The 121,896-nt window shown below is 53.6% G+C and overlaps 2 protein-coding genes across 9 annotated transcripts; one reads left to right on the forward strand and one right to left on the reverse strand.

The window, feature by feature from the left end:
* Positions 1-43,307: 43,307 nt before the first annotated feature.
* Positions 43,308-79,180, forward strand: KIFC3 (kinesin family member C3). Of its 4 annotated transcripts, XM_068527344.1 has the most exons (22): positions 43,308-43,360; positions 47,264-47,468; positions 50,008-50,150; positions 53,614-53,752; positions 56,636-56,838; positions 66,381-66,446; positions 66,926-67,069; positions 67,200-67,439; positions 67,965-68,138; positions 68,658-68,805; positions 68,888-69,018; positions 70,450-70,561; positions 71,847-72,028; positions 73,094-73,198; positions 75,329-75,459; positions 75,974-76,097; positions 76,342-76,471; positions 76,570-76,799; positions 77,188-77,322; positions 77,776-77,884; positions 78,368-78,396; positions 78,595-79,180. In XM_068527344.1, the coding sequence occupies exons 2-21, from the start codon at positions 47,306-47,308 to the stop codon at positions 78,370-78,372; spliced, it is 2,814 nt and encodes a 937-aa protein (XP_068383445.1). In that variant the 5' UTR covers positions 43,308-43,360; positions 47,264-47,305; the 3' UTR covers positions 78,373-78,396; positions 78,595-79,180. The 4 variants fall into 4 exon arrangements, with proteins under 4 accessions (XP_068383445.1, XP_068383446.1, XP_068383447.1 ...); XM_068527345.1 differs by lacking the exons at positions 53,614-53,752; positions 56,636-56,838; XM_068527346.1 differs by lacking the exons at positions 43,308-43,360; positions 50,008-50,150; positions 53,614-53,752; positions 56,636-56,838 and having other exon boundaries at positions 47,407-47,468.
* Positions 79,181-80,171: 991 nt separating this feature from the next.
* Positions 80,172-121,282, reverse strand: KATNB1 (katanin regulatory subunit B1). 5 transcript variants are annotated; one of them, XM_068527349.1, is made up of 21 exons: positions 121,198-121,282; positions 119,710-120,004; positions 115,286-115,416; positions 111,024-111,141; positions 110,418-110,552; positions 105,297-105,397; positions 104,867-104,908; positions 104,144-104,227; positions 103,814-103,929; positions 103,277-103,348; positions 102,965-103,115; positions 102,611-102,801; positions 102,374-102,504; positions 101,902-101,952; positions 82,145-82,212; positions 81,877-81,996; positions 81,636-81,785; positions 81,368-81,444; positions 81,214-81,288; positions 80,865-80,981; positions 80,172-80,520 (listed from the first exon to the last, which is right to left on the reverse strand). In XM_068527349.1, exons 2-21 carry the CDS (start codon positions 119,747-119,749, stop codon positions 80,388-80,390), a joined length of 2,103 nt encoding a protein of 700 aa, XP_068383450.1. In that variant the 5' UTR covers positions 119,750-120,004; positions 121,198-121,282; the 3' UTR covers positions 80,172-80,387. The 5 variants fall into 5 exon arrangements, with proteins under 5 accessions (XP_068383450.1, XP_068383449.1, XP_068383451.1 ...); XM_068527348.1 differs by having other exon boundaries at positions 121,143-121,257; XM_068527350.1 differs by lacking the exon at positions 121,198-121,282 and adding an exon at positions 121,009-121,081.
* Between the last annotated feature and the right edge of the window lie 614 nt (positions 121,283-121,896).

Genomic DNA, 121,896 nt, shown 5'->3' on the forward strand with positions numbered 1-121,896 from the left:
TAATGAGTAGAGGAGGTTTTTGTTTTTTTGTTTGTTTGTTTGTTTTGTTTTTTTAGCGTAAGTATGGGCCATGCAATATTTGGGATATACTTATGCTAGAAAATTATTTACTTATCCAAAGTTCACATTTAACTGTGTGTCCTGAATTTTATCTGGGGACTCCAGTTGGCAGAGACCTACATCTGCTGCACTGTAAACAAGGGCCATGGCCTCCACTGCTGGCTGACCTTGGCCCTTAGGCACCTGGCACCACCCAGCTTGGAAAGGCAGGCCTCGGCTTTTGTTTGGATGTCCCACTCCCTCCCTTTTCCAGAGCAGGTGGAGGAGGAGGGAAAGAACCTGTCCCAGTTGGGTAACCATTTGTCAGTGCTTGCTTGGTTTTTAATATTGATTGTTATTAATTTTCTTCGGAATGCACACATGAGGTGTTCTGGTTCAGAGCCAGATTTCTTATCAATTACTTTAAACTAAATAATAAGTGCATCACCTTCACTTACACCAGGCCTCACCTCTGGCCAGGAATCAGTTGTCCTATGCAAGTAGCTGGACACTCCACAGGTGAGGCACAAGGAAAAATAATGTTTCCTTGCTTTAAAAAAAAGGAAGGTTACTATCTATCCCCCTCCCTTTCTGAAACTCTCCTTGGAAAACTTAAATGGGCTTGAAACCTAACTCCAACCCATCAGTGTCTCTGCTTTTACTGTCTAATACAGTCTCCAAGTTCTGGAACTTCTCTTTTGAAGTAAATACCTGGGGAGATGACCCTGGAGTCTTCTGGCACCCTGGGGCTTAACCTAGGGACCTGGGCCCAGCTGGAGCCCTTTGGCCTCTCCCTGAGATAAGAGGAACTTTATCATCCTTTCAGAGGTGAGCAATTAACTTGACAAATGACTACAGATCTAATTATCATGGTATGTGAAGAGTCTCAGGAGGCCAGGGCTTTTTCCCTGAGAAATTCAGGGAAGTTTTATTTCCCCATAGTCTCTATAAAAACATGCATACAGACTGCGGGTGGTCAACCTCACCTTTCACATTTCCAGATTTCTGAAACCCAAAGTGTTTTCCTCCTTAAAGAAAGGGAAAAAAGAACTTGAAGTATTCCCAGACAGGTCCAAATGAATAATTCAGATAATACTGAAAACTTCCATGTTTAAAACATTTTAAAGTCAGATTGACCTGAATTCCATGGAGGATACTATATTGGATGACTTTGGGCAAATTTGTAATTAATAACACCCACCAGGAAAGAAAGCTACCAGGAAGAAGAGCCACAAAAGTTTGTACCAAAAAATAATACTTTGCATTCTATCAGAATCTAAATTTACTTCAAAGGATAGACCTGAGGATGTAGGTAGATCCTTTTAAAAATTACTCCTTTGGATCACTACACGATGTCTATGGAAAAGAAATTTTTTTGTTGTTGTTGTTGTTTTGTTTGTTTTTTTATACTGCAGGTTCTTATTAGGCATCAATTTTATTGGAAAAGAAATTTTTGAAGACTAAAAAAGGAGATTAGAAACTTTGTATGATTCAGATTTGAATTATCCATTGCAATCTGGGATAATTCTTCCAGATATGAGTAATACCCCTGAAAACAATAAACTGAAAAAAGAATAACGCTTGTTGAATCAGCATCTCTCAGACTTGTTTAGAAGGAAATCAATGGGCACCCACCCATGTTTAATAGCGGAACCCTAACAATATCTGCATGAGATTGCTAGCATGAAAGAAAAGAATACTTCTCTTAATTTGTCAGCCAATGATATGATGTTGAATGACACAACTAACAAACAGCACTCAAAGCTATGTATGCTTGGGGATTTGGAGTTGTTCAGCAACTCCTTGTTGATGTTTGCAGAATATCTAAGAGAAGAGGCGATTACTCTTTTAGAAAAAAATATAACAAAATAAAGAACTGGTCAGCTATAGAAAATTTATGTGTTTCTTTAATGTTTTGTTTCATCACAAACTTTGGTTTCGGCTGAAAGCTTGCTTAATTCTCTTTTAATCCTATGTATTAGTAAGCTGCATATTTGTGGGATCTTCAGTGGGCTTTCTTATATTGTATTCAGTTGAGTGTTTTATTACTCATACTTAGCACAGAACTGCTGATCTCAGTGCCATTAGAATGCTAGTGCCCCATGCGTTGTCATTGGTTCTTTTTTTTTACTTACTTACTTATTTATTTATTTATGGCTGCGTTGGGTCTTCGTTGCTGCACGGGGGCTTTCTCTAGTTGCAACAAGCGGGGGCTACTCTTCCTTGCGTTGCCCGGGCTTCTCACTGCGGTGGCTTCTCTTGTTGCGGAGCATGGACTCTAGACGCGCGGCTTCAGTAGTTGTGGCGCGCGGGTTTAGTTGCTCCGCGGCATGTAGGATCTTCCCAGACCAGGGCTCGAACCCGTGTCCCCTGCATTGGCAGGCGGATTCTTAACCACTGTGCCACCAGGGAAGTCCCTGTCATTGGTTCTTTATTGGGTGTTTGATCTTTAGTCTTGATGTTGCTTAGATTTGGTATTTGTGTGACTTGGATGTCCCTGCTTCACCTTAGCCTTCTCATCCTCGTGTGCTAGCCCTGGAATGCCACCCTCTGCTTCCTTTCCACTGGATGCTGTGTCCAGCCATCTGGGCTCTAGGTTTACATTCCCTTTCTTCTTATTTTATAACCTTTTAGAGTTTTATGGCTATGGAAATGATGTACGCATGGACCCATACTCCAGTCCTTGTTTCCTTTGAGGTCTGCATTTTATATGTATCCCCTGCAGGCATTGAAAGAAGAGTTTTTTGCTTTCCTTCTTTTCTTTGAGCCCCAGCATGGCATTTGGTACTTTCCTTTATTCACATTGTGGAATACATTTTTTGAGGTAGTCCAGTGGTTTATAACTTTGGGACTACTTGTCTTCATAATTCCCTTGGTATGTTTCTACCCCCACAAATTATGTAATTTTTCAAGAATATTGTCTGTCTAGAAGCTTGGAGTAGCCCATAATTCTGCTCGTTTATAATCTGAGAGTTCTGATTCTTCCACTGAAATGGAATCTGGCAACACGAAAGCACAAGCAAAACTAAGCACACAGCCTTAGCTTTTAACTGATTCTATGCCTTTGACTTACTAAAGCAAAATATTTTTATTTAAGGACTTATTTTTTTCCCCCTCTCCAACAATTCTATTCTTGCAAGGCTTTACCTCCAGAAGGAATCCAGCAAAAAAATTAATGTTGTTTATATTGATCTATACATTGATTTAAATGGCTAGGTAGCAGTTCAGCTGATAGTAGTGAAAACACGGAAAGGGGAAAAAAAAACCCTCCATCATATGAAGCGCTTAATTTGAACAAAAGAAATTATTTCGATTGAATTAAATAATTCAATTATCTACTTGAATTAACTTTCCTTATTATTAAAAAAAACCCAGAATGAAATACTAGGTACATCTGGTATATGCACAAAGCTTGGAAACCAGAAGTGCTCGGGCAACCAGGATAAGAAGTGACATTTTTCAGCTGAGCCTTTGTTGTCGGAGATCAGCTCATGGAGTTGACATGTCCATTAATCAAGGGACACTTACATGCAGCAAGCTGAAAAGACAGGCTTGAATTGCTGAGTCTTCATTACAGGAAAAATAACTCTTATAAAAACCTCTAAGCAGAGCACCCTTATCAACAAAGAAGAGGTAATGACTGTGACATCTATGGATATAAAATTTCCAAATGAAATTTCAGGATGGAAAAAAATGGGGGGTGGAGAATAAGAAATATTTACATTTCAATGGGTGCCAGTTCAGAAGGTAGTTGTTCACAATAACCTAATATATTTTAAATCACCATGAAATTAATCGCAGGTGTTTTCCTTGTTTGGCTTTGACGCTTTGCACTGGGCAAATGGGCCTTCTCAACGGTGTTGGTTACATATTTAAGCATTATTAGAATTTAAATATTTTGTTTATGGCAAGTTTGTTTTTCAGCTCTGTATGTTTGAAACTCTCTTTGAATTTGTCAGATAAAATTGAGCTGATCCAAAGAAAACATATCATCCTTTATGTAACTGTGTCAGGCATAAACGAGGTACATCTGGTAAGCTTACAGGTTAAGGCGTGCATTTAATGGCAGGTGAAATATAGAAATCAGGCACAGACCTGTCTCATAAGTCCATCATCCATAACTCGCTACATTCTTTTATGTTGTTAATGCCCTTCCTTCAAAGCTGTCTCCCAGACCTACCCACTGGATTCTGATTCCAGTCATAAAGAGACTGACTGGTTTTCCTTCTGTAGCTTCTGCCTTTTAACACTTCTAGATTATGAATTTCCCAAGAAAGCAGTAATCTGCAGGTGATGTGTATTGGCAGTTCCAGTTTCCCCTCTGTCTCTATGGGCACATACATTCTTGTCATTACGAGTGGCCTTATTTTTGGTTTGCAAAATATGGTCACTGCAGTGCAATGGTCCAGTTTCAATGTCATACTATATGCATGCAATAATAATTTCTGCCCGTGTAATGTATTCATCAATAGTTAGCAAGATGCTATCAGACCGCAATGAGGTAAGATGAATAAGAACAGGTTTATAAAGTAGTGTGCTCTGCAGATATAGGTTATTATTATTTGCAAGTATAATTACGCACTACAATGGGATCTCCCATCTCTAAAGAGATGGTTTAAATGTAGGACTGATTTCTCTCCTCCCCATTCAAGGGCCCTTATATACTTAAGTGTCTATAAAATACCTACCCTTTAAAATGTTCTTAAGTGTCTATAAAATACCTATCCTTTGAAATGTTTGCTTTGCCCAGAGGGTTGTTTCAGTGTCATTCTCCTCAGTATATGTTCAATTTTTAAAAAATGTTTTATGTGTTTGTTCAGCTGGTTGGTTGATTCTTGTTTTTGGCAACTAGAAATTAATTTAGAAATCGAATATCAGGTTAATAAAATTTTTAGGTCAGTACGTTTTAATGGAACTTACACATGAGCATTATTTAGACACTGGAGTTTTGCTATTGTTTTGCTGCTTCTCTCAGAATTGTCCCTAATATTTTCTACAATGTTAACTGGCAATATTTGGATTTTTAACGTTTCTTAGCACACTCCGATGAAGGTAAAAAATGAAATTTGAAAAAATGTGTACCTTTTAAATCAAATACTTAGTGTGTGGTTTTACTGAGTTATTAGAGTTCTACGCCATAGGTGCTTCAAAAGTACATTTCCTCCCAAGGTAAGGATTTAATTAGGATAACAAGCAGCAAATTGATAAAAGAACAGGAGGACTCAGGAATTGTTTTGTTGTCGTCTTCATGTTTCAGACCTCCTAACTGGCTGCTTCATATGTGTTCTGAGGTTAGTTATTCCATCACCAGGTTGAAGGACTTAAAGTCACTGAAGTTAGGCCTCTTGATTTAACTTCACATTTGGCCTCATTTCTTGCTGTCTCATGAAATAACTACGCTTGAGGTTCCCTTCTCCCATCTATCCTCTACCCCTCCGCCTTTCTCCTCACCGCTGCTGTGCCTGTTTATCACTAGATGGTGCTAAGACCGTCTAGTTGGTTACAGCTGCCAGAGACTCAGGAAAATAGTTATTGGAGGAGTCAAGAGGGCTGAACCTGAGAACAGGAAGATCCCTGCACAGGTAATCCGGGCAGCACTTCCGTTTTACAAATGAGGAAACAAACTCAGTGAAAATAAGCAATTTGTCAGAGTCCCCTAGGCTTCTCTTCTTTGTCTTCTCCTCCTCCTCCCCCTCCCTCTTCTGTCCCTTTTTCTTATTCTCCTCCCCCGGCCCCCCTCCTCCTGTTTGTTAATAGCTCCCACTGTAACCTCATCACCTGAGAAGGAGCCCAGGAAGGAATAAAGCTCAGAGAGTGAGCCGGTCAGATTTGCTGCGCAGAAAGAGCATTCTGGCAGCTGCAAGGTATCATTTACCAGGTACCATTCATTCATTCATTCATTCGTTCATCCAAGAAACAGCTATCGAATGCTTACTTTTTGCTTTGCACAGTGCCAGGCACTGGCAATAATTAAAAACAGACAAATCAGATAAGGATCCTGGGAACTCACATTCTCTTAGGGAATATAGAAATGAAGAAAAAAAAATCACACCTTAAATCAAAGATGCTTTAATAGAGGTGATGATAGTACAGTCTGGTCACTTAGAGGAACTTGCAACCAGCTGCATGAGGAATTTAAAGGGAAGATTTCAGTGAGGGAACATTAGAGACTGAAGGACACATAGGGTCATGGAGGCTGAGAAATGGAAGGGCCTTGCAGGCAGAGAACAGCAAGAGCGAAGGAGGAGAGGCTGCTGGAGAGCAGCTGCTGCGGCCGATGCCCAGAGGGCACAGGGCAGAGGAACAGCTGGCAATCCTGGAAGGAGGGGATCGGCCTCCGAAGGCCTCGCTTGAGGTGTTACACTCAGGGGTTTGCTTTATCTGGTGGGGACGGCCCAGGAAAGAGTAGAGCTCAGAGAATGGCATGGACAGATTTGCTTTCCAGAAAGAGCACCCTGGCAGCTGCTTGGAAGCCCAGAGGCAAGGAAGCCTCAGAGTTGGAGGCTGGTGTCACAGAGCAGCGCGAGGTCGGGCTGGCAGTAGGGTTGGCCGGGGAAGGTGTCGTGTGAGGGAGATTTCAGGAGCGGAAGCGACCGTCTTCTCTTTGAAAAACAGTGATTGGGCCTGTAATCCATATCCTCAGAGGGTTGTTACAACTCTGGTGCTTGAATTACTTATAAAGCATTGAAGAAATTATTTTAATTAAATGCATATATTACTTGGATAACATTTTGGAAATTATTTTTAAAATGCAATTCAATGGCATTCCAAGTTCAAGTACAGAAAATCCTCCTGTAGAGCAACTCTCCCACCCGACTTAAAAGGATTATGAATACACCTCCCCATCCCCCTCCCTCAGCGCCGACTGATTAGAATTAGGACGAAACAGACCTCTCCTTGCCACCGTCACCATCCTCCTCCCCTTCTGGATCATGCCACTGATGTTTTCCTTTTATTTGTCCAAATTCTGTTTCCACCAGAGCACTTTTCTTCGGGCTGCCACCATTGATGATGGCTGAGGGCATTGTCTTTCTCTCCTGACCCATCGTTACTAAGACCAGCCCGAAGTGGCCTGCTTGCTGGGGAGCTGTGTCTTTCTTTGTAGGTGCAACGGCAGAGTTTGGGGGGCTGCTCTGGGTCGGCCCTGAGCTGTCGCTTTTCCCTGGAGGGCCTTTTTAAGAATTTCCAAGTCCAGAACCATCCTATTTTCCTCGTGTCCTACTCAAGCAGTAATAACTTTATTATTACTATTAAGGTCTCTTGGCATCCCGAATTAAAAGTCCTGTGGACTGAATCCTACTTCAAACATGCCTGGGGGTGCTGTGAGTAGAGAGAGGTACAGCAATGTCCTGGGTAGAATGAGGATCCTTTCGAAGTTTGAAGCATATGATAATTTCTTTGTTTTGTTTACATAGGTTTCCAAGTCTGGGGTTTTCTTTAAGAGGTAATAAAAGCTCCCATTTATTGAGGGCTTACCACGTGTCCGGTATGTTTTTATTTTGTCTCTAATGCTCCGGGATCCTCCCCTGCCAAGAAATCTCCGCTCGGCTCTCCTCTTTGGCTCCCCACTGCGCCCCCAGACCTCACTCTGTGCCGGCACACGATGGGGCTCCGTGCAGGTCTAAAGAGAGTGTTGACTCTCCCTATTACAAATGAGGAAACTGCAACTTGGGTTATGGGCTCCGCTTCATCATTCACCTATACGTTGAACAAATACTTAGTTTAGACAGAGCAGTTAGGGGAGGCTTCTCTGAGAAGGTGACGCCTGAGCTGAAGGGCGGGAAGGAGCCGCCATATATGGAACGAAAGAGCTCTCAGTCCTGGGCTGCTGTGAGGAAGCCCACTCTGCCGGGATTTGTACCCAGAAGCTCATCCTCACTTTTTGATTGTCTAAACACATTAGTGACCAGTCTTCCTACTCCCTGAGCTTGAAAATATTTTACCTGTAGGAGAGGGTTTGTTTGATCACATGGCACCCTTCTGCCCTCCTGCCCCTCCACACTGCCGTGAACGTTGTCATGGGTGTCCGCTGAGAAGTGCCAGCTGCTTGGACCACAGTTCTTGCCACCTGCAATGTGATGTTCCACAGCTTCAGTGGAATGTAGAAATCTTTTCACCATATGGTTTTCTTTTTTTTTTTAATATTTATTTATTTATTTGGCTGCATCGGGTCTTAATTGCGGCACGCGGGATCTTTTGTTTTGGCATGCGCTCTTTGTTGCGGTGTGCGGGCTTCTCTAGTTGAGGTGCACAGGCTTGTCTCTAGTTGTGGCGCGCAGGCTCCAGAGTGCGTGGGTTCAGTAGTTGCGGCACCGGGCTTAGTTGCCCGGCTGCATGTGGGATCTTAGTTCCCCGACCAAGGATCGAACATGCGTCCCCTGCATTGGAAGGTGGATTCTTAACCACTGGACCACCGGGGAAGTCCCCACCATATGGTTTTCTTTACTCTCCCCCAGTTGAGCTCATTGGAGCTCACAGAACAACTATGGATCCTACTATGAATGTGCTTTGCATTAAACCTCTTGAAGTAAAATATGAATGAGTAGGACTGCTAGTTAAGCCTGGAGGCTGGAGCATGTGCATTTATTTTCATTCTGTCCTGAACCCAAACGAAATGACTATAAAGGATTTGAAAAGTAAAAACACATAAGGATGAAGATAATAGAAGAGGAAACAACAGCAGACAAAAGACGTCAAGGAATCTGGACTTGGAAACACCTGGCACAGAGGGGTGGGTTGTTGAGGCACTGAACCCAAACCAGGGATCAAGTGAGACTCTGACTCTGAACAATGAGGCATTTGGCCTTGCTTCCTCTCTTAGGTCTCAGAATATCAGTAGCCAGGATTATTACCCAACCTAGGCAGGAGACAGGACTATTCACTTCCGGGAAAGTTGACCAGCTCAAGAGAAAGGCCCTAATGAAACTGACAATGGAGGCCCTCCAGTGAAAGGTCCCGATCCCCACTCCATCCCCCTGCAGGAAGTCCTCCAGTCACAAGCTCTTCCCATACAGCAATTTCCAATTGACTTTGTAGGGCTCCATCCTGAAATATAAACAGAAAGTCAAGAATAATCTAACAGGAAGTCTGTATCTGAAACGCAGATACCGCAATAAAACAAACAGGAGAAAAGAGAGAAAAAACAGACAATCCAGGCAGCAGAAAAGGGAGAGAGAGAGAAAAAAACACACCCTATAATTAATAGTCCCAGAGTGATGAGATGCAAATACAGTCTTGAAATGTTCTTTTAAAACTGAATATTCAAAAAACAAAAACCTCTGGGGAATTAAAAATATAACGTGAGGGGGAAATCAGTAGGTGGGTTGGAAGATAAACTTGAGGACATTTCTCGAGCTAGAACAAAAAGAGAGATGAAAAATAGAAAGGTAGAATCAAATCAGAAATTTAAAAAAACAGACCCAAAGGAATTCCAGAGAGAACTAAGAAAAATGGAGGGGAGGAAAGTAGCAAAGAAATAACACAGGAAATTTCCCACAACTGAAGCACATGAATTTCTCCATTGAAAGTATCCTGCTGAGTGTCTAGCACAGAGGATGACATTCTTTAAGGAATCATATATCTTAGGTTTGTCCAGGTATTTTCACAGTGTGCTTGTTGCTCAGAGATTACCACTACTAAGTGGCAGAGGAAAAGTAGTTTCTTCAAAAATTTCACATTACAACCAAGAGTGAACCACTGGAAATCCTTTGAGTCTCAGCATCGTGCTGTGAAGAACATTAAACACTCATCCCAAACGCCTCTACTCAACATCTGCTCTAGAAGAAGTGAGTTTATGTCTTTCATTCCTAAAAAACAGGGCGATAACTCTGTAGTTTAATAGACTGTACTGACTTTCAGATTCTTCAGGAAGTTCCACTGTGCACCCACCGAGCGCTTGACTAAGTGCTTTAAGATAATTCCACCGGGAATGACAAAATAAGTGCCTTCACAGATACACACACAGAGCAGTTGATCTCAATTGATCTGTTGTGTGTAACTTCTATTGTCATTATCTACAAGGTAATTCATCTCAATTAAACTGGTCTGTAGGGAATAAATTGATGTGTGAAAACTGGGTTTCATTGCTGTGCTTATTTACAACTTACCCTTTCTTCTGAGATCACCAGTTGCCAGAAACTTCTATGGTTAAGTGTCTCCAATTGGTTAATGGGTTTTTGCTTCCAACAGTGCGGCCCAGTTTCTGACTAATGGCGCTCCAGGTGTAAACCTCTAAAGCTTCTTGCTAACCTCTCTGCTAATTCCTCGTACCATCTGATCACTCAGCACTGTTGCTGACTGCTTATTAAAAAGCCCTTAAAAAGTGGGTTACTTGTCATGACATCTAAAGAGAGACTATTGTTAGGATTCTAGGGTTAATGTTTCACTGAGGGGAGAAAAAGTTGAAATTAAATCATCGTAGAAATGTTCTCGCAAAGCTTAATTTTATGTGATTATTTTCCACGTTGAAAACAAAACAAAGTTTAAGGTCACTGCCTCCAGGGAATCTAAATTCTTGAGATTTTTTTTTTCTTCTAACAGAAATACCTTGAAAAGTATATAAACCTCTGCAGTTTTTCTTTAAGGCCGGCTAAAGTTATCACAAGCAGGAAGTCCTAAGCTGTGGTAAATGTTTTTGTTAAACACACGATGTGGTCATTCCTTGGGCTTCTGTTTAGAGACGCGTTAGTACACAGGACTGAAAATGAGATTCATGAGGCATCTTAACGCTGGTCCTGAATATCAGCTCTCTGTGTGGTCCTCCTTCTGTAGTTAAATCACTCCTGTTCACTTCCAGCTTCATGCTAAAGAAAACAATGACTACATAACAATCATTCCGGGACACTTCTTACTTCCCAAGGGCATCATAATAACAAATGAACAGCCATATGGATAAAATGAGCTTATGGCTTTAGTGGATGCCTCAAAACGCATAGCAATTTCAGGGCATTCGATATAAAATAATGGACTGATAATAAAACTTTGGCTTCTGATTTATTTTATAATTAACAACAAAGATGCCCCAATAATAATTTTTCAGAGTATTTAAAAATTGTTTAGCAAAGGACTCTTCTAGCATCAGGACTTAACCTAAAAGTATTTACTCTTGAACAATAATATGGCAAAAAAGAAGTCTTAATCTTCTCTTATTCACCCATACCATCTGCAAATCCCCTTACAGGACTCACCTCCCCCAGTTATAATAGAAAATTGGGCAGCCCTGTGTGTGTTTGACATGCACGGACTCCATTTGTAAACACAAAGGAAAACAAACTCCTTTTTATTGGTCATTTCTTGGTTTTGCTCATAAAAGAGTTACCCCGGGTCATAGTCGAGCTCACAAAATTTATATAAGTAGAAGGTTTCTCAAAACCCAGTACCTGAGTGTTTTTTGGGGGAAGGAAATTGGACCTGCTGGCATGGAACGCACGTGGACTGGTCGTGCAGCTTTGAACCAGCCATGGAAGTGACATTTCTAATCTGCTTTTCTTGTTAACACCCAGATGGAGAGGGAGAGAGAGGAGGGAGGACAGGCTGTGACCAGATTCATTAAAGAGTCGGGGCCAGGATAGACTGAATTTGCATTTGGGTGGGGTGAGCAGTGCCGTCCTCTCTAGGCCTGGTGGCGAGGTGTCCCAGCAGAACTTGACACTCCAGCATTTGCAGAGAGGCTGCTTCTCTTGGCATCACTCTCAACCCTTTGCTTTCTTCAGCAATCAATATTTCTATTTAGAAAGCTGAGTGCCTGGAAGAGCCCACCACCAGACTGGAGGCAGCTGGGAGGCCACAGGTAGGGAAAGAGGCATCCTACAGCTCTGTCTGCTTCTCTCTGCCTGATTTCAGGGTCACAGTGCTCTCAGGGTAGCTGAGGACCCGGGATGGGGGGGGTACCCCACCGCCCAGCTCCACCCGGGGACAGGGGTGGAGGTCTCCCTCCACCCAGCCACCAGCCCTTAGGGGTCAAGGTCCTCCCCTCTCTGTTTGGGTGGGGGTGGGCATAGGTTTATGAGTGGCTACGGGGGGGTGCCTGCATGCTCTCTCCAGCCCCTCCCCGATTCCCTCTTCCCATCTCATCTCCCCGAGGGGCGGGAAAGTCCAAAACATCTCTTCTCCTCTCTTTCTCATCTTTGTTTAGCAGAAATTCTGTGTTTTGCAGGGCCTCCCCTTCATTTCACAAATATTTACTGAACCCTTTCCATGCGCCAGGCTTGGTCCAGCTGCCTGAGATATACTAGGAAACAAAATAGAGAAAGAGCTTCACCTGTGGTAGGACTTACTCTGTCTCACGGAGCAAAGCAGATAATGAGCAACAGGCACGACAAATGAGTGCATTATTTGGCAGGTCAGGGGTGTTAAGTGCTACGAAGGAAGAAAAGAAAAACCAGAGCAGGTAAGGGATGGCAGGAGAGCTGGGGGGTGGAGGTGGAAGGTGAGGGTCGAGTTTTCATCTTCAATAACATCACGGTAAGCCTCTTTAAGGCAAAGACATCTGAGCATGTGTGAAGGCGGGGAGGGAGGAAGCCAGGCGGATTATTTCCATAGGGAAAGAGTATCAGGCAGAGGAAACAACTCGTGCAAAGGCCCCGAGTGTGCCTGGCATATTTCAGGAGCAGATTGGAGGGCTGGGGAATAGTGAGGACTTGGAGCAGAGAGGTCCCAAGCGTCCCTGGAAGAGCTGGCTTTTCCTCGGAGGGATATGGCAGCCACCAAAGGCTCTGAGCAGGAGGTAACACGATTCAACTTTAATTTTAACAGGGTCAATCGGTCTGGTGTTGAGTTGAGGAGTGACAATAGTGGGTTAAGGGCTGGAGGTGGGAGACCAGTCAGAGCCTATTGCAGGAGCCCAGACAGAGCTGGTGGGCGCAGTAGAGGTGGGGAGAAGTGGTCAGATTCTGGATGATGTTTGAAGGAGGAACTGCCAGGAGTTGTAACCGAGAGGCTGTGGGGTGTGAAAGAGAGCCAGGGTCCAAGACGCCTGCAGTTTCCACTTGAGTCTCAGGAAGGAGGTGGTTGTTATTAGCTGGGATGGGAAGGCTGGGGAATGAAGCAGGATTTCAGAGGGATGAAAATTAAGGTTCAATTTTGGACATCTTGAGTTCCCACTTGAATGTTGAGAGCCTAATTTACTTTATTTTGCCCTCCTGCTCTAGAATTCTAATTCTTTTCAAGATTGAATGGACCAAAGAGGAGACATGTTGGGTAGAAAACTCAACAGGTGATATTTTAAAACCCCTGCTTGCGAACTGGGTCCTCCCGCTGGAAGCTGAAGATCCTGTCCTCAAAGCCTTTTAATTACTGGACTAAAGACTGAATGCCCACCTTGTTCCACACCGAAGCCACTGCTGGTCCCCCTAGAAACTGGTGAACCAAGCAGAAAATTCCAGGATATAGGCTACTGCATTCTCCAGTTTGGAAGATTCTGCTCCCACAGCCTGACAGGGTGAGCTGGGCCAGGGCCGTCATGTTCGTGGTTCTGGCCCTGGTGAGGCTGAGCTCCAATAGCTGGGCCCTGCAGAGGGGACGGTGGGAGAGAGACCCCAGCACAGGCCAGAAGGAGGCCCCTGGTTGTCATGGCTGGCACTGGCCTGGCCCCTGCACCTCTGGCGGAGCTGTTCTTGCCAAACTCCAAGCCTCCTCCCCAGAAGGCATCCTGGTCTCGACGATAATGGACCATGGCTCACAGGTAAGGAGCTGAGGGGACCAGACCTTGCCCAGGGGCTCATATTGCTTGTATTTTTTTTTTAATAGATTTATTTATTTATTTATTTATTTAATTTTTTGGCTGTGTTGGGTCTTCATTGCTGCCCATGGGCTTTCTCTAGTTGCAGCAAGCGGGAGCTGTTCTTCGTTGCGATGCACGGGCTTCTCATTGTGGTGGCTTCTCTTGTTGCGGAGCGTGGGCTCTAGGCGCGCAGGCCTCAGTAGTTGTGGCTCGCGGGCTCTAGAGCGCAGGCTCAGTAGTTGTGGCACACGGGCTTACTTGCTCTGCGGCATGTGGGATCTTCCTGGGCCAGGGCTCGAACCCGTGTCGCCTGCATTGGCAGGCGGATTCTTAACCTGCGCCACCAGGGAAGCCCCTGCTTGTATTTTTTATTTTAAAAAATATTTATTTATTTATTTGGTTGGTTGTGCTGGGTCTTTAGTTGTGGCAGGTGGGCTCCTTAGTTGTGGCATGCGTGTGGGATCTAGTTCCCTGACCAGGGATTGAACCCAGACCCCCTGCATTGGGAACACGGAGTCTTAACCACTGCACCACCAGGGAAGTCCCTCATATTGCTTTTAGATAAAGGAAAGAAACTTCTCCAGGATGGAATATATGGATGTTTTTCTTCAAGTCCTGCAAACATGTCTGAAGGTGGCCAGATTTAGGTATTTCTAGTATCTTCCATACTCTCAAAATTTCTGCCAACAGACCAGATCTAACCCAGAGAGTACTAGGTTTTTCCTGTCTGAGTTCAGTAGCCCAGCTCCATCACTTCCTGGCTGTGGGACCTTGAACAAGTCACTTGATTGCTCTGGGCCTCAGTTCCCTCATTTGTAAAGTGGGGTAATAATACATAGTAACAAGGTAACGCATGCAAAGGGTGTTGCCCAGGGCCTTGTGGACAGTAAGGGCTGTGATGGGTAATATTCATGTTTTGACCAATTGGATCCCTTTCACGTAGTTCAGAATTAGCTGAAAATTCTTTTATAACATCTCAATTTGCCTGTGAGATAATCAGTCTTTGAAATTCTCACAGTTCCTTGCACACAGTAGGTGCTCCATGATATTTATTTAGAGGAATTTGAGTACCACTGTGTGGCCTGGTTTTAGGATGCTGGTTCTGCCCATACTGGCTGAGTGACCTTGGACAAGTCACAGAACATCCCCTAAACCTTAGTTTTTGGACTTACTAAGATGGGAATAATGGGCTGTCTCTCGCTGGGTTGTCATGAGGATAAAACATGACAGTAAAGGTGAAGGAATTCAATAACTGCTCAAGTTTTTAGTATTGTTGAACTGTTTTATTGAATTGAATTATGAAATGGAATTGTTGAATTGTTGTTGAATTGTTTTATTGTTTATTGCTATTGTTGTTGTTCTCATTGTTGATAAAATGGTGGAGCCTGAGATGAGGGTCGATTAGCCTGGGGTGATTCTCAATTTGCTGCCCTGGATCGCTTTAATTATTTACAAGCTCGTTATCTAGCTTGACTTGACTGATTGATGTCTTCACTCGATAAATATGTATTGAATGTTTGCTTGCTCTGTACCGGAGCCTGTTCCAGGCCGTAAACAGGCCGATGTGATTCTCTAACTTGGAGCTGGCATTCCTGGTAGGGGAGGCAAACAGGAAACAACATGATTTCAGATGGTGATAAGAACCACGATGAGAATAAAACACAGAAAGAAGGCGGGTGACGGGAGGCTGGGGGGTGGTCAGGGAAGGTCTCTTTGAGGAAGTGACATCCTTAAGACCTGAGGATGGACAGACGCCAGCCTTGAGAGGAGGAGAAAGGGGAATGGGGTGTGTGTGGAGGTCTGCATGGGGTGTTCCAGACAGGGGAACACCCAGAGCAAAGACCCTGAAATGGGAAAGCACCTGGATGGCATGGTGACAGACCCGAGAGGGGCGGTGGCTGAAGAACAGAGCACCAAGTGCATTAAGCGGCCAGCAGGGCACGTCCTATAGGACCCCATGGGTGAGAGTAAGGGACTGGGGTTTCAGTGGAATAGGGAGCCCTTGGAGGGTGTAACTCTTCCCCCACGTATTGTATGGCTCGCTCCCCACCTCCTTCTGGTCTCATACGCCCCTTTCAGCGAGGCTGCCCCTGACCACCCTACCTAAAATTGCAGCCCCCTGTTTAAAGGGCCGTAGTAAATTCACCCACTCACCACACTCCATGTCCTCCCTGCCTGTGTCATTTTTCTCCAGCTCTCCTTATCCTCTAACGCGCTCCACATTTCCCTCTTTAATTTTGTCCGTTGTCCTCTTTCTGATAAGAATGCAACGTCCAGCAAGGTCTAGGAAGTGGTAGAACAGTGCTGGCCCAGAGTAAGCGTGCAGATATTTGTTGAACCCAAGACTGAATGAAGTGACACGTTGTAGATTCTGCTATTACAAGTCCCTCCGGCTGCCTCGTGGAGGGGGGGACGGGGGGACACGGGGAGCCTGGTGAGGTGGCTTCCTCAGCCCCCAGGACGAGGGTGTGGGAGGTGGCTTGACACTGTCTTGCATGTAGGGCCCGCTGGGCTTGCTAACGGCTGGCGTGAGGGTTTGAAAAATGAAAGGACTCGCTTTAGGATTTTGACTTGAGCAACTGTGGCTGATTACTGAGATGGGTGGAGGAAAGCAGGGAGTAGGGAGGGGACAACTTAGAATAGTCAACTTGAGAAGTCTGTTAGCGCAGTGGCATTGTCAATGGCAAAAAGATGGTGATGAAAAAGAAAGTGCTGAAAATAGTGTCAATTTGTCAAATTGACAAATATGTGTTGCCTAAGTATTTTGGAGTTTTAGATCCAGAAAAAAAAAAAATCCCAAACCTACAGCTGAGTAAGTTTGGGTAAATAAACCTGACGCTTTGATTACATTCAAGTATAAAGCATCAAATAATAATATTAGCCAAAAATGCCTATATTTTTAAGTCACAGGAAGTGCTTTAAAATAAATTTCAATGGAATTTAAAATAAAATGAAGGGAATGACTGTGGGGGAGGTCTCCAATTTATAGGAATTTTTTTTTTTTTAGCCTTTCAGTTACAGAGACAATTAAAAGTAATCTTTAATATTTTGGGGAGCAATACCACCCAAAATAAGGGTTACTTCCCAGAATGCTCTTCTCAGGTTTTAGGAAGAGGCCAGTGAGTTTGTCCTCTGCCTGGGACCCTTCAGGACTCCCCCATATTTCCCAGGGGCCATTTCAGCCGAGTCAGCATTCCACCTAGAGTTTCATGCATCTCATGCAGTGGTGCCTTTTTGTTGTTTGGTTTTCACACATAGAGATGCAAGTCTGTGCTGACTATAAGAGGCAGTGATAGTTCAGGAAGCAAGGGTGACAGTGCAACACCTGGGAAGAAATGGATTAAGCAAAGCTATGCTATAGTCCGACCTTGATGGGCTTCTTGAAAGCATTTAGCTTTTTGGAAAACGGAAGCTACAGAACCATAGCAATTTCAGCCCGTTCTTTCCTCACGGGGAAATCATAAAAGCAATATTTTCCACCTAAAGATTTTCCTGCCCCCACGAAAATGATGTGCTGACAGCTCATATTTTCCCATGCGGAGTTGTGCTTTCTGAACACTGTCTTGTCTACGGATGCTTGGTAACACAAACGCATGTAGCCTCGCCTTTGAGAGAAATTGCTGCAGACAAGCTCGGGCAGGGCTGTAATCAGGTGGCCACGTCGGGAACTCAGGGTGTGTTTAGTATTCCGCTTGCGTCGAGGCTTCGAGGACCCAGCCAGGGCTGCCTCTAGGATTGCTGTGCAGCTTGCAAGGTACATGAATTTTGAATCTTGAGGCTGCTTGGAGGAGGTCTGTAGCTAAAACATAAGCTGTTCTTACAGGTAAATCCGAGTTTAATTCCATCCTCGATCGCTGAGCGTGGGGATGCTGCCTTCCCCTACCCCCCACTTCTCTGTTCTGTGTGCTCTGAAGGCAGATTTGCTGGCAGGGCATGGTTTGGTGCAGAAAACTGCCACTCTTTCAGAAGAAAAAAGATGACCCCGCTCTGTGGATGGATTTAAACTGTGCTATGCTGCCTCCTCACCTCCTTTTCTTCCCCAGCCCCCCGCTACTTGACCCTGGTTCAGCAAGCCAGCGTGGACCTGGGTCTGAGCCGGGCTCTGCCATGGCCACTCTGCATGACCCTTAGCCTGGGCCTCATCGTCTCATCGGTGCAGTGATGAAGTACAGGAATATCATCACCTCCACCTCTGTTACACAGTAATGACGCTATGTGTGGCATGGATGCTCAGAGACACAGGGTCCTCTGTGCACTGACTAAGACCCCAATTCCAAGGGCCTTACCTGGGGGCAGCACCACTCCCCAGTTGCGGGCTCACAGTGGCAAACGGGCGCACCTCATCCTCACACAACCCCGAGGATACGTATCTGCCCACACCTGCCCAGAACAAATGCTGGGAAAATGAAAATGTCAATTAAATGGTTGCTATGGCAACCCCATCTCACGTTTGCTGCTACATTTGCAGTGTTGTGATTATTTTTCTCCCATTGGGTTGATTGATTTCCTCAGTTGTTGCCTCCTTCCCCATCTCTGTCCCCCTTTCAACACACACACTCACACACTCACAAGTGCTCAACACACTGTACACACTGATTTGTAACAGAGCAGATGATGCACCTTTAAAGGGCTGAGATGAAAGCCAGGAAAATGATCTTGGAGCAAGCGGGCACGTTTTTGCGTTCTTTTTGTGACTTTTTGGGGTAGTTCAATGAGATAGACTTTTCGGCCTGACACCAGAAAGACTCTACTATGAAAATTCCCTTTTTGACCTTGCATGAGTTCTTCAACTTCTTGAGCGGGTTGTTTAGCTCTTTCTCAAGAGAACGTAATGCTCTTAGCCCTACAGGGGGAGGGGAGGGAAGTCTAATAAAGATTGACAAGAAAATGCCTGCAACCTTTTCGCTCCCCTGAGGAGTGACCCACACGCTGGTCGTGGCTTGGTTTCACCCTGGAGTCCAGTTTGGCCTGGGTGAGGAGCAAGGGCCTGGAGACAGGTGCCTGGGTTGGAACTGAGTTTTATTAGCTACGAAACTCTGAGTTAGTCTCTTAATCCCTCTGTTAGTCTATGAAACGGGGCTGACAAGAGGAGTGCTACCTCATCGGGCTGTTCTGATAATTAAAGGAAATGCCATAGAAATCGTTGGCATGGAGTAAGGACCCAGTAGATGATCTCTCTTATTCTATTCATGCTGGTCACTTCCGGAAATCCGCAAAGGAAAAGTGTATCATCCAATTGTCATCACTGGAAGATCTGTGCTTTAACTTTCCATTTGTGTGTCTTTGCTGCTTTTTGGAATTCATTGCAGCTTCTTCGTTCAGAGCTGGTTGGGATGCAATAGAAAAACATTCATTTTTTTCTCCCTGTTGATAAATGAGTTGATTTGATTTAGTAATTTTTAAATTTTGTTTTTAAAAGAAAGTGTTTTTTCTTTTTCCTGTTGCCGAAACTTTCTGATGATGAAGTCCCCTATCACAGACTCAAATATCTCAAGTGCTGAAGTGCCTTTCAGGGAAGAGGCAGCATTTCTCCCATGATGTGTGCCTAGAAAAAAAGAGGGAATGACTCTTCCTCTGGTCTTACAGGGAGGGAGGGACCTTGCCAGGGATCCAGTCTTGGCAAAGAGGAAAGCCAAAGAAGGAAGCTTTTTTGTTGCTTTTTTTTAATCCTCCTGAACTTCACTATAAGAAGCAGGTGTCTCCCACCGTTTCCTAGATCTGTTTCCTTGGGGAAGAGCACGAGTCTGCAGGGAGGGAAGGTCCAAGCATCGCTAATTAATTGTTGCTTCTGCAGAGCAGAGGGTAGTAGAGACACCAAAAGGTAACTAACCCCTATTCTAGATGCCATCTGCAGGTATTTTTATTTTACAGAAATTTCAGAATTTGAACACTGAAAAAAAAAAAGGTTCAAGGTGAATATTTTACTGAATAATGAATGAACTGTATAATGTGTATAAACTTTGCAGTATATATTTTTTTAATGTTTAAAAAATGTAAGGGAGCACAGTCTGCTCAGGGGCAACCTGATGTTTCCTAGGCCTCGAATAGTTGAAATGAGGAGAGCTCCACTAAGAAACAGCAATAAGATTACTTTAGCAGATGGTAACCTTTAGCAATTTTTTTTTATCAAACAATTTATTTAATCATGTGTGCCTAAACCACCATACGTGTATTACTTTAAAAGTAAAATGGTAAATGCTCTCCTAAATATTGAATATTATTAAACTAAGTATATGCAGTGGGTATGACACCGCTTTAAAACTTGCCAGTGATACACTCCAGTTCTGTCCCCAAGCTCCCTCGGGGAGCAGAAGGGTGGCCTTAAGTTCCTTTTCAATCATTTTGGGGCCTCCCCTCCTCCCAGGTATCATCAGAGAGGGGAATTCACCCAGAGGCGGGGGCAGGGGCTCTGCTGGTTGATGTTCTGGTCTCTGATGCTGACACTATGGGTGTCCCGGCCTTTGGGTCCTCTTGTGGGGTGGCGGGTCCCTGCGGGCCGCTTCCAGGTGGAGCGTGCTTGGGACAAGGAGCTCAGGATGTGGCTGGAAGCTCCTCCTTGAGGTTAGCCCTGCCTGTCTGCCTCAGTGGGTGCACAGCCCTGCTCCCCAGCGCCAGGCTTGTCCCCATTGGTGAGAATGACCTAGGGTGCTTGGACCTGCATCCCCAGAGTGCTATGGTTAAACTGTCTATGTTCAAGAGTTGGGGGGGGGGGTCCTGGTGGAGTTGATGGGGAGGCTGACGACCCCCAAGCTTCACTATTCCTGCTACCACATCTCACACAAGATGGGAAGAGGGATTTGCTGTCCCCTCCCCCATCCTGGGTCCCTGGGCTGATATATATATATTTTTTAAAATTTTATTTATTTATTTATTTATTATTTATTTATTTATTATTTATTATTTATTTATTTATTTATTTATTTATTTATGGCTGTGTTAGGTCTTCGTTTCTGTGTGAGGGCTTTCTCTATTTGCGGCAAGCGGGGGCCACTCTTCAACGCGGTGCGTGGGCCTCTCACTATCGCGGCCTCTCTTGTTGCGGAGCACAGGCTCCAGACGCACAGGCTCAGCAATTGTGGCTCACGGGCCCAGCCGCTCCGCGGCACGTGGGATCTTCCCAGACCAGGGCTCGAACCCGTGTCCCCTGCATTGGCAGGCAGATTCTCAACCACTGTGCCACCAGGGAAGCCCTGGGCTGATATTTTTATGAAAGAAAAGAAGAGCCACTCCAAGATGATTCTGCAAAAATCCCTCTTTAAAAATACTTTTCCATAAACATAAGCAGGGGAGTCCTAAGCGGGGAGGGCTTAGGAGAAGGGGTCATGGGAGCAGATTCGGCTTTATTAGAACCTTCTGTCTCTAAAAGGAAAGCAGCAGATGACTGCAATTAGTTGTCATTTAAAATCTCTGGGACAAGAGAGCACCGAGGGGTCTTGTTACCTGCCTGAAAAGGGAGTGCATATGTTGGGAGAAAAAATAATTAACCTTTCACAAATTATCTTGCCACAGATGTTTACATTTAATTCATTTTGTACCCCATTCCCACCCCCCTCCAAAAAAAAGATATCGTTAGGGATCTAATTTATAGTAATGCTACTGGTTCCTTGAATCCCAAGTTCTGGAGTGCAAACTGTTCAGGGCCCCTGGTCTACCCGGCGAAGGGCAACCCCAGGTGTCGATGGGACCAGAGGAAATTCTAGGTCCTCATCCTCGCCAACTGCATCAGCATCAGCCCAGGAGCTTGTCAGAGATGCACAATCTGAAGCCCCACTGAATCTTAAGCTGCATTTTAACAACGTCCCAGGTGATTCGTGTGCGTGACGCTGCCTGAGAAGCGCTACTCTGGGGGAGGGCGCTGGTGGTGCTGTCGTCAGAGGAGGCTGCCTCCTGCCAAGGGCTTTTGGAACACCTTGAGAAACTCACGTTGTATTAGCAGAGTTCAGCCTCCCTGCCGTGAGCAGCTGTGGTTCCGACTACTGCACTGAACTTTGGTGTAAGACATGCTCACCTGATAGGCAGCCGCGTTGCTCACCTGGAGGGAACCCTGGGTCTGCTCATTACTCAGGCCAATGGTCTAACTTCATGGTTTCTGCCTGCGGTTGTGTAATCCTGGACTCGCGAAGCTCAAGTGTGGCGATAGTCACCAGGGCTGAGGAATTTCTGACTCCGCTGATGCCTTCATCGGAAGTGGCACTCCCCTTTCATTGGTAAGGTTCCCACTTCCTGTCTAAACTGTCCCCTCAAAGACCTGGAGGAAAAGGAGGCTGACCTCACGGTGTGGTCTAGGTTACGGGGGCTTTGGTGACTTCTCCAAATTTATCAATGTCTCCGGCAAGCGCACAGCAGAGCAATTACTCAAGACCCTAGGGATGTTGGGATCAATTTTTTTTTTTCTTTCCCAAACAAATGAATATTCTTCTGGCTTTTACTAGTTGCAATGCTTTTCTATACAGAAAGCATTTTATTTCCACCAATTCTCACTACAACCTTATTGGGGTGTGTATATGGAGGAAGGGGAGTTGTTATTCCACTTTCCAGAAGGGAAAGCAGAGTCAGAGAGGTAAAGTAACTTTCTCAAGGTCACACAGCAAACTAAAGGACAGATGGGGACCCAAACCCAGGTATGTGTGACTCTCTGTCCACCTGGGCTATACCAGGTCTTTCAAACACAGAATTCCCACAGTCCAGGCTGTTTACCTGTTGTTTTCTTCAGGTGAGGAAGAAAAGCTGGAATGTTTTTCCGGATGATCTTTGTCATTCTTCTGCTTCTTCCAGGCAGGCACCTCCAGGGGCTCACGTTCTCCCCATGAATGACTCGGCCCCTGAAACGTGGCTGCTCTGTTCCAATAGCTTCTTGGAGGCCAAGAATTAAGCTTGGGCGGCCTGCCCACCAGGGGTAGTGGCGAGTAGGGTGAGTGTCCGTGGCTGAGTGGCTCTTCTGGCTGTGGCCTTCTCAGGGACCGGTGTGCACTGCAGCTCCCGGGATGGCCCTGGTTGCTATGCCTTTTTTTTTTTTGGCTGCGCTGCTCAGCCTGCAGGATCTTAGTTCCCCGACCAGGGATTGAACCCAGGCCCCGACAGCAAAAGTGCCGAGTCCTAACCACTGAACTGCCAGGGGATTCCTGGGCGCTGTTCCTTTGACACCAGGGGAGAGGCTGGACGATTCTTTGGTGTAGCTCTGGCCTTAAGAGGGGATGGATCTAGGTTCAAGGTTCAGCACGATAACTTTCACAAGCCCTAGGCACTTTTGCCTTTGTGGACCCCTTTCTCTTTTTCTTTAAAAAGAAAAATCTAAAAATATATTTACCACGATGTTGGCGTAAAGGTAAATATTTTGTTATATGTTAAACCATTTTCTTCATTCTGAATGTTTATTTTTTTCCGTCTGCTTTTAAGTGAAATTATAATATTTTCATGGGCCCCTAAAAGTACTGTAGGTCTTGGGCACTGTGTCTCCTGCACCTACTGGATACGTTGGCCTTGTTGCTTTACTGGGTTTGTGGTGAACTTGAGCTAGTTGTTTGACTTTCCTGAGCCTTGGTTTCCTCATCTGGGTGTAGTGACAGTGTCTGCTTTGATCCATAGCAAGCGGCTTGCATAGAGGTAGCCTCAGCCCCTGGCATCTAGTTAGTGCTCAATCAGAGGTGCTGCTGTCCCTGCCCTCTGCTGGGGGGCGGGGGTGATGGGCTTGCTGTCAGGGCGGGCTGAGTAGCTTCCCTGGGGGTGGGCTGCTCCTCAGGCACATATTCAAAGGTCAGTATGGGTGAGGGCTTCTGCCTTCAGCCCTGCTTCCCACTCCTGCATCACAAAGCATCACGGCCAGAAGGGTCGGCAGAGACTGCCCTCTGCCCAGGCCCGTGGAGAGACTGATTCTGTCAGGGCAGAGCTGGGACGAGAAACCCAGGCTCGGACCCCAGCCCAGAGCCATTAAGCCTCACCCCAGGCTGTCTCTTCAGGGAGACAGTTACAAGCAGATCTTGGCAAAGACGCGGACCAGACTTTACTGCAAACGTAGCTCCCGCCGTCCACTTTGCAAAGGCTTTCCCCCTCCTTGCTCTGTTTCCTCAAGGCCACGTCCCCACGTGGGCTGCAGCGTGCAGTGCCCAGCGAGGGCCTGGCCTTTGACCGCCAGCCTGGGGCCGAATCCCAGCTCTGCCACCGAGGTGCTGGGCAGGTTGACTTCAGGTCGGCTTCCTCACCTGCGAAAGAGACATAAACACACTTCTTACCGCATGGGGCAATTGCAAAGGTGGCACGATGACACAGGTAAAGCAGTGACAGCACACCCGGGGCTCCATCCTGAGCAGGAGGAAGGGCGTGGAGCTGCTCTCTCCTCCATTCTCCTTCAGGAAGCCGCTCAGGGGAAAGCCCCCGGGGGTCCCGGGCAGAGCTGCCTGAGCTACAGATCCAAATGGGATAACCCTAGAATTCACGTCAAGGGGCTGTTGGAGGGATAAAAGTGAACACACCTGGAAATGCTTATGTTGCTACCTGGTATGCAGTGAGTCCTCAGTAGACGTTAGGTTATTTTTTCTCAGTGCCTAAGCCACGGATGGCAAAATGGCTTTAGCCTCCAGGACAGAACCTTCTAGAACTTACATGGGCTTCCGGAAATGGGAGTTCTCAGTTCCTTCCTCTCCAAACTGCCCATTGGAAGGTTTGTAGCTCAGGGAGCACAGGGGAGTTCCTGACCATCCATGGCCTCCTGGTTGTTGATGACTTCTCCTCAGGCTTGTACCGGGAGGCTGTCATCCTGAAAATCCCCAGGACGGGTTGTACGGGCAGCATGAGGCTCTGCAGCGAGTTTGAGCTCCAGGAACTTTGAAGGAAAGAGGGAAGGACGGGAGGGATAACAGGTGTTGAATGCCTCCTCTGAGCCAGGCACCGGCCGGGCGGCCCTTTGGCTCTGCTCCGGATTTGTGGAAACGGCCTTGTGTGAAGCCCTGTCAGGGGAGTGGCCTGGGAGACAGTCAGCCAGGGCCCTTGGCTCTCTGGCTTCAGCTCTTGCCATGTCCTCACTGTGGGCAGTGCCCTCGGCCTTAGAGCCAGCTGGACACCAGCACATGGCCACGGCCCAAGGGGAGCTCCTGCCTCCCGAGGGCCCCAAGCTCAGACCCTGAGCCCGTTGACCCCAGACTCTGACCAGCCACAAGCTGCTCCCAGCTCTGTTTCCTTTTAGCTTTTCTCTAGTGGATTCCCTTCAGTCCGATGTGAATCCTCACTGAGAGGTGATGGAGTTTGTGCTCTTTGGACGGTGCTTTCCTGGAGAGACTGTTGTTAACCCAAGTCCTCACTGGCTGCCGGCATAAAATATTAATACCTAACTGAGCGTGTGAGCGCCGGAGCCTTCCAGACGCGGGGTCTGGTTTCACACGCCGAGGCGAGAAGGCAGCTGCAGGAAGGGTCTGTGGGGTCCAGAGCCCCCGCGGCTGCTGGGAGGAGCAGCCCCGGCCCAGCACGCCCATCCCACAGCCACGTTCTGGGGAGCTGAGGTCAAGGAACATGACAAGCGCAAGAGGTCGCACAAGCGCAAGAGGTATGTGCCCTGGAGGACAAAGCATGATAAGGAATCTGACTTCTGGAATTTGAACTGAACTCCGCTGGCTGTTTCTGTGGCTGTCAGTGGAACAAACTGGTTGCTTCCTGTATCATGACCAAACCTATACACATACACAGAAGCGATGGTCGGATACAATTTTCTTACACGTGTTTTTTCCCCCTATACGATGACTTAATGTGGCATCTGCGAGCCTCCCTCCAGAAATCGAATGCAAAATCATTGCAAAGGTTTTTTTCTGGAGAGAGGATTTTTTAATTTGTCATTAGATTCTCAAAGGAGTCGGTGGTCCCTACCCCAAAATTAAAAATGATAATGCTAGCCATTCTACTTTTAGAAATATCTATGACTACTTGTAAGTGACAGCAAAGATCCAGGGATAAGAACGTTTCTGGAAGCATTGTTTGTGGTTGCAAAAGACTAGAAATAACTTGATTATTCGTCAACAGAGACTGGTTAAATCATTTGGGTGTGTTCACCTTTTATGCAACGGTAAGTGGCAAGTCTCTGTGTACGAGCTGGAGGGCTCTCCAGGAGGGTGAAGTAAGAAAAGCAAAGTGCCGAACAGTATGTGTGCTGTGCTGACATTTGTTGGGGAACCCGGCATTTCTTAGCGTGAGCTTGTATGTGGGGACTATCTCTTGGAAGGATCCACCAGCCACTGGTCACAGTGACCGTCTCAGAGGAAGTGAATTTGGGGATAGAGGTCAGGGGTGAAAGGGAGACTTTCACTAGAGTTTGTACTGTTTGAAATCGTCTGGTGCAAAAACAGTCCAACAAGAGGACAACCCCCCAGGGTCGTTCAACACGCCGACTTGATTTTCTAAAGAACCTGAGCAGAGAGGCATGTGAATGGAGGAACGGAGGCTGAACAAGGGGCTAATTTGGGTGGGCAGCTGCTGCTCTTCTAAATTAAGAAGGGGGCCGAGGTCAAAGGCTGACTCACAGCTGGCCCCGCAGCGGCCGGGGGAGTTCAGTGGACGGGCGCCCTCCTTGCAGGGTGTTTGACAGCCTGCCGCCCGCAAGCTGGTATCCTCGTCGTAATCGTGGTACCTAGGGCTTTCATGGATGGAGCTCAAAGCGTGTGTGCAAACCCCACCTCAGAGCCCTTCAAGGCTGGGGGAGCTATAGCATAGACCCTCGGCGTCTGCTGGGGAGGGACAGGAGGGAGAGGACCGGGCAGTGACTCGTGAGGACCGACAGAGGTGCCTTTGCCCTGCCTGACCCAGGAGGGAAGTCCACCAGGAGGTCAGGTCATCGTGTAGCTGAGCAGCCCGGATTGCCTACAGGCCCGCCCCAGGCAGCGGTCAACCTGCCAGGCGGGCTGGGCTGGGTGAGCTGTGCTGTAGGCCGCATTCCTCGGCCATGAAGTGCCTTGCTGACAGCTCCAGAGGCCTGGTGTCCATCCACCCTTCACACGTTGAGTTCCGGTCACAGTGATAGCTGAGTAGGCTTCAGCTGCGGGTTAACTGTTTGCCTGAGGCCAAGCGAGCAACTGGTCAAGAGGTGTCAGTGGGGTGGGGCTGGCCTCACCATCTGCTTCATTCCACTCTTGGGGCCTCAAGGCACAGAGCTGCTTGGCCACTTTGAAATCTTGTCCTCTGAGGAGAACACCTTAATTGCCAGGAAGTCACCGGCCTGGCTCTTGTTGCCTGGCATGAGGCGTCCAGCCTGCACTCTGCCCACTCGTCGCAAACCTGCCCCCCACCAAAGAGGCAAACTTGGGGCCCCCACCATGGCAGGGAGGCCCACTGGACCCACAGAGGCCCACAGTATTCATCCACAAAGCTCACCTGGAAGTAGGCGACCCACCATCCCAGTTCACACAGGACTGAGGGATTTCCCAGCATGCATGACTTTCAGTGCTAAAACCAGAACAGTCCCAGGCAGACCTGGATGGCTGATCACCCTCCCCGGAAGCCTGCCACCAGAGGGACATGCCGGGACTCTGCATCCTTTTCTTTTCTTCTTTCCATCTTCCCTTCCCCCTTTCCTTCCTTCCTTCCTTCCTTTCTTCCCTTCCTTCCTTTCTTTCTTTCTTTCCTTCCTTCCTTCTTCCTTTCTCTCTCTCTTTCTTTCTTCCCTCCCTCCCTCCCTTCCTCCCTTCTTTGTTTCTTTCTTTGTTTCTTTCTTTCTTTCCGTCCTTCCTTCCTTCCTTTTGCTCTCTTTCTTTCGTCCCTCCCTCCCTCCCTCCCTCCTTTCTTCCTTTCTTCCTTCCTTCCTTTCTTTCTTTTTTCTTTTCTTTTCTTTTCTTTTCTCTTTTCTTTTCTTTTCTTTTCTTCCTTTCCTTTCCTTTCCTTTTCTTCCATAATTATAGACTTTACAGAAAAGTTGCAAGAATAATACAAAGAATTCCCAGATACCCTCCACCTACATGCCCCAAGTATAAACATTTTACATTTGCTTTATTCCTTTTCTCTCTCCCTGAAGTTGCAGACGTGATGACTTTTTACTTTACACTTCACTGTAAATTTCCTAAAAATAAGAAACTATAACTTCTGTACAATGATCCCAATCAGCAACTTAATTTTGAAACAACACTGCTATCTAATTGTCAGACCATATTGGGATTTCATCAACTTTCCCAATAATGCCCTTTATGGTGAAAGGAAACGCAAGCCCAGGTGTTGCCTTGAGTTGTCACGTCTACTTAGGTCCCTTCCACCTGCAACAGTGCCTGAGTTTTTTCTTTGTATTTCATGATGTTGACGTTTTTGAAGAGGACAGGCCAGGTATTTTGTAGAATGAAGGACCCTCCAGCAGTGCCTGCCGTGTAACTGGCCCCCTAATAAGTGTTACCATGTATTGAGTGCCCACCGTGTACTAGGCTCTTCCCATACATTATCTTTTTCATCTCTTCAACTACCCTTTGAAGGATAAGTGATATGATTATGCTCATTTTGCAGACGAGGAAAACAGGATCAGAGAGGTTAAGGGGCTTGCCTGAGATGGTTCAGCCAGAGAGAGGTGGGCCTGGATTTTAACCCCAGACCCCAAGCTCCTAACCGCTGGACCATCGTGGCCTGGGGAGTTTTCTTGGTATTTTACTTGCTGGTGTTGTTTCTTTTAACTTCTGGAACTCTGAGGTCAGCAAATCGTTGTCAAGGTCCCCAGCCATCCTCTACCCGGAACTGTCCCCCATACACCTATCAAGATAAGATGACTGACCCTTGGACTTTCCCCAGGCCTATAAGAAAGGAGGGGGCAATTAGCCTTCAGAACCTTGAGATTGTGAGCAAATGGGTGCCGAGGCTTATGGGGTGAAAGTTCACCTTTGAGGCTAAGGGTGAACTTCTGATCTGAGTCCCTGTTATGGGTTGGAGCAGGATATGAACTGATGAACCCTCTCTGGTCTGGTTGCTGTGGCTGTGGCTGGAGCTGAAGCAGCAGAGAGTCACCTGGCTCCCTTTCCTGCCTCTGCCCAGAGCTGCAGCCTGAGGTAGAGCATCCTCTCACAGGGGCTGGTCACCCTCTTCCAGGAAGTCCTCCTGGCTTAAGGCCCAGCAGCCCCAGGTAGCCCCTACCTCCTTTACTCTGACCCTGTCCCTGCCTCTGCCCCCTCCAGAACAGCCCTCTTCACTCACTGAACATGGTAGGTATTTGATACCTATGAATGAATGAATAAATGAATGGGCCTTGGGGGCCTACCTTTTGCTTGTCACCCTGACAAATCACCCTTAAGCTCTTACCAGCCTCTCCCTCGTCTCATATGCCAGCTGGTTGGCCATGAGTTCTGTCTGCACTGCTCTTGAGAAAACTACCTCCTTTCCATGCATTTCTGCCCTTGTTTGCAGTCAGGCTGGCCCCTTGTGGCTCACACACTTCTCTCTTCTCCCAGGATTTCCCCAGCAGCTTCCACTCAGGTCTTGATCTTGGGCTGCTCTTCTCATCCCATCACAACTGTCGGCTCAGTCTGTTCCCGGGTCTTTCTCTGGGTGATCCGTCTATGACTCCACATTTCTAGAGAATTTATTCATTTACTCATTCAACAAATATCCACTGGGCATCTACTATGGCTAAGGCACTGTGCTAGGTACTGGGACCAGCAGGGAACAAGATAAAGTCCTTGGCTTCATGGCAGAAAGACGATTAAGGGGCAAACAATAAACAAACAGCAATTGCAACATGCAATACGTGCTAAGAAGAAAAGAAAACAAGGGGATTGCATAGAGAATAACTGGGGGTTACTGACTCTGGACTGGTGGCCAGGGGAAGCCACTCTGAGGAGGGGACAGCTGAGCTGAGAGTCTAAGGACGAGGAGGTAGCATGCACAGAGTTCAGGGAACAGCATTCTTTTTTTTTTTAAATTAATTTTATTTATTTTTTTATACAGCGGGTTCTTATTAGTCATCCATTTTATACACATCAGTGTATACATGTCAGTCCCAATCTCCCAATTCATCACACACCACCACCACCCCTCGCTGCTTTCCCCACTTGGTGTCCATACGTTTGTTCTCTACATCTGTGTCTCAATTTCTGCCCTGCAAACCGGTTCATCTGTACCATTTTTCTAGAGGGGAACAGCATTTTAAGCAGAGAGAATAGCAAGTGCAAAGGCCCCGTGGCATGTTTAGGGAACAAGAAGGAAGCCTGTGTGGCTGGAGCAGAACTGAGCTGAGGGAGGTCATCAGGCCAGCACTGCAAGGCCTTGTCGGACACAGTAAGGAGTTTGGATTCTGTTGTAAGCTTCACGGGAAGCCACTGGTGCTTTTAGAGTCAGAAGGTGACGTGGTCTCCTTTTCGTGTTAAACCTCTCTGGCTCTTGCAGTGGGTCAGAGGGAGGTCCTCCAGGGTCCTGCCTGTGCCCATTAACATCCCTCCCTTGCCCTGCTTGGCTCCAGAACACACTGACTCACTGGGCATCCTGGGCCTCAGGCCTGGCCTCCCTCTCTCAAATCCCTTCCAGCCCCACTCTGTCCCTTGCAAGCTCTAAGGTGCTTTCATCACAGTGGCCACTCGCAGGCTCCAGGCCTCGCTGGATGTCCCTCCTGCAGAGACCAAGACTGGGGCTCTGGACTCGAGCAGATCTGGGACCGAGTGCTGGTGTGGCCACTCACCAGCGGAGCATGGCCTTCCTCTGAGCCTCAGCTTCCTCCTCTGGAAAAGCGGGGCTCCCAGTAGCACTGACTTCATGGGTACCTGTGTGGATTAATGGAAAAAGCTGGATGGTGCCTGGAGCCATGACCGGCACCTGGCTAACGAGGCTGTATCTGTGTCTCACCCCTTCTCAGCCGGGAGCAACGGTATGAGGGGTGAACGGTGCCCATCTCATCCCTTGCCACGGCACAGGCCCTGAGGCTCAGATGTGAGCTGTGAGGGCCTCATGGATTCTTGACCTGCTTTTTCTCTGCTATGTAACCACTCAAACAGCTGGCCTTGCTGCTGGCAGAGAATAGCTCTGGACAAGGGGCTGAAACCTGAGGAGGTGAATTTAAACCACAGATTTACAATACCTTTTATGAGCTTGGCAGGTGTAGCCGAAGTGGGTGTTATCAGTAAACACAGCGCAGCCATTGATCACGCTGGGGAAATAGCCTCCACTGACTTGGCAAAGCCCTGGAATGTTCCCGTTAGATCCCCATTTGGAGCCTACATCTTGGAGAGTGCTGGACCCATGTTTGAAAGACTGCCACTCTTTAGCTGTGTGACCTTGGTCAGGTTAATTAATGGAGTCTCTGTTTCCTTTGTAAACTGCAAACCAGCCCCCTCGAGGTTGTGGTGGCAAGATGTGACAATGGCCAGGAGAAGCTGTGTGAACATTGAACTACTGGGCCCTGTGAGGAGGCGGTAATGAGGATGATGCTTGGGACAATATAGTGTGGGTTCTAGAATCAGACAGACAGGGTTCAGGTCCCGGCTGTGTGACTTCAGGCAAGTTGCTTAACCTCTCTGAACCTCAGTTTTGTTATGTGTAAGATGGAGATAAGAGTGGCACCAGGGTTGTTGGGAGGATTACTTGTGATACAGTAGGTTGAATAGTGTCTCCTACAGACTCATGTCTATTTGGGACCTGTGAACGTGACCTTGTTTGGAAATAGGGTCTTTGCAGAGGTAATCGAGTTAAGATGAGGTCATACTAGATTAGAGTGGGCCCTAATCTCATACAACTCTTGTCCTTATAAGAAGAGGAAAATTTGAACAGACACACAGAGAGGAGAACACGATGTGGAGACGGAGACAAAGATTGGAATAATCCATCTACAAGCCAAGGAACACCAAGGATTGCCAGCAACCACCAAAAACTGGAAGAGGCAAAGGAGTCTTCCCTAGAGCCTTCAGAGGGAATGTGGCTCTGCCACCACCTTGAATTCTGACCTTTAGCTTCCAGAACTGGGAGAGGATAAACTTCTTTTGTTTAAACCTTCCAGTTTGTGGTAATTTATTATAGCAGCCACAGGAAACTAATACACGTGAAGATCCAGAAAAAGTGTCCAGTGTGGTCCCTGGCATGTAGTAAGTGCTGTAGAAAGGTTAGACATTATTATTATTGTTATCATGCCTATAATTATCTTTTTTTTTTTTTTGGCTGCGCTGGGTCTTCGTTGCTGCCCGCAGGCTTTCTCTAGTTGCGGCGAGCAGGGGCTACTCTTCGTTGCGGTGCGCGGGCTTCTCATTGTGGTGGCTTCTCTTGTTGCAGAGCATGGGCTCTAGGGCTTCAGTAGTTGCGGCACGCGGGCTCTAGGGCTTCAGCAGTTGTGGCACGCGAACTTAGTTGCTCCGCGGCATGTGGGATCTTCCCAGACCAGGAATCGAACCTGTGTCCCCTGCACTGACAGGCGGATTCTTAACCCCTGAGCCACCAGGGAAGTCCCCATAATTACCTTTATTAATGTTTTAAAGTAGGTTGTCATGGCTACAGACTTGGTTGGGGGAAAGCCCTGCAGTCTTCCCACCTTAGACCTTGCTGGGGGCGAGGTCAGGTGGCTGGCCTCCTGGGAGCCGCCTGGTGTGGCGACAGCCCAGGCCTGGTTTCTGAAGCCTGCCTCAGCAGATGCCTCATCAACCTGTCTGGCAACAACATTCCTCTGACCCTCGGGAAGCCGGCTGTCACTCCACAGCTCGTTGTGGTTTTGTAACTTGTAGGCGAGGAACGTCAGTTGCGACTCACTTTGGCAGTTCTGAGCCCAGAGTTTCCGCTGTGTCAGTCAGATCCCTCACCCTCTGCCCGCTTCTGTTCAGCCACTGGAGGCGGGTCTTCTGAGGCCCTTCCCGGCAGGAAGGCAGGGACACACAGGACCCTGGGGTCCTTCAGACTCTCGAGGACAGATCTGACTTCATTTCCCACCTTCCTCGGGGGCCCGTCACAACTTCTGGGTCTGGGGCAAGCAGCGTTAATGTCGGGGTTTCAGGTCAGAGTGGGCAGTGGAGAGAAGTAGCCTCAGAATACCTGGTCTGGCACTTTCCTTGGACTGACCACTTGATCTTTCAGGGCCTCGGTTTTCTCACCTATAAATGGGGGTGTTTTGAGGATTTGAGGAGCCATCAGAAGTGGAGGTGCCCTCCCTCAAATGTGCCCCACCGTGAATGACTGTGAGTAGCAGGTCGAATGCTGGGGGGTTTGACCACATCCTTTCCTGTTTATGTCCACTAATTTACATCAGGGCCGAGGAGGCCGCGAGGGGAAAAGGGACTAACCCAGCTGAAGTTCAAGGCTGTGAAAGCCTGTCTGCTGGGCAGGGGCAGCCCAGCTTAGTCCATTGTATGAATGGACGCTGGGTCCTCTGGGGCAGATCTCACCACAGGGCACAGACTTAATCCAGGCACCAAGCACTGCATGTGTGCCCAGGTTAGGCGGAGGCAAGGAAAGGAATCTGGGGTCTTGGAGGTATTGGTGGTATGTCAGAAGGACACTGTGATGCCATGAACCCAGGCAACTTTGCCATGGGACAAGCATGGCTGGGCATAATTGAGACAGTAGATATTTCTCCCCTTCTCCCCATGCCCTGAATGGAGTTTTTCTCAGGTGTGTGCCCCTCACTTTCACTGTCAGAGCCTATGTTTCCAACATCACGTGCAGCACCTTTTTAGGGCATCCCCCAGCCTCTCTGGTGATGGGGGCTCAGGTATCTGCATTGGTCTTGGAGGGAATCCTGGTCAAACAGTCAGGCCAGAGGCTGGTGTGGTCCCAGATCAGCTGGTGGGAGTGATGGGCAAAGAACCTTGCAAGCAGCCCCTGGGGCTTCCAGGAAAAATTTGGAGAGAGGGTTCCTAGAAGACACTGGGGCAGTTGGAGCTTGGAACATGGAGACACAGGGCACTCTGCACCTTTGGCCTTGAGCCGGCAAAGCCAACCCTGAAGCTATTCCGGTTACAAATATGCACAAATTCTGCCACCAGCCAGACACCCAGGAATTCCAGAGCCTCGGTCACCATTTACCCAGGAGGCCTGTTCGCTGTGGGGCTCTGAGCATTGCAGGTCTGGTTTGGGCAGATTCTGTTTCTGTGGGTAAAGATAGGGCTGATGGGAGAAGCAAAAGCAGGCCACCCCAGGTCCCTGGCCTCAACGGTCTGCCAGCATCGGGCTCCAGAGATGGTATCATCCCAGCCAGGACAAGGCTAGGCCTGAACGTTCTGGAGCGTGTGTACGGCCATGTTTCTGGAACTCTTTTCCTATCTAAGTCCCCTTCTATTTTTATCCACACTTGACTTAAACAAACAGGATTTGAGTATCTGCTGCATGCTAGGCTTTGTGGCAGAAGAAAGAATAGCAATCATGATAATGGCAGTAATCCTAACAGTAATCTCTCTCTGTAACAAAGGATAATAATAATACCCACCTCCTAAGGTGCTATAAGGATTGAATGAGATCTTGCACATAAAGTACTTAGCACATAGTGCCTGGCACATAGTAAGTGCACAGTAAATATTACCCAGAATAATAATAACTATTATAATTAGGGCAGCCATTTATGAGGATACAGAGGCTCAGAGAGGTTGAGTACCTTAACCAAGGTCACACAGCGTGGGGGCCTGAATCAGGGAGCTCCAGGGTAATGGAGGAGACTGATAAGTCCCCCACAAGCTCCAATCGAGTGTACTAAGGGAAGAGCAGATGGTCCTGGGGGCACCAGGAAGGTCCCATGGAGGAGGTGATATTTCTACTGGGCCTCACTAGGTGAATGGGCTGTCATCATGGAGGTAACAGCATGTGCAAGGGCAGGGGGGCACGGACACATGGTAAACTCAGGAAACAGAAGGAGGATGCCTTGGTCGGAGCAGTGGGAGAGAGGGCTGGGCAGGTCAGCTGCAGGCAGATGGCAAAGAGCCTTGAATGCATGCTGAGGATTGACACGGGGTGACAAGGACCCCACCGACTGTACCCTGGAGAGGCTGTATGGTACAGTGGTTCAAGACCTGGCCTCTGGAGCCAGCCTGCCTGGGGTCATATCCACAGAGCGGGTCCAATAGCAGCATGTGTACCCCAGGGCCGGAGGAATAAGGCAGGAGCCCTCAGCCTCGGGATATATCCCCTCAGCCTCTGCCAGCTTGGCTGCCAGGCACGTGGGTTTGACCCCAGGGCTAGGACTCTCAGAGGCAGTCTCCAAGATGTACCTTCCTTTGTTCCCTTATGGCTGGGCCATCCACTGCCATTTGCCCAAAGAGGTGGGCCTAAGGGGATGTGCCTGCGTGGACGGGGAGGTTCGTCTGGGGGGAGGTGCTTTCTGGGTTGTCTGCCTTTGGAGATTTAGACAGGAAGCTGTGCCTCTAAGACCCTCTCAGAGTCTCCTCTTTCAGCAATAAGTTGCCCTAACAGCAGAAGTGGAATGAGCTCTTTACCCTTATTGGCCAATTTTGCCCTCATTTTGGGTGCCCTGTGCCTGTGCACCGGGTTCGGGGTCAAGTCTGGGTCGACGTTGCCCCTGGGATGGCTGCATCTGTCTGCGACTCCATTGGTGCCAGGCAGAATACAACTGTACCAGTTTGAGGGGCCCCCAGGAGCCACAGGTGTTTCCTACGCACACTTTCTGGGGTGCCACTGACAGAGGCCATGGCTAGCCCAGGCTCTCTGTTTCCTGGGCTTCCTCGATGGAGCCACGCCTCGCCCTGACTCTCAGGGTCTCCTCCTTGACGCTCGCCCTCCTTTGGCCTCCATCCATCTTCTTGCCATCCCCCGCCGATCCCCCAGCCCTCCAGGCCCACACCTGCTCTTTGATTCTTGACTCCTTCCGCCTCCGAGGTCAGAGGCTCCCATTACTTCTGGTTGGAATCTGGAGCCATCACCTGCCACTTAGGTGTCTTCATACATACCTTTCTGAGGCTCGGGGTACTTGGAGGAGGGGTGACTGGGGAGGGGCTGGGTGTGAGGGCCCCACTCCCAGGAGGCAAATCTCAAAGGCAGCTCTGGCCCAACCTCTGTGCAGTCTCCCTCCCTCCTTCCTCCGTCCCTCCCCCTTCCCTTTACTTCCTTCCTACTTTCTTTCCTTCCCTCCCTCCCTCCCTTCCTTCCTTCCTCTCTTAAACAGCTTTAACAAACCATACAATTCACTCACTTGAAGTGTACAATTCAATGGTTTTTAGTATAGTTGCAGAATTGTGCAACCATCCCCATAATCTAATTTGAGAACATTTCATCACCCCCAAAAGAAACCCCAATAGCAGTCACTCCCCATTTTCCCCACCTCCCAGCCCCTGGCAACCACTCATCTCCTTTCTTCTGCTGGCATTCATTTGTGAAGCAACTGTAAACAGTGAGGCCAGAGCCCCAGGTTCGCAGCTGGAATTACCCATTCCTGGGACCAGGACTTCGGGAGCAGGACCTCAGAATCACACTGTCATCCCTTGCAACTTGCCCACCGCCTCCCTCATGGCTTTAGTGCTGGAAAGCTGACCCGTTCATCCTCCTCATTTACCCAGGGAGGGACGTGAGACCCAGAGAGGGGAAGAAATCTGGTCGCGCAGTGGTTGGGAACACAGCTCCTGGCCTGGAGTACCCACCTTTCCCAGCACTCCAAGCTGCCTTCCCTTGGCTGCCCCCTACTCATTCCTGGGCCTAGCCACTCTTAGAACATAGTACCCCAGTTTTTCCATCTGTAAAATAGGAATTATAATACCCACCGCACATACTGTTGTGAGGATTAAATGAAATCCAAAGCAATCCTATACGTAGAGTTTCGCCCAGTCCCTCAGCAGAAGCAAGCTATATTGATTTAGATTAAATTCCCACCCTGGCATTCCAGGCCCTGCACATGCTGGTTGTTTGGGATGGGTGGCAGTCCTCCCCTTCCCCTGTGAAGATGACGATGGATGCCACTGAAACTACCAAGGTCCTAGTCACTTCTTCCCTGTCACCTGGAAGCTGGCGATGTCGTCAGGGCGGGCGGAAGGTTGAGACTTGTTGTGATGACTAACAACCCAGAACTGTGGGATTCTGGTTAATCAGCAGCATCAAAACTTCCCATGGCTGTTTGCAAACAAGGGCCACCCCCAGAGGCTGGGCAAGAGGCCGCGGGGCTGCCGCAGAACCTGGGTGAGATGTGCTGGCAGTGCCAGGAGGCTGGCAGGGTGGTCAGGGGCCGTGGCTGCAGTTCTTGGGAAAACACGGCTGCCCTCACCCGGCTGCTGCCTCTGTGCACCCCCCTGCTGCCCCCCAGGAATGGAAAGCTGATTGCAGATGCCAGGGTCTCTTGAGGGATTTTCTTTCTAGAAATGGTTGATTGACTTCTTGCAAGAAGCCAGAATGCAGTTGCAGGCTGGTGTCAGAGCAGAGATAACCTTAGTAATGCTGGTGGCCGCCTGAGCAGAATCTTCCAGGGTTGTGGGATGTTCCAGAACCCACCTGGGAAAGTGTCTGGGGGCTCGAAGAGCAGGCAAGGAGGGGGGGCGCTGACTCAGTGCTCTCAGCCCGGCCCAGCCCAGCAGACAGAAACCCAGCAAAGGAACCAGACACTTCCCTCCCTGACAGCCATCACTCAGACTTTTTATATGCCTCATGCCTCACAGGGGAACCAGCCTGGGCGAGAGTTCCAGATCCGAGAGAAAAACTGTAAATTAGTACGAAAAGTAGTTCTCGTCAAAAATGCTGCCAGCGACAGTGTAAAGTGTAAATTTGGTACAGTCCTTCTGATGGCAATCTGGCAACATGTTTAGAAAGTGTAAAAAAAAAAAAAAAAAACTCAGACTATCCAGATTTTTTTATGAAATTAACAACCCCACTCTCCCCCCATCTCCCACCCTCTCCCCAGGGAACGAACAGGCTGCATGTGGGGAGATGTTGCAGCAATGCTATTTATAAGTGTGAAAAATGGGAGCTACTCACATATCTGATTCCGTGGAATGGCCAGTTCAGTTGGGGCAGAGCTGTTCAGAGGAATATCATGCAGCCATTTAAAATGTTTATTCTTTTCAGTCATTTTTACAGGGTGCTGGGTGTGCCCCACACAGTGTGACCCCAGGGTCGGACGGGACCTGGGCCTCATCCTTAGTCTGGAACCTGCAGTTCAGAAAAGAGCGGGCCCCAGTAGGAAAAAGTAACTTGGAAAATGCTTGGCCTGTGATTTAAAGTGAGAAAAAGGCAGAGTAGAAAATTGTATCCATGGTCTGCCTTCCACTATAACCACAGCTGGTGCGCCAGGCTCTGGGTGTCACATGTTTGCTCTTATTTACTTCTCAAGACAGCCCAGTGAGTTAGGCACTATTGCTACCCCCATTGTCACAGGAGGAAACTGAGGCACGGAGGAAGTGACAGAGCCAAGGTTCAAACCCACGATCATCTGACCCCAAACCTACTTTTAACCACTGCTCTATACAGTCTCCCCTTAATACAGAAATAATGTCTGTTCAAAGTCAACTACCAGAAAGAACATCTGAGCCAATGAGAATAAGTTAAGGGTGGTGGGATTTGGCGGAGAGGGCTGTGCTTTTTCCTCTCTTGATTTCTCCTGCCCTTGTGCAGGAAAAATAAAAATTAAAGTTTTAAAAAAAACCTCAACTACCTAGAATTTGCAGCAGAGGGGAAAAATGAATGGGGAAGTTGGAAAAAAGTGGAAATGATGTTAATAATGCATGTCTTGGCTTAGAACAAGGAGAGAGAATGATTTAGGAGCAAGAAGAGAAGCCAGGGAGGGAGCTTTGGGAGAGGGAGCCCAGACTTCTGGATGATCCCAGGGAAGGGCTGACTCAGAGGGAGGGCAGTGGCGGCAGGGCTCATCTCCCATAGCCATCCTTCCTAAATCTTTTTATTACCTGATGCTTAGTTACATATCTCCTCGATGTTTGCATTCCTCTCATTGTTTAGACGATGGGAAATAATAACGGAAACAAACCCCCGTTTGCTTTCTACCCTGGAATGCTGCGGGCAGGGTCTCTCTGCCAAGTTCATCATCAAGAGGTTTCAGGTGCCCCTCACCTAAGAGCCGGGAAGTGCTGCTGAGTCCAATCTCCCTGCCAAATGCAGAGAGGCAGTCACTGTCTAGAGATTTTAGAGCAAGGTGGTTTTATTGAGGGGAGGATTGCCTTGGTTTGGAAATGGGAGAACTGTTTCCCCAGTTAGTACAGCTTTTAGAAGGAAGGCACCCTTGCACAGGGAGGTCACAGAGGGAGTAGGAAATGGAGAAGGGAGAGAAAGGTACCATTTGTTCAAATATCTATTGGGTACGGAGTGCCCATAGGAGCTGAGTCCGTAGCAGAGGAGAGAGACAGGATTTACAGTGCCTCCCAGGGTTGTCCAAGACCCAACCCCTTCACATCCACTGAGGAGCGTGGCTTCCTCAGAGCTGGCAGGTGTGAACCAAGGGCCAGCCCCCCGATATGCTCAGAGGTCGAGGGCCCGTGTCCTGCCGCTGGTGAGGAGTAAGATGCATGCTTGCAGGGCTGGGTGCAGAGCCCCGCCCGTCCCTCCGGGATCTCCCTAGCTCTCTCTGTGCTGTCCATGACGGGGCTGTTTCAGGGCTATTGGAAAATGTGGCTTCAAAACAGTGGCTAATTGAGTCAGGATTACTTACTATGTGACTCAACTCCAGAAGGTATTCTCTGACTTCCAGAAACTGTTACCCAGGATCGTGCACAGATACCCTATTCACAGCTGCGGGGTGCTCCTTACTGACCACATTGAAATAATTCCTTAAGGATCCTTTCACTTACTTCCTTCTGATAAGACTTATCGTTAATTTACATGGGAGGAAAGTCTGTTTGGGTATGCTTAATGCACCCTGTTCTCTCCCTCTAAATTATAAGTGATCTAGCTATTTATTCAGCGAAAACTGATGTGATGCCAGGCACCTAGTGCCTATAGGAGCTGAATCTGTAGCAGAGGCTTTACCTGTGATCAAGTCAGGAAAGGACCCTGCCCTCAAGGAGATGATGTTGTAGACAGGAGAGGCCTTTACAATCCAGTGTGGGAGGTGCTGCAGTCGGGTGAGCAGGCAGGGGACTGTGGTGTCTGGGAGGGTCAAGGAAGGTGACCTCTAAGCTTGAAGAACTTGAAGGACAGCAGGAGCCGGCCAGGTGAAGGTGGGTAGAGGCCGGTGGGAGTGGGGTGAGGAGAGAGGCCTTCTGGGCAGGGAGAATAGCATTGCAAAGGCCTGGAGGTGATCGAATCTCAAGTCATTTAAAGTGGAAAATCATGTAAATCTTAGGTGTGCTTTACTCGGGGGTGCTACGAGAATCAGATTAAACACAGCCTGACTTGTTATTGCCCCCTCTTTGTTTCCCTCTGTGCAGAAGAACCCTCAGGCCCTTGGCTCCCTCTCAGATGGATGCCTGAGAGTTAAGGGGTTTCAAGCCCTTTGAACAACAATGGTGTTGTCCCTCATGCCCCCCTCGAGGGATGGGGTAGATGTAGATATGGGTCTGCAGTGTTCTGGCTACTGCATTCTTGTGGCCCTCCCGGGGACACTTATGCCTCTGCCAGGAGGTAGGCAGGAGGTCGAGGTCAAGGCCAAAGGCTGAACCCAAGAGTCCTCACTCATGAGTTCAGGACCTCAGTGTTGGGGTGGCCGAGTTTCTGGCAAATCCTTCACTTTCCGTATGACCAGAGAGAATTGGCAGCCTCCATTACAAACTATCAGTGAAGTTTCTGGGATAGAAATGACCTTGAAGTCATTGGTATGTAGTTCCTGACATTGTGCAATCTTAAATTCCAACAATCATGAAGCAAATCGGTTTTGCATTTCAAGGCAGTTTTGCTGGAATTCGGAAAATGCTTCCTCACATCTCAATTTTCTTTTTCCTTCACTGGTGCTTTGAACTTTTTAAAATTTATTTATTTATTTAATTTGTTTATTTTTGGCTGTGTCGGGTCTTCGTTGCTAAGCGCAGGCTTTCTCTAGTTGTGGCGAGCGGGGGGGGGGTACTCTTCGTTGCGGTGTGCGGGCTTCTCATTGCGGTGGCTTCTCTTGTTGCGGAGCACGGGCTCTGGCGCGCCGGTTTTAGTGGTTGCAGCACGCAGGCCCAGTAGTTGTGGCGCACGGGCTTAGTTGCTGGGCGGCATGTGGGATCTTTCTGGACCAGGGATTGAACCCGTGTCCCCTGCATTGGCAGGCAGATTCTTAACCACTGCACCACCAGGGAAGTCCCAAGGTGCTTTGAACTTAAACTCCGGCACCTATATATGTATAGTAGTGCTATATGTTTGTGTATATGTATATATACACACACCTATTGGGTTCATATCTCAGCGCTACCACACACTGAGTTTGTGAATGAACTTTAGGAGGCTCAGTTTTCCCTCCTGAAAATGGAGGATATGACGGTACCCACCTCAAAGGGTGTTCGGGGTTACATGAGATCTTGTTTTTAAAGAGCTCAGTGCAGTGCCTGGCACAGTGATAGCTGTGGATAAATGGTCGCTATTATGTGCACAGAGGAAAAAAAATACTGTACTAAAATGTTGGCAGCATTTATCTCTAGTGGGTGGGATTATGGTTACAATGAACATCTATTACTTTGGTAATCAGAGAAAAAGAACAATAAATGTTATTATTAATTTTAAAATCTGGCTTTGGCTTTGGAAGGAACCTGCAGTTAATGTCAACGAACCGACCACAAGTAAGACATGGCCTCTGGTTCTATATCAGGACTTTAAAGACAGACACCCCTACCCCACTGTCCTCCTCAATCAAATGCTAGGATCTGTAACAAAGGGAGATACTTGGTCAGGAATCTAGAGAAAATTTGCCCTCATCCAACCTTGCCGTCCCCCTGACCAGTGCTGTCTGGAGGGCAGGCAGGGGGATTCAGAGAAGGTACCTCTCAAATTATGGCCTGCTCTCCCATTGGGAGGATTATCTGGGGTTCTTAGCTAGAAATCTATCTCTCCAGGGAACCATTCCAGAAGCGTGAAAGGCATCCTCTATTGGGCCTGCACTGGGACATCTCAGTGAGAAAATAAAACATACACGAACCCACTTTCAGTAGGGGGATTGTGAGTGTCCTGATCTGGCATCCAGAACAATCTGAGGCCCAGAACCTTGGCTCTGTCTCTGGTTGAGATTCTTGACGGCCAGCCCAGCACCTGCTCAGCAGCAAGAGACAGAACCCACCTGGAGCTGCACGCCCCCCTCCAGTCCCCTCCTTGCTCCTCCCAGGCCATCGGGCCATCATCCCCTGTTAAACAGGAAGAGGCAGAGCGCCCCCCCACTCCCGGGATTGTCTTCGGGACCATCAGCTTGCACTGGGCTGGCTTCTGAGTTTCTTTTCTCTCTCCTCCTTCCGCACCCTGGAAGGGGAATGGTGCTGCTGACACTGGAGTGAAACGCCGCCTCTGTTTGGGAGACAAAGAACAGAGTGGCTCCTCCCGGTCAGCTGGGTCTCCTTGGCTGGCCGGCTCCCTGGCCTCCCAGGCTTCTTCTGGGACATCCTATGAGGAGGGCCGTCTGCGGCTACGCCAGGAGCTGCTGCCTGCTCTGGAGCGGCTGCATTCTGAACGTGTTTTCACTGGAATGCAAAGGAATATTTTACCTTAAAAAAATCCCAAACAGCTTCTCTGCTCTGCAAGACGTTTATCTATTGAGGGGGGTGCGAGAGGGGAATAGGGTGGCTGAGGAGCAGGGGGCAGCAGGTGGTGCCCTGGCTGGGCAGGCAACCTGGCCTGTGTATTCCTAATAGAGCTAGTGAGAAATGTGTGTGAAAACACGTGTGCTAATGTGTGACAGTGCATGCCTGTGTGCACTAACTAAAGCGTGTGTGGAAGCGTGTACTGGGGTTTTAAAGCATGTATAGGCTGTAGTGTGACAGAGTCAGAGAGCGTGTGAGAACGTGTGTGAGCGTGTGCAAGTGGATGTGTGTACTCAGGCGCATGTGCAGCATTTGTGGGAAAGCATGGGGTTAAGTCTGAGCACCGTACAGGAATGTGAGTGCACGTGGAAAGTGTGTGAGAATGTGTAAGTGTGCACACGTACTAGCTAGATTGTGTAAGAGTGTGTGTGTAGTGTGCATGCTAGAAGGTCAAGAAGACGTGTACTAGAGGTTGTGAGAGTGTGTGAAGGGTAGCCAGGGAGCACTTGTAAGTATGCCTGTGAGTAGTAACTACTGTGTGCGAAAGTTTTGTAGTACTAGGCTTTGAGGGAGTGAGAATGAAAGTGTAAGTTTAAGTGCAAAAGCGTGGGGATGTGTGTGAGAACTGTGAATGTGTTCATGTGGACTCACTAGAGCAAGTGTGCAAACATACGTGAGAGCCATGTATACTGTGTACTGTATGTGAGCACGTAGAAGGTGCGTGTGCGCCAGGGGTGAGCGCGCACGTGTGCACGGGCGTCTGTGGAGCGTGGGGACACTCAACGGGAAGGTCTGAACAGAGTGGGCGGCCCCACGTGCGAGTGTGAGTCTGTGCGTGTGCGCGCGCGCCACCACCCCCCACCTGGGTCTGAGCCGGTTGCCATGGGAACGCGCCGCGGGCCGGAGTTAATCATTTCCTGTGGAAAGTGTGCGGGAGGGGCCAGAGAGGGGCGGGAGCGGGGCGGGAGCGGGGCGGGAGCGGGGCGGGAGCGGGGCGGGAGCGGGGCGGGCCGAGGAGGAGGCGGCGGCGTGGAGCTGCCTCCCACTGGAGGGCCGGGCCGAGCCCCAGGCGCTGCGGCGACGCAGGGATCCTGCCTCCACCAGGCCGGTGAGTCCGGGGCTCGGGCGGGCTGAGGACGGGCTGGGCGCTCGGGTTCCGCCCGGCCTGTCGTTCGGGGTGCCGCGTCCTGGATCCCCCTGCCCGGCCCCGTTGGGGGGCGCAGGGAGGGCCGGGCCCCGGAGACCCGGCCCTGCGCTATCCCGCACCCCCCCTGCGCCGTCCAGCCTGAACCGAGCAGGGCATGGGAGCGGCGTGTCCCCTGGAATCCAAGCAGCCTCGGGACCCCCTTTCCGATTTCAATGGCCCGGGAAAGCCGGACACTGCCGGGGAACCGCGTGCCCGTCAGCGCCGCCCCCTCCCCTGGCAGAGGTCCCTGCATCCGCAGGGCGCCCCTGAAGACTGCAGTTTCGGGCCCTCCCACCCCGTAGGTCCCCTGGGCAGTTCACTTTCCCCTTCGCAGGGCCGGGATGGGGTGGGCCAGCCCCAGGTTAGGAAGGAGGGCCTGGGCCGGTGCCGTCCTGGGCAGTGGGCGAAATTGAGCCTTTGACAGCGGTAGCCTGGGGCGGTTGGCGGAGGGGGGGGCCCGAGGGGGGGCGGGGGTGGGGAGCGGGCCCAGCAGGAAGGGCGAGCCAGAAGCCACCTCCTTCAACCCCCTGTTGTGAGTTAGAGCAGAACTCTGGCGCAGTGAAGGGCCTGGTCCTGGCAGATTTTAAAGAGGAAGCTGCATATAAATTGGTACCATTTGTACCTCCGACCCCCCAGCCCCCCCAATACACACATCTGTCTCAAGGTTTGGGGTCGTGGCCACCCCTGGCCTTTCATCTTCTCTGGCTTTCCGTCTGCCTGAGGCTGAAGTGAGCACATACACTGGCCCAGTCTGTTCCCCATGCCCTTGATAAAAGTAACCCTCTCCTTGGCCAGAGAGTCATTTGCAAGGAATGCAGTCTCAGAATGGGGCCCTGTATTTGCAGTGACTGGATTTTAGGGACATAGGGTCGTGAGTTCTGCTGTCCTTATGGGCACCAGGGAGCAGAGATTTTGAAATCTGGGTTGACCTGCAAAACCCAGGACGTGTGACTGTGCGGAGGGGAGGTCCAGCCCCTGTCCAACCTCCTTGACATTCTGCCCGCTCTCCCAGGGAGACCAAGCCTCCTGGGCAGCAGTCTCTGGGCAGTTGTCAAGTGTGTCCCCCAATCATTGCAATATCCCTGGTCTGGGGCAAGGGGGCTGTAGCTCCACCACCCTGGCCTAAACCCAGAGAGGCAGGTGCTGGCTCTCCTGCAGCCAGCCCTCTGCATCCACCCACCACTGGATAGAGGTCACTGAAAAAATAAAATTTGGGTATTCTTTGTATATGCCAGTATTGTTCTGAACATTGTATATATGTATTGTCTAAACTTTACACCAACCCTATAAGGTAGAGTTCTCTCCATTTCACAGATGGAGATACTGAGGCACAGAGACAAAGTAATTCTCCCAGGGTCACACATCTAGTAAGTGGCACAGCCGGGTTCTGAACCAGCTTTCGGTCATAACCACTCTACTCGTATGCCCCCATCACCTTGCCCCATGACCTAGGTTTTTGAGTCTCCAGCCTTGGGTTGTTTGAAAGTCCTTGATACTTTTGACCTTCACACCCCTCAGGCTGCTAAATTCAGCTGCTTTTTCCTCTTCAGGATCTTGCACACACCCTTCCCCTTTCTTCCTGATATCTTCCTGACTGCCTCCTAACTTCCCTTCCTGAAACCAATGAAATATTGTCTCCTTCTGTCCCTGCCCCCTCAGACTTAGCTGATCCCCTTTAAAAGTCTTCTCCCTCAACTGTGACATCGACCTTCAGTGTCCTCCGCCATCTTACCTTCCCAGCGGCTTGGCATGCAGGTGGAGCCTGTCTCACTCCCTCCTCATCCCTTGGGCAGCTGAGCCTCAGGGTTGCTGTGCGCCCAGCTCCGTGCCAAGCAGCCTGGAGAAGGGGACATCTGGCTGCTCCTCCTGGTTCCTTCCATTCCACACTGGTCCACCTCCATTTCCTCAGCGGAGCTGCCCACATATTGGATTAGCCTCCACCCCGCCCTTTGGCCAGCAGTCCTGCCCCCTCCCAGGGAGACTGCACCCAGGAGCCTCCTCCTCCAAGTTGTCTTCCTTAGTCCAGGAAGGCAGAGACCATGACTCCCTAGTCAGGAGCCTGGCATTCTTCCAGGGCTCAGCTCTGCGAACATCGGTCACCAGATGTTCAGGCCACCCATCCTTGCACTCTTCTCTTGCCTCTCGATGCTTCAGTCATTCCTGTCCCTCTGTTGACCCAGCATGTGCAAATCTCTCCTATTCTAAATACCACATCCTCTCCTTCCCATCCTAGCCAGCTTCTCCAAAGTGAAGGAAGTGGCAGCTTTCTCTAGCCCCCATCCCCCTTGGGCCTTCCCACATCTGCCCTCTGCCCTGCTCCACTGACCTTTCTTCCAGTTTGACCTCTCCGTGGCATGGTTCCCTGGGAACTGACCATCCTCTCCTTCCCACTCACTCTCCGGGCACCTCTGAGGACTCTGCACCTGCCTGGTGCTCCTGCCACCTCTGACCTTCCTTCTCCAGCTTTTCTTCCCACTTGGAGTGAGCTCCATCCTTCTTGGTTGCCTCTCATCTTGCACCACCTTTGGTGATTGCATTCTCACCTGTGCCACAGTGACCCCCATCAGCCACCCAGTTCTGTGTCTCCATCTCCAGCCCTGCTCTCTTCCAAGCTTAAGTTCGAGCTTTTGTGTGCATTCATTTCCGGGCATTCACCCAAAAGCCATCACCAGGTGTTTGGTGTGGATGTAGCTTTGCTCCAGGCTGGGTGCTGTGGGACCCACCCTGGGGAGCCATAGAGGGTCAGGGGAGATGGACACTGTTCAAACAGATATCTTTACTGCCTGGTAGACAGTGGTCAGTGCAGTGAGGGTTGGGGAAAGTGGCCTACAGCCCAGGTGGCGCCATTAGGAAGTCCTTGGGTGCCTCCAACTCCATTTTAAAACCAAAAGCAAACTCCACATTGCCCCTCTGAGCTGACTTGGCTTCTTCTGTAAATGGCATCACTTGTTGTCTGAGTCTGGGACCACAGCTTGGTGTCACCTTAAATGCCCTCAGAGCTGCTTTGCACACAATAGGTACTCAATAAAGACTTGTGCAGTAAATGAAGTCTGTTCTGTTCATTTGCTCTGTTCATAAGGGCTGTTCATGGGGCTTTCTACCCAGACCAGTGTTCCCCACACCCACCCCCATTCTCTATACCACCTGGTGCCTCCCTGCATCCTGTTTTGATTGTGGAGGTTTGTTGAAGTGTTTACCTCCCTCCTGACAGGGAGCTTTGAGGCCATGTCTCTCCTGATCAAAGAGGACCCCTGGCAGGTGCCTGGCACACAGCAGGTACCGGGTAAATAATTATTAAATGAGGAATGAATGAATCTTTGTATTTCAAATCCCAGCTCGGTGTCTGCCAGTTGTAGGTACAGTGTGAAGGCTAGTTGAATACAGGAATGAGCTGATTTTAAGAGAATTTGATATATGTAAGCCTGACGTCACGGCCACAGTCAAGGCCCCTTTTGAATAGATTCATGGAGACGCTGTTGACTGGTGCTTCCTCCATGTGGGGCTGTGACCTGTCTTTATGCTGCCAGGCTCAGAGTGGAGGGGCTTGAGATGTGGGGTCTCCACATTGTGCTGCAGACGCACCTGACAGGCTCCCTGCCCAGTTCTGAGCCTCCCTTCTCCTTAACTAGTACCCTGAAATGGTGATAGGCTCTGTTTCAGCCCGTGAGCCCGGGGGCTCCTGGGGGGACATTCGAGTTGGGGCTCTGGGTAACAGGTGACCCAGTTCAGCGGACCCTTCCAGATGGTGGGCTCCGATCAGCTTGGGATGGGGGCGGAGGGTGCCGGCTAGCGGGCTTCAGTCTCGCTTTCTTGCTCTCTCCGCAGGCTGCCCGACGCCCGGAGGAGGCTGCTGAGCCCCGCCGGGCCATGGTCCCGTCTCGCAGGACGTGGAACCTGGGAGCCACGCCCTCGCTGCGCGGCCTGTGGCGAGTGGGCCGGGCCGGGGAGCCCGAGCCGGGGATGGCTCGCCCCGCCCCAGCCAGCCCGGCCCGCCCTTTCCCACACACCGGCCCGGGGAGGTTGAGAACTGGTGAGTCCGCATTTTTAAAATGCCTCTTTATTTCCTTTCCTTCCTCCAGATACCAGCGATGAGATCGGGGTTTCTGGCAAGTTCCTAGGCTCAGTCAGAGCTGTCAGGTAATTACAGGGTACCGGCAGCCCGCGAGCCGGGCGTGGAGTCAGGGCGTCAATTTCGCTGGGCGCTCCTGCCCCGCGCCCGTCTGTAAAGAGAAGCCGGGGACGCGAGTTAAACGTTAACGCAGTCTGTAGCGCAGGGGGAGAACGCCGCGGACAGCCACGCGCTCCCTGGCCCGGCCAGGTGGCTGTGGCTCTGTGATCCGCCTGTCCTTGGCGGCGGAGCGCTCGTGGTCTCGCTCCGGTTTCTGCCCGCGGCCGGTAAACAAGGTAGGTGAACTGCTGCCCGGTGCCCTGCGCGGAGCTGACACTTGATTCCGCCAGGGCTTGCCCGCGGATGGCGAGGAGTGGACGGAGGCTGCTCTGGAGCGTGGCCTGGCAGGGAGTGGTTGCCATGCCCTCCTTTTAGGTGCCATCCACGGCGGCCCCGACAGCAGGTGGGCAGTGAGGGAGTCCCCGAGTCGGGGCCCCCGCTGTGCCCCTGGGGGAGCTGTCAACACCAGCTCTCCTTTCTGGGTCATGTCCCCTGGTGCCTCCAGCGTCAAGAAGTGGGCAGCTCCTCTGATTCCCGGTGGGAGCTAGATCGTCAGGACCGGGGAGCTGCCCCATGACTGTCTGCCAGCCTTGGCTTGGGTAGGTTGTCCTGTAAATGTGGGGACAGGGGGGGGATCTTCAGACAAGATGCCTTAAGGGTTTGCTGTCTGACTGCTCCTGACCTATGGGGAGATGGCTGAAGATTGCCAGCCTGTCTGAGCTGGCAGAGTCCTTCCAGGACATCGGGTCCAAGCCCCTCTATGTACAGAAGGGAAAACTGAGGCCCAGAGAGGGCACATAGCAAACTCCAGTTCCCTCTCTCTCATCACACTTGTGCCATAGGTGGCAGCCAGAGCGCTGCCCTCCAAAGTCTCTCTGCAGGGGACAGTGAGGCTGGGGATGACCCTAGAGGCCGCCGGGGAAAGCTTGGGCTTTTGGATCGGGTAGCCCCAGTTGTCTGGAAGGGGCTGAAGATGGTCTCTACCCAACAAGGTTGTCCAAAGGATTAAAGATGAATGAACAGTATTGCTTTTATGGTAAAAAAAAAAAAAAGAAAGCAAGGATTGAAAAAAACAAAAACATGTTCTCTTGGAAAACTAAAAACCAAAAACACAGAAAAGTATAAGAAGGAAAATAAGAATCACCTATAAGCCTTGTCACTAAACATTTTATATAGTTCCTTCTAGTCTTATGTGTGTGTGTATTGGTCTCTTAAATTAGTATTATGAGGATTATATGACCATACAGACTTTTATCTACTTTTAAAATTTAAGACAAAGGTCCAGTGAAATCGTATGCGTGAAATGCTAAGCGTGGTGCCTGCCACTGGGTAGAGCCTCAGCCAGTGTGGACGTCCCTGGGCCCCTCTACCCCCACCCCCCCCTCTTATTGTTGCCTTGAGAAGGGTAGGCAAGCAGAGGGTGGGTTAGCACATGGGATTGGAATACTGGCTCTGTGTGACCCTGGGCACATTATTAACCCTTCTGGGTCTCCGGTTCCTACCTCTCAGGGTTGTTGTGAGGAGCTGATGGCCTGCATTGCTGGCTACCTTCCGTGTGAGCACTTTACATGTGTCGCCCTGTTTAATCCTCATCACAGGACTGAGCTTGGTTCCTTATGCCCATTGTACTGACGCGGAAACTGAGGATCAAGAAGGGCAATAAGGCCTGGAAAGCACTTGGCCCAGTGCTGGCATTCAGGATGTGATTGCCCCCCAGGGTGGGAGCTCTGCAGCTTGCCCTGTGAGGCGAATCCCCTCTCCCGTCCCGTCTGGTCCCACAGGCTGTGGTGGTGGGTCAAGGGAGGGGTGAATGGGGTGTCGCTGCTGCAGCCCTCTCCCCGCATCCGGTGAGGGAGGCAGTGTGTCAGAGGCTTGAGAGGATGTGCTTTAACTGGTCCTGAGTGTATTTTTGGAGGCTACAGGGACCACGCCACCGAGCGTGGGGTTGGTCTTTATGAAGGCAGGGGAGAAATTGCCACCTAGAGGCAGCCTCGGTAATGAGGCCGCGGCCCCAGGGTGCACCTCCTGTGAAGATTAGTGCAGCCAGGGTGGCATCGGCTTCCTTCTGCTGCTGTCTGTAGAGGGTGTTCGTGGGCAGGTGCCAGCCCTAACGCCACTGTGGAGGGAGGGGAGCCCGCCACCTCCCGCGGGGTCTTGGGCGACTTCCTGCAGAGGATCCCAGGGCGGCTTGTGATCAGGAAGGAGTGCAGCCCCCGCCGAGTGCCAGGCTTTCCCTCTGTGTAGGGCAGGCATGTGAGGGCGTGTGAGTCCCTCCTGGCAGCACCTGGGCTGCCTGGAGTGTGTGAAAGGGGAGCTCAGCTACGGCCCTGGCCAGTGGTCCCCGGCCAGCAGTCTCCAGCCAGCGTCAAGCATCTCACCTGTCTCCTCTGTCCTGGGACAGGGCGTGGAAGAGACAGCCCGGCTGGCGGCGACGAGGACTCCAGCACCCGAAGTGCAGCTCGCCCGGCCCTGGCTCAGTGCCGAGCCCTCAGCGTGGACTGGGCGAGCCCCGGGAGCCCTCACAGGCTCTACCTGACCCTGCAGGTGAGCCCTGGGGCGGTCAGAAATGCCAGGGCTCGAGCTGGGCCAGTGTGCCGTGGCCCTCTGAGCTCCAGCAGCTTCCTTCTCTGGGGAGGGAAGCAGGGAGGGAGAGCTGGGGACCTGCCTTCTGCCTCTTGCCAAGCTCCTCATGGCACATCCACCCTGAGCCTGCCTGAATGGGGCAATTTGCTTATTAGGTTAGCTCGGGGGAAATCTCACAGGAGATGACAGCAGCTTTTCAGCCACACCCCGGCTGAAGTGTTAAAGTGGGAACTGTGGGGCCTTCAGTGAGGAGCTATTAGGAAGATGGGCAGGTTTTTAGGGGAGCTGTTTATTCCCACTGGGGCATATGAGTCCATGGGGCAATACTTATTTACATTTCCTCGTTTAAAGTGAGAACCTAAAGCTAGACAGAGGACTTTGCTAAAACTTGGGTTCTTTTCTCTTGCAGTTATCACTGCAAGTCAGTTATCATGTGACTTTCAAAAGACAAAGTTTACATATATATGTGTAGTATTTGGTTGTAGAATTAATACATCATGATAGCAATAATAATAGCTACTCTTCATTGAACACTGACTTTGTACCGGGCTTTGTGGCATGTATTGTATGTCTCACATCAGTCACACAGTTACTGTTTTATGTGAGTTTTATGGATGAAGTAAGGGAGGCTCAGAGAGGTTAAGTAACTTGCTACTGGTCACACAGCAAGTTGGGATCTGAACATGATGAGCTTTATAACACATGGTGTAAAGAATTCACACGTGGCAGGAATATACTATCTAGAAATTGAATGTCTCCTGTGGTCCTGTATCTTTGAGAAATCCACTATTAAGAGTTTGGTGTTTATTTATCTTTCCTGTACAATCACTTGATTGGATTTATACAATTTTTATTCTTTACTTTTACCTTCTGTTCTGTGACTAGCTCTTTCCCTCAACAGTAAGTCTTGGTTATTTCTTCATGCCTGTCAATATAGAGAGAACTACCTCATTCTTTTAAACTGCTGCATAATATTCTACTTCAGGGTTTCTCTAACTGATTCTCTGTATTGTTTCTGATTGCAAAGAGATCCTTAAAAAATACCAATGCATTCATGCAGCTATAGCTTGAGCAATTTCAGGATAACACAGGCTCTGCAATTTTTAAATGGATGCATTTGTTAACAGATGTTTATGAAGTGCCTACTCTGTTAGGTGCCAGCACACAGCAAAGAAGAGAAATAGACCCAGCAGTCTAGCAGAGAGGCCAGGAGTAATCAAATGATCACAAATGTATGCGCAAACATTGACATAGTGGCCGAGGATGAAGGACCAGAGTTATCTGGGGGTGTTGCCAAGGCCCCTCCCCCAAGAAAGATTGTGCATGAGAGGGCCACCTTGAAAGGACACATGCAGATGGAGGGCAGGAGGGGCTGTGGGAAATATGTGCCCTTTGTGTTTGTCCTCCCTCGTGTGGCCCCAAGCCGGGTCTGAACATGGACCCCTTGTTTGTTGCTTCAGGGACAATCTTGGGCTTCTGGGTTTTTGTCAGCCCTTCTTATGTGGTTCATCTGAAAATGGAACCGAATGGTCCTTCTTTTATCTATAAGGTCTGCGAGAAAAGCCTGTTGCAGGGACGGTTAAAGAAACTGTTTTTATGTTAAAGAAACCATTTTTTATGACTTGAGCCATTGGTAGTTAAATCAGGAGGTGGTCAGAAACCAGCAGCCTTGAGTTGGGCGGAGGCTCTGTTCTTGCATTTTGATTATGGGGTGTTGGGCTGTGGTTGCCGCTGAGTGCTGGGGTCAGCAGGTCTGCTGAGGATCTAAGAAGCTCCTGCCAGCAACCAGTCTCCACAGTTGTGTCCTGGGCCGTTGAAGCTTCATTCTGTTTATAGGGGCTTCAAGGTGGGCGGCGGATGTGGGGCCCAAGTAGGGATCCAGACACAGTGAGGGGACCCAGAGGGTCCCCTGCCAGCTTCTCAAGCAGTTACAACCTGAGTCGCTCCCTTTCGAGGCTGCAGAAATTCCCAACCCCCCTGGGGGCCTGTCTGCCCATCCTGTGGCTTGGCCAACAGGCCAGAAATAGTGTAACCTTTGCTCTGGGCGGCAAATGGAAACTTCCAGCTGCCCCCGTTGCCGCCACCAATGACAAAGCTGCTCGTGCTGGTGTGGCAGTTGGTCACAGGGTGGGGACAAAATTAAGTCGCGGGAATTTTCCTAAATACGAGAGACTGCTCACCACCCTCCCTTCTCAAGTAGAAAGTGGAGTTGCTGTTTTAAGAATGAGGAAATGAAACTCCAGGGAAGGTAAGTAACTTGCCCACAGTCACACAGCTCACCTGAGCCAGGCTTCACACCCAGGCCTTTCCGGACCCAGGCTCTGAACATTTTTTAAACATAACATTTGTCTTTTTGTTTTGAATAAGGTGGGCACAAAGACATACACGAAAGTGTCTGTAATCTGCCTTGCCAGATAACTTCTGTTATCAAAGATAACAAAACAGAACACCATAGATGCTTACAAGGTTAAAAATACAAATGCCAAAAAGATTCAAAATGAAATGTAAAGGCTTTCTTTTCTTCCCACTCTCTCTCGGTTAAGTTTCTTTTGATCTCCCCCAAAGTTTAAATGATGCATATTTCTCCTCTTAGCCCCTGCACCATCACCCGACCTCTCAGAGAAAACCAGTGTATATTTCCCCAGATTTTTATTTTGGAGGCCTCTTTTATTTCCATTATCCTTAAATGGAATCGCACTTTACATGTGGTTCTGCTGCTTGCCTTGGACGTCTTTCTGTGTGAGTTGCAGGTGGTTTTCTCTGCATGAAAGACTCTTTCTGCCTCTCCCCTCCATCTCCCCACCAGTTCACTGGTCTGTTCTACCTCAGCCTTCTTTGCCTTGGCTCCTCCTTGACCTAGAGACAGGGTCCTGCGGTCCTGGATAGCCATGCCGGGGGGTGGGCCATGGCCTTCCCCTGCTCATATGGACCCGTGTGCCCCCTCCTTGGCAGTCCCAGGCTGGTGCCGTCTGAAGGTGAGGGCAGCTGACATCATGGTGGGGGGGGGGCGGCGGGCATCGCCCTGAGACTGCCGTGTGCCTGGTGGGGCTGGACAAGCCTGTGAATGTTGGGCCGGTGCACCTGAGCGATCAGACCACTGCAGTGGTGACTCGGGGCTCACAGGTCAGCCGAGTGAGCTTCACCTGAGGGTTCCTAAGTGCCCAGGAGACTTGTTTGCTGGTACAGAGGGCTGGCTGCTGATGGGGGCCAGGAGAACGCATTGCCCCCTCTCGCTGTGAGATCTGGGCATGCTTTCTTCCAGACTCCGGGCCTCGTAGTCCCCACCCACACTGTGAGGGATGGGCTGGCCGGGTCTGAGGTCCTCACCAGCTCCGGGAGCGCACCGTCCTCAGGCTCGAGGGGGGTCCCCTCCCCGCTGCAGTCCCCCCCCCTTCACGTGAGGATTCTGGTTGTGTCTTGGCAGCAGGCCCTGCGGGACAAGGGGTGCGAGAGCAAGAGTCAGGGGGCGAAAGAAGAGAAACTCCTGAAGAGGCAGGCGCCGGCCCCCAGGCGGGGCCGGGAGGCCCAAGAAGCTGGTGGCACCATGAATGTAGAGAAAACAGGTAAAGGAAGTCTGCCCGCTGACCCGGCACAGCCCGGGCTAAAGCTGGTGTCGGAGGGGAGGCTCTTGTCCCAGACACCGTCCTCCTCCCCTGGAGGTGGCCGCCTGGACGTGGAACTCAGAGACTGCAGCCTGCCCATCCCCACTCCAGGGGCACCCTCCTCCCGGTGCCGCTGCGCGCCACCGGTGATAAGCAGCTTTGGCTGGCATGGGCTGGGGTTGAATTTCCCCGCTTTTTGTCTTTTCCCCAGCGCCTGTCAAAAGCAGGGTGAAGGTGGCAGCCTCAAAGACGCCACCTCCTGCAGAGAGAGGCCTGACCCCCTCCTTTTGTCTCCGTGGGTCCATCAGGGACTCAGAGGTCCCTAGGACAGGGCTTCGCTCTGCTGCATTGAGGCTGGGAAGGAGGAGCTGGTGGCTCCACTCTTCTCCGGCAAGGCTGGCAAGGTTCTGGAAGAGGCTGTGTGCCCCCTTTGTGGGGCTCCCCAGCAAGAAGCCAGAGCCCAGCCGTTACTGGGAAAGTGCATCCTCAAGGAGCCCGAGGGGAAGGCCAAGAGCGAGGGGGGAAAGGAGCTGGCCTTTCTCTCGTTTGCCTCTTCCTGTCAGAGGTTGATTTGCGTGTCTGAACTTGCGAGGTGGAAGGAACCACTCCCTTCTCTGAGGTTGATCCAGAGCCGCCTTCACCCGTGGGCCCGGCACTGATTGGGGGGCAGGTGTCGGGGTCTGGCCGGGGTGTGGAAGCGGGGGGAATCGTCCCTCCAGTCCGGGGGGCTGACTCTTGTCAGCGGGTCTGGGGCTGGGACCCCCGAGCCTGAGTGTCCTTGAGGGGCTGTGTCCAGGCAGGGTCTCGGAGAAAAACACTGTCTTCTGAAAACTCGGACTGACAGCTGACCTACTCTGAGGGTGCAGGGGTCCCTCAGTCCCCGCCCTTAGGTGCCCCTTTGATCTCACCTCTTCCTCCTCTGCTGTTGTCCCTTAGCTTCCTCTAGGTCTTTTCTCGCCCAGCAAGCGCTCTCCGGGCCCCTCTTGGCTCCCTTGACACACGGGCACTGTGCCCAGGTCAGGGTGAACTCCCCTGGCTGTGGGCTCTGAGGGTGAGGTGAGCAGTGTCCCGGGTAAGAAGGGCTCTTCCACGTCCTGCTGGGTGACACTCACTCACACCTGCGCATCCCTCGTGGGTTCTAGGCTCTTGCCCAAGGTTGCCTCTGGATAAGGACCATTGTCCCCATTTTACAAAGGAGGCCCCTGAGGGGCCCTCCCACACGTCTCTGAAGTGGCAGAACCAGCTCTTGGACCTGGAGTCAAGAGCACTTCCTGCCACACCACGGCAGTCTGCAGAGGGCAGAGGGTTGTGCTGGTCACATGCTGCCCATGGCAGCCCCGTGTGCAGGCCTGGAAGCATCCGTCTGAGCTCGCTCTCTCTAGAACAGATAGCAGAAGCTTGGCCAACTGTGTGTGACATGCATGCTGTGTCACGTGCAGGCCGCACGGCCAGGGCTCCTGGCCAGCCAGCGATGGCCCCTGTTCCAGCTTTCCAGAGGGCCTTGAGTCGGAGCCGTCCCTCAGGGTTGGGAGGAAGGGAAAAGGCAGTCTGTGTGTGCGTGGCCTGCTCCCTTTAGAGTGAGAGCGGCTTCTCACTGTCTACCTCTCCTGGGCCCAGTGCTGAGATGTCCTGCCCAGCCTGGAATCAGCTCCATCTGTGCTCCCCGCTCCAGCCCAGTCCAAAAGCCAAGCTGCAGTTTTGGCTTCTGTGCTGTCTCAACTTGCCACCTCCCTGTGGGTTGAAGCTGGGCTGTGTGACTTCAGGTGCAGGTGGCTTTGTTTCCAGAGTCTGGGATCCCCCCGCACCGAGTCCTGCCCACACAGTGTGGCGGAGCCCGGACACCCTGGTGCTCTGAGTTAGGGTGGAGGCTCGCGGCCAGCAGATGCCACTCTTCATGCTTCACCCTTGGACACTTGGCCCTGCCTCTCAGGCTTTGGCCAGGCCCCGGACTGGGCTGCCTGAAGATCCGCGCCCTTCCAGCCTCTCCTCTGCCCCACTGCCCCACCTCCTTGCCCGTTCCCCACCTGCAGAGACTGTGGCCATTCTTGGGGCCATCAAAGCAAGCTGTGACAAGCATGCCAGGCCCCATTAGCAGGTCACAGGCCTTGACTGTGTGTCTCTGTCCTTCCATCTGTCTGTCTGTGTCTCTTCTGCTCCCGGTGACAGGACGGTGGAAGGCTGAGGCGCCAGCCACCCCTGTGTTTATCCCTTCCTCCTGCCTGTGAGGTCCCTGTGCTCAATCCCGCAGGGGTCCGCCTGGGAGCGCGCCTGGCTGTGTTCCTGCCCACGTGCTGTGTCTGTCCCCGTGTCCCGGTCTGTCTGTCCCTTGCACACGCACACCTCCACTTGCTTCCTCTCCGTGTGCGGGTAACCACTCCCTGCGGAAGGCAGGGGGCAGGCTGGGGAGCCCCCGCCTCTCTTCTGTACTCTGGAGAGGGTTTGGGGTTTAAAGAAATCATGTTCCACCAAGGATAGTGTTTTCTGGGGAGAGAACAGCTGTTGCTAGAGCTATGTCTTTCTCAGCTGCAAGTCCATGCAGGCTGGCCATGGAGAGGGTATTGCTCATCAGACCTAGAACACAGGCTTTGGGGGAATAATCAGTGGAAGCTGCTTTCCTAAGTCCTGGTCTAGGCAGTTCCATCCCCCAGAAGCTGCCTGCTGAAGCGGCTTCCTCCGAGGCAGGCCCCGGAGGCCCCCGGCTAACCCATGCTGCTGCCCCCAGCCCTTGCCCGGCTCCCCTCGTCCCCTCTGCTTGCATCCCCTCCCCTGCCATGACGGGCCCCCTCTCCTCGGCCAGGCTGGGGCCTCTGCTGCCCTGCTGATCGGCGGCTACTTTGCTCATAGGTGGGCGGCTCTTTGGCAGCGGGAGGTGCTCGAGCCTTTCGGGGCCGCCAGGTGCGGCCCCCGTGGTACATAGGATGGCGGAGGCCATGTCCCAGCCGCAGGAGGAGAAAGCCCAGCTACAGGAGGAGCTGGTGGCCCTACGGGAGAGGCTGGCTGTCTGCGACAGTGATCAGCAAGCCGCACCCACCCAGCTGCACAATCAGGTACCGGGGGAGGATGGGACGGGCTGAGGCCGCTGCCCACTGTGGAGCAGGTCGGAGGACATCGCCCAGGGCACCCGGAACCCACCAGACCACCAGCATAATGGACAGACGGGGTCTCCTCTCCTGGCTTGGGAGTGCACAAGAGGGCGAGGTGGCGAGAATCAGAGGCCTGGGCCTCCCATCCTGGCCATCCATGTGCCCCATTCCTTGTGGTTACCAGGGGCCAGGACCTACCTCTCCAGAAGTGACAGGCAGCATGTGTAGGCATGAGCGGAGCAGGAAAGCACAGGGACGTTCCCGTCCCGAGGCCAGTGCTGAGTCTACTGCATCTTCCAAGGTGCCCTGGCTTGGGCGGCCCAGGTGGACCAAACTCATTGCAGAGGTCACCCCACGGAAAACTGGCAGGAAATGAGAGGCTGGCGTGTGTGCAAGTGAGAGAAGGGAGCTCTCAAATCTCTGGAAGCCCTAGAAAGTGAAGGTTCCCTAAGGGCTTCTCCTTTGTTGACTAGCCAGGAGGACGCTGGGGACTCCACAGTCCCTGTGGGCTGACCCCTAGCCCTCCTCCGCATGCCTGGCTAATTCACCCTCCTTCCCATTACCACCTAGGCCCTGAGGCCCCTTTCCTGGGGCTCAGCTCCCCACTCTTAAGTGTCCGTGTCTGTCTCTCGTGCCTGTGTCTGACCCTCCCCACTTCCCCAAGGTCCCCAGCCCTGCCTCCAAACCATCCCCACGTTGGAGCCCATGCCTGAGCTCCTGGGCCTGAGCTCTCTCTGGAAAGCCCTGCCTTCGGTTGGGTCAGTTTCTTTCTCTGTGATTGCCCAGCATGTGGACCTTCTACTCGAGGGAACATCACTGAATACCGTGCCTTGTTCTCAGTTCCAGGGGCAGCAGATTATTTTCATGCACTTTTAAAATGCAGCATTTCTCCAGCTTACAAGTGTGTCCTCAAGAACTCTGTCCTGACCACCTGTCCTTGGCTGAGTTGGGTGGGCCTCCTTGGGGCATCCCTAGTGCCCTGCGTCTCCCTCTTGTACAGTGACCCCGCTGTTTGCTGCCTCTGGGCCTGTCTGCCCCACTAATGGGAGCTCCTCATGGCAGGTGTGACACACCAGCTTTGTATCACTGTTGCCTCCTGCGGTGCCCGCCTGTCTTTCTGCCTCAGATGTCTGCTGAGTGCCTGGTATGTACAGGCACCCAGCTGAGCAGTGGGGATGCCCAGGTGGACAGGCACGCCCTGGCCTGCGGAGGCTGCAGTCTAGGGGAGGACAGACGTTTGTTACACGCACTTAACGAAAGTTGGAAGAGTAACAAGGGCTCTGCAGGCGGGTACACACACAGGGAATGAGGGTTTCTACCACGCGCCTTTGTCGGGGAGATCAGGACCTGTAGGGGAGGTCGGGGGCAGCCTCCCTGAGAAAGCGGCTCTGGAGCTGAGGTCTGGCACAGAGCAGGGGAAGTGCATTCATTCTGAGCTGAGGGAACAGTCAGTGCAAAGGGACCGTGGCAGGGGGAGCAGGATGAGTATCAGGGCGAACCAAGGCTTGTGTAGCTGGGACGTGGCATGAGGTGCTGCCCCATGGGGCTGTGGGGCTGGTCTAGGGCCCTCCCTGCAGGACACGTGTCTGACCTGTGGCAAGAGGTCTTCCTTCCCTGACTTTCCTTGGTTTAGTTTGTCCGGGCACTTCACTCTTGAAACAAGTTTTGTTTTTTAAAGAACTTGACTGAGAGGTAATTCACATACCATAAAACTCACCCCTTTAAAGTGTAGAATTTACGGTCTTAAGTATATTGGTGACGCAGCCATCACCACTATCTAATTTTAGAACATTTTTATCACCCTACAAAGACTTACTGTCACTCCCCGTATGCCCCTCCCCGCCAACCCTTGGCAACCACTGCTCTGCTTTCTTTTTTTCGTTTGTATAGATTTATCTTTTCTGAACGTTGCATATGAATTAAATAACAATATATGGTCTTTTGTGACTTTAAACAAATTTTTAAGAAACGTTTTTTTCCTTTAATTAGCAAAATTGACTTACTTTTTAGAGGGGAAGTTGCAGGTCAAGCATCTCAGCCTTTTTGGTGTCCTTGAGTGCCAGCTCTCCAGATATGCCTGACCCCCTCCCCGCCCCCCCAACCCCCACGCCTCTGGATGATTTGGAGAATTCAGAATGGTTCCTGGTCTTTGCTCATATTTTATTCCTGAACTTTCTGACTGCCAGGTCTTTTCTGAAAAATGTCTCAGGAGATGTACCTGAAGCTCCAGGTCTCTGAGCCACTCTTTGGAGAGTCTGACTCTGTAGAGCTGTGGCCAACCACTCGGGCCTAGAGCTGGGTTCAAATCCTGACTTTGGCACTACTCATTAGCTGTGTGACCTTGGACTAGTTATTACTGCTCTGCAGCTCAGTTTCCTCATCTGTAAAATGGACATAATAACAGTACCTGGTGAGATGACCCAGTATTATTGGTGTCGCCACTGCCACCACCGCCAGTCATCGTTACCAGGAATGGTGTTGGATTTGAAATCATGTGAGTAGGGTTCTAGCCCTGGCTGTGCAGCTGTAGCAAGTCACTTCCTCTCTGAGCCTTCATTTACCAGTCTCTACACTGGGTCAAATAGATGTTGCTTCGTGGTTATTGGGCAGCTCAATTATGGGACTGGACAGGAAAATGGATGGTAAACTGTAAAGTGCTGTGCCTTGTGAGGTTGCACTTCTGTGTGCTCTGGTCTCCTGTCAGCCTCACTGTGGCTTGACACAGATTGATCTTTCCGGTCTTCTATATGTTGCTCTGCAGGGGTTCCAATCCTAGGTCCAATCCTAGGGTCACCACTTAGTGGTCAGGTGACCTTGAACAAGTTGCCTAACCATGACTTAATCTCTTGGAACCTCAGTTTTTCTTGCTGTAAAATGGCGATGATAATAATAGTATGTACCTAACAGGATTGGGGGGTTCAAAGTGATGATCTTGTGAAGCCCCCCTGCCCCACTGGCAAAGCTGACTCAGCAACTGGGGCTGCCATTGTCCCTGTTGGAACCTGGGCTTGTGAGAGCTTCAGGAGTCTTTTCAGGCCTCCCCTTGGATGTGGCAGATGGAGATGTTTATATTTTCTGGGAGCTCACTGTGTGCCTTGTGGGGAGCACTCGGGTCAAAGGTCCTCAGTCCTGGGGCACCCAGCAGCCCCAGGCCACGTGCTGGTGGCCTTGAGCTCCCCTGTCCTCTGTGGATGTCCCTGGAGCAGTGGCCTTCACGCTTCCAAGGCTCCTACCATCGTTACACACACCCAGACTGCACCCCTCCTCCTATTGCCCCCACACCTCAACATAGAACCTTACATTGTGAGCAGAAACCACAGGCTGGAAGACTAGATCTAGCCCTCAAATGCGCCTTGTTTGTTTGACCTGCTTTTTTCTTTTTTTTTTTTTTTTTTAACCACTTTAAAAATTGTGGTAGAATTCACATAACATAAAATTTACCATCTTAAGCATTTTTAAGTGTATAGTTCAGGGTATTAATGTATCACGTAATTGTACAACCGTCACCACCATCCATCTCCAGAACTCTTTTCATCCTGCAAAACTGAAACTCTGTCCCCATTGAACGCTAACTCTTCATCACCTCAGCTGCTAGCAACCACCATTCTACTGTCTCTATGAATTTAGCTATTCTAGGTATTACACATAAGTGGAATCACAGTATTTGTCTTTCTGTGTCTGGCTTATTTCACTTAGCATAATGCTCTCCAAGTTCATTCATGTTGTTGCAAATGGCAGGATTTCCTTTCTTAAGGCAGACTAACATTCCATTGTATGGCTAGACCGCACTTAGCTTATCCATTCATCCATAAATGGACACTTGGGTTGCTCCCACATTTTAGCTGTTACGAATAATACTGCTATGAACATGGGTGTGCAGATATCTCTTTGAGACCCTGCTTTCAATAACTTTGGGTATATGCCCAGAAGTGGAATTCCTGGATCATATGGAAGTTCTATTTAAAATTTTTTGAGGAACCTACCACATTGTTTTCTACACTGGGTGCACCATTTTATATTCTCACTAGTAGGGCACAAAGGTTCCAGTTTCTCCATATCCTTACCAATGCTTGTTATTTTCTGAGTTGCCTTTTTTGTTTTTTTAAATAATAGCCATCCTAATGGGTATGGAGTGTTATCTCATTATGGCTCTGATTAGCATTTCCCTAATGATTAGTGATATTGCGCATCTGGGAGTGCTAATTGGCCGTGTGTATATAATCTTTGGAGAAATGTCTGTTCAAGTCCTTTGCCCATTTTGAATTGGGTTCTTATGTTGTTGTTGAGTTGTAGGAGTTCTTTATATATTCGGAATATTAGCCCCTTATCAGATATGTGATTTACAGATAGTTTCTCCCACTCTGTGGGTTGCCTTTACACTCCGTTGACAGTCTTTGGATGCACAAAAATTTTTTTGATGAAGTCCAACTTACCTATTTTTCCTTCTATTGCCTGTACTTTTGACATCAAGAAATCATTGCCAAATCTAATGTCGTGAAGCTTTTCCCTTATGTTTTCTTCTAAGAGGTTTATAGTTTTAGCTTATATGTTTCAGTCTTTGATCCATTTTGATCCATTCTTTTGCATGTGGATATCCAGTTTTCCCAGCAACATTTGTTGAAAAGACTGTCCTTTCCTCATTGAAAATCTTGGCACCACTGTCAAAAATCAATTGACCATATACATGAGGGTTTATACCTGGGCTCTCTCTCCTATTCCGTTGGTCCATATGTCTGTCTTTATGCCAGTACCACACTGTTTTGATTACTGTAGCTTTGTAGTAAGTTTTGATATCAGGAAGTGCGAGTCCTACAACTTTGTTCTTCTTTTTCAAGATTGTTTTGGCTATTTGGCTTTTGAGATTTCATATGAATTTTAGGATGGATGCTAATATTTCTGCAAAAAATGTCATCGGGATTTAGATAGAGATTGGATTGAATCTGTAGATTGCTTTGGGCGGTATTGACATCTTAACAATACTGTTTCCAGACTATGAATGCAGGCTGTGTTTCCATTTACTGGTATCATCTTTAATTTCTTACAGCAACATTTTGTAGTTTTCAGTGTACTAGTCTTTTGTCTCCTTGGTTAAGTTTATTCCTACATGTTTTATTCTTTCTGATGCTATTTTAAGCGGAATTACTGTCTTAATTTCCTTTTCGGACTGTTCAGCGTTAGTGCACAGAAACGCAACTGATTTTTACATGTTATATCCCGCAACTTTGCTGAATTTATTAGCTCCAACTGTCCTGATTGTATGATCAAATTAGTTGCCACCATTTAAATCTTAGTTAAGTTCATATAAAAATCTCAACTTCCTTTTTTTTGTCATAAAATACTAGAAGTTGTGGCACCTCTGGGCTGACATTCCCACATGGCATGCGCTGCCTGGAGCCCATTAGCAGCTCCTGCCTTTGGCAGAAGTGAGCATCCTTCAGCACACCCCAGCCTCCACCACCTCTGCTCCCCCACGCCCTGCCTGACCGCTCTCTCACAGACCCTGCTTCTCCTGGCCCCTCATGCATTCAGCACTCTTTCTACATGTGTTTACTGAGCGCCTACTATATGCCAGGTATCGTTCTAGGCACTGGGGGTCCAGCACTGATACAACAAATATCCCTGTCTTCACGGACTTTCATTCTAGTAATAGACTTATTACATGCTGGGCCTTGTCCTAAGCACTTTACATATGTTACTCACGTAATCTCACTTAATCCTCCAGACCTCCTCAGTGAGGTAGCCTCATTCTACTGCTAAGGAAATGGAGAGGCACGGTGGAGTTGAGACATGTCCAAGGTTGTCTGGCAAGGTAGGGTGATGTCTGTATTAGAAACCCTGGCAGTCTGGCCTGAGAATCCATGTTCCCAAAGCCCCTTGGTGGCAGAAGGACTCAAATGTGAAAACTCAGCAGTGGAGGCAGGGTGGGATGGATGTAGCCAGTCGGGCCTGGTCAGTGGTCACGTAGGTAGGTAACCAGGAGTCAGGTCTCCCGGGAGGGGGAGTGGGTTGGGGACAGGATGGGGTGCTTCCCGGGGCTGCCCCTCAGGCCTCTGGGCTGCATTTCCTTGGGGCCGTCTGGATCCCAGGCCCTCCCATCTTCCCAGCTCAGCAATGCCTTGGTCTTGCCACTGGGAGAGCCCTCCGTTCCTCAGAAGACAGCCGATGATGGAGGGCCAACCTTGGTGGGAGGTTGGGGGCTAATCGGCAGGTTGTCTGTGTCGAGAGGAGCAGACAGCTGGGAAAACACAGAGTGGCACAGGGCAGCCGCACCCTCCGCTGAGCCCGCTTCTGCTGGGAGATGTAACTGTGGCTTTGCATCAGGTCAGCAGACAGGCCCCAGCTCCCTCTCCCTCAGGGCCCCCTGCACCAGGCTTGTGGCTCAGTTTCTCAGGATGACTAGGAGCCCGAGCCCGGGGAGGGCTGTGGCACAAACCCAGCCTGGGCCCTTCTCAGCCCTGGGGTCGACCTTGTGCTGTCCGGGGGGCCATCACAGCAGCCGGTCAGGAGCCTGCCTGCCCCTCTGGCCTGGCTCTTTGCACTCAGGAGTGAGTGCGCAGCCCTCTCGCCGTCACTTCCGTGCTCACTGAGTGTCTCCGGTGTACTGGGCACCTCCCGAAGAGCTGATGGAGAAGGTCCCCCCCCCCCCCACCCCGACCCCTTGCGTACAGATGCAGGCACCGTCGCTGACTCAGAGCTGTACTGGGTGGGTGAAGGGCGCGCCTGCAGGGGCCCCCTCCGCAGAAGGCCCCGCTCTCTGGTCAGGTTCACCCTCAGTTCCCCGTCTCTGCTCCGAGCCCTCTTCCCGTACTTGGTTTTGTCTCCGTCTCCTGTGCTCACTGTTTTCCCTGACCCTGAGAGACTCGCCTGTTCTCCCTCCCAGGCTGGGAGAAGTCTGCTGTCTCCCCTGCAGACCCTCCCGAAGCCGACCCCCCGGGGGTGGAGGGCAAGGGTTCCACTCCTGGGCAGCACGCCTCCTTAGTTCCCAGCCCCCAGTGGAGCTGGCCGGCCGGGGCGCAGGCACCGCGCACCACGAGGTGGTTTGTGCCTGACCGGACACTCTGCGGTGTCAGTGGGCCGTGCTCCTCCGCTGCCCGAGACTAGCCAGGAGATGATGAGTGCCTGACATTTCTGACAAAAGGGGTCTTTTACAGCCTCTTCCTCATCCCTCCACCCCGCCCCCAGCCTGCCTCATGGGGCAGCCGCCTCCTTTTGGGGCACCCCTCAAGAGATTCCAGACAGAGGCCAGGAGCACCCAGCGTTCCGATTGTGATGTAAGAAGAGAACAGGAACTGGGCTGCAGGCAGGTGTCAGGCAGGCATCCTGACTCCCAGGTAGACACTGGGAAACCCCACTTTCACTGCATCGGGTCTGAGTGCCAGTGGCGTTGGGGACAAGCGAGGTCCGAGCCCACCCAGCCTGGTGCCGAGGAAGCAGCCTGTCTGGGGCACCAGCTCCGTGCAAGTGGACCTTCCTGGGGTGATTTCTGAGGGAGGGGAGGCAGGAGGGGAACCCCAACCTTTCAAAAGGAGGTAGACTCCACCTATTTCAGGGTAGGGGGAGTGCAGGAGGAATATATATTGAGACTTAAAAATTACTGCAAATCGAAAAGAATTTGTCAAAACATCATTCCGTAGTCCAGAGCCCTCTACAGTTTTGTATTGCATATGCGATTTTGTTTTTGGATTTTTCTTTGACTTAATATGTTGAGGAGCTTTTCCCCACATCATTTAAAACTCCTGATAAACATGAGTGTAACGACTACACAGTAGTCTATGAGTGCATATACTGTAATCCACCTAACCATTCCCCTAATGTTGGGCATTCAGGTTATTCCCAATTTCATGACTAAGGAATGAAAGGCTGCCTTATTCAAACTGTCCCTCACTCCCCTCCAGGGCGAAGGAACTGAGGCTCTGTGTACCAGGCTTTTAACAGAAGGGTGTATTGGAGCGGGCAGAGAAATGGCATGGGCTTTGCTGCCTGGCCTGGTCCATGCCCAGCACATTGCTAGGAAGGAATGTGCTGGTGGAGGTGACAGAGGTGACCTTCTCGGGTTCAGCCCTTAGGTCACCTGCTTGTCCACCAGGAGGCCTTGGTCTCCTTGGGTCTCCCAACCCCTCTCTGGGTCTTGTGTTCTTGGAATCCGCCTCCCTAACTACGAGTGAGCAGCGCTGGTGTCACAGGCCTTTTCCTTGGAGGTGGGGTCGCGCCCATGGCCCGCTTCCTCCCGCAACTTGCTCAGAAAAGCAGAGGCTGACTTGTGGTCCAGCCGCCTTCTCCAGCGCCAGAAGACGGTTGGCTCTGAGCTCGTGCTGCGCACAGACTGTTGATGACATCTCAGCCATAGGTAGTGGGGAGATTTTACACACCCCGAAAATCCCAATGTCTGGCCTCTCTTGAAAGGTCAGAAGTTTGGTGACACTGGGCCTGTGTCCCCCCCACCACCCCAGTTGCAGTCCTCTGTCTCCTTCAGGTGGATCTTGGGCATCTAGTCCTGCACTGCCCCTCACCTGTCTTACTTGGCTGGTGGCCCCTGTAGGCGGTGGGCTTTGTCTCCTGATGTTTAGTAACAAGAGCCCAATGCTTGTGCAAACCACACCTCCTTATCCCCCAGAGAGGGAGTCTGACTCCCATTGTACCTTTTCCAAGGTTCCGTGCGATCAGCACAGAATGTTCTGCAAGAAAAAGCTCAAACAGGCTCTGACGAACACTGGTGCCAAAGTCTTTGTCTGCATTTTGGGTTATTTCCCCGGGGGAGAGTTTCCTGGAGGTGGGCTGATGTGGAACCAGGGTCTAGGCCTGCGGGGAGGGCAGCCAGCCATCCTGGGATCCTGGTCTCTTGGGGCTGGTTTCCCCTCCCTGGGCTCTGGTTGAACCAGGTCACCCTTGCCTCCTGATGGGGTGCACACCCCTTCTCTTTCTAACAGCCTCCACTGGCCATAGCTCTCCGGCAAGGCAGACTGGGAGCTGGGGTGGAGGCAGGTCCCAGATGTGCCCTGGTCACTGGCAGGCCCATCTCCACAGACAGACTCACCAGGAACCACTCAGAGTAGAAAATTCTAGGGGCTGGTCAAGGACCGATCCAGGTTTTGTAGTGCCTGGAGTTTATACACTTTGGAGGCCCTTTAAAGAAAAAAGAATGTTAAATGACAAATGCAGAAGTAGGTTCAGGCCTGGGTAGGGGCCTGTGCAAGGCAGGCGTCCTGAGGGTCAGCCTCCTGAGTCCCCCGGCGAGCTGCCCCTGGCGTGGGCCCAGGCTGGCACAGGGGTCACCTCGGCTGCACTCGCTCCCCGGACTCTCCTGTAAGCCCAGACTGGCTGGTCCTGTGACGGGAGAGGGTGCTGAGAGCTGTCAGGACCAGGCCAGGTGCCTTGCACCTAGAGTCCCAGGTGTGGCCTGATGCTTGAGCACAGGGAGGACTGGGGCTCTGGGTTTGGGCGAGAGGCCTGGGTGTGGGCTGGAGGAGAGAATCCAGGCTCAGCATGCCCCGGCTTTGTGCTGGCAGGTGGAACACCTGAAGCAGAAGCTCATAAGCCAGGCCCAGGAAGTGAGCCGCCTTCGATCGGAGCTGGTGAGCCCGACCACGCCATCCTAACGGGACGGGGCTGGGGGGCGGGGGGGGATGCTCCCCATGTACTTATCACCACTCACTGTGCCCATGAGGTGGTGTGACCCGTAACAGGAGGGAGGTTAATTCTTATTTGCTGATGTAAAGTAGGAGTGTGAACTCTGTGTATAAATATGACTTTCCTTGTTACTTTCACACTCAGGAAAATGGAATGAAAGGGGTGGGGTGCAGCCGGGAGCAGTTCCTGTCTCACCACCCTCCTCCATCTCTTCCTCTCCTCTGCCTTTGTCTTTATCGTCTCTGGAGCCCCTCCTCTCTTCTCTCCATCCATCACTGGCCTTTCTTTCTCTTTTCTCCTTCTCTCTGTCTCCCCACCTCTCCCCTCTCCCCTGCCCCTGCACTGTCTCTGCCTCCCCGCTCCGTCCTTCCCCCTGATCTGCCCTCGCCACATGCCCCCGCCCCCCGGCTCTGGCTCTCTGCAGGGAGGCACCGACTTGGAGAAGCACCGGGACCTGCTGATGGTGGAGAATGAGCGACTGAGGCAGGAGATGCGGCGCTGCGAGGCCGAGCTGCAGGAGCTGCGGGCCAAGCCGGCGGCGCCCTGCACAGGCTGCGAGCACAGCCAGGTGGGCCCAGGGCCAGGGTGGTCCCGGGGCGCTCGATTCCCAACGGTCACCCCACTTCCTCACGCTGACTCCTGCCCACTGGTCTCACACCTGTCCCGGCCCCCGCGCCTCCGCGGCCGTCTGTCTGCAGGAGAGCGCCCAGCTCCGCGACAAGCTGTCCCAGCTACAGCTGGAGGTGGCGGAGAACAAAGGCTTGCTGTCAGAGCTGAACCTGGAGGTGCAGCAGAAGACCGACCGGCTGGCCGAGGTGGAGCTGCGCCTCAAGGACTGCCTGGCCGAGAAGGCGCAGGAGGAGGAGCGGCTCAGCCGGCGCCTGCGTGACAGCCACGAGACCATCGCCAGCCTGCGGGCCCAGTCGCCGCCCGTCAAGGTGAGCCTTGACCGCATGCACCGCATGCGGTGCCCCGTGCGCACCTGGACCACGCCTCAACTCTGGTCCCTGGAGCCCAGGATGGGCTGGATGTAGGAGGGGCTTGTCTTGCTGAATAAGTAGGTGCGGGGGGTTGAAGGAATCCTTCCAGATCTGCTCTCAGCCTGGCCCCTTCCCCTTCTTGCTGTCCAGGGCCAGGCCATGTAGGCATCCAGCAACTGATGCTTGCGGTGCCCGCTGTGTGCCAGGCATGGACGTGATGCATCGCTAGATTCTGCCCTCGTCTTTGCCCTTCTCGTCTGCTCTGGGCCCAGTCTTGGGCCACAGCCAGGCTCCTAGTGGGCTCATTAAGATGAGAAGATTCCAGGAGGCCCTTGCAGCTTTCTGGAAAGCCCAGACCTCGGGGCTCCTCTAGTTTATTCTGCAGGCCGTTGGTGGGATGTTCCTGAGGGTCCCCCCAGGGTCCCAGGGTAAGGTCAAGGCACCCACGCACCTCCATGCACCCACCCCTCCCTCCCCTCACAGTATGTCATGAAGACGGTGGAGGTGGAGTCGTCCAAGACCAGGCAGGCCCTCAGTGAGACCCAGGCCCGGAACCAGCACCTGCAGGAGCAGGTGGCCATGCAGCGGCAGGTGCTGAAGGAGATGGAGCAACAGCTGCAGAGCTCGCATCAGCTGACCGCGCAGCTCCGGGCGCAGGTGTGCATGTCTTGTCGGGGCAGCGTGTGCACGCCGGGCCCCAGCACCGGAGACCGCCGGCCTCTGGCACGGTGCAGCGGCTGCGCACTTGGGGTTCGACAGACCTGGGTTTCAGTCCCTCCTCTCCCCGCTGGCCGTGTGACCAAGGGCAGGTTTCTGTTTGCTCATCTGTAAAATGATCTGATCGCAGAACCCACCTCCCAGTGGGGCTTGACCTAATCACAAGATTCGCTCAGGGCCCGGCACACATGCTCTTGGAAGGGTGCTCTAGTCAGTATCATAACAAATGCTTTCCCCTGCTCTCCTGGGGCCTGTGGCTTGTGACCTGGGTTATGTGCCGGGACCCAGGTTGGTGCCGGGCTGATGCCGGGAAGTAGCTGTACGGAGCTCCCAGCCCTTTCAGGGAGAGAGACGGCCGTCCTACCCCACCTGCGTGTGTGTTCACATGTGCAAGGCGTGAGGGGCGGGGCTTCTTTCTCTGCGTGGCGCACGGCACTAAGCTTCTGGCCCTGGCCTCAGATCGCCATGTACGAGTCGGAGCTGGAGCGGGCGCACGGGCAGATGCTGGAGGAGATGCAGTCCCTGGAGGAGGACAAGAACCGGGCCATCGAGGAGGCCTTTGCCAGAGCCCAGGTGGAGATGAAGGCTGTGCACGAGAACCTGGCAGGTGAGCCGTCCAGCCGGGCTCTAGCCTGCCCCACGCCACCGCCCTTCACCCCGTCTGCCTCTCACCCCTTGTGTCTCCACAGGTGTCCGGACCAACCTGCTGACGCTGCAGCCAGCGCTGCGGACCCTGACCAACGACTACAATGGGCTCAAGCGTCAGGTGCGCGGCTTCCCGCTGCTGCTGCAGGAGGCCCTCAAGAGCGTCAAGGCCGAGGTGAGTGCAGCCCATGGTGGGGCGGGGCTGGGAGAGGCCTTGGAGCCCCTGGGCAGACACAGCAGCCACCCAGCGCGCCCTTCCCAAACTCAGACAAAGCCCCCAGGTGGCAGCTGTGTGTGGATTCCAGCGAAGGAGCTGGAAAAAAAGTGAGACTCTCCACAGACCCCCTATGGGGGACCCCAACTTAAGGCCAAGGACTGGATGTATTTGATGCTTATGACACCTCAGGCCAGGCCCCTTTGCTGAGAAGACTCCTTGGACTATTTCCCAAGAAACCCTCCACATACACCCCTTCACAAGCCACCCCTCCCAAGAGGCAGGGGGCCCTCCACCTGAAAAACAGTTTGAAAAATGTTTCAAAAAACATTTCAAAAAATGTTTTTCAAATGTTTCAAAAAACATTTGAAAACCAGTCTGGTCAAGAGCAGGTATTTGGGTATAAACCAAACACGTCACATATATCTTTATATCCCATACGTGCTACGCATATCTTTGTATCTCAAACATGCTACACATATCCTTAGATCTGTTAGGTTTAATTTTTTTAAGCTGTACTTGTGCAGTATGAGAATAGCCAGTGTCTCTTAAGTGCCTCCTACGTGCTGAGCCTTTTATAGCCGTCGGCTCCTTGAATCTGTATGACAGCTCTGCAGGGTAGAGAGACATGTATTTTGGGAATCGAAAATAGTTCTTCTCCTTTAAAAAATTATGTCAATAATACACGGACATGTTGAAAGTACACACCTCACAGAAGGGCATTCAGATAAAAAGGAAAGGCCTCTCTCTGCCACCCAGCCTGGTCCCCAAAGGAGGCCTGTCTCCCAGCATTTCCCCCGAAGGGTGTTCTGAGCATGATGAAAACTGTTGACATATATGTACATGGACACGCACTTCCCTTTCACCCAATAAAGGGGAGCAGGTGTACGTGTGGCTTGCATCTTGTTTCTTTTCCTTATGAAATGTAACTTGGAGATCTTTACCTACCAGCTCCTACAAATCCACGAGTTAGATGTTGTTATCCCCATTTTACAGATGAGAAAATTGAGGCTTGAATACATTGAGCCAGTTGCTTCTGGTCCCCCAGGTCCTCAGGGTAGAGCTGGGATTTGGGTCCAGCTGAATCATGTAGTCAAGTGCTGGTGCTGTGGAGTGAGGGCTGAGTCCTGGCTCTTTACTCATCAGCAGGACAACCTTGAGATTGGCTTAGCCTCTCTAGGGCTCGGTTTCTTCCTCTGTAAAATGCGCCTGTTCGCAGTACTACCCAGAGGGGTTATTGGGAAGATGTGACGTGTGACAGCGCATGTCAGGTACTTAGTCCAGGGCAGGAGGCAGTGAGCAGACTGTTGGGGGGACGGGGAGGGGGCAAGCAGCCGAGCAAGCAAGGCGGGTGGAGCTGGCCCCCTGACGGTGCTGCGCATCCCCCACTAGATCGGCCAGGCCATCGACGAGGTCAACAGCAACAACCAGGAGCTGCTGCGCAAGTACCGCCGGGAGCTGCAGCTGCGCAAGAAGTGCCACAATGAGCTCGTGCGGCTGAAAGGTGACCGCTGGGCGGGCTGGGGGGTGCCTGGCGGAGGGGGCCCTGACCTGCCTCGGAGGTGATCCTGTCCTTCCCCATGGCCCCCAGCACCACTCCTTGGAGCTGTGCCCTGTCGTCGAGGAGCTATTGTAATTCCCTCTTTGTAGATAAGGAAACCGAGGCACAGAGACGTCACAGGGAATTTGCTCAAAACTGCATGGCTAGTGAATGGTCCACCTTGGATCTGTTCAACTCTGGAACCTTTGCCCAATGCCTATGGCAGGCTACCAGGTGGCGGAGGGGTAGGGTATTGAAGCATTGGGTGGTGGGTGGCTAGAATGCCACTTATTCTGATCTAGGGCCTGGTCAAGCTTGAGACACCACCCATTCACGGCACAGAGGTCTAGGGAGCACCTGCTCTGTGCCAAGTGCCGTTCCAGACACTGAGGATATGGCTTTGGGCGCCACATGAACCTGTCCCTGCCTTCATGGTGCTTACTTCAGCAGGGGGCGAGCACACAGTGATCACTGATCACTCAGAGAACCCCATCACTACCCTTTACCCAGGCTGGGGAGGGGCTCTGAGAGCCCCTGGGTATCTGACAGTGGAGGGTGTCGAGGGGGCTTCCCGTAGGAGGTAAAACCAGGGCTGAGGCCTGGACTGTGAGGTGGAGTGGGCAGGTGAAGGGAAGGTGGGGCCATGCTAGACGTGATGGGGAGTTTTCTCTTCATTCCAGGAACTCTGGGATCCCACCCAAAGGCTTGAAGCAAGGGGGTGGCGTGATCAGATCTGTGCGTCAGACACCCCTGGGGCTGCCCTGTTGCCTGTGCCCATCTCCTGCCTGGTCCTTTCTGCCCATCTGATTCCCAAGCCCTGTCCTGGCATTCACTGTGCCCTTCTAGAGTGATAGAATAAGCCCCTTGGCTTGCTGGGATCCAAGGCCCTCGTTGTGTACGTGAGGAAACTGTTGAAGTCCAGGTGTGTAAAGAGTTGTCCATTTTGGTATCCCACCCAAACTGGGTGCAGTGTCTGAGCCCCACAACTGACCTTTCCTCCATGTCCCCAAGGTGAGGCTCCTACCGTCAACTGGTTTGCTCAGCAAGAAAATGTATTGATACGTTAATTTATACTGTAGCGTGAGTGACTGATAAAATCTTTGTGGGCCACCTTGCCCTTGGGGGCCTTACTTAGAAGGCAGGGGGCTCTTGAGCCACTAGCCTGCTCCGGATGCCAATGGACACCAGTGTGGAGGCAGTCTGGTCTTGAACTGGTCTGTACCCTTCTCTCTTCCCCCACCCAATGCAGGGAACATCCGGGTGATTGCCCGTGTCCGGCCAGTCACCAGAGAGGATGGGGAAGGACCTGAGGCGACCAATGCTGTGACCTTTGATCCCGACGACGACTCCATCATTCACTTGCTGCACAGAGGAAAGCCCGTCTCCTTTGAGCTGGACAAGGTCTTCTCCCCGAAAGCCTCACAGCAGGATGTGAGTGTGGCCCTGCGGGGAGAGGGACAGAGAACAGTGGAGGGAGGGGGAGACAGACTCACCTCACCTGCAAAGAGAGAGATGTTGGGAGCTGGACAAAAATAAGTATAAGGGAGGGCAGACAGGATGGAGAAGCTCAGTGCTCCACGGTCCCTCTCTCTTCACCTCTGGAGGAGAGAAGAGGGTGGGAAGGTAAACTGAGGGCTTTGGAAGCCTCTGCTAGGAAGGGCAGATCCATACACAGCCTATGGCACCCACGTGGCCCCACCCATCCTCACAGCCACACCCACTCAGGCCCATCCCACCCATGTGACCCCTCCTACCCTCATAGCCACTCCCACTAACATGGCCTCTCCCACTCACGTGGTTCCCCTCCCATACTCAGCCACACCCACTCAGCCCCTCCCAGTCATGCGGCCCCGCCCATCCACAGGACCCTGGCTTGCATGGAGGCGGGCCCCTCCAGCCAGGAGCACCTCCTCTATCAGTCCCATGGGTCTTCCTAGGGACTCCCATGCTGCCCCCCAGGCCTCAGGGAGGAGCCCTCAGCCTGTGCGAGCCATGTGTTCTCAGCATCCACTCTTCCCTCATCTCTGCCAGGGCCAACCCGGGAGGCCTGTTTTGCCTGTGCCCTCCTGTCCCCATGCTGGGTTTTATCTTTGCCCCTGTCCTTTGTTGCTGGCTGGCAGGCAGGCAGGCCGGCCAGCCGGCCCGTGGAGGTGCCAGGCACATGCTTCCTCAGCCTTCATTTGCTGACCCACCTTGAGAGGGGGAGAAGCTGGGGGAGAGCTCCTGAGTTCCTGGGCTGGGCGGCCCCTTCCTCAGGTGCTGGTGGGCAGTAATTACTGCCCTGACTTCCCTTCAGTCTTTCGGCAATGAGGTTGCCCACTAACACCTAGTGTAAGTGACTTATTAGTCACAAATTCCTCCACAGTGAGCTGGTTGCCCACGATAACAGGTGCCGTATTAGGGGAGGGGAGCAGTCAGGGGGAGGTGGCTGGTGGGGGGCCCTGGACCCAGCAGCCTTGGCAGCCCTTCATCCTCCATCCCACGTCCCCTCTGCAGGTGTTCCAGGAGGTGCAGGCCCTGATCACCTCCTGCATCGATGGCTTCAACGTCTGCATCTTCGCCTATGGCCAGACGGGTGCTGGCAAGACATACACGATGGAGGTGGGTACCCGCTGGGTGGGGCAGGGATCCAGAGTGAAGACCAACCCCTTGCTGCCATTGATGGGGGCTCCCCTCATTGGTCTCGAGGTTCTGCATGGGGTGTGTTTTGCCTCACTTGGTCTTCATAACCACCTTGGAGCAGAGCCCATAGTTATCCGTGTTAGCCCTGAGGCACCAGGCCTGCAGAGGGGGCGCCTTGCCCAAGCACACCTGCATGGTGCCAGTAGGTATGGGGGAGGGGAGGGTGTGCTGACAACCACCTCTGGCCTCAGAGGGGTCTCAGCCTGGGCTCAGAGTCCAGGGCAGATCGCTGTGACGTCTCTCAGGATTGGCTTTCATTTCACCCACACACATTTATTGGGCTCCTGTTGTATGGCTGCCATGCTGGGCCCTGGGAGTGTCAGGATGAATGAGGGGGGATCTCGGCCCTCAAGGAGATACCCGGGCAGTGGGAGAGACTGGCCAGTGAAGGGTGTTGTGGGGCGCCTAGCTCTTCTTTTAATATTTTATTTATTTATTTATTTGGCCGTGTCAGGTCTTAGTTGCAGCAGGCGGGCTCCTTAGTCGTGGCAAGTGTGCTTTGTTGCGGCTCGCCAACTCCTTAATTGTGGCATGCGAAAAAAGTTGTGACGTGCGTGTGGGATCTATTTCCCGGACCAGGGATCGAACCCGGGCCCCCTGCACTGGGAGCGTGGAGTCTTAAACCACTGCGCCACCAGGGAAGTCCCGGGTGCCCAGCTCTTACCTGCAGCTCCCAGGGCCTCATCTCCCTGCCTGTGCCATGCCCCCCTCTATGGGATGTGGCTGGGAGTGGGGGGGAGGGGGTTGAGAGGAGGAAGAAACTTGACTGTAGATAAAAATGGAGCCATTTCCCTGGCTCTTGAGGGGGTTATTGTGGGATTCTCCAGGTAGGGGAGGGGGGCGGGTCTCCTGCTGTCCCAAATAGGGGCGCGAGAGGGCCCTGCTGGCCCAGGCTGTTAGGCACCCTTTGGGAAGGCTGTCATGGTGGTCCTTTCTCCCCCAATCTGGACCTTCTTTCCTCTCAGTTCTGGGATTGGCAAGACGGGTTAGTAGGGGGCAGGCCAAGCGAGATGGGAGGTGAAGGGCGTGGGGTGTGTGCAGCACCTTCTAGGCTCCCAGCTCTGTCTTGGGTGCTTAGAGTTGACCACCAGGGGCCTCCATCCTCCAATACATCCCTGCTGAGCCCCACTGTGCATCAGGCACCGTGCCTGGGGCCTGGGGCACAGCCGTGGCCAGGGTGCCTGACCCCACAGAGCCAGCCCACCAGCGGGGAGACAGCAGTGCACACGGCAAATCAGGATGTGTCCTGTCAGGTGCTAGGGAGAAAGATTCGGCCAGGTATGAGGAACCAACAGTGAGGGAGGGATCGGGCATTTGGAGGGAGAGGAAGCCTCCCTGAGGAGGTGACTTTGGTGCAGACACCTAAGCCAGTCACGGAGAGAATGGGGAAGAGCACTCCAGGCAGAGGGAACAGCAGGGCTGAGACCACGAATCTGGAGCGTGCTGGGGAGGATACTGAGGCCTGGCAAGGAGGCCCCAGTGGCAGAAGTGAAGTGAGGGTGGGAGGTGCCATAAGGGAGGCCCAGGTGAGGACTCCAGATTTCTTTCTAGAAAGGCCAGCCAGCCCATCCGGCCCCAGTTCACTTGCCAGCTCTGCCTGTGCCTCCCCTGCATTACCCACAGAGCCTGGCTCATGGCCTACCTGACAATAAGCCCCTCATTGTCATACATTCATACATGTCATACATTCCCGGTGCCCCCTCCCAGGTGGCCCACCAGGGCCAGGTATCCATCAGCAGCCCGTGTGTGCAGGCCTGGGCCAGCGCTTCACCTGGTACTCCGCTTTAAGTCTCAGGCCCCATCCTGGCAGGGTGGCGCCGTTTTAAAGGCAGGGAAACTGAGGCCCAAGGAGGTGAAGTTGCTTGTAGCTGGTGGAGGGCATTTTGGGGGGCAGACCGGCATGCAGGTGGGGAGCTTCAGTCAGGGAGGCTGGCCTGTGAGGGGTAGCCAGAGCAGGTGGGGACCACAGATACCATGTGCGCATCTGCACGGGCCAGCCCATGTGGTGGGGGGAGGCCTGGCTCACCGGAGCCTTGATTCTGCCCGCAGGGGACCCTTGAGAACCCAGGCATCAACCAGCGGGCCCTGCAGCTGCTCTTCTCCGAGGTGCAGGAGAAGGCGTCTGACTGGGAGTACACCATCACCGTCAGCGCGGCCGAGATCTACAACGAGGTCCTCAGGTGAGGGGCCCTCAGGCGGAAGGCCCTCGAGTGGGAGCCCCTCAGGTGGGAGCCCTTAGGTGGGAGCTGAATGTCCTGACTCAGCCCAGGGGATTCACTGGTCCCAGGCCCCTCCCCCGCGCTAGCAGGCAGGAGGAGGAGGGCTGTCTGAGCCCACCTGGGATACCCAGACAAAGGCACTCCTTTTCCCCTTGAAGTGTCCTCACCCTACCTGCAGGCTGCACCAGGTGGTGAGGAGTGAGAGTGGGGTCTTGGGAGGACCTGCCCACAGGGGCTCAGTGCATCGTGGGGGCAGGAGTGGCAGCACCCCAGGACTTTGGGGGAACATTCCATCTCTGCCCTTCAGCAGACTGAGCGCAGAGGGGAAGCAGGGGGAGGGGGAGGGGCTTAGCCCCATGGTCCAGGAAGGCTTCCAGAAGTGTGATGGTTGGGGGAACGTTCCAGGCTGGGGGTGGGTGCAGTGCAAGCAGAGGGCAGACTGCGAGGAGGGAGTGACCGTCCTTCCTGCTCTCAGGGACCTGCTGGGGCAGGAGCCCCAGGAGAAACTGGAGATCCGGCTGTGTCCCGACGGCAGCGGGCAGCTGTACGTGCCAGGGCTGACGGAGTTCCAGGTGCAGAGCGTGGAGGACATCAACAAGGTGTGGGGCTGCGGGGGCTGGGGGTGGGGAAAGGCTGGGGAGACCCTGCCCACAGCAGAGCTGCCCCGGAGGACAGAATGGGGGTCAGATGGAGGCTCTGCCAGGTCCCCAGGCCTCTGTGAGCCTGTTTCCTCCCCTGGACGAGGCAGAGGGTGCCGCCCCCTCACAGGGGTACTCAGGGACGGTTGATTCCGAAGACCCCGCTCCAAACCCTGTGCCTCTCTCTGCCCTCCCCGGGCCCCAGGTGTTCGAGTTCGGCCACACCAACCGCACCACGGAGTTCACCAACCTGAACGAGCACAGCTCGCGCTCGCATGCCCTGCTCATCGTGACGGTGCACGGCGTGGACGGCAGCACCGGTCTCCGCACCACGGGTGAGCGAGGGCCCCAGCCGCCTGGCCTGAGCCACCCCCGTTCCCCCACCCCCGCCTCTCCCGGGGCAGCCTTGACCTGCCCAGCACCCTCCCCGCAGGGAAGCTGAACCTGGTGGACTTGGCCGGCTCGGAGCGCGTGGGCAAGTCGGGCGCTGAGGGCAGCCGCTTGCGGGAGGCACAGCACATCAACAAGTCGCTGTCGGCCCTGGGGGACGTCATTGCCGCCCTGCGTTCCCGCCAGGGCCACGTGCCCTTCCGCAACTCCAAGCTCACCTACCTGCTGCAGGACTCGCTCAGCGGGGACAGCAAGACCCTCATGGTGGTGCAGGTGAGGGCCCCAGGCGGGCCGGATGGTGTGACCATTAGCGTGTAGGGGCTTAACCAGCTCCAAGAACAGGGACCCCCCACCTTCCCCTGCGGCCCAGGTACCCTCCCAGGCTGTGCAGGGAAGAGCCTCCTGTCATCAGCGGCTCCGAAGTCAGTGACATGTGGCCCTCTCCCCCCCGCAGCCTCCCCACAGACCTGGCCACGTGCACCGTGTGCCTGGCAAGTTCCTCCATTTCTGCCACCTTGGTTGCCCTCCTGCTCCCCTCCCTCTCGGTCTTGTCCAGGGAGCCTTCTAGAGTCCCGTGGTTGTGGGCTCCCTTTGGTGCCCCTTCCAGTGCTGCGAGGGCAGCCGGCCAGCTGGGTGGGGAGTGAGCTCTCGTGTCCCCTAGGTGTCCCCCGTGGAGAAGAACACCAGTGAGACGCTTTATTCCCTCAAGTTTGCTGAGAGGGTGCGCTCCGTGGAGCTGGGGCCCGGGTCCCGCAGGGCAGAGCTCGGGTCCTGGTCCAGCCAGGAGCATCTAGAGGTACGGGGACCACCACAGGCTCTGCCTCAGGCCAGTACTGGGTCATAAGACGTCCCGGTCATGGGCAGGAGGGAGGGTTTGGAGGGGAGGACAGTGTGGAGTGGTGGAGGAGGGGAAGATGCCAGAGGGGGTGGAGCCAGAACTTGAACCCAAACCCAGTAGCCTCTTTAGTCCAGGTGTTCTTTCTCGGCCTCAGAGGTACCTGTGGGGGTCATCAGCTGGTCGGAGGTGGGGCGGGGGCGGGTGCAGGCGGGCACACAGGCGCTCAGTAGTAACTAGTTCACTTCTTTACGTACGCTATCTCAACCCTCCCCACCATGGTTATTCTATCATCATCATGTTCATCTTGCAGAGGAGGAAACGGGTTCAGGTGGCTGGGGAGGGGAAACGTGTGGGGGTAGGGGGCAGACCCAGGGCAGCAGGCCCCACCCACCTGCCCTTCTCTGCCCACAGTGGGAACCAGCTTGCCAGACGCCACAGCCCTCAGCACGAGCCCACTCGGCCCCTGGCTCTGGGACCACTAGCCGCCCAGGGTCCATCAGGAGGAAGCTGCAGCCCTCGGGTGAGTCTTTAGGGAGTGGGCCAGGCTGCCCTTATCTGAATGGGCTTTTTCTTTTCTTTCCTTTTTTTAAGTTTATAAAACTTCTCCAGAACCTGTTTCACAACCTTCCCTGGCCCTGGGAAGTAGCCAGGGCAGATAGTGCTGGGTCCAGCCCTCTGGGCTCCTAGCAGGGCTGCTGACATGAGGCCCAGGACACAATCCTCTGATCCTCTGAGGCTGGGCTGGCTGGGCTCATGCAAGACACACCGTCCAAGGCAGGCCTTGGCTCCCGGGGGGTAGAAAGGACGAGGCTCACCTGTCCCAGGTGAGGAGGAGTGAGCCAGACCACAGGACTAGAATATGGGGCTCCAGCCCCCAGCTTGGCCCACTCACAGAAGGGCCTGGCGAGTGTTTGGAATCTAAAGGGAGAGGGGTCAGCAGGGTCCTGGGGGGTCCTGGCCCAAGGCGGGCCCACCGGTGAGACACCTGTTGCTTTGATTTCAGCCTGACGGCTGGGGCTGCAAAGTCTCCAGGTGAGTGTCGGGCCCGCAGCCCAGGGCTGCCCGCCCAGCCGCCTGGCCTCCTCGGGTTGCAGGGCTGTGCTGGGAAGCTGGCTGCTCAGGGTGGGGTCTGGGGTTCGCTGCCTGCTGCCTGTGTGCTTCTGCAGCTCCCTCCTGCTCTGGGACAGAGGTTGACAATCCTGGTGCTGACGAACCCTCCCCCTCCCGCAGGGAAGTCGAGGCCGTTGCCTGTGTGATGGACATGCCCGCTCTGCCGGACCAGGGACTGGGTCCTGACGCCTGTTCCTGCTGCAGCGCCTGGAGCCCGCAAGGCAGAGGCCAGAGTGGAGGCTCCTCGTTCGCCCGTCTCCCCTCAGAGATAAGAAACACGTTCAGAAAGAAATGGTGTCTCGGCTGTGGCTCTGGGCACAGGTGGCACGGGCTGGCCCAACCCTCCCCAGCCTGCAGGGCCCCTCCCTAGTGGGTGGGCTGAGGAGCTCCCAGAAGGCACAGGAACAGTGGGAACTGGGCGGTTGGTGGGCGGCCCTGCCCCACTCTTCTCTGGCTCCCAGAGGGTAGAGCGTCTCACTGGGCGTGTATGCAGTGTTCCTAGGTGTACACAGGAGCGCGGGCCGGGCTGTATTTATGGCCGGCAGGAGGCCAGTGGGTGGGGATCTTGCTGCTCCGCCTCATCTGCCTGGCACCAGGCTATCTCTTTGCCCACTGGCCTCTTGACATTTTCCTCCCTCTGAAATCCTATTTAAGAACTTTTGGAAGCTTAGCCATTTTTACTTATTAAAATAACCTTTTTACACAAGCATTGTCTGGAAGAGCTGGTCTCGTGAACCCCTGGTCAGATCGCAGGGAGCAAGCAGGGCATTGGCACGTGCCATTGGCTCCCCACTGCTGGCTGGTCACCAAGTCAGGATCATGTTTTTCTGAACATTCCTGACTAGGAGGGGCCACCTCCCCCCCCGCCCCCATCCTTATCATGACTGACCCATACAACAGTGCTGTCACCTCCATCTTATAGATGGGAAACTCAGGCTCTCCAAAGGCTTGCCAAAAACCCAGCCGGAGTGGGCCCTGCTCCACCGCCTGCCCTCTGCCCTGGCCTTGCCCCCTTAAGTGAACTGGCCACAGGTGAGTGCCCCACCCCCGCTGCTCCCCACCACGGGGGTTGTGCTGGCCTGCACCCCGTCCCAGCCTTGGGGAAACATGGGCAGGGCTCAGTGAGGCCCTCCCACCAAACTGGGGCGGAACCTGCCTCAGGAGCATAAGGGACGACCACTGGGTCAGGGGAGATGTTCTGGCCAGCCAGCACTGGGGGCTCCTGCAGGGAGTGAAAGCTGTTTGTTTGGAGGATGGGGCAGCTGCTCGTCTGGTCCTATCCCTGGAGGCCTCCTGGGGGGATGGGGGAGGGTGGTGGGCCCTGGGTCAGCCTGGTGGTGGCCATGCCTGCAAGGCTGGGGTCCTGGCCCCCTGCAGTGTACACCTGCTGGCCTTGGAGGCATCCACAGGACAGCTGGGAGTGTGGCTGAGACAGAGGGAATGAGCCCAATCCTCACCTGTTTCTCCTAGCCATGAAAGGGGGAGTTGCTGGGTCCCTCTTCTCCCCAGAACAAGTCTGAACTTACCCCTTCCCGCCGGCCCATCGCTCTGCTGCCCCCTGCTGGCCACGCTGCCTGGTGCACCGCCTCTGGGTCTTGGAGAAGGAGTGGTCTCATCTCTGAAGAGCCAGGCAGGCAATATGGGGCCCAGGAGAGCCTTGTGGCCAGAGGCTGCACCTCCCAGCAAGGAAAGCAGGGAATAGTTACAAATTTAATAAAATTCACCTTATAAATTACAAGCAGCAGCCCCAGGGCTTGGTTCGCTGCCCCAGGAAGCAGGAGTCGGACAAAGCTGGGCAGCTGTTGCTGGAGAGAAGTTGTCAGAGTTTAGGGCTGTGGAGGTGGGCGCACAGGGAACAGGAGTGGGGGGGCCGAGGCCAGGCCTGAGGGTGCCGCCACCACCCTCTGGGCTCCTCAGTCCAAACTGGCCATGAGCAGGTGCAGCTCGCGGAAGGCACTGCCGTGGCGGCCGCTCAAGCCCGACTTGCTCTTGACGAGGCCACTGATGCTCCTGAGCTGCTTGTAGCAGACCCGGCACTTGTGCAGCCTGCGGGCAGAGGGGCCACGCCTGAGGTGGCTGGCCGGCACGGTCACCATTACCCCCACCCAGCCCCGGAGCCTTTCCTGTACAAATCGCTCCGGCCCTCCTCCCGGAGGAAGGCTGAGGCCCAGAGTGCAGGATCCACTGAGGCTGGGCCAGGGCGCAGGGCAGAGCCAGGCCATGGGGGAACCAAGGCTCTGGCAACCCTACCCCGTGCCCTGAGCCACCGTCCCAGGCACAATGACCTCTATAAGCTGTTTCAGCAGGGCCACCAACAAGCAGGCTGGGCCCCGAGGCCTGTGCTCTCGCTTGACGTGGCACCCCTGCCACACACGCCGCTGGCTCCTCACCTCTCCTCCCGGCTGATGTCCACACCCACGGTGGGCGGGGCTGCCAGGATGTCTGTGATCAGGGGCAGAAACCGCTGCAGGATCAGCTTCAGAGAGGTGCAGCCTGTCTGGACATAGCTTCAGAGGCAGGGGGATGGATGGAGTCACAAATAGACAGAGAGCAAGGTACACAGAGCCAAAGGGGGCAGAGACAGGATCAGAGAGGCAGCATGGGCTTGTTTTCGCTCTGGCCTCTCAAATTTGGAGGGCACAGCAATGTTGTACAGCCACCTCACAAGGGCGCCGGCCCTGGGGGTCTTTCCCATGGTCCCTCCCTGCTGGGAGGCAGGTGCGGCTTCCCCACCCGTACCTCTCATACTTGCTCTGCAGAAGCTTCTCGATCTGTGGCAGGACGGTGGTGCATAGGTCCAGCTTCCACAGGGAGCTGGGGAGAGGGGCCAGGGACATGTGCCCTCAGTGCCCGTCCCTGCCCACTCCCCCCACCGCCCGCCATAGCCACTTACGCTTTCTGGTTGACGATGTTAAGGAGGTCCACTACCACGGAGAGGTCATTGATGGCCACGGCCGAGTCCACCGACGTCTGTGCAAACAGAGCACCCGTCAGAGGGGACCAGGGACTGAGTGGCCCTGCCTGGGTGTGGTGTGATGATGGGGTTTATTGCGGGCTGTTCATCAGACTGCTCGGTGTGGTGACAGGGGCCGCCTAGCTCCCCCTGTGCCCCTCGGGTGGCCCTCTTCTCAACCCCAAACCCGGGCAGAGGTGGCACTTGCCTTGATGTCACCCGTGGTCCACACGGCCCGCACAGTGTCCAGGTTCTTGTGGCGGCTGGTGAGCACGACACACATGGTGTCATGGCCTTTGCGGATCTGTGACATGGCATCCTCGTCGACCAGCTCCGCCTGCTGGGGGATCTTCACGGCCTGCATGGGACGGGTGCCCTGATGCTGGCAGCCAAGTTCTGCCCTCACCCCACGGGCCTCCACCCGCCCTCAGCCTGGGCCCCCCACTCACAGGCAGGAAGTCGGAGGCCTTCAGTCCGATGGGCTCGTTCCGGGTGGCAGGGATGATGGGAGACTCAGCCTTGGGTGCAGGGGTGGAAATGACGACTGGGGGCCGGGACAGGACCTCGAGCTGGAGGGGTCCGGGGCTCAGCAGGTGGCCAGCCCAAGGCCTCCCTCCCCTCTCAGCCCCCCTTCCCCGGCAAGGGCCGCCCCAGCGCCGATTCAGGACTCCAGGCCCCCTCCAAGCCCCACACCCTTCCCACTCCACCTGGACATACTTTTGGCACCGGGAACTGCACATCCGTGGCTGGGCTGGGCTTTGCTGCCTCCTTGGCTGTGGCCATGTCTGGAGGCAGAAGGAAAAGATCACTGGGTCAGGTCAGGCCAGGAGAAGGGACGGGGGTGGGCAGAAGGCAGTGGGCGGCACCTCTAACGGGAGGCCTGGGGGGCGGGGATGGGCCTGTCCCCTCCCTTACCACCCACTCAGCCACAGGTCTGGCAGAAAGCAGGCGCCAAGCATTGTGTGTGGACAGGACCCAGGGAGCTCCAGGGAGTGGCGCTCCTGTCGCCTCACTAGGAAAGGAGTGTGTTTTGGCGGGGGGGGGGGAGTGGATAGTGGATGGTGAGTGGGAGCCCGGGAGAGAGAGGCCTTTCAGGAACCCAGCCTGAGGGGCATGAGACGATGGCCCCTTGAGGAGAAAGCAGGGGAGGGAGGGATGGGCTGGAGGATGAGGGTGCCCCGCCCTGCCTTCTGCTCCAATCCTAAGGGAACAGATCAGGTTTTCTTCCTTCTTAAACCCTCCAACAGCAAAACCCCAAACCCCCGACCCAGGGCCTGCAGGGCTTGGTCTCCTGCTCCCGGACCCCAAGCCCCCGCTGTCCTGGGGGCTCCATCCCACCTGAGGCTCTTTCCTCCTTCCTCCTCACCTGGCCCCCAGGCCCGCCTGACGTGCCACCTCCTCAGAGCCTCACGGACCCGCATCTTCACGGCTCCCCCACACACACCTTCACCCCACACGCTTCTCCCCCCATAGACACCTTCTCCCCCACACACACCTCCCCCACACACACCTTCACCCCACACACACCTACTCCCAACATAGACACCTTCTCCCTCCACAGACACCTTCTCCCCCATAGACACCTTCTCCCCCTACACACACCTTCTCCCCCCATAGACACCTTCTCCCTCACACACACCTTCCCGCCCACACACACATTCTGACCCACACAAATCTTCTCGCCCACAGACACCTTCTCACCCCATAGACACCTTCTCCCCCACACACACCTTCTCCCCCCATAGACACCTTCTCCCCAAGACACGCCTTCTCCCCCCATAGACACCTTCTCCCCAAGACACACATACACCTTCTCCCCCACACACATCTCCTCCCATAGACAGCTTTTCCCCCCACAAACCTTCTCCCCTACACATAACTTCTCCACCCATAGACACCTTCTCCCCCCATAGACAACTTCGCCCCACATACACACCTTCTCGCCACACACACACCTTCTCCCCCCATACACACTTTCTCCCCCAAACACCTTCCCCCCACATAAACCTTCTCCCCCCATAGACACCTTCCCCCCACACACCTGCTCCCCAACACATACCGTCTCCCCCCATAGACACCTTCTCCCCCACACACACTTTCTCCACCCATACACACCTTCTCTGCACACACACCTCCCCCGGCACACACACCTTCTCCCCCCATAGACACCTTCTCTCCCACACACACCTTCTCCCCCCATAGACACCTCTCCCACACACACCTTATCCTCCCATAGACACCTTCGCCCACACACACACCTTCTCCCTCACACTTTCTCCCCCCACAAACACCTTCTCTCCCACACACACCTTCTCCGCCCCGAAGACACCTTCTCCCCCACACACACCTCCCCCCATAGACACCTCCTCCCCCACACACACCTTCTCCCCCCATAGACACCTCCTCCCCCACACACACCTTCTCCCCCATAGACACTTTCTCCCACACACACACCTTCTCCCCCATAGACACTTTCTCCCCCACACACACCTTATCCCCCCATAGACACTTTCTCCCCCACACACACCTTCTCCCCCCATAGACACTTTCTCCCCCACACACACCTTCTCCCCCCATAGACACCTTCTCCTCCACACACACCTTCTCCCCCCAGACACCTTCACCCCCCATAGACACCATCTCCCCTCACACACTTTCTCCTGCACACACACCTTCTCCCCCCAAAGACACCTTCTCCCCCACACACACCTTCTCCCCTACACATACATTCTCCCCCCCCAGACACCTTCTCCCTCACACACACCTCTCCCCCCATACACACCTTCTCCCCCCTTAGACACCTTCTCCAGCACACACACCTCCCCCCATAGACACCTTCTCCCTGACACACACCTTCTACCCCCATACACACCTTCTCCCCAAGACACACCTTCTCCCCCCATAGACAGCTTCTCCCTCACACACACCTCTCCCCCCATACACACCTTCTCCCCCTTTAGACAGCTTCTCCCTCACACACACCTCTCCCCCCATACACACCTTCTTACCCACACACAACTTCTCCCCCCATAGACACCTTCTCCTCCCACACACACCTTCTCCCCCACACACACCTTCTCCCGCCATAGACACATTCTTCCCCCATAGACACCTTCTCCCCCATAGACACCAGCTTACCCACACACACCTTCTCCCCCCATAGACACCTTCTCCCCCACACACACTTCTCCCGCACACACACCTTCTCCCCGCATAGACACCTTCTCCCCCACACACCTTCTCCTCCCGATAGACACCTTCTCCCCCACACACCTTCTCCCCCCATAGACAACTTCTCCTCTCACACGCACCTTATCCCCCACACACACCTTCTCCCCCCATAGACACCTTGTCCCACACACACACCTTCTACCCCATAGATACATTCTCCCCCTACAGACAACCTCGCCCTCCACACACACCTTTTCCCCCACACACACCTTCTCCCCCCATAGATACCTTCTCTCCCACACATAACTTCTCCCCCCGTAGACACATTCTCCCCCACACACACACCTTTTCCCCCACACATAACTTCTCCCCCCGTAGACAGCTTCTCCCCCCCACACACACCTTCTCTCCCCACACACATCTTCTCCCCCACACACACCTTCTCCGCCCCACACACCATCTCCCTCACACACCTTCTCCGCCTATAGACACCTTCTCCCACACACACACTTTCTCCCCCATAGACACCTTCTCCCCCACACAGACCTTCTCCCCCAAAGACACCTTCACCCCCATAGATACTTTCTGCACCCACACACACCTTCTCCCCCCATATACACCTTCTCCCCCCACACACACCTTCTCCCCACCACACACCATCTCCCCTACATACACCTTCTTCCCTACATACACCGTCTCCCACAAACAAACCTTCTTCCCCCATAGACACTTTCTCCCCACACAGATCTTCTCCCCGCATAGACACCTTCTCCCGCACACACACCTTCTCCCCCATAGACACCTTTGCGCCACACACACCTTCTCCTCCCATAGACGGCTTCTCCTCCACACACACCTTCTCCTCCCATAGACACCTTCTCCCCCACACATAACTTCTCCCCCCATTGACACCTCCCCAACACACACCTTGTCCCCCCATAGATACCTCCTCCCCCACACCCACCTTCTCCCCCCATAGACACTTTCTCCCCCACACACACCTTCTCCCCCCATAGACACCTTCTCCCCCACACACACATTCTCCCCCCATTGAAACCTTCTCCCCCACACACACCTTCTCCCCCCATAGACACCTTCTACCCCCCATACACCTTCTCCCCCAAAAGACGCCTTCTCCCCCACCACACCTTCTCCCCAACACACACCTTCTCCCCCGATAAACACCTTCTCCCGCACACACACTTTCTCCCCCCATAGACAACTTCTCCCCCACACACACCTTCTCCCCCCATAGACACCTTCTCCCCCCATAGACACCTTCTTCCCCCATAGACACCTTCTTCCCCACACACACCTTCTCCCCCCATAGACACCGTCTCCCCCAATAGACACATTCTCCCCCCATAGACACCTCCTCCCTTCCACACACCTTCTCCCCCCATAGACACTTCCTCCCCCACACACACCTTCTCCCCCCATAGACACCTTCTCCTCCACACACACCTTCTCCCCCATAGAAACCTTCTCCCCACACACACCTTCTTCCCCACACACACTTCTCCTGCACACACACCTTCTCCCCGCGTAGACACCTTCTCCCCCAGACACACCTTCTCCTCCCTTAGACACCGTATCCCCACACACACTTTCTCCCGCACACACTCCTTCTCCCCACACACACCTTTTCCCCCACACACACCTTCTCCCCCCATAGAAACCTTCTCCCCAACAGACACCTTCTCCCTGTATAGTCACCTTCTCCCCACACACACCGTCTCCCCCCATAGACACCTTCTCCCCCACACACACCTTCTCACCCCTCAGACACCTTCGCCCCCCTGAGACACCTTCGCCCCCCTGAGACACCATCTCCACGCCACACACCACCCCCCGTAGACACCTTCTCCACCACACACACCTTCTCGCCCCATAGACACCTTCTCCCCCCAGACACTTTTTCCCCCCATAGACACCTTCTCCCCAGTAGACACATTCTCCCCCCATAGACACTTTCTCTCCCTACACACACCTTCTCCCACACACACACCTTCTCCCTCCGTAAACACCTTCTCCCATACACACACCCTCTCCCCCCACCACACCTTCTCCCCCCATAGACACCTTTTCCCCCATGACACACCTTCTTCCCCACACACACCTTCTCGCTCACACACACCTTCTGACCCACTCACACCTTCTCTCCCCAGACACATTTTTCCCCAAATACACCTTCTTCCCCCATAGACACTTTCTCCCACACACAAACCTTCTTGCCCCAAAGACACATTCTCCCCCACAGACACCTTCTCCCCCCATAGACACCTTCTCCCTCACACACACCTTCTCCCCCCTTAGATACCTTCTACCCCCTTAGACACCTTCTCCACCACACACACCTCCCCCATAGACACCTTCTCCCCCACACACACCTTCTCCCCGCATAGAAACCTTCTCCCCCCAACACAGCTTCTCCCCCATAGACACCTTCTCCCCCACACACACCTTCTCCCCCCATAGAAACCTTCTCCCCCACACACACCTTCTCTCCCCATAGACACCTTCTACCCCACACACACCTTCTCCCCCCATAGACACCTTCTCCCTCACACACACCTCTCCCCCATAAACACCTTCTCCCCCCTTAGACACCTTCTCCAGCACACACATCTACCCCCATAGACACCTTCTTCCCCCATAGACACCTTCTCCCACACCATCACCTTCTCCCCCACACACACCTTCTCCCCCCATAGAAACCTTCTCCCCCACACACACCTTCTCTCCCCATAGACACCTTCACCCCCAAACACACCTCCCCCCAAAGACACCTTCTCCCCCATAGACACCTTCTCCTCCCATAGACACCTCTTTCCCCATAGACACCTTATTCCCCCATAGACACCTTCTCCCTCACACACACCTCTCCCCCCATACACATATTCTCCACCCTTAGACACCTTCTCCAGCACACACACCTCCCCACATAGACACCATTCCCTGACACACACCTTCTCCCCCCATAGACACCTTCTTCCCCACACACACCTTCTCCCCCCATAAACACGTTCTCTCCCTACACACACCTTCTCCCACACCCTCACCTTCTCCCCCACATACACCTTCGCCCCCACACACACCTTCTCCCCCCCGTAGACACCTTCTGCCCACACACACCTTCTCTCCCCATAGACACCTTCTCCCCCACACACATTCTCCCCACATAGACACCTTCTCCCCCACACATAACTTCTCCCCCCATTGACACCTTCTCCCCAACACAAACCTTCTCCCCAACACACACCTTCTCCCCCCATAGACACTTTCTACCCCGACACACACCTTCTCCCCCCATATACACCTTCTCTCCCCACACACACCTTCTCCCACACACACACCTTCTCCCCCCATAGACACCTTCGCCCCCCATAGACACCTTCTTCCCCCATAGACACCTTCTTCCCCCATAGACACCTTCTCCCTCACACACACCTCTCCCCCCATACACACCTTTTCCCCCCTTAGACACCTTCTCCAGCACACACACCTCCCCACATAGACACCTTCTCCCCCCCACACACCTTTTCCCCCCATAGACACCTCCTCCCCCACACACACCTTCTCCCCCCATAGACACCTTCTCTCCCTACACACACCTTCTCCCACACCCTCACCTTCTCTCCCTACACACACCTTCTCCCACACCCTCACCTTCTCCCCCACACACACCTTCTCCGCCCCGTAGACACCTTCTCCCCCACACACACCTTCTCCCCCCATAGACACCTCCTCCCCCACACACACCTTCTCCCCCCATAGACACCTTCTCTCCCTACACACACCTTCTCCCACACCCTCACCTTCTCCTCCTACACACACCTTCTCCCACACCCTCACCTTCTCCCCCACACACACCTTCTCCGCCCCGTAGACACCTTCTCCCTCACACACACCTCTCCCCCCATACACACCTTCTCCCTCCTTAGACACCTTCTCCAGCACACACACCTCTCCACATAGACACCTTCTCCCCCATATACACCTTTTCCCCCCATAGACACCTTCTCCCCCCACAGACACCTTCTTCCCCACACACACCTTCTCCCCCCACAGACAACTTCTCCCCCCATAGATACCTTCTCCCCCCATAGACACCTTCTCCCCCCACAGACACCTTCTTCCCCACACACACCTTCTCCCCCCATAGACACCTTCTCCCCCCATAGATACCTTCTTCCCCCATAGACACCTTCTTCCCCACACACACCTTCTCCCCCAGACACCTTCATGCCCATAGACACTTTCTGCACCCACACACTCCTTCTCCCCCCATATACACCTTCTCCCCCCACACACACCTTCTCCCACACAGAAACCTTCTCCTCCCATAGACAACTTCTACCCCCCACACACCTTCTCCCGGAGGCACACCTTTTCCCCCCCACACACCTTCTCTCCCCATAGATATGGTTTCCCGCACACATATCTTCTCCCACCCACACATCATCTCCCCCTCATACACCTTCTCCCCTACACACACCGTCTCCCACAAACAAATCTTCTCGCCCCATAGACACCTTCTCCCTAACAAAGACCTTCTCACCCCATAGACACCTTCTCCCGCACACACACCTCCTCCTTCCATAGACACCTTCTCCCCCCCACACAGCTTCTCCCCCATAGACACCTTCTTCCCCCATACACACCTTCTCCCCCCTCAGACACCTTCTCCAGCACACACACCTCCCCACATAGACACCTTCTCCCCCACACACAACTTCTCCCCCCATAGACACCTTCTTCCCTCATAGAAACCTTCTTCCCCACACACACATTCCCCCCAATAAACACCTTCTCTCCCTACACCCACCTTCTCCCACACCCTCACCTTCTCCCCCACATACACCTTCGCCCCCACACACACCTTCTCCCACCCATAGACACCTTCTGCCCACACACACCTTACCTCCCCATAGACACCTTCTCCCCCAAACACACCTTCTCCCCCCATAGATACCTTCTCCCCCCATAGAAACCTTCTCCTTCCATAGACACCTCTTCCCCCATAGACACCTTATTACCCCATAGACACCGTCCCCCTCATACACACCTCTCCCCCCATTCACACCTTCTCCCCCCTTAGACACCTTCCCCAGCACACACACCTCCCCACATAGACACCTTCTCCCCCCATAGACACCTTCTCCCCCCATAGACACCTTCTTCCCCACACACACCTTCTCCCCCCATAAACACGTTCTCTCCCTACACCCACCTTCTCACACACCCTCACCTTCTCCCCCACATACACCTTCGCCCCCACACACACCTTCTCCCCCCCGTAGACACCTTCTGCCCACACACACCTTCTCTCCCCATAGACACCTTCTCTCCCCCACACATTCTCCCCCCATAGACACCTTCTGCCCCACACATAATTTCTCCCCCCATTGACACCTTCTCCCCAACACACACACCTTCTCCCCAACACACACCTTCTCCCCCCATAGACACTTTCTGCCCCCACACACACCTTCTCCCCCCATATACACCTTCTCCCACACACACACCTTCTCCCCCACACACACCTTCTCCCCCCATAGACACCGTCTCCCCACACACACTTTCTCCCGCACACACACCTCCTTCCCCCAAAGACACCTTCTTCCCCACACACACCTTCTCCCCTACACACACCTTCTCCCCCCAGACCCCTTCACCTCCACACACACCTACTCCCCCCATAGACACTTTCTCCCCCATACACACCTTCTCCCCCCATAGACAACTTCTCCCCCCCACACACCTTCTCCCCCCATAGACAACTTCTCCTTTCACACACACCTTCTCCCCTACACACACCTTCTCCTGCCAGACCCCTTCACCTCCACACACACCTTCTCCCCCCATAGACACTTTCTCCACCACACACACCTTCTGCCCCCGTAGACACATTCTCCCCCCCCACACACCTTTTCCCCCACACATAACTTCTCCCCCCGTAGACAGCTTCTCCCCCACACACACAACTTCTCCCCAACACACACCTTGTCCCCCCATAGATACCTCCTCCCTCAAACCCACCTTCTCCCCAACACACACCTTGTCCCCCCATAGATACCTCCTCCCTCACACCCACCTTCTCCCCCCATAGACACTTTCTCCCCCCCACACACCTTCTCCCCCCATAGACACTTTCTCCCCCACACACACCTTCTCCCCCCACAGACACCGTCTCCCCACACACACTTTCTCCCACACACACACATTCTCCCCTCAAAGACACCTTCTCCCCCCCACACACCCTCTCCTCCCATAGACACCTTCTTCCCCCATAGACACCTTCTCCCCCACACACACCTTCTCCCCCCATAGACACCTTCTCCCCCAGTAGACACATTCTCCCCCCATAGACACCTTCTCTCCCTACACACACCTTCTCCCACACCCTCACCTTCTCCCCCACACACACCTTCTCCCCCACACCTACCTTCTGCCCCCGTAGACACCTTCTCCCATAAACACACCCTCTCCCCCCACCACACCTTCTCCCACCATAGACATCTTTCCCACCACACACCTTCTTCCCCATACACACCTTCTCGCCTACTCACACCTTCTCACCCACTCACACCTTCTCTCCCCAGAGAACTTTTTCCCCACATACACCTTCTCCCCCCATAGATACTTTCTCCCACACACAAACCTTCTCGCCCCAAAGACACTTTCTCCCCCTCAGACACCTACTCCCCCCATAGACACCTTCTCCCCCACAGACAACTTCTTCCCAACACACACCTTCTCCCCCCATAGACACCTTCTCCCCACACACACCTTCTCCTCCCATAGACACCTTCTACCCCCATAGACACCATCTCCCCCACACACACCTTCTCTCCCCAACACAGTATCTCCCCCACATACACCTTCTCGCCCACACACATCTTCTCCCCCCACAGACACCTTGTCACCCCATAAACACCTTCTCCTCTCACACACACCTTCTGCCTCACACACACCTTCTCCCCCGATAAACACCTACTCCCGCACACACACTTTCTGCCCCCATAGACACCTTCTCCCCACACACACCTTCTCGCCCCAGAGACAACTTCTCCTCTAACACACACCTTCTCCTCCACACAGACTTTCTCCCCTAAACATACCTTCTCCCACCATAGACACCTTCACCTTAACACACACCTTCTCCCCCACACACACCTTCTCCCCCCATAGACACCTTCTTCCCCCCACACACCTTCTCCCCGATAGATACCTTCTCCCCCTACAGACAACTTCTCTCCCCACACACACATTTCCCCCCACACCTTCTCCCCAACAGACACCTTCGCGCTGCATAGACACCTTCTTCCCATAGACACCTTCTCCCCCCATAGACACCTTCTCCCTCACATACACCTTCTCACCCACACATAACTTCTCCCCACATAGACAACTTCTCCCCCCATAGACACCTTCTTCCCCCACAGACACCTTCTCCCCCCATAGACACCTTCTCCCTCACACACACCTCTCCCCCCATACACACCTTCGCCCCCCTTAGACACATTCTCCACCACACACACCTCCCCACATAGACACCTTCTCCCCCACAGACACCTTCTTCCCTCATAGAAACCTTCTTCCCCACACACACATTCTCCCCCCTTAAACACCTTCTCTCCCGACACACACCTTCTCCCACACCCTCACCTTCTCCCCCACATACACCTTCGCCCCCACACACACCTTCTCCCCCCCGTAGACACCTTCTGCCCACACACACCTTCTCTCCCCATAGACACCTTCTCCCCCAAACACACCGTCTCCCCCCATAGACACCTTCTTCCCCCATAGACACCTTCTTCCCCACACACACCTTCTCCCCCCATAGACAGCTTCTCCCCCCATAGACACCTTCTTCCCCCATAGACACCTTCTTCCCCACACACACCTTCTCACCCCATAAACACGTTCTCTCCCTACACCCACCTTCTCCCACACTCTCACCTTCTCCCCCACATACACCTTCGCCCCCACACACACCTTCTCCCCCCGGTAGACACCTTCTGCCCACACACACCATCTCTCCCCATAGACACCTTCTCCCCCACACACATTCTCTCCCCATAGACACCTTCTCCCCCACACATAACTTCTCCCCCCATTGACACCTTCTCCCCAACACACACAACTTCTCCCCAACACACACCTTCTCCCCCCATAGACACTTTCTACCCCCACACACACCTTCTCCCCCCACATACACCTTCTCTCCCCACACACACCTTCTCCCACACACACACCTTCTCCCCCCATAGACATCTTCTCCCCCACACACAACTTCTCCCCCCAGACACCTTCTCCTGCACACACACCTCCTCCTTCCATAGACACCTTCTCCCCCACACACACCTTCTCCCCCCATAGACACCTTCTCTCCCACACACACCTTCTCCCCCATAGTCACCTTCTCCCCCACACACACCTTCTCCCCCCCCACACACCCTTCTCCTCCACACACACCTTCTCCCCCATAGACACATTCTCCCCCACACACACCTTCTCCCCCCATATAAACCTTCTCCCCCACACACACCTTTTCCCCCCATAGACACCTTCTCCCCCACACACACCTTCTCCCCCCACACACACCTTGTCCACCACACACACCTCCCCCCATAAACACCTTCTCCCACACACACACCTTCTCCCCCCATAGACACCTTCTTCCCCCATAGACACCTTTTTCCCCCATAGACCCCTTCTCCCTCACACACACCTCTCCCCACATAAACACCTTCTCCCCCCTTAGACACCTTCTTCCCCCATAGACAGCTTCTCTCCCTACACACACCTTCTCCCACACCCTCACCTTCTCCCCCACATACACCTTCTCCCCCCCGTAGACACCTTCTGCCCACACACACCTTCTCTCCCCATAGACACCTTCTCCCCCACACACATTCTCCCCCCATAGACACCTTCTCCCCCACACACACCTTCTCCCCCCATAGACACTTTCTCCCCCACACACACCTTCTCCCCCCATAGACACTTTCTCCCCCACACACACCTTCTCCCCCCATAGACACTTTATCCCCCACACACACCTTCTCCCCCCATAGACACCTTCTCCTCCACACACCTTCTCCCCCATAGACACCTTCTCCCCCACACACACCTTCTCCCCCCATAGACACCTTCTCCTCCACACACCTTCTCCCCCATAGACACCTTCTCCCCCACACACACCTTCTCCCCCTATAGACACCGTCTCCCCACACTTTCTCCCGCACACACACCTTTTTCCCCCAAAGACACCTTCTTCCCCACACACACCTTCTCCCCTACACACACCTTCTCCCCTACACAGACATTCTCCCGCCATAGACAACTTCTCCCCCCCACACACGTTCTCCCCCCATAGACAACTTCTCCTCTCAAACACACCTTCTCCCCTACACACACCTTCTCCCCTACACAGACATTCTCCCCCCATAGACAACTTCTCCCCCACACACACCTTCTCCCCCCATAGACAACTTCTCTTCTCAAACACACCTTCTCCCCCACACACACCTTCTCCCCTACACACAACTTCTCCCCCCAGACCCCTTCTCCTCCACACACACCTTCTCCCCCATAGACACCTTCTCCCCCACACACACCTTCTCCCCCCATAGACACCTTCTCCCCCACACACACCTTGTCCCCCCATAGAAACCTTCTCCCCCACACACACCTTCTCCCCCCAGAGACAACTTCTCCCCCACACACACTTTCTCCCCCAATAGAAACCTTCTCCCCCACACACACCTTCTCCCCCCATAGACACCTTCTACCCCACACACACCTTGTCCACCCAAAGACGCCTTCTCCCCCCAACACACCTTCTCCCCTACACACACCTTCTCCCCCGATAAACACCTTCTCCTGCACACACACTTTCTCCCCCCATAGACAACTTCACCCCCACACACACCTTCTCCCCCCGTAGACACCTTCTCCTCCACACACACCTTCTCCCCCATAGACACCTTCTCCCCCACACACACCTTCTCCCCCCATAGACACCTTCTCCCCCACACACACCTTGTCCCCCCATAGAAACTTTCTCCCCCACACACACCTTCTCCCCCCATAGACAACTTCTCCCCCACACACACCTTCTCCCCCAATAGAAACCTTCTCCCCCACACACACCTTCTTCCCCAATAGAAACCTTCTCCCCCACACACACCTTCTCTCCCTATAGACACCTTCTACCCCACACACACCTTGTCCCCCCTAAGACACCTTCTCCCCCCCACACACCTTCTCCCCGCATAGAAACCTTCTCCCACACACACACCTTCTCTCCCCATAGACACCTTCTCCCCCACACACACCTTCTCCCCCCATAGAAACCTTCTCCCCCACACACACCTTCTCCGCACATAGACACCTTCTTCCCCCATAGACACCTTCTTCCCCCATAGACACCTTCTCCCTCACACACACCTCTCCCCCCATACACACCTTCTCCCACCCACACACCATCTCCCCTACATACACCTTCTTCCCTACAAACACCGTCTCCCACAAACCTTCTTCCCCCATAGACACCTTCTCCCCAACACAGATCTTCTCCCCGCATAAACACCTTAACCTGCACACACACCTTCTCCCCCATAGACACCTTCTCCCCCACACACACCTTCTCTTCCCATAGACACCTTCTCCCCCTCACATAACTTCTCCCCCTTTTGACACCTTCCCCCCCACACACACCTTCTCCCCCCATAGACACCTTCTCCCGCACACACACCTTCTCCTCCCACAGACACCTTCTCCCCCACACACCTTCTCCCACCATAGACAACTTCTCCTCTCACACACAGCTTCTCCTCCACACACACCTTCTCCCCCCATAGACACCGTGTCCCCCACACACACCTTCTCTCCCATAGATACCTTCTCCCCCTACAGACACCCTCCCCCCCACACACAACTTTTCCCCCACACACACCTTCTCCCCCCATAGATACCTTCTCCCCAACAGACAACTTCTCCCCGCATAGACACCTTCTTCTCTAACACACCTTCTCACCCCATAGACACCTTCTCCCCCACACATACATTCTCCCCCCACAGACACCATCTTCCCCAATAGACACATTCTCCCCCCATAAACACCTTCTCTCCCTCTACACACCTTCTCCCACACCCTCACCTTCTCCCCGACACATTCTCCCCCACATACACCTTCCCCACACACACACCTTCTGCCCCCATAGACAGCTTCTCCCCCACACACACCTTCTCCCCCCATAGAAACCTTCTCCCCCACACACACCTTCTCCTCCCATAGACACCTTCTACCCCATACACACCTCCTCCCCCTAAAGACGCCTTCTCCCCCCCACACACCTTCTCCCCTACACACACCTTCTCCCCCGATAAACACCTTCTTACACACACACACTTTCTCCTCCCATAGACACCTTCTACCCCACACACACCTTCTCCCCCCATAGACAACTTCTCCTCTCACACACCTTCTCCCCCACACACACCTTCTCCCCTACAGATACCTTCTCCCCCCCTTAGACACCTTCTCCACCACACACACCTCCCCCCATAGACACCTTCTTCCCCCATAGACACCTTCTTCCCCCATAGACACCTTCTTCCTCACACACACCTCTCTCCCCATACACACCTTCTCCCCCCTTAGACACATTCTCCAGCACACACACCTCCCCACATAGACACCTTCTCCCCCCCACACACCTTCTCCCCTACACACACCTTCTCCCCCGATAAACACCTTCTTCCGCACACACACTTTCTCCGCCCATAGACACCTTCTACCCCACACACACCTTCTCCCCCCATAGACAACTTCTCCTCTCACACACACCTTCTCCCCCACACACACCTCCTCCCCCATAGACACCTTCTTCCCTCATAGAAACCTTCTTCCCCACACACACATTCTCCCCCCTTAAACACCTTCTCTCCCGACACACACCTTCTCCCACACCCTCACCTTCTCACCCACATACACCTTCGCCCCCACACACACCTTCTCCCCCCCGTAGACACCTTCTGCCCACACACACCTTCTCTCCCGATAGACACCTTCTCCCCCCAAAACATCGTCTCCCCCCATAGACACCTTCTCCCCCCATAGACACCTTCTTCCCCCATAGACACCTTCTTCCCCCATAGACACCTTCTTCCCCACACACACCTTCTCACCCCATAAACACGTTCTCTCCCTACACCCACCTTCTCCCACACTCTCACCTTCTCCCCCACATACACCTTCGCTCCCACACACACCTTCTCCCCCCCGTAGACACCTTCTGCCCACACACACCATCTCTCCCCATAGACACCTTCTCCCCACACACATTCTCCCCCCATAGACACCTTCTCCCCCACACATAACTTCTCCCCCCATTGACACCTTCTCCCCAACACACACACCTTCCCCACACACACCTTCTCCCCCCATATACACCTTCTCTCCCCACACACACCTTCTCCCACACACACACCTTCTCCCCCCATAGACACCTTCTCCCCCACACACAACTTCTCCCCCCAGACACCTTCTCCCGCACACACACCTCCTCCTTCCATAGACACCTTCTCCCCCACACACACCTTCTCCCCCACACACACCTTCTCCCCCACACACACCTTCTCCCCCATAGCCACCTTCTCTCCCACACAAACCTTCTCCACCCCCACACACCTTCTCCTCCACACACACCTTCTCCCCCATAGACACCTTCTCCCTCACACACACCTTCTCCCCCCATATAAACCTTCTCCCACACACACACCTTCTCTCCCCATAGACACCTTCTCCCACACACACACCTTCTCCCTCCGTAGACACCTTCTCCCATACACACACCCTCTCCTCCCCTCACACCTTCTCCCCCCATAGACACCTTTCCCCCCACCACACACCTTATTCCCCACACACACCTTCTCTCCCACACACACCTTCTCACCCACTCACACCTTCTCTCCCCAGACCCATTTTTCCCCAAATACACCTTCTCCCCCACAGACACCTTCTCCCCCCATAGACATATTTTCCCCCCATAAACACCTTCTCTTCCTACACACACCTTCTCCCACACCCTCACCTTCTCCCCCACATACACCTTCTCCCCCACACACACCTTCTCCCCCACACACACCTTCTCCCACCCACACACCATCTCCCCTACATACACCTTCTTCCCTACACACACCGTCTCCCACAAACAAAACTTCTTCCCCCATAGACACCTTCTCCCCAGCACAGATCTTCTCCCTGCATAGATACCTCCTCCCCGACCCCCACCTTCTCCCCCCATAGACACTTTCTCCCCCACACACATCTCCTCCCCCCATAGACACCTTCTCCCCCACACACACCTTCTCCCCCCATAGACACCTTCTCCCCCACACACACATTGTCCCCCATTAAAACCTTCTCCCCCACACACACCTTCTCCCCCCATAGACACCTTCTACCCCCCCCACACCTTCTCCCCCAAAACACGCCTTCTCACCCCCCACATCTTCTCCCCTACACACACCTTCTCCCCCGATAAACACCTTCTCCCGCACACACACTTGCTCCCCCCATAGACACCTTCTCCCCCACACACAGCTTCTCCCCCTGTAGACAATTTCTCCTCTCACACACACCTTCTCCCTCACACACACCTTCTCCCCTACACACACCTTCTCCCCCCAGACCCCTTCACCTCCACACACACCTTCTCCCCCCATAGACACGTTCTTCCCCCCAAACACCTTCTCCCCGATAGGTACCTTCTTCCCCTACAGACAACTTCTCACCCCACACACACGTTTTCCCCCACACACACCTTCTCTCCAACAGACACATTCTCCCCGCATAGACACCTTCGTACCATATACACCTTCTCCCCCCATAGACACCTTCTCCCTCACACACACCTTCTCCCCCCATAGACACCTTCTACCCCCTTAGACACCTACTCCGCCACACACACCTCCCCCCATAGACACCTTCTCCCCCACACACACCTTCTCCCCCCATAGACACCTTATCCCCCCATAGACACCTTCTTCCCCCATAGACACCTTCTTCCCCCATAGACACCTTCTCCCTCACACACACCTCTCACCCCATACACACCTTCTCCCCTTTAGACACCTTCTCCAGCACACACACCTCCTCACATAAACACCTTCTCCCTCACACACACCTTCTACCCCCATAGACACCTTCTCCCCCCATAGACACCTAATCCCACACACATACCTTCTCCCCCCATAGACAACTTCTACCCCCTTAGACACCTTCTACAACACACACACCTCCCCCAATAGACACCTCCTCCTCCACACACACCTTCTCCCCCCATAGACACCTTCTTCCCCCATAGACACCTTCATCCCCCATAGACACCTTCTCCCTCACACACACCTCTCCCCCATACACACCACCTCTCCCCTTAGACACCTTCTCCAGCACACAAACCTCCCCACATAGATACCTTCTCCCCCACACACACCTTCTGCCCCCATAGACACCTTCTGCCCCCATAGACACCTTCACCCCCATAGACACCTTCACCCCCAAAGACACCTTCTTCCCCCATAGACACCTTCTCCCCCACACACACCTTCTCCCCCAGTAGACACATTCTCCCCCCATAGACACCTTCTCTCCCTACACACACCTTTTCCCACACCCTCACCTTCTACCCCACACACAGCTTCTCCCTCCGTAGACAACTTCTCCCATACACACACCCTCCCCCACCCACACCTTCTCCCCCCATAGGCACCTTCTCCCCCTATAGACACCTTCTCCCTCACACACACCTTCTACCCCCATACACACCGTCTCCTCCCCACACAGCATCTCCCCCACATACACCTTCTCGCCCACACACATCTTCTCCTCCCACAGACACCTTCTCACCCTATAGACACCTTCTCCTCTCACACACACACCTTCTCCCCCGAAAAACACCTTCTCCCGTACACACACTTTACCACCCCATAGACACATTGTCCCCCAGAAACACCTTCTCCCCCATAGACAACTTCTCCTCACAGACACCTTCTCCCCCACACACACCTTATCCCCTACACATATCTTCACCCCCATAGACATCTTCACCTGCACACACACCTTCTCCCCCCATAGACACCATCTCCCCCACACACACCTTCTCCCCCCATAGACACCTTCTTCCCCCCACACACCTTCTCCCCGATAGATACCTTCTCCCCCTACAGACAACTTCCTTTCCACACACACCTTTTCCCCCACACACAACTTCTCCCCAACAGACACCTTCTCCCCGCATAGACACCTTCTTCCCATAGACGCCTTCTCCCCCCATAGACACCTTCTCCCCCCATAGACACCTTCTCCCTCACACACACCTTCTCCCCCCATAGACACCTTCGATGCCCTTAGACATCTTCTCCACCACACACACCTCCCCCCATAGACACCTTCTCCCCCACACACACCTTCTCCCCCCATAGACACTTTCTACTCCCGTAGACACCTTCTCCACCACACACATCTCCCCCCATAGACACCTTCTCCCCCACACACACCTTCTCCCCCCATAGACACCTTCTACTCCCGTAGACACCTTCTCCACCACACACACCTTCTCCCCCCATAGACACCTTCTACTCCCGTAGACACCTTCTCCACCACACACACCTCCCCCAATAGACACCTTCTCCCCCACACACACCTTCTCCCCCCATAGACACCTTCTACTCCCGTAGACACCTTCTCCACCACACACACCTCCCCCCATAGACACCTTCTCCCCTACACACACCTTCTCCCCCCATAGACACATTCTCTCCCAATAGACACCTTCTTCCCCCATAGACACCTTCTTCCCCAATAGACACCTTCTCCCTCACACCCACCTCTCTCCCCATACACACCTTCTCCCCCCTTAGACACCTTCTCCCCCACACACATCTTCTCCCCCCATAGACACCTTCTCCCCCACACACACCTTCTCCCCCCATAGACGCCTTCTCCCCCACACACACCTTCTCCCCCCATAGACACCTTCTCCCCCACACATACCTTCTCCCCCATAGACACCTTCTCCCCCACACACACCTTCTCCCCCCATAGACAACTTCTCCTCTCACACACACCTTCTCCCCCACACAAACCTTCTACCCTACACATACCTTCTCCCCCCATAAACACCTTCTCCCCCCATAGACACCTTCTTCCCCCCACACACCTTCTCCCCGATAGATACCTTCTCCCCCTACACACAACTTCTCTCCACACACACACCTTTTCTCCTACACACACCTTCTCCCCTCATAGACACCTTCTCCCACCTCAGACACCTTCTCCCCCCCACACACACCTTCTTCCCCACACACACCGTCTCTCCCCATATACACCTTCTCCCCCACACACACCTTCTCTCCCCATAGACACCTTCTCCCCCACACACACCTTCTCACCCCTCAGACACCTTCTCCCCCACACACACCTTCTCTCCCACACACATCTTCTCCCCCCATACACACCTTCTCCCCCACACACACCTTCTCCCCCCATACACACCTTCTCCCCCACACACACCTTCTCCCCCCATAGACACCTTCTCCCCCACACACACCTTCTCACCCCTCAGACACCTTCTCCCCCCACACACACCTTCTCCCCGACACACACCTTCTCTCCCCATAGACACCTTTTCCTCCCATAGATACCTTCTCTCTCACACACATCTTCTTCCCCCATACACACCTTCTCCCCCACACACACCTTCTCCCCCCACACACACCTTCTCCCCCCATAGACACCTTTTCCCCGCCATACACACCTTCTCCCCGCCACACACACCTTCTCCCCCACACACACCTTTTCCCCCATACACACCTTTCCCCCCCCACAGACACCTTCTCCCCCACACACACCTTCTTCCCCCCTCAGACACCTTTTCTCCCTATACATACCTTCTCCCCCAACACACACCTTCTCTCCCACACACACCTTCTCCCCCACACACACCTTTTCCCCTACACGGAGCCTGTCACCACTCCTGGCTCCTTCCTCCCCTGTGGCTGTCTACAATTCGCCTTCCTCACTGGGTGTGGGCTGCTGACGGGGGCAGCTACCTGCCTTTTTACACTCAATAACCAGGGTCTGACACAGGGCCTGGCACACAGCTTGTGGTTTTGGGCGAGTGGACGGAAAAGATCTAGTGGGGGAGAGACTGGAAACTGTGCTGTGGGGGGGAGGAGTAGGGAGTTGGGGTCCCTGGGAGGCCAGGCTCTGCCCCCCGACTCACCATCCTCTGGGGGTGCTGGGAAGGGCTCACTTCTTCGGGGTGGCGTCCGACCTGCAGAGGAAAAGGGGGCTGGGGACTCATGTGGGTCAGCCCAGGGCTGCTGTCTGAGCCCTCAGGGCCTGGCCGGCCAGGGACCCTGGGCCCGTCAGGATGCGGCAGATGCAAGGTGGTTCCCGGGCACGCGCACAGCTGCAGACTGTGACCCGTTCCCGGGCCCCGAACCCTCAGGCTTGCCCCTTCCCTGCCCCTTGCCCCGCTGGGCCTTCCTTTGCTCGGGGCAGGCCGAGCACTGAGCGGCTGCTGGGTCTCTGCTGGGGCCTAGAGGACCTGGGAACAGAGCCCGGGCCCAGACATGGGTTAGGAATTAAGCTAAGGGAGTGCAGCAACATGGACACCATCCGCAGAAAGGACCATCTGCCTCCATTTCACAGAGGGGAACGCTGGGGCTCGGAGGGGAGGGCCCAGGCCTCACTGATGCTGTTCTTGGGCTGGAAGATCTCGTTGTAGTCCTCGGCGTTCTGGATCTCCGCCCGAGACTCCCGCTCATCCCGGTCATCCTCGCTGCTGGGGCTGCGGCGCTCGCTCTCTGAGTTCTGCTTCACCCTGGGGAGCAGGCCAGGCAGAAAGGAGGCGGGGGCCCCGGTGAGGCAGGGGCTGCGGACCCACCTCCTGCGCCCCCCAGTGCCCTCCGGAGCCCCGAGCACCCCACCTCTGAGGCTCGCTGCCGGTGGCGCTGGGCCGCTCGTAGATGCGCCGAAGCGGGGCGCTGGGGTGGGGCGGCTGCTGCGCCGGGGGCCGGCTGTCCTGCATGGGGTCCGGGGCTACCGTGCCTGTCCTGGTGACCCGCGTCAGGTCCACCACGTAAGAGGAGACGCTGCTCTGGGAGAAGGCCACGCCTATCTGCGGGAAGCGGCAGAGCTGGGGCGGGACCCTTCGCGGTGGTGCTGGGGGACAGGGTTGGGGGGGCAGGACCTCCCCGGGGCCGGGTGGGAGTTGGGGGCCTGATGGGGAGGCAGGCAGGCGGCCCAGCGGAAGGGTGCACGGTGGGCGGTGGCTCTCTCACCAGCTGGTCATTGCAGATGGCCAGGTCGGCCACCTTGCCCCAGTTGACGAGGACCACGTCAAAGCAGCGCTCGGGCTCCCAGCCGTAGACACGCAGTGAGTCCTGGCAGCCACTATACAGGCAGCAGCCATCGGGGTTGAAGAGGACGCTCCTGGGCCAGGTGAGAGTGGGCCGTGGGTCAGGAGACACCGGAGAGGCTGCGGGGAGCCCAGGACGGGAGGGAGCGGAAGCGGAGATGGGAAAGGTCCACCTGCAGCCACACCCCACTGCCCGGGAGGAGGGCCCTGGCCCACTGCCCAGCCGCCCGCCTACCTGACAGGCCCTGGCTCCCCTTCGATACAGCTCACCACCTGGAATTTCTCCAGATCCCAGAAACGGATGGTCCTGCAAAGGAAGCCAGGCTGTGCTGGGAAGCCGGTGCCACGTGTTGGCCTCCACACAGGCCAGTGGCCGGGGGCGCCCACTTCTCTCCAGACACCTGCCGCCCCAGGTCACGGCCATTCAGAGCAATGCCTGGGGCCAGGGGCTGGCCCTGCACAGGGAGCGGGAGGGGACTCGGCACCTGGGAGGTGAATATGGGCCTTGGATCCAGACACGCAATCAAGTCCCAGGACACTGGGGCCGGATCCAGACATATCATGAAGTCCCAGGACACTGGGGCCAGGGAACCAGAGTTGGGAGAGAGATGTGACCCGGGTCCCATCCCAGCTTGGCTGGCAGTTAATTCAGTCTACCTGGGATCATATGACACCCTGGGACAGAGAGACAGACTGGGAACAGATATACACCAGAGGACAGAGATGTAAGGGACAGCAGTCACGGGCGATGAGCCCTGCTCCTCCTCCTCACCTGTCAGAGCTGCCAGAAGCCAGGAGGTACTCATTGGGGTGAAACTCCACCACGTTGACAGGCCCCGTGTGGCCAGGGAACTCAGACATCATCTTGCCAGCAGTCAGATCCCAGAGCTGGGGCAGGGCAGGGTGGAGGTCAGGGCCAGCCTGGCCCTCAGCTGCCCGCTCGCCCTCCAATCCAGCCCGAGCTCTTTATCCACGAACCTCCTCCCACTCTGGACAGGCTCGGGATGTGCGAGCCTGATCAGGAGGGAGGCGAGGACCCAGCCTGAGTGTGATCAGCAGACCCCAGTCCCCAGCCCTGGGCCCAGGTCAGGCTGGGAGCTACCTTCACCGTGTGGTCATCTGCGGCCGATGCCAACCACTTCCCGTCGGGGCTGAACCGGAGACACCGCACGGCCTGGCTGTGCCCCTGAGGGGAGGACAGAGCATGAGCACCCGAGGGGCCTGGGCCCAGTGGCCTTCTCTCCCCACCACCCACTCCTCCCTGCCCTCCAGAAGCAGTGCTTCCTGGGAGCAGGCGAGGAGGGGACTGCCAGCCACGTGCAGGAGATGTCACAGAGGGACACTTCTCCACGTGCGCTCATGGACTCCCAGTCCTGCAGGACGCTCCAGGAAATCAACACTGCGTGGTCTTATAGTTTGGGAAGCAATGTGTCTTGTGTCTCTTTTTGGAGAGTTAAATGCCTCCTCTTAATGTCAAAGGGTCTAGAAACCTCCAAAAATAATTATTAAACCCAGTCCTTCCAAACTCATATGAACAGGAACCCCCTTCACTTAATGACACCTGTTAGCAGCCTGCAAACCGTGGAGCACAGTTTGGTAAACACAGCTCTGCGGGGAGTCACGGAAAACCGGGGGCCCAGGTGGACCACCCACCGCACTCCTGCTCTGCTCCAGATGCATGTTTCTCATCTGGACTCTTGTTTCTCACGTTCTCACCCAGGTTAGACAACAGTCCCCTCCAGCCCCTGCCAGGGTCTGGGCACCGCCCCATGCTCCGCGCCTGCAAGGTGCTTGTGGAATGATGGACAGAGGGTGCCTTGCTTACCCTGTATCGGAAGACACAGCCTTTCCTCCTGATGTCCCAGAGCTGTGAGGAGAGGAGCAGAGGGGGGCAGGGTCAGGACAGGTCACAACCAAGGTGGGCTGGGCTGGGGAGGCCTAGCCAAGCTCAGTCCTGGAGCCTGGGTCAGAGGGCAACATGTGGCCATGAGCAGAGAGGGGCTCTGGGCACCTCCAGGTCATTACAGCCCCAAGTGACAGGGGTCTGGAAACCGCTCACTAAAGCTGGGCATCCCGAGCAGAAATGTCTGGCAAACGCTTCCACATCCCTGCCCTGGGAGGGCATGGATGCTGCCACACAGGGGGAAGATGTCCCCCAAAGAGCCGAAGCCCACCCCCCACCCCAGATGGGACACACCGTCCCGGTCCCGCTGCTTGGCCCGGCGGGAGAGCCAGGGTGCAGAGTGGTGGCTCACCTTGATGTTCGTGTCCTGGGAACCCGAGGCCACAAACTCGCCATACGGGTGGAAATCCAGGCTGCAGATGTTGGCTTTGTGTCCCATAAGTGTGCGAAGGACTAACAAGGAAGAGAGCAGAGACAATGGCGTGAGAGGCAAACAGGATGGCTGGTGGAGCGAGGGCCGTTGTGTTCGTTTGTGTGTGTGCTTTCATACTGACTACACAGAAAAACACAACAGTAGCACAGACTTTCAAAACAGGGAGGAAAACCAACCAGAGTCCTACCACCCTAACAACTAACTTTCCTATTTTCCTCTCAAGAGATGCCAGCCATTTCTGCCATTACCCGAGCCCTCAGAAAACTCCCTACAAGCTCCCCACAGCTTGCACCTCTGGGCTTGTCCCAGCATGCTCTCATGAGAGTGAAGCCCCAGAGTCAGCAGAGCCAGGTTAACTATGGCACTTGGTTCAGGCCCTGTGGATGTGGACATGGAGCTTATGGTCTGCCAGGCATCCCACCACACCCAAGACAGTGCAAGGAGAGAGATGCAGGAGAGGTCCAAGCTGGGGGAGAAGCTGCTAGGTTGAAAAGAGAAATCCAGGGGGGCTTTTTGGAGGAGGTGGTCGTTGAGCAGGATGTTAGTGGGTGGCAGATGAGGGAGGCTGCAGGCAAACCTTGTGTTTCTGTCCCAGAGTGTTCTCTGGTACCACTCAAGTTTGCCTCTTCTCTCTGGCCTCATGTGTCTTGCTTTTTATAAGATTTATAATTCCGCTGTTTGAATGAAACTGATCACCCCAGGAGTGCTGGTGCCAAGGGGTGTGGCAGTCCAGCCGTCCTTAGGTTTGCGCCAAGGTGAAACAGGCTGCCTTGTGAGGTGGTGAGCTCTCTGTTGGAGGAGGTGTTCAAGCAGACCCCAGATGTAATGCTTTAAGGACAAGATTCAACCACACCAAAACCTGAGCAGCTGCCCTCCTCACTCTCTGTAGTTGTCTCGGGGGCTCAGCATTGCCTTGCTGGCCAAGGGGGCTTCGGGCACATGCTGCCCAGTCCACGCCCTGGAGGGAGGAGACTCATCTGGCTCCTGCCCCAGTCCACACCACCACCGCCAGCCCACCTGCTTTGCATCCCACAAGCCAGGCTTCCAAAATCCTGGCCCACCCTGAGAGGATGTGGCAGGTTCACATTCGTGAAGCATGCCTTCCTGTGGGATCCTGGGCTGACCCACCCTCGCCCTCTGGCTGCTCTGTGGAAAGCAGGCAGGAACACATTCTTCTGGCGTGATTTCTGCCCTTGGTCTTCTGTCCCAGGAGGGCTCTCGGCAGGCCTCCTGAGGCTGGACTTGGTCGCAGGATCCAGGAGCTGCAGAGTGGAGGGGTCTCCGGGGTCTGTCTGCCTCACATGGGAATCTCTAAGCCCTTCCAGCCAAGTAGCTGAACCCTCCAGTGATGGGCAACTGATGTGACAGTAAGGCAGCCCTTTAAGAACCCCTTCCTGCATGTGGGGTGCCAGTTTGCCTCTGTATCATTTCCATTCACACTGTGGTGGGTTGGGCGTGGAGGTGGGCCTGAGGTCTTAGCTCTTCCTGCCGAGGATGCTAAGGGCAAGTTTCTCTTCCATCGCTGAACCCCCCGCAAATGGCAGGGCGGACAACACTGGGATGGGAGTCTTGACACCAGGATTGAAGTCCCAGGTTCCGCCACCCCCAGCCACAGAGTCTTTACCAAGTTCAGGGCCCTCCCTGAGCCTCAGTTTGTCCATCTATCAAATAAGGAGACAGTGCCAACCTGGCTTTGCATCAGAACCACCTAGAAGCTTATGAAAGCCAGAGTCTGGGCCCATCCCACCACTGAGTCAGGCTCTCCGGGAGTGGGGTCTGGGCTGCGTAACAGGCTCCTTGTAGAGCAGCCAGCTCTGGGAGTCCAAGGCTCAGGAATTCCAGAGGTCTTCAGTTTCCATTCTTTGCCCACCTCAAGAAATTCCTCACATTCCCTTATGCATGAAAGTCATGGCTGAGAAATCACGGCCCTTGGCTTCTCTTTTTCCCTTGCTCCTCAGTGAATGGTGAATGGCTGGTGCCCTCCACCGGGATCTGGGTCCAGGCAGAGGCTTCCCAGGAAATGAACTGCCTTCTGCCCGAGCCTTTCTGCTTTCTCAGCTGGAGCCCAGCCAGCTCAGGCTTGCTCCTCCCTGGCCCCTTGTCCAGCGATGCCCCCGCACTGTGGGTCCTGTGTGTGGCCAGGCAGTGGGACCGTGTGCTGAGATACGAAGCATGAAGCCCCTCTTCATTATCTAAGAGGGCCTGGGGCTCTGTCTGTTTGTTTGTTTATTTATTTATGGCTGCGACAGGTCTTAGTCACAGCACGCAGGCTCTCTAGCTGTGGCACGTGGGCTCCAGAGTGTGCGGGCTCAGAAGTTGCGTGCACAGGCTTAGTTGTCCCGCGGCATGTGGGATCTTAGTTCCCCGACCAGAGACTGATCCCATGTCCCCTGCATTGGAAGGCGGATTCTTTTTTTTTTTTTTTAAAAGAATTCCTTTATTTTTATTTTTTATTTTTTTATTTATTTTTGGCTGTGTTGGGTCTTCGTTTCTGTGCGAGGGCTTTCTCTAGTTGCGGCAAGTGGGGGCCATTCTTCATCGCGGTGCGCGGGCCTCTCACTATCGCGGCCTCTCCTGTTGCGGAGCACAGGCTCCAGACGCACAGGCTCAGTAGTTGTGGCCCACGGGCCTAGTTGCTCCGCGGCATGTGGGATCTTCCCAGACCAGGGCTCAAACCCGTGTCCCCTGCATTGGCAGACAGATTCTCAACCACTGCGCCACCAGGGAAGCCCTGGAAGGAGGATTCTTAACCACTGGACCACCAGGGAAGTCCCGGGGTTCTGTCTTTCTTAAACAGCCCGTCACTGCGTGGGCAAGCATCACCCAAGAGGCTCGGGTTGAGGTCATTTCTTGAGGATTACCTATACAAGAGCAGAATGAACCCAGCCACCAGGCATGCGTGGCCAATGGCCACCATCCTGCAGCAGAGGTAGAGCAAGCACCAGAGTAGAGGCCTGGAATGACCTTCAAGTCTCAGCCAGGCAAGGGGAACATCTCTTCTGGAAGAGGCAGACTCGGCAAAATCCATGTCATCCTTTCCTCTCCTGTCCTTCAGGTAGGGGATGGCCTCCCACCTGGCATGCTGGAAGGTCCAGACTAGAGGTTGGCAAAAAGCAGGGAGCAAACAGGTTTTACTTGGACCTTTGAGTGTCAGCCTGCAGAGTGTTCTGAAAAATATGTTTTTGGTTTTATTTTAAATTAATTAATTAAGTAATTAATTAATTTTTGGCTGCGTTGGGTCTTCGCTGCTGCATGCGGGCTTTCTCTAGTTGCGGCAAGCGGGGGCTGCTCTGTTGCGGTGCACGGGCTTCTCATTGCAGTGGCTTCTCTTGTTGCGGAGCATGGGCTCTAGAGCGCAGGCTCAGTAGTTGTGGCACACGGGCTTATTGCTCTGCGGCATGTGGGATCTTCCTGGACCAGGGCTCAAACTTGTGTCCCCTGCACTGGCAGGCGGATTCTTAACCACTGTGCCACCAGGGAAGCCCTTGAAAAATACGTTGAATTAGCTGTCAACCTTCAGAAATGGGTGGATTCCACATAAATGTCCAGATTCCCAGCTTCACTTGAAAAATCTGTACAGCTGGCAGCACTGCGCCCACACTGCCATGTGGCAACAGCCACCAAGGCTGAGAGGCAGCCCCCTTTCCGGGGAAGGCGGGACTCCCCACTTGGCCCAGAACTGAGGGCACAAGTTTATAGACCAAAAGACCCCAGTGAGGATCCAGCATAGGGATGAGAATAGGCCCACCAAGGCCTATTCTGTGAAACCTGAGGACACTGGGACGAAGATCCTACAAACCTGTAAAGAGAGAGAGGCAGAAGGAGGAAAGACGCAGGTCCCATGAGAGGGATCTGGGATGAGACGGCACTGACTTCCCCACAGCAACCCTGGAACCTAAAAGGCAACGGAGCTGCACCTTCACAATTCGGAGGGAAAAGTATTCCCAATCTAGAATTCTATACTCAAACTCTTAAAAATAAAAGGGGGGTGGTTTTAGAATAAAGTAATTTTCAGGGACTTTCCTGGTAGCGCAGTGGTTAAGAATCCGCCTGCCAATGCAGGGGACATGGGTTTGAGCCCTGGTCCGGGAAGATCCCACATGCCACGGAGCAACTAAGCCCGTGCGTCACAACTACTGAGCCTACGCTCTAGAGCCCGCGAGCCACAACTACTGAGCCCACATGCCACAACTACTAAAGCCCACGCGCTACAGCCACTGAAGTCCACATGCCTAGAGCCTATGCTCTGCAACAAGAGAAGCCACTGCAAAGAGAAGCCCGTGCACCGCAACGAAGAGTAGCCCTCACTCGCTGCAACTAGAGAAAGCCCACACGCCACAACGAAGACCCAACGCAGCCAAAAATAAAATAAATAAATTTATTAAAAAAAAAGAATAAAGTCATTTTCAGCCTCTAAAACTGTGCTTGCCGCGTACCCTTTCACAGTAAGCTATGAAAGAGTGAGCCACATCTAAAAGAGGGGGGGAAACAAGAAAAGTGACAACGTGGGATCCGGTGTGGCAGAGTCAGAGAGAGTTCCCAGGGGAGGAGACAAGGGCCCCAGGATGGCAGCTGGGCTGCAGGCCTGGGAGCTCCCAGGCCACTAGGACTTGGGGACAGAGGCTCTGGGAAGAGATACTTCAATGATGGGATGTGTTTGGGGGTAAACTCAAGGAGAAGCCTTCCTCTTCTGGCAGAGAAGTTGGGGCTGGATTAGTAACAAAGACACAGAAAACATGCAGATGAAAAAAAGAACAACTATTAATTCCAAGGAAACAAAGTTATCAGAAGAAAAGAAATACATACAATCAGCTCTGAATATCTATAGGTCCTGATAATATAAACACTGAGTATTTAAAAGGTGATTCAGGGAGGATGGGGGGAAATGTTGTGAGTGACAGAGCCGGGGTAGCAACGAGAGAGCTCAATTCTCCTTTTCTGTATGAGGAAGGCACAGCTAATGTATGAAGTGTTTTTAAAAAGGAAAGAAACTGCAGTATATCCACATTGTTTGGAAAAGCGGAGGCGATTAGCACTCACCAGGTGAAAGGACAGAAGGCTGAGGACCCTGGAGTGGGCCGGAGTGGGGCAAGGCTTCCTCTTTCCATTGTGACCATTTGTGAACTACCAGCATTTGACTTTTTAGACTATGCATAACTTCTATGAAGATGAAAACTAAATTAAAACAAACAAAGCACAAGGAAACAGAAAGTCTGGCCGCCCAGGCCCCATTCCTGCAGGCAACAGTTAGCTGGAGCTGAGTGGGGACCCTCGGGAGCGGGGTACACACCCCAGTTCTCCGCACACAGCCCCCTCACTCATTTACGAGTCCTGCGTGGTCCCTGGTGGCACTTGATGTCAGTCCAGGTTCTGAATCCACAGACACCCACCCACTCATGCACACATTTGTCCATCATTCAGACATTTACAGAATGCCCCCTTAGTGGCAGCACTCAGACAGCAATGCACGTCACTGCTGCCAGGTCAACAGGGGTGGGGGGTCGCCACACTGTCCGGTCAGTGCCCCAGGAGAAAAGCACCAAACCTAGTCAGGACAGGCTTCCTGGAGGAAGCGGCTGGACAGCAAAGCCGAAGACAAGCACGACTGCAGGTGTGCGTGTGGGGAAGGCAAGTGCGGACACCTACTTTTGGCAGCTTCCAGGTCCCAGACGCGGATGGAGCCCGACTGGGAACCGGCCACAATGAGCTCCTCAGGGGTGTTGAGACGTACGCTCTCCACTGGGGACGTGTGACCCGTCAGGCTCTGTGAAGAGAGGGTGGCAGCTTCAGCACTCTGCGTGAACAGACCCCCAGCTACGGCCCTAAAATCTGGATCCCTGGGAGGCACGTCAAGCAGGGATGCTGTGCTAGACCGAGCCACCCCCAGGCCTCTCGGCTCCCAGGGCTAAAAGTGGGCCAGACCCCAGTCGTGCTCTTGACATGAACATCACCTGCAGAAGTGGCCCTGGGCCCCTCGGAGGGGGGCAGCTGACCTTTTAGTCCCAAGTCCAAAGCATCGCCCACCTGGGCTGTGCTCCCATCTCCACTCTCCGCCCGGCCCAGCCCTCAGGAGGGGAAACCACGGCAGAACTGAGGCCTGGCTCGTCAGCGGCACACACCTCGCCCCTCTGGAACGCGCGGATCCCCAGAGGTGGCCCCCTCTGGAGGACCCAGCCACGTTCTCAGGCAGGGGCTCTGGAACCCAGGGGACCTGGGAGTGACTCTGCTGGGAGACACAGAGGCTCCCCCCAATTCAGACCAGGCCAGAGCTGGGCAGGGCTGAGCCCAGGGATGGGGGTGGGAGGTGCTGGCACTTCCAGCTTTCTGGAGAGGAGGCTGGAATCTGAAATTCGTGGTGTCTGTCACTCCCCGTACAGCACTGGCCACCGAATGCCCAGTGGTGATGCCATCAGCGTTTGCTAAGACCATGTTCCCATGGGAACTGGGGACAGTAGGGGAAAACTGCTCCTCAGCAGAACTACCCAAAGGCCAGACAGTTACAAGCAGCTTGCCCGACTCCCCAGTATCACCAGCAGGAGTATAAATGGGTAGAAACTCCATGGAGGGCAATTAGGCAAAAATCTATCCACAATTAGAAATGCACATTCCCTGCACACCAGGCACTCCACCTTGGGGCTTACCCCACACACACTCAACACACGTGAAACAACACAGACCCAAGGTCATTCTTTGCCGTGAATCTGACAAGAGACTGGAAACAATATATATGCCCATCACAGGAAACTGATTAGATAAGCTGAGGCCACCCACGCAATGGAATAGCATTCAGCTACAAGGATGAACGAGGCACCCTCTGAATATGAGAAAGACTAATCTCCATGATGCTCTCAGGTGAGAAAAGGTGGAGGACAGTATATGTCGCTTGATAGCATTTGTGCAAACTAAGAAGGGGAAGGGGACCAGGCATACACATTTGCTTGCAAATGTATAAAACAATCCTGGAAGGACACAGAGGCATTGGGAGCCGCGGTTGTCTCCAGGGAGGGATGTGTGGGTCAGGGAGCTATACAAGTTCACTCATAGTCAAAAACACACAGAAATGCAAAGACTGCCTGCAGAGGTGGTAGCGTGCGTATACACCTGAGGTGAGAAAGAACCTGGTGAGTCTGAGGCACTGAGAGGCCTGCTCTGTGGCGAGTGAGGGGATGAGGCCTGCTGGTGGCCTGCGAGCTACACCTGGTGTAAGCGGCTTAGTCTAGAGGAGAGACCCCACGCTGTCCACTGTGCTGTTCTGAGGGCGAGAGCATGGAGGTCACTTCATGTCCATTTTTTGTCAGCCTCTGTTGATTCTTTTTCAATTGGTGTATGTTACTTTGCCATTTCAGAGAGGGGAAACACATTTGAACCCCCAAAGCAAAGTGAAGCAAAACACTTTCAGTTCTGTCCTTAACCTTGGCCGTGGTTCGGGTCAGATCTCAACTGTCCACTGGACCTCACAAGAACACTAAGCTGATTAAGTTTCTACTAATAAATATCACCGCCCGGGATTTCCCTGGTTGCCGCAGTGGATAAGACTCTGCACTCCTGCACTCCCAATGCAGGGGGCCGGGGTTCGATCCCTGGTCGGGGAACTAGATCCCACATGCATGCCACAACTAAGGAGCCTGCGTGCCACCACTAAGGAGCTGCAACTAAGGAGCCTGCGTGCTGCAACGAAGGAGCCGACAGGCCGCAACTACGAAGCCCAACTGCTGCAGCTAAGACCCCGTGCAACCAAATAAATAAATAAATAAATAAATAAATATCACCTCCCGTAAATAAATAAATAAATAAATATCACCTCCCGCCGCTTTTTATCTTTATCTTTACTTGGCAAAGAGTCAAAAGACTGATACTGCCCTGTGCTGCAACATTGTGGCGGGAGAGGGCAGGCTTCTGTGCTGCCGGTGAGAATGTAAATTGATTTCCAGAGGACAGTTTGGCAATATGTTTTGAAAGCTTTTTAAAACATGCCACAGGGGGCTTCCCTGGTGGTGCAGTGGTTGAGAGTCCGTCTGCCAGTGCAGGGGACAGGGGTTCGAGCCCTGGTCCAGGAAGATCCCACAGGCCGCGGAGCAACTAAGCCCGTGTGCCACGACTGCTGAGCCTGCGCTCTGGGGCCCACGTGCCACAACTGCTGAGCCCGTGTGCCTAGAGCCCGTGCTCCGCAGCAAGAGAGGTCACCGCGGTGAGAGGCTTGTGCACCGCAGCGAGGAGTAGCCCCCGCTCGACGCAACTAGAGAAAGCCCGCGAGCAGCCATGAAGACCCAACACAGCCAAAAATAAATAAATAAAATAAATTTACAAAAAAAAACATGCCACACCCACAGATTCAATGTGAAGGTCGCAGATCTGCTCAAAGATTTAGGGAGAGGAAGATGCTCCCCACTGCGGCTGAGCAGAGCCAAAAACCCGGCAATGACTTCCACGCTGTGAACCAGGCGTGGCCAAGCTCATCCCTGCGATGAAATACTGCGAGGCTTTTAGAAATCATGTCGTAAAAGGATATTGGTGGACACAGGAAAATGCTGACGATGTTGTTATTTTTAAAAAAAAACCAGGCTACAGAAGAGTAAGATAGTGTTCTGGAAACATACTGTTATACGTTTCTGTGTGTGTACACGCAGGCATGTTTGCATGTGTGCGTGTGTACATACAGGCACAAGTCTGCACACACATGCATGCGTACCTAGAAGGGCACAGACCAAAATACCAAATGTAATGGTCTTTGGATAATCAAACTATATGTGATTCATTTTCGTTATTTTTTTCCCTCCTTTACACCTTCCTGTTTTGGAAAACAGTTTTTGGCATTGAATATAGTTGTGTACAGGGAGAGAGTGCCACTGAAATGGAGAAGGACCCTATGGGGCCTTCCTAGGACAGACACACCTCCCCGCATGTCCTCTGTCTGCCTTTTGTCTGTAGAGAAACTTCTGTCAAAGAATAAATTTAATCAGAGAAGTGAGGAAAATGCAGAAGCATCAAAGGAAAGCAGTCAAACAAGACCAAATAATAATAGCTTAGTCATTAAACAAAGTCAAGGACCTTCAGTTCCTCTTCAAGGGCTATGGATAATAATCTGAACCATATCTTTTGAGCTGTGATACTGAAATTCCCACCAGGTGGAAGAAGTTGACCACATGACGACCAGATTATAGCCATGACCAAGAACTGCTGCTTCCAAGAACTGGCCTCAAAGAAATGGGGACAAACAGACCCCGGTACTAAAGATGCTGATCAGACCACTGCATGACCAATTTCAAGATGACTGTCAGAGCTGGCTGTGCTGCTCTGCAATGGCACCCTCCCAGCACCTACATACCCCTGAAACTCTCCTTTAAAAGTTCTTGCCCTCTGATCAACGGGGGGGAGTTGGCCACTGGATACGTGTCTGCCTTCCCCCCAGTTGCCGGCCTCCTGAACAAAGCAACCTTACCTTTCAACCAACACTTGCCTCTCGAGTATTGGCTTCCAAGCTGCAAGCAGCCAGACCTAAGTTCGGTAACACTGTTAAAGAACCAGTCCTCTAATCAGCTCCAACCAGGGGCGCTCAGATCCTTTTTGTGGAATGAGGTGGGGAATGAATCAAAACAGCCGCACGTGTAACTGACAGGCAAGCGGATAGGCCAGTGGGCAGGCGAGGCTCAAATTCGGGTCTGTGGGATTATTTTAGCATTCTCACACAGGCTCCCCAGAGTTCTGTCCCATGGCCAGGTGACCCCCCCTCCCCGCATTCCTGAGGACGGGTCACTGTCCCAGCCATCAGGGTTGTCCTGGGCCTTCCTGAGCGGACGGCTGGGGAAGGCACTGATGTGCTGGGTTCCTGCAAAGCTGCCCACTCCCAGCCCCCAACCCTGGCCTGCCCACCCACCCCTCCCCAGCCCTGCCTGCCGGCCGAGCCTCACCATGATGCAGTTGGGCTTGTTGATGGACCACAGGTTGACACGGCAGTCATCCCCACCTGTGGCCAGCAGCCGGCCTGAGGCTTTGCCCAGCACCAGCGAGGACACGTTGCTGGCGTGGGCCACGATCTCCTCTATACAGGAAAGAGCAGAGGGACAAGGCAGTCAGGGGCCTGACAGGCCACATGGAGGAGGGCTAGGCCTTGCCCTGCTCGGCCACCAGCCCTGGCACCCGAAGCCCAGCGGGAGGGCTCTGCCCCCTGCGGCTCCCCTTTGGTGCCCAGACACCCGCCATGAGCCGTGGGACGAGGCAGAGTTTGGGCCTGAGACAGAAATGACTATTTCTCAACTTCAGTCATTCCCATCCTTCCCTTAGGCCTCATGATTTTTTTCATTCTTCTGTATACCCACGGGTACGGCTATTGACTTACTATGCTCAATTTTTAAAACTGACTTGCTATTTTTATTTAGCTGTGTCGTTTAAGTAATGATATGCATGAAATTATAAGCTTGATATGTTCATTCTATTTTTTCTATGATACAAAAAGAAAAATGAAAACAATTATTAAAATAAAAAATATTGACCCATGTACCACCTAAGCGCCTCTCAGCCACCGCGTGGTGTTCCTGCTTTGGGGAACACACTTTCAGAACCGTGCATGTCAACCGCAGACGAGCCATCCCCAGGTGAGCTCAGCCAGGGCTTCAGCCCGCAGCTTCAGAATCACGGGCTGGGCTCTGGTCTGGGCTCTGCTATTGCAGGCTGTGGCCTTAGACAAGTCGCTCACCCTCTCTGAGTGCTGGGTTCCTCGTCGGGTAAATGGGGATAATAACAGTGCTTGGCTCACTGGGCTACTGAGGGTTCAGTGAGGACATGCCTGTGGGCTGCTGCGAGGGGCTGAGTGCTCGCGGCTGCTCGGCAGGCCGAGGACCAGACGCCATGGAGAGCGGGCACTGGGGCCCAGGAGGGCATAGGAGGGTGGGCTGGGTGAGGAGGGAGCAGGACGCAGCCGCCTGAGGGGTCTAGGTATGAGGGCCGACTGGACAGAGCGGGAGGCAAGGTCACTGTGGGCAGCCACGAGGGCCCCTGGCTTGGACTTGGGGGGGGGGGCAGCAGACGCATGTCTCAGGGGACATTGCCAGGGCCCCCAGGGAACAAAACATGGGCAAGGAACCAAGAGGCAGCCCAGGCCTCCGAGCCAGGGCCTGAGTAGCTCCTCCTGAGAACGCAGAGGGAAGAAACAGGTCTCCACACACAGAGGAGGAAAAACCCCAACGCGCTGACGCCCTGAGGCAGCTGCGAGGCCGGCGTGGGTGCCTCTGAGGGAGAGGCCGCTGTGGCTGCCCTGCAGAGGCCCCTCCTGGACACCTGCTCTGGCCTCCACCCTGCCTGGGGGTCTCTGTGGTGCCCGCTTCAGACGGCAGGAAGGCTGGGAAGCTGGGCCCAGGAGGGATGTTTGCCAGGTGGCGTGGCTCACAGGGGCTGTCAGAGCTGCCCAGGGGGCCAGGCTCCAGGCTCGACCTCACAGACAACACCCCACCTCAAGGCCCGGCTAGGCCAGCCCCAGCAGGGCGAGAGCTCCCAGCAGGCCCAGACCTGAGCCAGGGCCCTGGGGACCCCACCACTGGATTCGAGGAAGCTGGGCCTCTCTCTGGTCCGCACCTCAGCCAAGGAGCCTTCTGTCCTCTGCACACTGTAGGGACAGATGCCTGGATGCTCTGGGGCTCTGGTCACGGACACTTACATGTTCAAGAGCTTCTGCTGGGCCAAACTGACGGCCCAACCCAGCTAGAGGGCAAACCACCTTCCCCCTGAGCACTCTGATCCCCAGCCTGGGGTCCTCTCCCCTTCCCTGAAGACACTCCCCGCATGCGCTGCCCTCTGTGTGTGACCCACCTAGAGGCCTGACTGCCCACCCCAGCTCTCACCCTTCCCAGGGAAAGTCCTGGCTGGCCCCCACTGCACTGGGCCTCCTGGACGCACTGCCACCCCTCTCTATACCTCAGGACTACTGCCCCCAGAGACAGCCATTAATGCATGATATAAATGTTTCCTGGGTACCTGCTCTAGGCCGGGCGCTAAGAGACAGTGGGGAGGGATAGTGATAAGTTTCTTGTCTTCACACTCCAGCCTGATCACATGGTCCCTGATACAGGACATCCAGCCTGCAGAACCACAGACTTTAGGGTGAGAAGAATTTGAAGGTTGGGCCCTTCTAGAAGGGCTCAGACCACCCGCCTGCAAGCAGCCTGAGCAGGGGACTGATTGGAGCCCCTGGAGGGACCAGGGGGTGGGGTGGGGAAAGGGGGGCACACCTCAAGCACCAGGCAGAGGCCTCGGCATAGGGCACTGGCCCAAGAGCTCCCACTCTGGCCTGAAGGACAGCATCCAGCAATGGCCCAGGCCTGGGTACTGAACTTAAATGTACAAACAAATAAAAACAAACAAAAATCCTCACAGCAGGCCAGGTTGATGGCTGCTGCTCTACCCTGTGGCACAGGCCCATGCTAGTTTCCCAAGCTCAGGTGGCACAACCTGGACCCCACATCCCAGCCAGAGCTGGGGGAACACTGCATTCTGGCCAGAGGCACTGCGCACCTGCACCCCAAACAGAAGATGCAAAGAACTAGGTTTCAATGACCTCACGCTGGCCAAGCACGTTCTGATCCTCCCCAGACTCTAGAGCCACAAGGAGCCAGAGGTCATTTGGGCTTGGGCTCTCAGACAGTTTATATCCATGGAAACTGCTGTGCACATGAAATTGTCAGCAGATGCCCAATATGCCTGATCACATCACCTCCCACTTGAATGCTTTGAGGGCTTGGCCTTGCCCTTCAGATAAAGCCGAAACCTCAGAAGGGCTGGGGTCCTGTAGACACATGTCCTCACCAGCCTATGTGACACCACATTCTCCCCACTGCTGTGCTGCAGCCCATGGCCTCTTCTGAGGCCTTCCAATGCACCAAGCTTCCTGCCTCAGGGCCTTTGCACATGCTGTTTAGGCAGCCTACAGCACTCCCCTACCCCCACCCCTCATCACCTAGTTAACTGATTCAAAGCACAACTGTTAACTGTTCCAGCTTGGAATTGGGTTCCAAGGAGAGATGGGTCAGTGTGATTATCTGATTCCTGCCTGTTGCCCTCCCCAGGCTCTGAGCCCCGCTGCATAGGGACGTTGTCTATTCTGTCCCCCACTGTCTCCCCAGTGCCTGGTTCTTTCCTGGTTTCTCAGGAAAAACAGCTGTTGAAGGTATACATTCATAACCCCAATAAATACAAAGCCACTCTGTCCAAAGTATACCCTCCTTGGGAGCCCATAACAGGATTCTCCCAGAACCCTAGGGCTGAGGAACAATTTGAAAATGGTCCAAACCTCTCATTTACAAATGAGGACGCTGAGGCCCAGCAAAGAGTTTTGCCCAGATTCTCACAGTTAAAAAAGTGAAGAAGCCTTGCCCCAGCTTCTGAAAACAGCCCAGGGACAGCGCATAGCAGAAGGTGGCCAGTTCGGACACACCAGATCTATGCCACCCAGTTATTACAGGCGGGGTACAGCCCACAGAAGCGCCAACGTGTAGAGCAACAGGTCTCAAAATATGATCTGGAGAACACTGGGATCCTCACGATCCTTTTGGGGGTCCAAGAGGACAAAACTACTTTTATCATAACACTAAGATGGAATTTGACTTCTATACTCTCATTTGCTCACAAGAATATGGTGGAGTTTTCCAGGAGATATATGACATGTGAGGACATCATCACTAACGGCGTGTTTCTGCATTCTTGTGTTTTAAAATGTCTCAGTATTAATTTCTAACACGGTAAATATTGATAGATGTGACTCCCATAAACAAAAACTCTTTGGGGTCCTCAATAATTTTTAAGAGTATAAAGGTGTCCTAAGACAAAAGAGTTTAGAGCTGTCAGTATAGAGTAACGGTGGGGGTGGGTGGTGCCCGGGCTCAGGTACATTCCAGAGGCTATCAGCATCCCTCTGCCTACCCTCTCACCCCAGCCCCCAGCCCAAGATGCCCTCATCTGACGGGGGAGCTTGACTTGTGAGACGTCTGAAAACGCCAAGAACATCTTTCAGGATTTCTTGCCCCATTCCGCCTGCCAGCCTAACTGGAAATCCTGCTAAGTGCTTCATTATGTTCATTTTCTCACTTGAATCTCACAGCAACTCTAGAATGGAGGCGTGATTATCTCCTTGCACAGACAGGAAACTAAGCCTCAGACAGGTAAATCACCCGGCCAATGTCATCCAGCTACAAAATGCCAAAGGCATGATTTGCATCTTGGTCTACTTTACTCCAAAGCCTGGAGTCTCCCCCTGTGCCAAGAACTGGAGACACAGTTGGGGGTTCAGGCCACCCAGCAACAAACAGCTATCAGGGTAAATGGGGTGAGAAAGAAAACCACTTACGTAGCTTCCAGGCCGTCTTGGTGACCACAGGGGTGGCCATCCTTCAGCTGGCTGGCACCTGAAGTTCCACCCACAATAGACTGTGCTTTCCTTGTGGGGTGGGGGTGGATCCCCCCCCAGATCCGCCAATCAAGTTGGCAGGGAGTTTCCACACATCCAGGCAGAGGGAATGCTTCGTCTCCCAGCCCCGGACCACCTCGTCGTTTTAAATCATCCACAGCAGCAGCCCGTGCGTGACTGTTGGGATCCTGGGTCATGGAATGTCAGGCTTGAGCCATCCCAGCTCAACACTGGGCTGGAACACAAACAGAGGTGATGGCTTGTTAGCAAATACCCAGGGGGAGCTCAGGGGTCCCTGGGTTTGCAGACCTGCAGATGCAGCTCCCTGGATGACCAAGGCCACTTGATAAAGACAAACACCCACCAAAACCACCAGAGCCAAGAGATGCACTGCAAACTGGGTTTGAGAATCTGGAGAGGGGGTACCTCAGGCAGGGTGACTTGGAACACAGGGAAAAAGAAGGTCCTCCCAGAGGCCAGGATGATGGGAGAAGGCTCTGTTCCAGGAAGCTGGCTGCCTGAAATGCAGCAGCTGCGGTGGGGCGGGGAAGACCACATGTCTGCAGTTCGGATAGATTGCTGGGAGTTACTGTTTCTCTGACGTATGGGAAGGGGGCGGAGTCAGAGGCTAAGTTTAGGGGCCCATCAGAGGCACCCTAGAGATAGTCATTGAAGTCTTCTCTGGGGACAGTCTCAAAGAGGGCCCTAGGGGTCCAGTTCGTATCAAGGGAACTACACCGGGTCCCTGCAATTCCCAAGGACAGTGCTGGGAACTAGGCCTTCAGTCTGGTCGTGAGTCGGTATGACTCTTCAACTCTAAAAGGCGACCTCATGGAGCCTCCTATCCCCTTCCTCCAAGCCTCCCTCCCACGAACCCTATCCTCGCCCTCCCCTTTCTCCTGGGTTCCCCAGTTCTGCCTCTCTAGTCCTCCATTCACTCCTCCTTCTCCCTGCCGCCTGTGTCCCCCATGCGTGCACATCCTGTCTCCTGGGCTCCCTAACTTGGCCCCTGCCTCGCCAGACCCTCTTTTCTCCCCTTCCCCTGCGCTAACAGTATCCCCATTCATTCACTCTCTTGATTCTTGTGTCCCTATTCATCACCCCTCCTCCTGCTAGACCCCCGGCTCTGCTTCCGGCCTCCCTGGTTTTTCCCCTCCGGCCTCCGCGCCGGTCCCACCCCTCCCGAAGCTGGGGCTGGTCCCTCGGCCTCGCCTAATCCTCCCATTCCTCTCAACTTACGGGGCACAGGCTGCAGCCTCCCTCCGCCCAGAGCCCTCTCCGCCGCAGCCTGTCCTGGCCCCGCCTGGCTCGGCCCAGCCCGGGGCTCATCCTCCCCTCGCCTCCTCGCCCCCTCGACCCCGCGTCCACCCCACCTGCAGCTGCGGCTCGGGAGGCCGAGGCTCCGCTCCAGGCGCGACCCCCACTTGCCTCCATCCCCTGGCCTGATTGGCCGCTGCTTGACAACCGACCCTCACAACAAAACCTCCGGCTCAGAGCCTCGCCTTCCTCACCTCCCGCACCAATCAGCCGCCGCGAGCGCCCCACCCGCCTCCGGGTTTGACCAATAGAAGCAGGCGCTTCTGCCGCTTTTCCTAAGTACCCGCCCCCTTTTCCTGAATTGGACTAATCACGAGGAAGGAGCGTTCAAGAGCCGCCCCTCGGCCTCTAACGAACCAATGCGAGCTGCCGTGTCCTTGATCCCGCCTCCGCCTCGAGGTTTCCCTGTCCTCCCCTTTCCATCTCTTCCACGAACCTAGTTTGCATTTTCAAAATTTGAGACGCCCTCCAAGGGCTGCTGCGCCAATCCCTTTAGCAACCGTCTCGGGTTGACCAATCAGCGTCCGCATTATTGGAAAACCAATTCCAGGATAGCCAATGGGAAGGGGACGTCGGGAGCAGCGTGACGCCTCGGACCTTCCATCTTGGATTGGAGCGAAGTGGGGACGAGGCCTTAGTCAGCACTTTGCGGTAATTCCTATTTCTTACCTTTGCTCAGGGGCGGTGTTTCCGTGCTCTGAAGACTTTGCCTCCCCTCCCTGGCTCGGACGCCGGCTTGAGTCCCCCATAGGAGGCGTAGAGGGAAACGGAGTCTGACTCCGGGTCCGAGTCAGTCGTGGAGCCCTGGAG

This window comes from Eschrichtius robustus, chromosome 19 (genome assembly GCF_028021215.1).
Source record: "Eschrichtius robustus isolate mEscRob2 chromosome 19, mEscRob2.pri, whole genome shotgun sequence".
NCBI classification, from domain to species: domain Eukaryota; kingdom Metazoa; phylum Chordata; class Mammalia; order Artiodactyla; family Eschrichtiidae; genus Eschrichtius; species Eschrichtius robustus.

Bases quoted from the DNA above. Each gene is read 5' to 3' on its own strand.
- KIFC3 (XM_068527344.1), top strand. From the start codon at position 47,306: ATGGTCCCGTCTCGCAGGACGTGGAACCTGGGAGCCACGCCCTCGCTG. The intron at 70,562-71,846 runs GTGACCGCTGGG...CACCCAATGCAG, and splicing joins TGAGCTCGTGCGGCTGAAAG to GGAACATCCGGGTGATTGCC. The intron at 73,199-75,328 runs GTGGGTACCCGC...TTCTGCCCGCAG, and splicing joins GCAAGACATACACGATGGAG to GGGACCCTTGAGAACCCAGG.
- KATNB1 (XM_068527349.1), bottom strand. From the start codon at position 119,749: ATGGCCACCCCTGTGGTCACCAAGACGGCCTGGAAGCTAC. The intron at 103,349-103,813 runs GTGAGGAGGAGG...CTTCCTTTGCAG, and splicing joins GCTTCTGGCAGCTCTGACAG to GACCATCCGTTTCTGGGATC. The intron at 101,953-102,373 runs GTGAGGCCTGGG...TTTCCTCTGCAG, and splicing joins CCAGCCCAAGAACAGCATCA to GTCGGACGCCACCCCGAAGA.